At 49.7% G+C, this 142,303-nt stretch overlaps 3 protein-coding genes across 3 annotated transcripts; 2 read left to right on the top strand and 1 right to left on the bottom strand.

The window, feature by feature from the left end:
• Positions 1–22,853: 22,853 nt before the first annotated feature.
• Positions 22,854–67,992, top strand: Tspan15 (tetraspanin 15). Its single transcript, XM_057752031.1, has 8 exons — positions 22,854–23,047; positions 47,825–48,010; positions 49,156–49,230; positions 56,441–56,536; positions 59,370–59,486; positions 62,335–62,382; positions 63,783–63,899; positions 64,329–67,992. The coding sequence occupies exons 1-8, from the start codon at positions 22,952–22,954 to the stop codon at positions 64,476–64,478; spliced, it is 885 nt and encodes a 294-aa protein (XP_057608014.1). The 5' UTR covers positions 22,854–22,951; the 3' UTR covers positions 64,479–67,992.
• A 33,535-nt stretch (positions 67,993–101,527) lies between these two features.
• Positions 101,528–102,172, bottom strand: Neurog3 (neurogenin 3). Its single transcript, XM_057794281.1, has one exon. It carries the CDS (start codon positions 102,170–102,172, stop codon positions 101,528–101,530), a length of 645 nt encoding a protein of 214 aa, XP_057650264.1.
• A 22,966-nt stretch (positions 102,173–125,138) lies between these two features.
• Positions 125,139–128,130, top strand: Fam241b (family with sequence similarity 241 member B). Its single transcript, XM_057751593.1, has 3 exons — positions 125,139–125,209; positions 126,124–126,251; positions 127,234–128,130. The coding sequence occupies exons 2-3, from the start codon at positions 126,159–126,161 to the stop codon at positions 127,501–127,503; spliced, it is 363 nt and encodes a 120-aa protein (XP_057607576.1). The 5' UTR covers positions 125,139–125,209; positions 126,124–126,158; the 3' UTR covers positions 127,504–128,130.
• The last annotated feature ends 14,173 nt before the right edge of the window (positions 128,131–142,303 follow it).

Below are 142,303 nucleotides of genomic sequence, written 5' to 3'. Positions count from 1 at the left end.
CTCCCCCCTGGAGGGCAAAGTCTGTAGCAGTAAGAATGGAAGCCGTTTTCTCCTTGCTAGCCCGATCTCCTGGGCTCAGGCAGCTGCACTTGGTTGAGCTTTGGTCCACAAACCCAGCGGAGAGCTAGGATGCCTGAGAGTGTGTCACCAGCTCCAGAAGCCCGGAATAGCACATCCCCGCCCGGGCCACTCCACTGTGTATGTAATAGGGATTATACTTTGAAGCTATTAAATCTGAGTTTTTATTTCCTCCTTAAATCATAAACTCTTGCAGCTTTCCAACAATGTGCCGGAAGGCTTGTAGGCTCAGGGAAGGAGAGGTGCAAGATGGGACACAGTATGGCTGGTCAACTGTGCTATTTCAGGACAGGCACTTGGAATCCACAGGCCAGTCTTCAAGTGGGAAGAGAGGTGTTGTTGGTTGTTTTTACATTTTTTACTCTTTTGTCCGTTTTGGGCTGGCGGGGGGCGGGTGTTGAGCCACCCAGCTGCCAAATAAATCACACACAGAGTCTTATTCTTTCTTATAAATGCCCATCTAAAGCTAAAACTTGGCTTGTTTCTAGCCAGCTTTTCTTTTCTTCTTCTTTTTTTTTTTTTTTTTTGGTTTTTTGAGACAGGGTTTCTCTGTGGCTTTGCAGCCTGTCCTGGAACTAGCTCTGTAGACCAGGCTGGTCTCGAACTCACAGAGATCTGCCTGCCTCTGCCTCCCGAGTGCTGGGATTAAAGGCGTGCGCCACCATCGCCCAGCTAGCCAGCTTTTCTTTAATTATCCCATCTGTCTTTTGCCTCTGGGCTTTTATCTCTCTCTATTTCTATATTCCTTTCTTTGCTTCTTTCTCCACGGCTTGCTGTGTAGCTGGCCCCTGAGGTCCTCCTCTCCTGTTCTATTTTGCTCCTTCTTTTTCTCCCAGATTTCTCCTATTTATTCTCTCTGCCTGCCAGCCCCACCTATCCTTTCTCCTGCCCAGCTATTGGCCGTTCAGCTCTTCATTAGACCATCACGTGTTTTAGACAGGCAAAGAATCACAGCTTCACAGAGTTAAACAAATGCAACCTAAAAGAATGAAACATATCTTTTCATCATTAAACAAATGTTCCACAACATAAACAAATGTAACACATCTTCAACTAATATCCCACAAAAGAGAGGTATTTTAAAGTCCTTGATCTTGTTGGGACATCAAAATGGGAGGGTTAAGCCAGGCTTGGGGACACAAGACAGAAAGATTAGGACTTAAAGGCCATCCTTGGCTACATAGCCTGCTCGAGGCCAGTCTGGACTACATGAGGCCACGTCACAGACAAATGGTCTGGGGAGATAGCCTTAAAAGCATGAGGACCTGAGTTCCACACCCAGAACCCACATAAAATTAGATGGATGTTGTCTCAGTTAGGGTTTCTTTTGCTGTGAAGAGACACCGTGACCACAGTAACTCTTATAAAAGAAAACATTTAAGTGAGTTGGTGGCTTAGAGTTTCAGAGGTTTAGTCCATTATCATCATGGTGGGGAGCATAGAGGCATGTAGGCAGACATGGTGCTGGAGAAGGAGTTGCTACATGTTGCTATGCAGGCAACAGGAAGTAGACTGAGACACTGGGAGTAGCTTGGGTATAGGAGAACTCAAAGCCCGCCCTCACAGTGACACACTTCCTCCAACAAGGCCACACCTCGTAATAATGCCACTCCCTTTGGGGGCCATTTTCTTTCAAACCACCATATTCCACTCCCTGGGTCCCAAGGGCTCATAGCCATATCATAGCAAAAGGCATTCATTCCAACCTCAACAATCTCCATAGTGTCTAACAGTTCCAAACTTATTCAAAGTCTAAAGTTCAAAGTCTCTCCTTTGAACTTTAGATTCATGAACTTTGAGAATCATGCAACCTCTTAACTGCAATCCCCTATAAAATCAAATCAAAAAACCAGATCACATACTTCCAACATATGGCACAGGATGTACATTACCATTCCAAAATGTAGGGGAGGGAGCATAGTGAGGAAATACTGGACCAGAGCAAGACCAAAAACCAGTTGGACAAACTCTAAACTCTGCATCTCTGCATCTAATGTCAAAGTACTCTTCAGGCCAGGCAGTGGTGGCGCACACCTTTATCCCAGTGCTTGGGAGGCAGAGACAGGCGGATTTCAGTGAGTTTGAGGCCAGCCTGGTCTACCAAGTGAATTCCAGGACAGCCAAAACTGTTATACAGAGAAACTCTTCTTGGAAAAAAAATTGAAAATAGAAAAAAAAAAAAAGCATTCTTCATATCTCCTCCTCCATTCAGCTTTGTTTGTGACACACTTCTTTCTCCTGAGCTGGTTCCACTCCCTGTGATCAGCTCTCCTTTGCTGGTATCCCACAGCTCTGACATCTCCAATATCTTGGGGTCTCCAAGGCAATCCAGGCTAGCCTCAAGCTTGAGATCCTCCCACCTCTGCCTCCAGCATGCTGGATTTACAGGTGTGCTCCCGTAAAACCTAGCTCACGAGATGTCTTTAGCGTTTGGGCAACTGTGTGTTTGTTCAGTAGACTATGCTGGGTCACATCTTCAATGGGTCATCCGGTCACCACAGGGCAGTGATAAGTGATGGAGGGTCACCTAGACCAGACAAACTAGGGACAAGAAGGACAACTTGGTGAGAAGTTGAGCCTTTTTATTCAGCTCCATGAAGGCAGTAGGGTCATGTTTGTCTGCCTGCTGATGGCAGATGTGAATGTTCACAGGTACTTGGAGGTAGAGGCAGGAGGCTCAAGGTTAGCCTGGGCTACATGAGACTCTGTCTGAAAAAAAAAATACAAAGATCACTCTGAAGCTTTGGCCTTAGTGTTTGGGTGGGTGGGGGTAAAAAAAAGTCCCTTCTTTCATGAAGGTACTGACTAGGGCAGGCTGTCTTTGTTAGTTTTCTTTGCATTGATAAAGTATCATGATCAGGGCAACTTATGAAAGAGCATTCAGTTTTGGCTTATGGTTTCAGAGGGTTAGAGACCATGATGGAGGAAGGAAGGAACAGCCGATAGCTTACATCTTGATCCATAGCCATGACGTAGAGAGAACAAGCCTCGAGGATCACGAGTCTTTGAAATCTCAAAGCGCAGTGACACCCAGGGATGCAGCTCCTCCAATCTTTCCCAAGTAGTCCCACCGACTGGGAACCAAGTATTCAAGCATACGAGCCTGTGGGGGCCGTTCTCGCTCAAGACACCACATAGACATGGACCAGGCTTTGTTTCTTCTCTCAAGTTCATTGTTTGGTTGAATAAAAAGTTGGTGACTGTATGGTTTCCCCAGTTAGGTTACTTCTGGGTCTATGAGATTTCAAAGCCTTGAGCCCTAGTCCAGTCTACCGCACAGCAAAGAGCTACGTGGACCCCAGAGGGGAGGGCTATCTAGGTCCTACCCCCAATGAGCTGCCCTCTGTCCTACATGACCTCCACTGGTCTGAAGTTCAAGGTCACCCTCAGTTACATTATTAGTAAAATATTGAAGCCAACATAAGCTTTGTCTCTGTAGCAGGCTCGTGGGGTACTGGAGGAGGATGTAGAAGTTTGCAGCAGTCCTGGGCTATGGATCATAGATCACTCTCCTCTGTCTACAAATGCCAGGAGCCCAGGATGGATCCTCTGGGAGGCGAGCCGTGTGCTCCTTGGCTGGGAAGTCAGTGGCCCAGAACATTAAGCTGAGAGACAGAGCGCCCGCTTCTGCCAAGAGTGCAGGCTGCTGTTGACATCTTCTTTAAACACAAGGAGCGTGCTGGGGCAGTGCCTTGCCCTAAAAGCTTGAAGTTTATCTAGGCAGCAGAGAAAGGCCAGAGTGTTTACATCTGCCGTGCAGCTGGTATACACAGAGCTCAGAGGCTCTTAACACACACCCAGCCCTGGGCTCTCACAAAATCTGTCCATCTATGGCAGGCAGAGGAGGAAGTGGTGAAGCAGCCCGACCCCCTCCCAGAGTAGGGAGCAGGGGTTCAGCCCTGAGCCAGCCTGGGTATCTCAGACAGAGGAGACTTGGCATCTACCCAGAATGTCGGCCAATGTGATGCTGCAGCCAGGCTGAGGTGAGGAAAAGAAGTTGCCAGCGTCCGCCTGCCAAGTGACTCCAGCCCCAAGACCTGGGCAGGTGGCTAAGAGATCAGGTGCTTTGATGATCAGCTCAGAGCTGGAAGAAAGTGATCATCTATCTTCATGAGCTCCTCAGCCAGGACAGGGAGTCAAGTCCCAGCCTGGAACTCCCAGCCTGGCAGCAGGAACTCCCTGGAGCTTTCAGCTGAGTGGCTGACATGAACCTTGAGCTTCAGAGGAAGGCAGAAGAGGCCTCTAGTGGCTTCCTACAGAGGAGGGGATGTGGAATGAGTTCTGATATTGGTTGGGGGATGGAACCTAGCTGGATCTTAGGCTAATGGGAAAAGTCCAGGAAAAGCATAAACCTCAGTGCCTGGGCCCAAACAGGCTTCTGTTCTTTATTCTCTGAAAGCCAGCTTCATTCTAGCTGGGGGCTCAATCTTGTTCAGCTGACATGGGTGCCAACGTCATCAACCCCAGAGCCGCTCTCCCTAGCTCATGAAGCTGTGCACTGTGCCAAGGCTTGTCGGGAGGAGCCTGGATGGCCACTGAGACTTCTCAGCCTGTTTCTGCAGGGTTCCAGAGAATGGTGGGGATTGGGAGGCTCTTGTTTCTGCGAGGGCCTGGGGCCCAGGAATTTGGGAGTTCCTCTGGGGAATGAGAACTGAAGGGCCATCTCTCCGGAACTCCCACCTTGTGGTCATTTCCTCCAGCTTCCCTGGGCCTCACCATCATTTTTCCTCAAGGAAGCCAGCCTCTCTCCTGGGAATCTCCCAGCATCCTCCAAACCCATCATCCTTTGCTCTCTTAGCCATGGGGAGATAATCTGATTTTCTCCAGAGCTGAGAGACTTTTCATCTTCAGCGCTTCTTAGGAAATGAAAAAAATTGCAACCCTTCCAACACAGGGGAAAAGGGCAGGGAAAACAAAAGCTAAATTTCCACATTAAAGCCACTAGGAGTTGCTGGTGAAGGCCTATACTTCAGCATTTGGGAGGCAGGGGCAGAGGTTCAAGGTCAGTTCATGGAAAGTTTAGGGGAGGCTGTGAGAAGTGGTTCTCTGCCTCCAAAATAAACTAAAATAAAGCAGTCAGAATATCCACCTCTTGCCTCAGAGAGGAGGCCATCAGGGAACAATGGGAGAATTTTGGATGCTCTTTTGGGGACACTGAGTCTGAAGTCACCCTGCTGGTCCTCCAAAGACTCCCAAATGTTAGGGACTGTGGGCCACCAGACCCTGAATTTCCTGTAAGCAACTTGTTTTCCTCTTCTCTGAGCAGCCTGCAGCCGCTCTGAGCACGAGACCCTGATGGCAGGGGCGTGGGTTCTGATGAGTCTGCAGCTGAAAGATCCTGAGACCTGGGGCGTGGCCAGAGCCCCATATAAGCTGCACCTGAGCTCAATAAAGTTGGCATTCTTGTATCAAGGATGGTCTGTGTCCCTGTGTCTCTGTCTGTCTGTCTGTCTGTCTGTGCGTGTGTTTTTAAGTCTCCAGCTTAGTTCCTGGCTCACGTACTGTCTGGTAGTAGTACGGGCGCTACACCCAAAGGCCTCCTTCTCAATACTGTAGCAACTTGAACCATTTTGTCAAATAAGCCTTTTTTGTTGTTTTTGGTTTTGGTGGTGCTGGGGTGAGGCGAGACCCTCATGGGTGCTGTGTAAGCTCCCCTCTGCCCCCCCATCTGTGTTTCCAGTCCTTTATTTTGTGTTTATTTTTGTTACAGTTCTTTGTCCTCTGTTGTGGGCTGTGGGTGAGGAAGTCAAAGGTTAACTTTTGGGACTCCGTTCTTTCCTTCTGTGTAGGGGCCTGGGGATCAAGCTCAGGCCATCAGTCTTAACAACAAACACCCAGGGAGCCATCCTGCCAGCCTCCTTTGATTTTATTCTTACTTTTTTTGGGGAATGGTGGTGGTGGTGTATGTTCGTGTATGCGCGCCTGTGCGTGGAGGAGGTCAGAGGTCAATCTTGGTGACCGCAGTGCCTTTCCTCAGGAACTGCCACCGAGGTTTGAGGCAGGGTTCTCACTGGGACCTGGATCCTGTCAACTGAGCTAAGTTAGCTGGCCAGCAAGCATAGCAACCCTCTAGCCTTAGCCTTCCAACCACTGGGATGACAAACACGGGCCCCCAAGTCTAGCTTTTTACCCGAGTCCTGGGGCATGAACTCAGGTCCCTGAGCGTGCGCAGTGAACTTGGATTATTTTATTTTTATTTATTTATTTTTGGTTTTTTGAGGCAGGGCTTCTCTGTGTAGCCCTGGCTATCCTGTAACTCACTTTTGTAAACCAGGCTGGCCTTGAACTCACAGAGATCTGCCTGCCTCTGCCTCCCGAGTTAGGGTTAAAAGCCTGGAACTCGGATTCTGACTCTTGTGCAGTGAGCACTCTCCGGACTAAGCTACCTTCCCAGTTCCTCTTTAAAAACAAACAAGTTTGAGATGGGACGGGGGTCTCACTAAATTGCCCAGGCTGGTTTTGAACTTGTGATCCTCCTGCCTCAGTCCCTGGAGTAAATGTAACTACAGCTGTGCATCACTGTCTGGCTCAAATGGCTTTCTTGACCACTGATGATGACCCAAGGGTGGCCTACCCAAGGTCACTTAATCAGTGGTTCTCACTTTTGTAATGGATTAAGTAAAAATGCTGAGGCTCCCCGAGGGGCTGCGGTGACAGAAACACTGCAGGTCCCCAAGCAGTGGCAGTGGGCAGCGGGTTCTGAGAGCAGCCAGTCCCAGGCAGGGATGGCACAGTTCCCAAGTGGCTGTAGTGGGCCATGAGGGGCAGTGAGTCCCACGAGGGGAGACAGACAGATGGGTATGCCACGAGACCATGCCACAGGCCTCCAAAGGGAACCATGCAGTGGGCCAGAGACAGAGACATGGATAGGCACACCATGCAGAGTACAGTTGGATATTTATTTAGTGTGTTATGGAAGGGAAAGGGGAGGGGGATAAAGGAAGAGCAGAGAGAAACAGAGAGAGAGAGAGACAGAGATGGGGAGGGGAGAAGGGGGAGAATGGAGCTAGGCAGAAGCTGCCTCTTCGGGGGAGGAAAGATGGAAAAGAGAAAGGACTCAGGCTGGAAGCTGAAGATCAGCTTGCCTGGGTAAATGGGGAGAGGGAGTGGTCGTTGCTTGTCTCTTAAAGGGACAGAGCAGACCATTACATTCCCATCTCTTTTTTTTATAATAAAAGAGTGGGAGGTTAGGCACCACAGGTTAAAGGAATTGGGGCGGCGGATTCTCAAGGCTGTTTCCTGCCTATCCATGTCTCTGTCTCTCTCCTGCCATGTGGCTCCCTGCCCAGGACCAGCCGCCTTCAGAGACCTGTGGCATGGTCTCGTGGTGTACCCATCTGTCTGTCTCCCTTCGAGGCCCACTGCAGCCACTCGGGAACTGCGCTGTCTCTGCCTGGGACTGGCTGCTCTCAAGACCCGCTGTCCACTGCCACTGCTTGGGGACCTGTAGCGTTTCTGCTGCTGCAGCCCCTCGGGGATCTGCAGCATTTTACTTAATGCATTACAACCTTCCTAATGCTGAGACCCTTTAATACAGTTCTTCATGTTGTGGTGACCCCTCAACCATAAAATTATTTTTGCTGCTACTTCATAACTGTAATTTTGCTAGGGTTATGAATTGTAAGGTAAATATCTGTTTTCTGATGGTTTTGGGTGACCCCATGAAAAGGTCGTTTGACCTCCAAAGGGGTCATGACCCACAGGTTGAGAACTGCTGACTTAAATTTTTACTGACCTCATAGGCGGGGAGCACAGGTTGGCACTGCTATGGCTGGACTAAACCGGAAGTTATACCAGACTGGCCCTCACAATACACATTTGGGTTACTCGTGTGTACTGAAAAGACCTCATGCTGCTGGAAGATGAGCACCCCTGACACACAGGAAACAGGGAGGAAAGAGAGTAGTGTGTGTCTTCAACTCCTATCGAATCCCTTCTAATCGTATTTGTTATAAACAACGTCACACACACTTACCAGGATGTTCATTGTCAAGCACGGGTCTGCATCTTTTATTTTTGTGTGTCTTTGGGGGCTCGTGGGGTGGGGCACAGATGCATGTGCGTGCTCCTGGAAGCCAGAAGAGGACATCAGACACCCCGAAACTGTAGTTACAGACAGTTCTGTGCCACCGCGTAGATGCTGGGAATTGAACCTGGGTCCCTGAAAGAGCAGAGCCGTCTCTCCAGCCTGTCTTCCTTATTTTCTGAGGCATAGTCTCTTTCTGAGCCTGGAGCTCATCAGTTTGGCCAGGCTGGTGGGCCAATGCCAGCGAACTCCAGGAATTCCTCTGTATCTACTCTCCCCACCCCTAGTGTGGGAATTTCGGAGTTACACTGCCCGGTCTGGCTTTTATGTGGTTTCTGGGGACACTGGGGTCCTCAGCTTGCACAGACGGCTCTGCTGACTGTGCCATCTCCCCCGCCTGTGTCCAGGAAAATTAAATGAGTTGTCCGAGGTGGGATGGTCAAAGCCTCACGCACTGTTTTCTTTTTTTCCCACTGGCTTCCCATGGAAGTTCCTTCCCCAAAACAGGAAGTCTTCCCACAGATACTACGTAATCACCTGCTCTTTAACCCTTAGACACTAACAATGCTACATCCTCCAAGAAGCCTCTGAGTACTTCCTGTTGGCCACTCAGGAGCGCTTGCACATCCTTCCATAGCTGTCCCCTGTCCTTTGTGTGAGGGACGGAGATGATCAGCCTTGCACTCTCCTGTGACCACTGACAAAGCCACAAGCCACGCAGTTTCCCAGCTGGACTAGTGCAGTGCAGGCAAGGTTCTCAGTGGCAGAGCTGGGAAGGGAACTCAAGCCTCCAGGCTTCCTGTTACTGCCCAGGGCTTCTGCTCAACACAGTGTTTTGCAGAAACCCCTAATCACTGTTGCAGCAAGACGGTGGCCATTCCGGATAGTGCTGGCCTGTGCACCAGAGGAAAGCATGTCTTTCTCATCCCTGATTTTCCCTTTCCACCCTGCTCCTCCCTGTGCTCCATTATCCCCACAATGATTTGGGTGACTGTGTCCTCACGCTCTGTAATACACAGAAAAGCCACCAGGGGACAGACTTACAAACAAATCCTCTGCAGCTTGCAGTTTTTGTTGTTTTCCATAGAACTAGGATTTATAGCTCTGGCTGGCCTCAAACTCACAGAGATCCACCTTCATCTGCCTCCCAAGTGCTGGGATTAAAGGTGTGTGCCACCACGCCTGGCCCTGTGACTACAGGACTTTTAGGAGCCTCTTCAGGTGGCTCCTAAGGTGGCAAGAACAGGGGCTATGGTCAAGCCTGACGTCAGGGTGCCCTCAGCAGCTTCGTTCTCTGTCCGACTCTCCACTCTATGACTTCTGTTTGCAGCAGCTTATATATATTTTTTCGTATTATTCTTTTCTTTTTAGCTTTGTTTCTTTTTTTATATTGATTTTTATTGAGCTCTCCATTTTTCTCTGCTTTCCTCCCTGCCTCTTCCCTCCCCTTCAACCCTCCTCCAAGGTCCCCATGCTCCCAATTTACTCAGGAGATCTTGTCTTTTTCTACTTCCCATGTAGATTAGATCCATGTATGTCTCACTTAGGGTCCTCATTGTTGTCTAGGTTCTCTGGGATTATGGTTTGTAGGCTGGCTTTCTTTGCTTTATGTTTAAAAACCACTTATGAAGAAGTACATGTGATAATTGTCTTTCTGGGTCTGGGTTACCTCACTGAAAATGATGTTTTCTAGCTCCATCCATTTGCCTGCAAATTTCAAGATGCTGTTAGTTTTTTCTACAGCGGCTTATATGTTTTAGCCCACCAACCTCTCTCCGTGCCCACTCTCATGCTGCATTCTGTTTACCACGAGCCACGTGCTTTACTGCTTCATGCCCTAACGAGGCCAGGGGCTCCTGAACTCCGCAGCACATTGGGATCATACGGGGAGCTTCGAAAGCTCCAGCTGAGACCAATGGAGTCGGGATGCCTGGGGCAGGCATTTTTGAAAGAGCCCAGATGGCTGCAGTTGGAGACCGAATTTAGACACCACTCTGAGACTCTCTGCTATGTCTATACACCTGCACGCTCCGTCTGTCAGGCCCTTACTTAACATGGCTCCTTTTCCTAGAACTCAAAGAATTAACTGAAGGCTCTCCATGCCCGCACACGCACTACCCAGTATGGCTTTTCACCCCCCCAACAGACTCCCTGCTGTTTCTGCATGTGACAACTTGAACACAACAGCGTGCCAATGTGAGAGGCTATTTTTATAAACAAAGATTTACCACAGGGCAGGGTGGCAAACACGTTTAATTCCAGCACTTGGTAGGCAGAGACAAGAACTCTATGAGTTCAAGGACAGCCTGGTCTACACAGTAAGTTTCAGGACAGCCATGACTACATGGAGAGAGTCTGAGAGAATGCTTCCTGGTGGTGCATACCTTCAATGTGAGGTAGAGAGGTAGATAGATCTCTGGTAGTGCAAGGCCAGCCGAGGGTGCATAGCGAGACCCTGCTTTGTCTGTGTCTGGTTCTGTGCACACATGTGCAGGTGGCCACATAAGCCAGAGGCTTTGGGTCTTTCTGCAGCTGGAGTTACAGGTGACTATGACCCACCTACATGACATGGGTGCTGGGAGCTGAACTCAAGCACTCAGAAAGAACAGTAAGAGCCCTTATGTTGAGCTGCCTCTCAGAGGTGGGGTAATTTTTACCCTTGCCATGTTGAATTTTGCTCCAAATTCTGATTTTGGCAGTTCAACCATTTAGAGCAGCAACCTGTGGGTCGAGATCACTTTGGGAGTCAAAGACCCTTCAAAAGAGTCGCCTGAGACTATAGGAAAACACAGGCACTTACAGTAGCAACACTGCAGTTATGAAGGAGCAATGGAAATAATTTTATGGGTGGGGGGGGTCACCACAACATGAGGAACTCTATTAACGGAGTCCCAGTGTTAGGAAGGTTGAGAGTCACTTCCTTAGAGGGTTTTATGCATACCAACACAGTTTTTTTTTCTTTCTGTGTGGGTGTAACTGTCAAGAAATCTGTTGTTAGTATGCTCGAAGCCATTCTGTACTGATTTCTATTTGAAATTTCCAAACTCTGGCCCACAACAGCCCAAGACTCTCAAAACTACAGAAAATATGATTATGAATTTTGGTTGGTTTTTAGGTTTTTGAGACAGAGTCTCAACCACGTAGCCCAGGCTACCCTCACGAAGTCTTTTTTTCTGAGTCAGGGTCTCATGTAGCCTAAGCTGGCCTCAAACATACTAGGTAGCCAAGAATGACCTTGAACTCTCGATCCTCCTGCCTCAGTCTCCCTTGGGTAGGATTATAGACATGACATACCACACTTGGTCTCTGCTCTGATTTAAGTTGTGTTTTGTACAGTACCTTTCTGAAGAGTTCTTAGGTTACAGAATTCTCTCTGAGGTGTTGAGTGTCCTCAAGTGAATGAGATCTTGGTAACAAACAGACACTTAGATGCAAGCCACTTCCTCTGCATTCGCGACATTTCTCTGCCATTCACATTCAAGAGTTAAAAATGAAATACTAGGGCCAGAGAGATGATACCAGCTGCTCTCCCAGAGGTCCCGAGTTCAATTCCCAGCAACCACATGGTGGCTCATAACCATCTGTAATGAGATCTGATGCCCTCTTCTGGTCTGCAGCCAGGACACTGTATACATAGTAAACAAATACATCTTTTTAAAAAAAATATGAAATACTAATGACTGCCTGGCAGTCATTTCTCCAGGAACTTTTTTTTTTAATGCTAGATGTGAGTAGATTTAAAAGAAAAAAATATTATAGAGAACTTGGAAATTAAACACACACACACACACACACACTAAAATGAACCAGACCCCAAGTCCAAACATCTCAGTGAACTTCTAAGCAGTTTGAACAGCCATTCTGAAGCTGTGGAGCTCCAGACTAGATTTCACGCCTTCACTATCAGATATATTTTATGCACTTATCCATCACAACATAAAACAATCCATGACAGAGTCGAAACAAAAAAGCAAAAACAAGAACAGAAAACCCAGTTAGCTTTCTACCCTCTCTCCCGACTCGTGTCCTTTACCTGCACTGGGTCCTTCCTCCTCCCCCAGTGTTTTCCCTTTCTACAGGCTGAGAAGCTGAACTCTGCTCCTACAAAAGGGTTAGATGATGACTGGAGAGATGGCACAGAGGTTGAGCACTTGCTGCCCTTACAGAGAACCTGGGTTTGGGTTAACTCCAGTTCCAGCGGGTCCAACGCCCTCTTCTGGCTTTTTTGGGTATTACACACACGCGGTACTCTTCCATGCAAGCAAAAACCTCATACACATCATATAAAATTATGAGCTGGAGCAATGGCTCAGTGATTAAGAGAACTGGCTATCCACTGGCAAACCCCAGAGGACCTGGGTTTGGTTCCTGGAAGCCACATGACAGCTCAAAACCATCTGTAATTCCAGTTTCTGGGACTTTGATGCCTTCTTCTGGCCTCTGTGGGCATCAGACAATCAACTAATATACACAGGCAAAACACTCAGACACATACATCAAAACAAATAGAGGAAAAAAACAAATATTTTTAAAAGTTTTTCTTCACTTTGCACAATTTCTGTAATCACTGCTCCTCATATTAGTTAGGATCATCTTCAGGGGAGCTGGAGAGATGGCTCAATGGGTAGGACACTGACTGCTCCTGCAGAGGATCCGGGTTCAGCTCACAACTGTCTCTGACTCCAGTTCCAGGGGATCCAATGCCCTCTCCTGGCCTCCCTAGGAACTAGGCTTGCACACAAAACAACCATAAAATAAACTTTTTTTAAAAAAGAAACATTTTCAGTAATTTGAGTAAAAAAATGACTGTCGCCAACAGTTCCTGACTTTTCTTATTTAACAAGAGTCTCATAAAGAGGTATGTTCTGGCTTTGATTACCTGTTTCTTTCATAACAGCCCAGTTTGGATTGGCATCTGTTTGGTTTTCTCAAGCTCTCCTTGTAGGTACCTGATGGCTGCTGCGGTTCCAGGCGTTGTTTCTGCATAGCATTTATATTAGAAAAACAAACCAAACTCTCTCTAGAGGCTAACTTCTGGGTCTGAGGACAGCGAGGGACCGTGGTAACGAGCCTTCAGCATGGAGTCAGCGATGGGTGGTGGCCATGGGAATGGGCTAGGGCAGCTGGATGATACCATGGGCCACATTTATTCTTCTCTGCTTTGCCTCGCATCTCTGTTGTTCTATTGACCAGGCTGGCCTTGAACTCATATTCACCTGACTCTGCCTCCTGAGTGATGGGATTAAAGGTCTGTGCCACCATCACCTGGCGACATCTCTTGTTCTTCACCTCTTCGTTTGTATTGCTCTAGATTGTGAGCTTTCTCTCTCACTTTATCTTCTAGGCTACTGAGTGAATTTTTTAATAGTTACAATTTATTTATTTATTATTTATTTATTTGTGTGTGTGTGTGTTTGAGCCACCACAAGCATTCCTACCCACTGAGCAGTCTGAATTCTCAGTATTAACTGCTCCCTCTTGGACACCGGCTCACTGCCAAGAAACAGGGATCCCTTCTGCCCTGAGGATGTCAAGCCTTCCCTCCCCTCCTGGTCCTGTCCTTCCACCAGGGCTCAGGACAGCGAAGTCCCACGGGCTCTTGCCCTTGCATGGAGGTATGTGTGGTGTGAATATTCTCATGACTCAGTTGCCCCTCTGATCTAGGCCTCCTGATCCTCCTGGCAGGGGAAGAGGGATAAGGAGACACACAATCCCGGCACAATCATGGACATGGCAGGGGCCACTGGAGCCAAATTTGTAAAGGTTATGCTTTGATTCATAGATGGACATTTTCTGTGTAAGTGGATATTGCAAATCTAGGTGTGGCTTCCATGCATGACGCTGGCCTGGACTTCTCCTGAGGTTCTGTATCCTGGTAACTTTGTATCCTGGTACTCTGGAGTCAGACCTAGAAGGTTATCAAGGGCAGCCTGGGTCACATAATAAAATATAACAAGGGGGTGGGGCAGAATGTGGTCAGTCACATCTATCTTCCCAGCACCCAAGAGGCAAAGCAGCTAGCCTCAGCCACATGAACACTTTATCCAGCCATACCAAAACAAATAATAATCACACAGGGCTGCCAAGCTGGCTCACTGGGTAAGGGTGCCTGCTGCCAAGCACAGCCGCCTGGATTTGGTCCTCAGAACCTACATGGCAGAAGGAGAGAAACTATTCCTGTAAGGTGTCCCCTGACTGCCACACTTGGGCTCGAGCAGGCCTGTGCACACATACATAACAATGCATATAATACAGGCCTATGCACGCACACATAAAAAATACATGTAATCAAAAAATAGATTGCCTCTCATGGTAAGGGTGCATTTGTTTCAGGCCGCTTTTTAACCTAGTGACATTGTCACCATTTTGAAGTTTGCACAATGTCAAAAACTGCGCAGTGCAGTGGGCGGTGGGTGGCGCAGGCCTTTAACCTCAGCACTTGGGAGGCAGCAGCAGGGGGATCTCTATGAGTTCAAGGCCAGCCTGATCTACAGAGTGAGTTCCAGAGCAGTCAGGGTTACACAGAGAAACCTCGTCTGGAAAAACAAAACAAAACAAAATTGCTCAGTGTATTTCTCTGAATCCTGAGGGTTGTACAAGGGCACACTGGACTTTATACTTACCAAAGACTACCTGTCCTGTATTTAAGGCAAGCCAGTTCAGTCCTTAAGAAAATACACTGCTCTTGCTGGGCCCCTCACATCTCTAGAGGATCTACACTGCTCTCGTTTGGTCTTCATGGACACTGCACTCACGTCCACAGACCCACCCACAGACAGACACTTATACACATAATGAACATGAGCCAAATTGGTGTAACGACATGCATCTATTATCCTATCAACTCTGAAGGCTAAGGCAGGAAGATTTCAGGAGTTCAAAGCCAGTCATGTAACAAGTATCTGGATTTTTTTGTTTCTTTATTTGGTTGGTTTGGTTTGGTTTTAAGACATGGAAACTGTGATAGTAGAAGTCATTTGGGGGCAGTTGGTTTGGTTTTGTGAGAGAGTAAAATTGGAGAGAGGCTTGGCCTTTTATTAAAAATCTACAATGCTCTCCACCCTAGTTACCTGTAGTTAGCAGGTGGCCCATGGTGCTCTGAAGCATAGCAGGGAAAGTGGCCGTCCCTCCCCAGGACACTCCGAAGAGGCTGGGTTCCCTGCAATCATAGAAACAATAGGTGGGGTTATTGGTTCAGAGAGGGAGAAAGAACATTGCTTCCTGACTTCAGGGAAGGTTGGGGCAGCCACGGGGTGGTAAAGACCAACCCCAGGTTCCAGGTCCTTCAGGTTTCTAGAGGTCTGTATGATTGTACGGGGCCTGCTCTTGAGTCTGATAGACTCCTGTCTGTCTGTTTTACCCCACCAAGGTATGGTGCTATCTCATAAGGGAGAGGAAACAAAAATGACAATGTCGCCCCTCCTGTTGGTAACAGAAAATCTAATTTTGTTAAAGTCCTTCGGGCTTTCTGAGCAGGACCCAGAGGGATTGGTACAGGAGACAGGAAGTAGAAACTGGGAAGCCGGGAAGAGGAAGTTGAAATGCCCTGAGTTTAAAAATACAGGAAGTACAGAAAGGAGCCGGGGAGGCTTCAAGCACAGGGTTGACCCCTCCAGGACCCAGCAAGGTTTTCATCGAATGTCTGAGGGGTTGGATCTCTGATGGAAGCTTGGTGAAGGAGCCAGCGCTGTAGCTTGCTGAGGGTGGGGTACATTTGTGTGTGTGTGTGTGTTATGTATGTGTGTAGGCCAGGGACTTCTTTTGAAAGTCAGTTCTTTCTTCCTATCATGTGGGTTCCAGGAATGTCTCTCAGATCATCAGGCTTGGTGGCAAGTGACTTTACTCACCAAGCCATCCTGCCAACCTAAGCAGTAATTGTTTGAAGGTTTGTCCTCCAGAATTCACTTGTTAGAAACTTCATCCCCAAATTCCTATGTTAACGGTAATTGGAAGTGAGTCCTTTGGGAGGTCATCAGGAACAGGTGAGGTCACGAGCCTGAGGCTCCCATGATGGCATTAGTGTCTTGGTTTATTTGTATTGTAGGGGCAGGATCTTACTGTAGCTAACTTGGTGCTCACTGTATACCAAACGCGACCTTGCTGTTCTGATCTGCCTGCTTCCACCTCCTGAGTGCTGGAATTACAGCCTCCTGCCACCGTGTGCCAGGTGTATATAGTGCTGGGGACTGAACCCAGGCCTTGCGTGTGTGTATGACGAGCACTCTGCTAGCTGAGCCATATTAGGGGCTTTATAATGTTGGAGTGAATGTGGGGTAGGAGGAAGAAGAGTTTTGACATGAGATGCCCTACCGGGTTAAAATACAAGAATGCTCACTGAATGCCAAGCAGAGGAGGCACTGTGTTCTTGGACCTCCCACTCCTTAGAACTATGTACTAAGTAAACACCAGTACTTTATAAATTAGCTTGCCTCCATGATTCCCTTACAGCAACAGAAAACAAACAGAAAGTAGATCCTCAGAATGCCAGGGGAGCCTAACCAGACTCCCCTGAGCTACTCTTCCCAGCAACACCCAGCTTTTCCAGAAGCAGTTGCCCTTCTCACCACTGCAAGCAACAGGTGGAGCTTCTAGGACACCAGCCATTCTCTGTAGGAGCCACACAGGCCTGTCCCAACATTCTGTCAGTCAAGGCACCAAGGCTGCTTTCCCAGAATTCCAGGCGTGGCCCCAACAAAGCCAACCCTGGCTGGTGACTTGCCTCTGAAACCCTGTGCCACCAAAGCCATGGGACCAGCCTGAAGGCATTTCCTCAGTCTCTCAGCTCTAGGCACTGGCCTCTTCCCGGAAGAATCTATGACCTAACTCGAAAGTCTACAATGGATAAAACAGGACATTTGTAGAACCACAAAAGGATAATCAGCATGTTAAATATATTCAGTTTCACCAGCCATTGGGGAAATGAAAATAAAAACAGGAATATTTTCTTTAAAAAATTTTTTTTAGGGAGTTAAAGAAATAGCTCAGCTGTTAAAAAGTGCATACTGCACTTGCAGCCCCGAGTTTGGTTCCCACCATCCACGCTAGGCATCTCACAACCAACCACTTGGAGCTCCAGCTTCAGGGGACCCCACACGCCCTTCTTGACTCCATGGGCACCTGCACACGCATGTGCACGTACTCACAGATACATATATACACACAATTTATATCTTTACCCGGGCAGTGGTGGCGCACGCTTTTAATCCCAGAACTCGGGAGACAGAGGCAGGTGGATCTCTGTGAGTTTAAGGCCAGCCTGGTTTACATAGTCCCAGGACAACCAGATCTTGTCTCAAAAAAAAAAAAAAAAAAAAAAATTGACTATGAGCAAGTCTGTGGGTCTTTTTCTTAATTAACAATTGATGGGCATAACCCACAGTGGGGGCTGCTACCCTGGGCAGGTGGTCCTGAGGGGTGTAAGGAGCAAGCCAGTAAGCAGCGCTCCTCCATGGCCTCTGTTTCAGTTCCTGCCTTGGCTTCCCTCAATGATAAACTGCACTGGGGATGTGTAAACCAAATAACCCTTCTTCTCCCTCTAGTGACCCCTATAGACTTATAGAGAGTGGCACTATTAGGAGGTGTGACCTTGCTGGAGTAGGTGTGGCTTTGTTAGAGGAAGTAGGTTACTGAGGGTGGGCTTTGAGGGCTCAGAAGCTCAAGCTAGACCCAGTGGCTCCGTCACTCCCTGCTGCCTGAGGATCCAGATGTAGAACTCTGCCCACATGCCACCATGCTTCCCCCCATGATGATAATGGACTAAACCTTTGAAACTTTAATTCAGCCCCAATTAAATGCTTTCTTTTACAAGAGTTGCTGTGGTCGTGTCTCTTCACAATGATAGAAGGCTGACTAAAATGATCAGGGTTTTCACTGTGGCAATAAAAAGCAAACTAAGACATGCATGGTGTAATCCCACCACTTGGGGGGTTGAGGCAGGACATTGAGAGCTCAGGACAGTCTGAGTTACATACTTGGTGTGGGAGAATTGTCTGTGTTCTGTCGATCATGTTTTAAATAAATGCTGGCCGGGCGGTGGTGGCGCACGCCTTTAATCCCAGCACTTGGGAGGCAGAGGCAGGTGGATCTCTGTAAATTCAAGACCAGCCTGGTCTACAGGAGCTAGTTCCAGGACAGGCTCCAAAACCAGAGAAACCCTGTCTCGAAAAACCAAATAAATAAATAAATAAATAAATAAATAAATAAATAAATAAATAAATAAATGCTGATTGGCCAGGCAGGAAGTATAGGCAGGTCAACCAGACAGGAAGTAGAGGCAGGGCAATGAGAACAGGAGAATGCTGGGAAGGAGGAAGCCCATTCCTTGCAGTCCTGCCCAGATCACTGAAGAAGCAGAATGTGACTTGCCCCACTGAAAAAGGTACCAAGCCATGTGGCTAACAGAGATAAGAATAATGGGTTAATATAAGCTACAAGAGCTAATAAGAAGCCTGAGATAATGGGCCAATCAGTTTATAACCTAATATAGACCTCTCTGTGTGATATCTTTGGGGCTTACTGGCTTGGAAACTGGGCAGGACAGAAACCCCAACAAGCAAGGCCCTCGTGTTACACATACTGACAGTGCCCCCCCAAAATAAACAGCATCCAAATGCCAGGCACACCTGTAATTCCAGCCCTCAGAAGAGGTAGGAAGGAGGAACAGAAGTTCAAGGTCATTGTATTAGCTACTTTTCTGTCGCTGGAATAAAATACCCTGGGCAAAAGGAATTGGGGGAGGAAAGAGTTTTGGGGGCTCCAGTTCCAGAATGGGTAAGAGGCCATCCAGGCAGCAAGGCACAGCAGCGGCAGTGGCAGCAGGAGCAAGTAGCTATGAGACTGCATCTCCAACCACACACAGAAAGCCAAGCGGGGGGAGCTGGAGGTACAGTGAGGCTGTGAACTCTCAAAGTTCATGCAGCAAGGCTGCACCTCCATAACATCCCCAAATTAGCACATCAATTGGGGGCCAAGTGTTCAAAGGTCCAATGGAAACCCCTACCATCATGGTCAACCAGTTTGAGGCCCGCCTGAGTCACTGGAAACCCTGTCTCACCCGGGCCACTCTCTCTGAGCATCCTGAGCTAATGGGAGGATGGGAAGTCAGACAGGCTGGCTTGCCTTGGCTTTCCCAGGATTTCTTCTCGTTTATACTCACAGTCTGCATTGCGGGGTATCCCTCAGTCCTGGAAAACTCATACAGAGTGATTGTGCAATTTTAATTTAGAAATGACAATTCCTAAATCTGAGGATCTACTTTCAATTCTGGGCAAAAGAAGATGATAGCAACCTGGACAGAAGGGATATAAAAAAGGGGGTCATACGGGGGGGGGGCGTTCTGAGGAGGCAAGGAGACACCAGGCAAATCCAACCCCAGGGTGCGCTCATGAGGAAGAGTTTATCCCAGACTGCTCTGGAAGGAGCCTAGCTGGTATTTGTCTGGAGCTGAAGCTCACACTCATGGAGAGTCAGGATGGTGTGAGACCCAAACCCCACACTATCTTCAGCAGTGTGTGGTCTCAAGGCCCTGTCACTTGACTGAAAAAGACTTTCTGATGGATGACGATGGCCCAAAGATTGTGCACATGGGGTCCAGGCTGGGAAACTGAGGAAAAGGCTGGTTGTCTCATCTGGAGGAATCCCTCCTGAACTTTTCCAAACAGCTCCTCCTTCCAGAGAAGTGTGGTTCAGTGGTTTTTGTTGTTGTACAGCAAAAGCTAACTGATACATTCTGAGATTTCAAATCACCATCATCATCACCGTCACCATCATCACCATCCTCAAATGCCTGGACCTGTTCCTGCTTTTCCTCTTCGCCCTTTGTAAATGACAGGAACATCTACCTAGCTATTCAATGAAAGGAATCCAAACCAAACCTTGGGATCATCCCAAACATCTGCTTCCTCACAAGCCACCCCACCCACCAGTAAGCCCTGTCTCTTTACCAGACAAGTCCAATGTTTTGACATCACAACAGGACACTGTCATCTACAAAATTCAAGCCTGAGAACCACTGGGCAGTGAACTATGTAATCAAGTTCCAAAAACAAAACAAAACAAACAACAACAACAAAGCAAAAGTTTCTCACAATGTTCTGAGTAAGCTTATGATTCTGTATCGAAGAATTCAGTTCACAGCAACCCTGGGGTGTGCAGGGCCCTGGAGCTAGAAAACACCCCAGTCCAACCCTTTCCACTGCCCCTTCTTCTCAGCTCCTCCCCTCCCACTCAAACTTCACAGCTGTCTTCGAAACTACAGGTTAGATTCTGTGTCACTTCCCCTTATGAACCTTACTAGAGGCTTGCACTATAATGGGAAATAAACAAAGTCTCTTTGGTTTGGTGTGCCTTCAACTGCTAGGCAGAAGCTGCAGTCATTTGCCAAGAAGATACAAGAATTTCTTCCTAGGCACTGGCCCCGCCCCCTTCAGCTTCCCCAGGAAGCTTGTGGAAGGGCCCTTGCACCTGCCATTTCTCCCACTGGGAATCTCATTGTATCATTAGCATACACCCGCGTCTGAAGTTAACCTCTTCTGTGCTTTTGCACATGGTTGCACCCGTGTGTGTGTGTTCGTGTTCCTATGTTGCATGCCCCGACATTCCCCATTCCTCAGTGGAACAAACATTCTTTGTCGGCATTTTTTTTAAACATTTCCTTAGCGCCCCAGACTCGAAGCAATATACACATTTGCTGACTTACCTATTGACTAAGAAGCCGTGTTTGCTGGAGATGGATAGAAACAGTCCGGCCTCATTGTTCCATAGAAGGGGAAACCCAGGCAGAGCCATGGGTCCAGTTGCAAAGCTGCAGGTTTACCCTACGATGTCAGCCACACAGCATGCTGAGGTTCTTCTCTTTCCATCATGGCAGCCGTTACTGAGAAGGGTAGGGCCCCTCTAAACGTCCCTACCATGCTCTGAAGATTAATCTCCACACTCTGAGGCCCATACAGATATCCACAATGCAAGCCTTCAAGAGCAGGTTGTCACAAAACCGGTCCTGCGACTTCAGCAAAATACCTAAGACTCGATTGTCCATCCTTGCTGGAAGGGTCTGCTCAAGGAAAGACAGGATCCAGGTAACTGACAGCCACGTGCACACCAGAGGCTCCCTCAAGGATTTAGCCCAGTGTACTGTCTGGACAGGGCTCCTCCGTTAAGTCTTTACTCTTCGGATCAGGAAGGGTGATGTTTGAGATACTTTCCACAGTCTATGCCTAATTTGTTTACATGTTTGTATGCTTCATAGTTACATGTTTTCCAAAAACAAAACAAAACAAAAAAGAAGAGGCCTGGATAGATGGCTCAGCCCTCAAGAGGGCTTCCTGTTCTTACCGGGGATTTAAGTTTGGTTCTCAGCACCCACATCTGTTGGCTCACCACTGCCTCTAACTAGAGCTCCAAGGAAACCAACATCCTCTTCTGGGTCCAGTGGTACCCACACACTCACGGCGTTCATATAAAATAATAATAATAAATCTTTAAAGAGAGGGGGAAATATAAAGATTAGCACCTGGCCAGTCTTCCTCCGCGACATTTCCCTCCTGTTCTTCAACTCAGCCTAAAGGTGCCATTCCCAGATTCACCACCAGAGATCCCACTTCGCACCTCGAGAGCTTTGACTGGCAGCCATGCATTTAATTACTGAATGCCACAAACACAGATGGCCTGGTTCTCAGGCTCTGGGATGAGCTAGGCTAGGCCGAGGGACAGGAAAACAACAAAGTCTAGAGTACCGCTGGGGCCACTTAGTGAGGAAAATGGACTGATAGCCACGTGGGGCCTAGGCCAGGAAGGTCAGGCCGGAGGCTGGTCAGACCCCACTGGCTGTGGTGACCTGGTTGATGGACCTAGAAGAGGATTTCGTGGGAGAAGAAGCTCTAGGAGCAGGGCTGGGTGCCAAAGGGGGATTTCCACAGTCACTTGCGGGGAAAGGCTGGCGCAGATCCGTGTCTGGCAGACTGCTGCTCCTGAGTTCCACCCTGGACTGCCGACTTTCCAGGATGCAGAGCAACGTTCTTACACGGTCACTTGTATGTTTTCGTTTTGTCTTATTCAGACAGCGTCTCACATGTAGCCTTGGCTGGCCTGGAACTAACTATATAAACGAGGCAGCCTCAAACGCAAGAGATCCGCTTGTCTCTGCTTCCTGAGTGCAGGGATTAAAGGAGCGCGTTAGGTTGTTAGGTTACAATTGCAACCCTAACTCACCTGTATTTCTTTTGTTTTGTTTTGGTCTTCCAGGCAGAAACTCACAGTGTCTTTCTGGCTGTTCTGGAACTCACGATGTAGACCAGACTAGCCTCGAACTCACAAATATCCTCCTGCCTCTGCCTCCCAAGTGCTTCACTTGCACATTTAACACCGGCGCCTTTAGTTTCTACCTCTTTCTCACACTATTCATCCACAACAGTGGAGAGCACGCTTTATTGTTTTGAGGGTGCTAAGAAACTCAGGCTCTTAGGCAAGCGCCCTATCACTGAACTACTGAGCCAGCGCCTGAAAACCTGCTTTCTAATACGGTAGTGGGCACGCTCACCCTTCCTCCCGCACCTCTCCAGGCCACACGTTCCCGCGCGGGGCTCCGGAGCGCTCGCTCCTACGAGGCTCGCCCCCTCCCCTCGCGGGGTCTGGCCTCGGTCTGGCGCTGAAGACACGCCCCCGGCACGCCCCCTCGCTTCCATTGGCCGCCGGCATTGTCCGCTCCCTGGCCCGAGCGGTGATTGCGGCTCGCCTGTGTCAGTCCCCGGAGGGAGCGCGGGTGGCGGGGCAGGCCGCGGGACAGCCGCAGGTGGGGCCTGGAGCAGTGGCTGAACAGGGGCAGCCCGGCAGCCCCGCGCGGGAGCCACGATGCCCCGCGGGGACTCCGAGCAGGTGCGCTACTGCGCGCGCTTCTCCTACCTTTGGCTCAAGTTCTCGCTCATCGTCTATTCCACCGTGTTCTGGGTGAGTGATCGGGATGGAGTAGAAGGACCGGGGGTTGGTGGGGGGAGGGTATGGGATGGCCCACGCTCCTTTGAGGGTCCCCACACCCTTTAGCCCCTCCAGGGAGGTCGCCGGGAGTGCGCAACGGCTCCTCTTCCCACTTCCTTGGGAACCGGGATGTTGTGGCGGCCCCAGCTCTGCTCGGTTTCAGCCGTCCAGTCCTCAGCTTTAGAGCGGTTGCCCCAGGACGCCACTTTGTCCACCCTTGCTGCTGCTCACCTATGAGCACCTACCTGATGGGATCTGGTTGTCAGCCGTGCCCCCTGTTCATCCTTTGGCTGCTCGGTAGGCGCTGGGTACGATGTTGGCCGCGCCCACCACGCCTGCAGAATGTGACTGCCCATAAGCTTTGCAAGAGGTCAGCTTTTGTGCTTGTGGCCCTTGCTATTACTTGCCTGAGCCTTCTCTCCGGCCAACAATGGTTCCCTTGGGCGTCTTGCTTTACTTCTTGATGGGAGGAGGATGCCCTTGCCTTTTTGTTGGAGTGGGGCATTCCACCGTGTGCCTCCTAGGTCACTGTCTTTACTAGTTCTGGCATAGATCAAGATAGCAGACTTTGAAGACTGTCCGCCACTTTCTAACTGAATAATCTGGAGAAGTTCCTTCATTTCTCTGATCATATAACTTTCTCATCTGTAATTGGAGGGAGTAATAGTAAACCTTTGGATGGCTGTGGAAATAAATTGGAAGTAGTCCAAGATGAAATCATAGACAGCTCAAAAATGGGAGATAATAACATTTGTTGTTGTTATTGTTGTTGTTGATTTGAGACAGGGTCTCTCTATGTACCTATCTCTGTCACCCAAGTGCTGGGATTAAAGTCATGTGCAACCACAAGTAACCGTTATTATTGTTGTTGTCTCAATGTAGCTCAGACTGGCTGGTGGTAGCGGTGGTGGTTGTGGTGGTGGTGTATGTGCACACGCATGCGTGCGCTTTTTTTTTTTAAGACATGGTCTTATGCATTTCTGGCTGGCCTAGAACTCACTATACAGTCCAGGATAATCTTGAACTCAAAGTAATCCTCTTGCCTTAGCCTCCCACGTATTGGAATAACAATTGCAAGACACCATGTCTGGCACCATCAATATTATTATGAGCAAGGAATCTAGACACGAATGGTATAAACAACCCCATGGGATTTTCTTTTTCTTTTGGATAGGGTCTCATGTTGTCTAGACTGGTCCCAAACTCTGTGTAGCTGACAATCCCCTTGGATACCTGATCCTCCTGTTTCTACCACACTGGGTACTGGGATCACAGGTACATGCCACCACCCCTGGCTTATTTGGGCACTTTAGAATAACTGGACCTCAGTCTAGACATGAGGATATCTGTCCACAGGCTGGCCCTGCCCTCACCTTTAGAAAATAGGCCCCTCCCACCAGTGTATACTTAGATAGTCTTGTTTGGAGATCCCAGAGGGTCCCGTGAAAATAAGTTCCTCCTCCGTCTTTCTTCTCCTCCTCTTCCTCAGTTCCCATTGCATCTCTTCTGTCAGCAGGAGCTGCTGGGCCGGCCATCTAGGCTGACTTTGAATGGAACCCCTTTGTGAGGCCACCCTGCTCCAGCCAGCAGATCTCGATTCTGATCCTGCTATATCTCTGACTCACTGGCATATCATAGGCAAATGATATCTCTGTCTTGGGTCTCAGAACTGTTCATTCTAGTCTGTGGCTAGCTTCCAGCCGAATTCTCTGACTCCAGGTACCCTGAAAGAAAGATAAGCGGCATCGCTAGGGCCCAAGGGTGGAGGGTAGAGTGGAGATGGAGACATGGAATCTAAGTTGCAGGGAGGTTGAAGGTGGGGGTAGATGATTCGAATTATAATTCAGTGATTCTCACCCCAAGTTGCACGAGAATAAAGTCTGTGGTTTCCAACACTACAGATACTTGTGCCGGGGCACAAGTATTTATTACATTTGTACCTCGGCTCCTCCCACCACTCAGTGTGCAGTCAGGGCTGAAAACACCCAGCACCGGAGAACACAGTGGTCCCTCTCAGTCTTGCCTGCCTATAAATCAGATAAAAGGAAAGACTATGGTAAAGGGTGGGAAGGCAGGGGTCCCAGTCCCTCTTCCTCCTCCTCTTCAGTGTGTGAGCCCTGGCCCAGTCTCGTCATGCCTTCCTTTCTTCATTTGTAATACAGAAATGTGTTACACCTGCCTCACACCTTATACCATCCCTTTTAGGGCTAGCCATGAGGGAGTGAACGAGGAAAGGGCTATGTGAAGAGAAACTGTGGTGGACTTCACAACGCTCAGGAAGGCTTGAGGCCAGAAGATCCCAAGTTCAAAGCCCACTGAAGCTACAGAGCGAGTTTAAGGGCAGCCTGGGCAACTTAGTGAGAACGTCTGAAAATAAAACGTGAGAGAAGGACTGGGGGTGTGGCTCAGTGGTAGAGAATCTGCCTAGCATGTGGAAGGCTCTGGGTTCAATCCCCAGCACTACAGACCCCCCCCCCGAAACCTCACCAAAACCGAAGGTAGACACAGTTACATGAAAGCAAATGAACCTGCAAGGTCAGAGTCATTGCGCCTTGCAGCCCCCCGTAGACACCCGCATGGGTTCTTGCTTTGCTTTTCTTGAGGCTGAACAGGACCCAGAACTTGGAACTTTTCCTCCTTAGCCAACTGAGCTTGCTGTACTCCCATCCCTGGCAATATTTCTACTTAAAAATATCTCCCTACCCAGGCCAAGAGCTCAGCTGTGGGTCAAGGCTGCTGGCTGGGGTGGCTCCAGGTGCCAGAATGTGACTGCAGGGTGGTGGCAACTGCAGGTTAAGTAATTTGTCTGGATTGAGTTTACTGCTAATTGGAAAGCATTTATGGAAAAACCCATTATCTCGATGATGCCATCTCCTGCCTCACCCCTGGCAAGAGGATGAGTAGGGGCAAGGGTTACTCACTTTATAAACCAGAAGTGTAAGTGCTCGCATCTCTGTCTATAAAGAGGGAGGCAGTGGTGATGCACGGCTTTAGTCCCAGGACTCAGGAGGCAGAAGCTGATGGATCTCTGTGATTGTGAGGCCAGCCTTCTCTACAGGGCAACTTCCAAGACAGCCAAAGCTGTTACACAGAGAAACCCAGTCTCAAAACAAACTAACAAAAAAACTTCAACAAACAAACAAACAAACAAACAAAAAACCAAACAAAAACAAGGTGCCTGACCCCTAAGTCCTTTTCAAAATAGGACTTATTTATTTTTATTTTGTGAATAATTGTCTTATCTACATGGAGGTTTGTGCGCTATATGTGTGCCTGGGGCCCACAGAGGCCAGAAGAGCATGTCAGATGCCCATAATTAGAGATACAGATGGTTATAAGCTGCCAGGTGGACTCTGGGAATCAAACCCAGGTCCTCTGGAAGAGCAGTCAGTGCTCTTATGAATCCTTAATCTTCCTGTGTTTACCTTGAAAATCCTGGGATTGCAGGCATGAATCACCATGCCCAGCTTGTAAATGCTTGTCTATAAAAAATGATCATTGACAGAAAATGCATGCAACCAAGCACTGATTAAAAGTAAAAAGGGAGGGTGTCTTAGGGTTCTCATTGCTGTGGCGGGGGACACTGTGGCCACAGCAACTTTTACAAAGAAAACATTTAATTGGGGTGACTCACTTACAGTTTTAGGGTTCAGTCCATTATCATCATGAAAGGGAGCATGGTGGTGTGCCAGCAGATATGGTGCTGGAGCCGAGAGTCCTACATCTTGCCGGCAACAGGAAACGGACTGAGACACTGGGCAGTACCCTGAGCATAGGAAACCTCAAATCCTGCCCCCACAGTGACACACATCCTCCAACAAGGCAGTACCCACTTCAACAAAGCCACACCTCCTAATAGTGCCACTCCCTATGAGATTATGAGGGCCAGCTCCATTCAAACTACCACAGAGGGTCAGGGAGATGGCTCAGCCTGATGTCCTGCGTTTGGTCTCTGGAGCTCACTTAAAGGTAGAAGGAGAAAACCATGTCCACAGAGTTGTTCCCTAGCCTCACATATGCCCCATGACCCATGTACCCACACAAATAGAAGAGGAGTGGGGTTTTTGTCTCAAAAATAAAAAAATGGAGCAGATGGCCAGTGGCATTCAGCTGTCCCCCTCCTGGTTTGTCTTAAACAGGGGAGACCTCTGCTACAAGTTTATTGTAAATTTTTTTCTGAGGTATCCCAAGCAAAGGGTGGCCTAGGCACAAATATGCATATGCAGAGTATAATATTTATTTATATATGCATACACACATTATCTATGTATACATCTCACACTGCATAGAGAACTGGGGGGGTATCTCCTCACCTTTTCATTTAATGCTTTAATGCTTTTGTTTTTTTCCGGGGGGGGGGGAAGATCTCAGCTATCCCAGATTGGCATGGGATTTACAAAGTACCAGAGGATGACTTTGAACCTCTTCCTGATCCTCCTGGACGCTAGAATTACAGGTGTGCACCACCACACCCAGCTTATATGATGCTAACAATTGAACCCAGGGCTTTGCGCACGCTAGACAAACACTACCGACCAAACCAAATCACCAGGACTTTGCTCAAAGTAAGATCTTTGTAAATTTCAGTTAACTGCCACGGTCTGCCTCTGTCTTATTTTTTATTATGTGTGTTGTGGTATGTGTGGTTATGCGTTGTAGGCAACACATCTTGCATTTTGGAGGTCAGAGGGCAACTTTATGGAGTTGGTTCTTTCTTTCTACCTTTTCTGGGGCTCCAACTCAGGTTGTTGAAGTTGCAAGGCAAGAGATTTTACCCACTGAAACCATCTCATGAGACTGAAGGGGATGCCTCTTTCTATTTGATGGTCTTAGAGGCTTCACTCTAGACTGTGCCAAAGTTTATTTAATCTGGCCAAAGCTGGGGAATTCTGTGGTTGTTTCCAGTCTGTTGTTGCTGTGGGTAATACGGGGGTAACTGTATTTAAGTTTGCATATGTGTGTGTATGGTAATTTTCGACTGTGTATTTAAGTTTGAATATGCTTGTATATGGGGTAATTTTCAGGAGAATTGCTGGGGTGAAGGGCATGTGGATGCGTGTCTCGGTACGGAAATATATACACATGTGTGCTTCTATTCTTTTATAAAAGCTAGCTGTGTGCCTGTAATCAATGCTTAACCAGTAAGAAAGGACAGCCAAAGCCAGGAGTCCCCTCCTGCCCTCTTCAGTCACCGCAACCTTATACTGCCACAGCCATTTCTAGAACTTAGCGCCTTGGAGAGCAGCAATGCTGATCTGGCTTGGGCATTGGCAGATTTCCCCCCTCTCTTCGCCCTTCCCTCTTGCACTCTGCCATTGAACTAGACCTGCAGCCCTTCAATTCTGATGCTATTAAATTTCCCTGTGTAGAAACAATGTTAATTATAATGTTATTTACTTATATTTTTTCACTCTTTTTATTTTCTTGAGACAGGTCTATATTCTGTAGCCCAGACTACACTTGAACTCATGACAGTCTTTGGGCCTCTCATCCTCCTGAGTGCTAGTATTATAGACATGTATCACCATGCCTAGCTTAAACTGGCTTACTAACTAACTAATTAATTTAGAGACAGGGTCTCACTATGTAGTCCTTGATGGCCTGGCTGAAGACTAGACTGGCCTTGAACTCACAGATCCTCCTACCTCCCACTCCTCCCAAGTGCCAGGATTAAAGACCTGTGTCACAGCACTCAGCCCAACTTTATTTATGTCTTGAGATAGGATCCTATGTAGTTGTCCAGACTGGTCTTGCTGTAGTCCCAGCTGACCCTGAAGTTGCTCTGAATCTTAAACTCTGGATCCTCCTGCCTCCACCACCAGAGTGCTGGTGTCACAGGCACGCACCACCTCACCAGCCTTCGATTTATTTTAAAAGAAGATGTTTCTATGGCTATTACCTGTGGGAAACCAGTACCCCATCACAAAAGCAGACAACAATAAAGGCACATAGGTTCAGGGAAACGGGGGACAAGGTTACAGCATCCTGGCTTGATGTGGTGGCTGTTGAGGGTCAGGACCTCCATGCTCCCTCTGTGATCAAAGGCAGGTTCAAAAGTGCCCGTGGTCTGAGGGCACATGCGCTAAACATAAGATCCTAAGCCACCTATCCTGGTGCCCCTGGCTCACAATGAGGGTGCTTCTTGAACGGATGTGTTCAGGATCACCCCTGCGGAGCTGGCCTGAGCTCCCAGGTTTCTCCTCGCCATCTCCCCAAGCTGTCACCATGAATCTCATCCAGAGGCACCCAGAGCTCCTCTTCCGTATGAAGGGTGAATTATTGTAACACGTGTCCCCTGAGACTACAGGGGCCACACCTCTAATTTTAGCTGTGCCCATAATGTCCTGAATATCCTTTTACACACTGCCTTTTCTTCCTGGGCTTTGGGCTCTGGGAGGTTACAGGTGTGGCTCTGCAGACCAGGTTAGAGCTGAGTGTGCAGGAGGAGGAGAGCCTAGAGCGAGAGAGTGAGGGAGTTTCACCTGTGCCCCCAAGGCCAGGATTCGGACCTGACTGAGGCTAGAGCTGAGCCTGGCAGCTGTGCGTGAAACCCTGCTGTTGGTCAGCTTTCGAGGCTTTGAACTTGAAGCAGGCTAAGTCGCTGGCTGTCTAGAAAGCCAAGCCTGTTGGGTTTCCACTGGGGTCAGGGAGTGTGTGTGGTGTCACTGAGGAATCAGGAAGAGAAGAACGCACTGTGGTGGTGGCGAATGGAGATGATAGGTGGCAAGCATCATGAGTGCTGGAGAAAATAGGAACAAATTGCCTTCTTTAAGGATGGACCAGTCTGCTAAGGCATGCCTCTGATTATTTTTTGGTTTTAAAAGTTTATGTATTTGTTTATGGTGTGTGTGTGTGTGTGTGTACCTGTGTGAGTTATGCACATGGCCCCGGAGAGGGTGTTAGAGTCGTTGAAATTAGAATTCCAGGTAGTTGTGAATTGTCCAGTATGGGTGCTGGGAACAACAAATACTCTTAACCACTGAGCCATCTTTCCAGCCCCCTTCCTTCCCCCCCCCTTTTTTTTTATTGAACCATTTTTTTTTTCTTGACAAGGTCTCATATAGTTCAGGTTTCAAAGTCCTAATGTAGCTGAGGGTGGCCTTGAACTTCTGATCCTCCTGCCTCCACTTCATAAGTAGTCACATTACAAGCATGCACCCCCATGCCCAGTTTTCTATGTGGTGCTTGGGATTGAGTCCAGGGAGGGCCTTGTGCACACCCAGTAAAAGTTTCATCACTTGAACTGGATCCCCACTCTACAGCATTTGGATTCTTTTGCTTTGCCGTCATTGAGTGTGAACTCTGCACCCGGCTACACCTCTGCAGACTTCCCTGGGCTCCTGTTGCTTTATCTGCAAAGTGGATATTAGAACAGAGCACGCCCAGAGCGGCCGAGAGTAAGTGGACTGATATGTAAACGAGCAGGGAGCCGGGCCTGGCACTGTAAACACTCCACTCCTTACACACACAGGGCACTGCCTCACACACTCCTGCCCAGCATGCTCTCCTTCCTCTCCCTGCCAGGTGCTTGACAGCCACCCTGGGAGAATAAGAAGGATCCAGAAGAAATCAGAGCCTGGAGTGAAGGTGGGGTGGGAGCTGCCAGACCAAGGAATAGGTGCCCGCCCACCACCTTCATGCCCTCCCCGCCCTCCCCGTTCCTGTAGCTCATGTCTCCAGGGTAAGAGTGGAAGGTGGCCTCTCGGGAAGGAGTCACCCTCCTCCCACTGTGATGTCGGTGAAGTCAGACTGAAAGCAAAGTGGCTTCTGACAGGTTTTCATTGCTATTTGAGACAGTATATCTAGCCCAGGCTGGTCTGGGAGTCTCTATGTAGCCCAGGCTGGTCTGAAGCTCCTGGGGATATCCTTGCCTTAGCCTGCAGAGTGCTTCCAGTGTGCACTTCCAGTCTCTTGCAGGTTTTTATTTTGAAAAGAGCTCTGTTTTTGAGAAAATCATACCTGATTTTTTTTAAAAAAAAAAAAATCAAGCAATTTAGAAACACATGATGAAGACAACAGTTTACCTTTGACCTCTGGCACATTATCAATTAGTATCTGTCTAGACATCTTGTACATAGGTAGATATTTTACTTAATTTTTTTTCTCCGTGGTTCTTTGGGCAGGGCCAGTTTCATGGTCCAGGAAGGTGCTTAGTGAACATAGTGAAATCCCAGCAGGAAGCCAGTGGCTTTCACCTTGGAGAAGCGTGCTATGCTTAGTGGGTAGTGGGGGGATGGCCCACAGCCTGGGGGCCTGGGTCTCCCTCGGCAGGAGTCAGGGTGAGGCAGGATTTTTCGCCCTCCAGCCCCCCCTCCCCCCGTTGCACAAAAGAGCAGCAAAGGCTCGGGATTTTACACAAGACCCCTCTCCCTCCTGCAGAGGAGTGGCTACCTCAACCTGTAGGACCCTACCTGGCACCTGTGGCTTTTGGTTCTGAAGAAACAGGCAGAACCAGCCACTGGTTCCCTGTCTTCTCTGTAGGTGACTCACAGGGACACCCAGGGGTGGAGCTCAGAGGAAACCAGATAAGGGACTGGTCTTGACATTCCTGTGCCAGCTTGCTCCACCTGAGGCAGAGCTATCTTCCTGGTGAGCTAGGTCACAGGGCATCGGGAAGAGGTTTTCCCAGAGGGGACTTTGGTCTCCTGCTGGTTTGGGATGACACCTTGGTTGGGGGAAGGAGACTCTAGGCTAGACCAGCTGTTCCTTCTAGGGGTAGGTCAGGGTGGTACAGCAATTCATTCTGTCAACAACTAATTGTATGCCAGGCACTGATAGTACAAGAAACAACTGACCAAGAAAGACTTTTGGACAGACCCTAAGTGGATATACTTACTGGGCGGGGGGGGGGGGGGGGGAATCAGGGAGTCAGTGAGAAGGGCTAGCAGTCCTCTTTCTTTTAGATGCTGTGATCAAGGAAGGTCTTAGCTAGGATCTGTCATTTCAGACAAGACTGCAAGTGACTAGGGACAGCCAGTGGATGGCATCCCAGGCAGACAGGATGACAGTGCAAAGGTCCCCCAAGGCAGGCAAGCCAAGGCCACCGCTGGCGCAGAAGGAGCCTAGAAGAAGCCAGATGTGGGTCAAGAGGGCGACAGGGACTTGACTGTATATGGAGTTTAGGGTCAGAGTCACTGAGAGGAGAGGATTCTTTGTCAGGATGGGTGGCAGGGGCATCCAGGGAGGTTTAAGTCAAGATCAGCTTTTCTGTGTGACCTGGGAAAAGAACCACCCACTGTGGCCCCTCATCCATGGACAGGCCTCAGGGCTTTGAGATTTGAGAGGCGCCTGTAAAATGAAGGCTTCAAGAGCACCAGGAATGCTCATGCCCTTTGTCTAGCTCAGAGAGAGCTGGGGGAGGATCCGTGGAGTTGGAAGTGTTGGAGGAGATGGTTTTCTGTTTTCTAGAACAGGTGGTGTGGGTGTGGCCTCTAGCTGAGAGGTCCAGCCTGACAGGGGTTACAGGCTATAGGAGACTGGCCCGTCCTGCGTGTATTACTTACCTTCTTGCTGTGTCAAACCATCCAACAAAAGTAATTTTTATAGAATCAAAGGAGTTCGAGGCTGTAGCCCATCTTGGCAGGCACTGAAGGCAGTGGGTCACATTACAGCCGCAGCCAGGAGGGAGGAGAGCAATGGATGCTGATGCTCTCTCCATTTCACTCGGCCTTGGGCACAGCGAACGGGATGCTGTTGCCCACATTAGGCAGACGGGTCCCACCTCAGTTAATTCAGTCTAGAAACTTCCTCACAGACACGACTGGAGGTCTGTCTTCTAGGTAATTCTAGACCCTGTCAAGTTGAGAGTCAATGTTAGCTATCTCACTGCCCCTTAGTCCCTGGGCCTTGCAGTGTGCCAGCAGGGGCAGCGGGTCACACAAGGGGCATGTGAGTCAGGCTGTGTGAAGAATACTCCGCCAGGCTCTGATAGCTGGTCCTGGAACCTAGAGAAATGGACGTGGTGTTTCTGGGGGTCCAGGACAGGGTCAGCACGGACCTGGAGTGTCAGACAGGTAGCTGTCAACATGGTACACTGTTGTGGGGTATTCGTACACTGTGTGAAGGTGTATTGCTGTGATTGGTGTAATAAAAAGCTGAACGGCCAATAGCTAGGCAGGAGGTACAGGTGGGATTTCCAGGGAGAGAAAGGAAGAGGAGAAGGAAGCTAGGCACACAAGAGACACTGAGAGGATACAAGAGATGCAAGATGGAAGAAAGGTAGCACCACACAATAGAACGTAAATTAATATAAATGGGTTAATTAAGTTATAAGAGCTAGTTAGGAACAAGCCTAAGCTATAGGCTGAGCTTTCATAATTAGTAAGGAGTCTCTGTGTCATTATTTGGGAGCTGGCTGGAGGGACAGAAAAAGAGTCGATACGGTACCCATTCTATGCTAGTGCTGTAGGCTGAGGCAGGCCCGACAGAGAAGGCCGACTCAGCAGAGAAGGCAGGCTTGGGTTCCTGGGGTTCATCTGCAGAGAAGATAGGATTTGTAGCCAGTATGAGCTGGACCCCTTGAGCAGAGCTACAGGAGTCCTCAGGGATGAATGACTTGTAGGGCTAGGAAGCCAGGAGAAAGGGTCCGGGTGTGAGCCTGGGAGGGATAGTGTGTGAGAAGGCATTGCCCACCCGTGCTTCACCACTGGGAAAGGCAATAGATCCCCCTTTCAACAGACAAGGTGCCCTGCAGCACGGCTAGGATGCGTAGGGAGGAAGAAGGGCTCATTCAGTTCTGCTAGGGGCTAGGTTAGAATGAGGAAGAGAGTCTATTTAGCTGTATGACCAGAGACAAGTCTCTGTCTCGATGTTTGTTTTTCCTTTCCTTCCTTCCTATCTATCTATCTATCTATCTATCTATCTATCTATCTATCTATCTATCTATCTATCTATCGAGATATGATCTCTTTATGTAGGCACGACTGTCCTGGAACTCACTCTGTAGACCAGGCTGGCCTCAAACTCACAGAGATCAACTTGCCTCTGCCTCTCGAGGGCTGGGATTAAAGGAATACGTCACTATGTTTGGCTCCTTTCCGTCTTTAACATTTTTTTAAAACGTCGTTATTGTATGTGTACCACCATGCCCTTGTGGAGGTCAGAGGACAGCCTTGCAGATCCAGTTCTTGTCTTCCTCCTTCATGTGGGTTCTGAGGATCAAACCCAGGCCAGACTGGCCTGGCAAGTACCTTTAGCTGCTGAGCCACCTTGCTAGCCAATGAACTTAGATTTTCTTTTCCATTGAAAGGAGGTAATTATTGCCTCGGGGTGGTGGTGGTGGTGGCATGGATAGGGTGACCCCCCCCACAGGATGTATGGCCAATGACCATGACTCTCACTAGATACCATGACTGCAGCCCACTAAACTTTTCTTCACTTCTCTGGGTTCTTGGACCAACCATGTAAGCTAGGTAGGAACAGGAAGGTTTTACACGCAGAAAGACTGTGGCCTGAGAGGAGGAAGTAAGTGACTTGTTTGTGGCTATCTTTTATATCTGTCTCTGAGACGAGAGCTTTTTCATCGAGAAAACAATGCCCACTGTGTGTTTCCTTTTTCCCCCGGAAGGGACTTTCTCACCAAGAGACATACGTGTGTCTTGACTGGCAAGAGAAATCACTATGGGCTCTGGGAGTAGAAGGAAAACAGCCTTGGCAGAGGGAGTCTGTTTTTCCCTGCAGGAGCTGTTCCACTTCCTGCCCAGGCAGCTGCGTGTGCGCTCCGGAATGGGTGCTCCGTGTGTCTTCCAGGATGGTCACATGGCCCATCTTTGCTGCTTCCCGGCCTTCGCCGAGGGTCAGTGCTTCAGACTCTCCAGCTATGCCAGGTGCAGCAGGAAGCCCTCACCCATGGCTGGTCAGAGTCACATCTGACTCACCTGCCGTGTGCCCTGGTGCTGTGCCAGGACCTCTGCGAGCCTGAGAACAGTGTGGCAGTGGGTATCCAGGCAGTCTGCTGGGCGCAATGGAGTGGGCTGCTGGCTTCTCAGACCAGGTCACTTACCAAGGTCGGAAGTCGGGACCTTTTCCTGGCCAAAGGCCTCCTGCCTTTAGAGCTTTCACAGACCCACACAGCCACACCCATCGTCAGAGTTGCTGACTCAGTGGATCTGGGGTGCCAACAGGTTGGGTCCTGTCACTTCCAGTTAAGGCCACATTCATATTCACAGGTTCCAGGTCATGAGGTCAACTTCTCTAGGTGAGTTTTTTTTTCCTTTTTGGTATTTTTGCAACCACATCGTCTCTGTAGCCCAGGCTAGCCTTAACATTATGGGACTCCACCTCCCTTGTATTGGGATTATAGGTGTGCACCGTCTTTGCTTCCAGGTGATTCTGATACCTGCCTACCTCACATCTCTAGCTCACTTCTCTGCTTGGTTCTGACTCGGCCTTTGGCCTGGGGCCACTGCTCTTGGCTCAGCCTTGTGATGAGCCGCTGCGAGGCGGGTGAACTTGGCAACACACTGAGACAGCAGTGGACTTGGGTGACTTAGGTGGGGCCAGTGGAGGTCAGGAGCCCTGATGTCTGGAGGGACATTTGTCAGAATTGGGCTTGGGGACCCAAAGGAGTAGCCACAGTTACGGTCACTCAACTTTTAACACTCCCTGGGCGATGTATGCGTAAATTTTTGTTTGGACCAGACCAGCCTAGGGCCTGTTTCTGTTTCTGGTTTTCTGACTGGTTCTTTCTTCCTTTTTTAAAAAACAGGGTCTCATGTAGCCCAGGCTATCCTGAAATCTGTTTTGTGACTGAGGATGACCTTGAACTCTTGACCCTCTTGCTTGCGCCTCCTGAGTATTGGGATCTAAGTGTGCATCACTATGCCTATTTGTTGGGTGCTAGGGTTTGAACCCAGGGCATCTGCATCTTACACGCTAGACAAGTGCTCTCCCAACGCAGCTCTGTCCTCAGCTCCTAAGTTTGACTGTTTGCAGCCAGGAAATCCCCATGCTGCTTCTGCTCAGGTCCTATCCTCCTCCATTGTCTCTGTGTGGCTAACAATGAGGAGCTCTTCCGCCCGCTGCTCCCAACTCAGCCGCTTTGTAGAAGGGCTTGCATGTGCAGCCCTCTGGGAGCAGATGTTTGTCCCTGCCCTGTTCCTGTGGAGTCCGGGAGGCCAGTTGGCTGGCGGAGTACTGACTGCTGCAGGTGGAAGCTTTTGTTCTTCAGGGGACACTTCTTTCTGTGAGGTGGCCCTGGCGGGTGGCCACTCCTTCAGCTTGGTTGCTCAGTCACTCATCAGACTTTTTTTTTTTTTTTTTTTGACATTTGGGAGTTTTGGAGTCCTCTGGAAGCTCGGCTGGAAGAAGCTGGGTGCTGGAATAGGAGTGGCAGCCCCCTGGGAGCAGGGGTTGCAGCCCCACCAGGGAGGCACACTGACCCCAGTCCTATGTGGGAGAGGAAGGAGCCGGCAGAGCCCAACTGACAGAGTACCCTAGCTGAGTCCCGGCAGGCTCTCCAGAGTTGCTGAGTTGCAGGAAGCAGATGCGGAGCCAGTTTTACTGGCTTTTACAGAAAATGGTTTTCTCGTTTTACTTTTTTTTTTTTTAGAGGCTATGCCAGGGCGTGAGAACTCATGTTCCTGGGGAGGAAGGATAGCCTTCAGTGGAGACAGTTGGGCCTGGGAGCAGGGAGAGCTGGTCACAGCTGCTGACCAGTGGTTAATCCACTGTATGACCTTGTGGGAGTGGTCACCGTGCCTCTCTCACCCTCTGCAAATGAGGGGGTTGGGCCAGATAGGTCTGTCTGCTTACCGCTAGTGGCTGCACCGTGGTGTTCAGTGAGGTGGTCCATGTGTATGAAGTGTGGTGTGCAGTAAAGAAGATAATCAAAGCTGAGAGGTAATTAAAGCTGAGAGGTAGTAGTGTGTACCTTTTACCCCAGCACTCGGGAGGCAGAAGCAGGCGGATCTCTATGAGTTCGAGGCCAGCCTGGTCTACAGAGTGAGTTCCAGGACAGCCAGGTCTACACAGAGAAACTCTGCTTTGAAAAACCAAAGTGAACAATAAAAATGAAATTAATAAGGGGCTGGAGAGATGGCTCAGTGGGTAAGGGCACTTGCTGCTCTTCTAGAGGACCCAGGTTTGGTTCCCAGCATCTACACTGGGTGGCTCCCCACGGCCTGTAACAGCAGCTCCAGGAGTTCTGTTCTCTTCTGGATACATCATTGCGGGACGCACACACATACATTCAGGCACATACACATCAAACAAATCTCTCTCTCTCTTTCTCTTTAAAGAGAAAAATTAAGTACTTTGAGTCTTTGGTTTCATAGGTGTCGGTTGAGCTAGGGAAGGACCGTTCAGAAGAAAAGTCTCAGCCAGCAAGGTGGGTTACACCCGTGATCCTAATGCTCTGGAAGCTGAGGAGGCAGGATTACCAATTCAGCCTGCTTCTGAGAGAAAGGTCCTGTCTCAGAACAAATATAAAACAAAGCAATAATAGCAACAAGTGCGTGCGCGCACACACACACACACACAAATATAGCCAATCGATAAGTACAAGCAGCTGGTCCATGTGGACGCGATAGGAGACCGGCTGGACTTGGGATACATGGTAGTGACTGCTTCTGGCTCTTCTCTGGGGACTGTGCCACCTTTGCTCAGAGTCCCACCTTGTGTTTGATCTTCAGCTCGCTCTAATTTCCTCAAAGCTCAGAGCGGAAGAGGAAGGATTTAAGGTACCAGGGCATCCCCTCACAATTCCCATCCCCCAACCCTTTGCCTTCCTGCAAATCTCCTTCCCTCGCTTCCCTAAAGCCTTAATGTCTTGTTTTTCAGCCGGGTGTGTAATAGGGAGGTTCCCGTGATAGCCTGTACTCAGCTCCAATTGGTGAAGTCTTCAGTTTGGCCATTAATTCAGACCAGAAGAGGCCACCCACCTCCGGTTCCTGGCTGATATTGCTGACACTTCCCTGCTAGTGCTAGTATGTTCTGGGGCATGAGAGACTTCCTGGAGAGCACGGGGCAAGGGCCTTGCTTTCCTTCTTAATGTTTTATTGTAAAATAATCAAACTTATGCGTAAGGTGGCAGAATGCTGTATTATATAGCTTGAACCACCACCCAGAGGCAGGAATTTTGACATTTGACCATTACAGAAAAAGTTGTACATACCACGACAAATCATTCCAAGTATACCAGGGTGTATTGGTGTTGTCGTTAATTTTTTTGAGACAAGGCCTCTCTATGTAGTCCCGACTGTCCTGGAAATTGCTATGTAGACCAGGCTAGCTTCAGACTCACAGAGATCCTCCTGCCTCTGCTTCCCGAGTGCTTGGAGTAAAGGCGTGCGCCTCTACACCTGACCGCAAGGATGTATTTTAACCTGTTCTTGGGTCTAAGCACACCATTTCAGCTTCATATTAAAAAGTGCTCCCATTGTGTCTAAAATGTTTCTAAGACATTAAAAAAAGAAAAAACTCAGAAGCCAGCATCACAGTCCTGAGCTGCTACTGGTGTCCCTTTGACCGAAGGGTCACAGAGCACCTGGAAACAGCCCTTCAGATCATCTCTGTGCACATTCAGAGCCTCTGACCTCTGCTCCGAGCAACAGACACTCTTTGCCATGGCTCTGAGTCACCATTCTTGATGAGCTATAAATTGTACGGCCTGGGTACCTGCTTGGATGCTCATCCAGGGTAGCGTGGGCCCTCTCTTCACCCAAATGCCCCCTTCCCTGGCTATAATAGCTAATTGGCTCTTCCCACTGTGACTTTTAAGTGAGCTCCTTAGCTTGTCACATTGAGAATAGAGTGGGGTGCAGAGTGGGGTCTCTCAGGAGCACATTGAGTCACCCAGTGATGTCCCCCTGTTCACTCCCAGCGCCAGGCACACGGTGGTGGTTGATGGCTGTGGAATAAGATTTGTCTTTGTTACTTTTTGTCTTAGGGTTTATTATTGCTGTGAAGAGACACCGTGACCACAACAACTCTTATAAAGAAAATATTTAATTGAGGGTGGCTTGCTTACAGTTTCAGAGGCTCAGTCCATTGTCAACATGAAGGGGAGCATGGCGGCATGCAGATAGACATGGTGCTGGAGAAATAGCCCAGTGTCCTACATCTTGCAGGCAACAGGAAGTCGACTGACTCACTGGGTGGTATTCTGAGTGCATGAAACCACAAAGCCCACCCCCACAATGACATACTTCCTTTAATAAGGCCACACCCATTCCAAAAAGCCACACCTCCTAATAGTGTCACTCCCTGTGAGATTATGGGAACCAAATTGCATTCAGACTTTTTCTGCATTCCATGTTTTCTGCTGTTGTGATGAAACACGGTGACCAAAGCAGCTCCTAGTAGGAAGAACTTATGTTGGGTTTATGGCTCCAGAGGGTTAGAGTTCATGATGGCCGAGTGGAGACTGACTGCAGGCAGGAGCGGCTGCCGGGAGCTCACATCTCAAACCACAAAGTCTCCCGAAACCCCAAACCTTGCCTCCTCCAGTGATATCCTACCTCCAGCAAGGCCATGTCCCCTAACCCTCCTCAGATAGCCACCAAGTAGGGGGATCAAGTATTCAGATGCCTGAGACTTACTGGGACATCTTATTCAAACCCACAGGGTTCTTCCCTCTTCCTGGTCCTACTTAGAAAGGTTACAAAGTGGCTATAAATGGAAACGTATTTTGTTTTGTTTTTCTGACGTTTGACTTAGCTTCTGAGATGTGTGCATGGCAGTGGTGCTGGGTGATTCCAGGAGAGAAGTAACATTTATTGAGTACCTGCTGGATGCCCAGAACTTTGGAGTGGCAATTGCTTCTGGGGCATTGTGGTGACTTGGGCATTGTGAGCTGACACGGCTGACCACCTTCATGTATCTTTTGTGGGAAGAGCATAGTGTGGGGAGAAGTGACCCAACTTCCTGTACACAGACTTTTGGGACATGCAAGTACATTTATGATGTGTGTGTGGGCTGTGTCGAGGTCACAGTGGTGGGTATTGCTGGCTCCTGCCACCACGCTATGCACATATCTGTGGGCAGAGAGGGCAGAGTGAGTACAGTTCATATTGTCACCAGTGAGGGCTTCCCGTTGTTGCTACCATAGACTTTGAGAAGAGCAGAGAGATCCCTTTTACCCAGTGAGCTAAGAAGCGTTCCCAGGGGAGGAGCGCTCAGAGCTAAGCAAAAAAAAGTATGTTTTTTTGTTTTGTTTTTTTTTTTAAATCTTTTTGTTTGCTTGCTTTTTCAGAAAAGGCCAGGGTAACCTTGAACTTCTGATCGAACCCAGGGCTTCATGCATGCTAGGCAAGCACTCTGCCAACTGAGTTACGTCTCTAGCTCATGGTGACTATTTCTGTCTCTGACTGCCTGGGTGCCCTGGGCTGCATGGGACGGGTCATGGGTTGGATGAGAAGGAAGAGGGTTGAGCAGCAGTGGTTTGGCCCAGGGGTGTGTCTGTGACCAGGTCCCGTCACCCTATAAGGCTCTCATCCCTAGAGTCCCCAAACTCCTATCCCAAAAGTCGCCATTCCTCATCCTACATCAGTACAACTCATGCTCCCACAGTGGCCTGGGTGGGGACTTTCAGTCCCCAGGGCCTGATGTCCAGGGTACACCCCAGGGAACATGACCTTCTGCTCTGTGGCCTCTTGACAATAAGCTACCGAGACTGAGAGGAGATAAGTTCTTGGCAGCCACTATTATCCAAGGACCATGGGGACCCTTCCAGGGAGGCAGGCAGAGGGCTGGAGAGGGTAGAAAAAGGAATGGGGAGGGAGCCATAGGGGAAGGTGATTTACTCTTGCCCCTCCTCCTCCTTCCCGCAACCATTTCTGTGGCTGAGTCACCCTCATCCAAAAGCCTCCAGGGCTACAGTCCAGCCTGGGGACTTCAGGGCAAGGAACATCTCCTGCTTTGCCATCTCTCATGCTCATCCCTCCCAGGTGCTTGTTGTCAAATTCAGGGCCTCCTTCCAGGCTTACTCCCGTGGACCCTCCCTGGACTCAGTATCCTGAGTCTTGTCTTGGTATCCTGGTGGGTCTTATGACTCCCACCTGCCTGTCTTGGCTGCACTTAGCTGTCTGTCGATGGCTGTTTGTGATTAGAAATTCCACTCTGCCCTGGCTGGACTGAAAAACTGGTTTCACAAACCTCTGAGCAGAGCTCCCTCACTGCCTGGAATGCCCCCTGTGCGCGGGAGTCTTCGAAGTCAGCTTCCTGCCAACAGGAAGGTAGAGAATGATGTGCATGCCTCGTCCCAGATATGCGCTTTGCTTGTTTCACAAACACGTTGGCCCACCCATGGGCCAACTCAGGAAGGGTACAAAATGTTCCCTGAAGTCTTTCTCCAGAGTTGGAAAAAGCCTGAGGGAAGAAAAGAACCCTGCTCTTAAGTAAGGTGTCTGTGAAGAGAGCGCACAAGCCCAGCAGTTGTAAATACCTGTGATTCCAGCAGTTGCAAGGTAGGGGCAGAGTGATCAAAAGTGAGGCAGGCTAGCATAGGGACCAGGCGGGCTAGCATAGGGACCAGTTTAGCTCCCAGGACCCCCGCTTGCATGGAACTGCACACACAGGGAAGTAAGTTTCTCCATCCCTAACAGCCATCAGTAACTGATGACTTTTGAGAAGTAGTAACATTTCCTTGTTACTTTGCAGTCTGTTTTCATTTCAATTATTAGATAATGGTGCTAAGAACCCATTAGCCACTGGTAACAAAAGTTCAAGGTTATCCTCAGCTATGTTGTTAGCACTAGGTCAACCTAGGCCACCTGAGCTCCTTCCTCAAAATCAAATAAGAGGCTGGAGAGATGGCTCCTCTTCTAGAGGACCCAGGTTTGATTGCCTATACCCACACAGCAGCTCACAGCTACCTATAACTTCATTGCCAGGGAATCTGACTCTCTCTTCTGGGATGCTCCGGAATCGGGCACATAAGTGGCACACAGACACACATGTGGACAAAATACACGTATGCATAAAAAGAAACAATTACTGTTTATAGCAGCAGGTTTTTTTCTATTTGGCAAGGTTCAAAGTGAGGCTATGCCATGGCCAAGGCAGACCCAGAATGCCAGCTCCTGCCTCCTGTCTCTAACGGCTCCTTCCCGCTCTCTGTGGAAGAGAGCCTGGTTTAGAAGCCTGGGGAGACACGCTGTATCCATTAGTCACCTCCGTTTGTAAGGCTGGAGAGAACACTCCAGTGAGAGGCAGTATTAGTCCGTGCTACTTTAACCAGTTACCTGGGCAAATCAACTTGTAAAGAGGAAAGATCTATTTGGGCTTGCTATTTTGGGAGTTCTAGAACATGATCTATTGGCTCAGTTGCTTTGGGGCCTATGAAAAGTCAGTCCCGCATGGAGCGTGCACATGGTGGAGTAAAACCACACACCTTGTGGCCAGGGAAGTGGTGAAGAGGAAGAGGAAGGGGCTATGGGATCAAGAGAAGAGGAAGGGGCTGGGGGTCAATTGTTCCCTTCAAGGGCATGCCCCCAGCGAGCTGAACGAGGACTTCTGACTCTGTCTACCCCCTTCAGGCTCCATTAGCTCCTAGCAGCCCCACCCTGGAGAGTAAACTTGGGCCTCTAAGAGATACTTGATTGGAAAAAAGGAAGATGTGACTTTTCCCTGCATCCCGAGTTCAAAGACTCCCTGAATCCACAGGGCAGATGTTTTTCTCACCTTCTCCTCCCCAAGTCTTGCTTCCTATCTGATTTTGATTCCTTGTGCTCTCTTGGAGCCTAAGGAAGCGCCTGGAACACAGCAGGAGCCTGTTATGTGCCTGAGGGTTGGAAATGAACCTCTCTAAGTAGAAAGCTGTTCTAGCTCAGGGTGAACCAGTCAGGCACCAGCCAGCCGCATGCTGAGGATGCACAGGTGCTAGGGCGCCACCCAGGATGGCTTGTTTCCCGGCAGCTTCACGCAGCTGGGCCTTTCTCTGCCCACAAGAAAGCTGAGCTCCAGGCGGATTCTCAAAGGACCGAGTTGACGCTGGACAACAGAGCTCCCCCACAGAAGGACAAAGAGGCAGCCTGGTCCCACAGTGTGAGGCCTGGCCCACAGACTGCCTGCAATATATTCTTTTCCCACCGTGTCCCCAAATGGGCATGGCCTGTGCCCCTACCCTTATGCCTGTTGAGCTGAAGCTGTCTCGTTTGATAAATGGGCCGTTTGCTTCCTGTGCTGGGGCCGGGATGGCTGGCTGCCTGGGGCAAGGCTATAATTAGAGAAGGAGCAGACTGGATTGCATGCTGGCATTGGCCGATAACTTTGTACCCAGATGGATAAACTGATGTCATCAGAGATGTAGATATCACTTGGAAATTTTTAAGTTCCTGGGAAGACTCATGCCCGCTTCTAGCCATGAACAGCACTGCTCTGAACACCTGCTGGAGGGGCCTGGGTCAGCGTGGGGACAGTGTGAACAGTGGTGCCATCTTTGACTGACCAGCAGGGATGGGCCTATGATGGCTTGGTGTGAGATGGTGAGGGAATCCCGAGGCCTGGGCCTTGGCATTCAGTGTGGGAGCTTTGTCCAGGCTTTGGTGGGCTAGAGTTGTTGCCATCAGCTAACCTAGGAAGGAACCGGTAGTGGCATCTGATGGGTGACTGCAATCAGACCAAGGGAAGTTTGGTTCACCGCCAGCAAGACTGTCCTGGAGTGGTCCCAGGGCTCCAGAGAGCTTATAAAAATAAAAGAATCCACCCATTGTCCTTCTGCAGAGGGCTGAGGTTGGCTGTGTCTGAAATTGTCCCACAGCTCTGGGATTTAAGGGATGGATTCAAAGGCTGAGCAGGGGCTCAGGCTGGAAGGAGGGGTGGGGGCTGGGACAGGCTCGGGGCTGTGAGCAGAGGGAGATAGCAGGGCTCAGGGCCCATCCTGTTAGAAAGATGAACTTTTAACGACAGGATGCTTCCAACTTTCAAGAACATATGGAATCAATTCTGAAAACATTAGTGCGATGAGCTGTATGGTTCAGGGGCAGGGTGAGAATTAAACTTTTCACCAGGGGACGCGATAAAGCCCCACCCCTGCTGCCCTCAGAACGCTGGGTCCCTGCGTATTTGATTCCTTCCACGTGTGGCTTCTGACAGCCCCTTTGCTCTGAGGGATGTCGTCATCCGTGGTGGGTTGAATGTTTGGTCCCCAGTCTGTGGACTGTCTAGGAAGGATTAGGAGGTGTGGCCTTGCTGGAGAAGGTGTGTCACTGGGGGATGGGTCAGAAGCCTGTGCCAGGCCTAGTCTCACTCTCTTTCTGTCGAGTGCTTGTGGATAAGATGTAAGCTCTCAGCTACTGCCCTAGCACCATGCCTGCCCGGCTGTAGCCACGTTCCCTGTCATGATGGTCACAGGCTCATCGTCTGAAACCGTAAGCAAGTCCCCAGTTGTATGTTCTCTTATGGTTGCTGTGTCTTCTCACAGCAACAGAGCTGTGACTAAGAAAGCATCCAAAGCCCCAAGGTACAGGTTTCTCAGGGCTGACCCGTCCCAGGCTAGGATTCAGTGAGCAGCCCTAGGGCGTGGAGTCAGAAGGGAGTCTGGCTTTTTAGGCAGGTACTCCACCAGTGAGTTACATCACCAACCACTTCAGACTCCTCCTTTTTGTTTGTTTGTTTTTTGAGACAGGGTTTTCCTGTGCGGCCTTGGCTGTGCTAAAACTTGCTCTGTAGATCAGGCTGGCCTTGAACTCACAGAGATCCAAGAGCCTATGCCTCCCAAGTGCTATGATTAAGGGTATGCGACTGTGCCCAGCATAAGTACTGACTTTTTAATGTTCTCCCACTATATGTCTCAGAGAACCCTGGGAGCTGAGGCCAGTCTTGCTTAGACCTTGCTCTGGCTTTTAGAATGCCTCTCACCAGACAGCCTACAGTTGCTCTTTCTCTCTCAAGAGTATAGTTTATTCCTGTGGATGCCATTTTCTTGTAGGGAGGTAGTGTGTGTTTGTGTGTGTTGGGGGGGGGGTCTGTCTGTCTGTCTATGTTATGTCTGTTGCCCTGTTCATTTAAAAAATTTACCCAAATGGATCATTTCGATCCCTTTACCCACAGTTTCCCTGCTTTGGCTAACTTGTTCATACGGAGCTGCTGACTGATTCTGTCCATGCTGTTAGCCTCCTGGCCATGCGTACTAGAGAGACCTTTTTAGACCAGGAGGTGGGTTTCAGCCATCTTTGCAAAGCAGGAAGACTCAGCTTAAAGTCTTAAGAGGACACTGTGTCCGAGAGGCCTGGTTTCCTGGTCATCCTGTCAGCTGTTTCTGTGTCATCGTCGGTGTGACTCCTGAGATCTCTGTCACTTCTCAGCATAGCTCGCTAACAGTTAGTAACGTCCCTCATGGTCTTACTTTGGACGTGGCGTCTGTTACTAGTCCATGCTGCTTTCTGTGGACTGGAGAAGTCTATAGAAGTCCTTGCTTAGACACTCTTGGGGCAAGTGATGTCTAACTCAAACCTTGAGGTCTGTGGGAAAGCGCAGCCCGGTTTCCTTCAGCAGACACAGGCTGTAAACGCTGGCCAGACTTCCTCATGTTGGAATTTCCAGGGTAATGGGGTGCCCTGAACTGCCAAAAGCCTACCTGTCCTGGAGTTATGTCCTGTCTAGCGGGGCATGGGAATAAACAATTAGAAAAGAAAAAATAAAGGCCGATGAGATAACTCATGGGCAAGGGTGCTTGCCGCCAAACCCGATGACCCGAGTTCAGTCTTCAGTTTCACATGCTAGGAGGAGAGAACAAATCCCCAAAAGTTGTCTTCTGACCTCCACATGTTTCCCACCCCCAATAAAAAAATAAATGTAAAACCATTTTTAAAAATAATGAATGCATCTTTAATACTAGTCACTACAAATCCAAGAGCAGTGACTCACATTGTAATCCTGTACTTGGGAGGCAGAGGCAGGAGGATCAGCAGTTTAAGGTCACTCTGGCTACACAGCAAGTTCAAGACCAGCCTGGGCTATGTGAGACTCTATATCAACAAAACAAACAAGTTAAACACCCCCTTTCAACATACTAATAAGCACAAACGGGAAGAAATAAATCAGGAAAAAAGATGTAAGGACTTTCATGGGGAGGGATCCCCACTCCATTAAAAATGGTTTTTACTCTGTGTGTGTGTGTGTGTAAGAGAGGCGGGGAGAGGAAGGGAGGGATGAGAGTCTCTAATGTAGCCCAAGTAGACCTGGAATTCTCAGTCCCTCCCACTTTAGATCCCTGAGAGGTGAAATTGCAAGCATGCAGACCACAGCAATCGGGGATTTCCAGTTTTTAGTAATGTGGCCCCAAAGGCTTCATGGAGCAGGTGACAACTGGACACCCCGGAGGATTTGGGGGAGTGTACCATAGGATGTCTAGCATAGGGGAAGCATGTTCTGCCAAAGGGGAGCTGAAGGCCATGGGGTAAGCCCGCGTGTGAATGGCAGCCTGGTTTTCCTGGTAGGAAGTTACGCTATGTGGCTCACGTATGTACCGTGTCTCCGTGTTAAAATGTCAATAAGCAGAGATTTCTCTTAAATGCCCTAGAAATCTCTGCTGTTCTGACATTCGGCCTTCTCGATGGTCCTTTTTTAAGGAAATTCCTTGTTTATGAGACCGAGTGAAGCGTTTGCCCCTTGAGCAGCTGGGAAGTGTCCCCAGAGTAGCCCGCTTATTGAGTGTGCATGACAGTGACCCCGTGCCCTGTTTTTAGAATGCTCATCTTCACTATCTCACTAAAACCTTTTGAAAAGCTGTTGGGTGAGCAGTGTGTTCATACCCATTATTCAGATGAGAATGTAGACTCCTGGCCAGTGCCTGTCCCAGACCTGAGACAAATCCGCATTCTCTGACGCACGCTGCAGGAGGTGGCATTTCCCCGTTCCGCCAGCACTGTCCGCTGCAGTTGATGTCTGTCTTCAGGGCTGTTAGAACATACATTACCATGGAGTTTTCTTTCCTCATAGTTTGGTGGGTCGAAGCCTAAGAAGATCAAGTTGTAGACAGAGTTCTTTTCTTCCAAGCCCTCTTCTTGGCTTGCAGATGGCTGTCTTTCTTACGCATCTTCGTGTGGTCCTTCTGTGCGTTTTTGTGTTGTTACCTCTGTCTTCTTCACCTTCCTCTTCAGACAAGGTCTTATGTATCCCAGGCTGGCCTCAAGCTTGCATGTAGCCAGAGATGTCCTTAAACCCCAATTCTCCTGCTTCCACCCTTCAAGTGCTAAACCATCACCCGGTTTATGTGGTGCTGGGACTTGAACCCAGGGCATCTGTGTTCTAGGCAAGCACTCTACCAACTGAGCTACCTCCCAGCCTGTAACCAACTTAGCACTCATATTGGACTAGAGCCACCTTAATGATCTCATTTTAACTTAATTACTGCTTCCACGGTCCCAAGTCCAAATATAGTCACATTCCTAGGCACTGGTTTGTGAGGACACATAGTTGAGCCCACAGCATCAGCCCTCGTGTGCAGTTCCCTGGGGAGCCCATGTCTTGGGGCTGGGATCACAGTTTCAGAGAGACCCTTTGAGTAAAGTCAAGTAGCTGCCTGACATCTTCCTCCTCCCTGCCCCACCTACCTTTGGAGGCGGGATCTCATGTAGCCAAGCTGTCCCCAAACTTCCTGTGTGAATGACTTGAAACTTCTGAACTTCCTGACCCCACTTTCTAAATGCTGGGATTATAGGTGTGCACCTCTGTCCCTGGTTTATGCTCTGTAGTCAGTCAAACCTAGGGAGGGCCTCCTTCCTGCTAGGCAAGGATGCTCCGACTGAATTATCACCCTTCCAGACCCTTCCACAGCCCCTCACCTTCCGCTTTTTTTTTTTTTTGCAGTTGATTGGGGGCCTGGTCCTGTCAGTGGGGATCTATGCAGAGGTCGAGCGGCAGAAATACAAAACCCTGGAGAGCGCCTTCCTGGCCCCGGCCATCATCCTCATCCTCCTGGGGGTAGTCATGTTCATTGTCTCCTTCATCGGGGTGCTGGCTTCCCTCCGGGACAACCTGTGCCTTCTCCAGTCGGTAAGTGGCTCCTCTCAGCCCCAAGATGGAGGGAGTGGTTCTTGGTGTCTCCAAGAAAGCTGAAGAGCCTGTCCCTCTGCTTGGCCAGTTGGGTTCCTTCTGTCTCTCACACCATCCTGCTGCCCCAGAACATTTCCTGAATCGGCCACCGTAGCACAGTGGTCCATGTCTGCCCCAGCAACCTCATATCAGCCTGTGTGTACATCTGACTTGGATACTGCTGTGGTCTCTGGATTCCCAGTTGTCATAGGAGAGATGGCAGTAACTGAGATCAAGCAAAGCTGGGGGATGGGAGGATGAATCATTGGCTCATGCAGCCAGCAAACCTATGGAGGCCAAGGGGGCACCTCCAGCAGGACTGCCCCTGCCTACCGTCTTCAGGCACAGAATCTTGATTGCTTCTGAGTCCAGGGTGTCTTTCTTGGCCACTCTGGCCATAGTCCCAGTACTCTGGCTCAGATCACATGCCCATCAGGTAGAGAGTTGTAGTCCACACAATCCCTGTCGATAGCTGAGGGCTGACACCCAATCCTGGGAACACTGGGTGTGCAGGCCCTTGTCCTCTGATGTGTGTGTGTCTTTCCCTCTTTGCCCCCATCATCCCTCTGATGGGTGGCTTTGTAGTCACACACAAGCAGGGTCTTGGTACTGCCCAAGGCTGGAACTTGCTAGAATCAATCTGGTCAATATCTTTTCTCAAATAAGAGGTGGAGTGTGTGTCCTTCAAACTTCAAGTGCCTCTTCTATACTTGGCTGACTAGGAAGCCACTTCTGAGCTATTTAGGGGGGCAGCGGAGTACCAGGGACAGGAAGTGCTGTCCAGACTGCTCCCTCTGGCTGTGTTAGAGGAAGGACACAAGTCTAATTGGGGGGGAGGAGCCTACTGGGGGAGGAGCCTACTGTTAGTCTACCCCGCCCCCCACACACTAGGATTCCTGGGACAAACATGAGGAGTATCTGCCTGGGGCATGTCAGTCACTCTCTAGAGTCAAGCCTTTCTGAGCAGCGCCCTATGTTCTCTAGGAGGACAGCAGGGCCCCGTCAGGGAGGACTCCCACCTTATTTTGCTTGATCTTAGCGCAGGTGTGGAGTTCTCTGAGCCTTCCCTTGACTCCCCGGATGAATCTCTGAATCTTGTCTTCCAGTTTATGTACATCTTGGGGATCTGCCTCATAATGGAGCTTATCGGCGGCATAGTGGCTTTGATCTTCCGGAACCAGGTAGGCCTGTGGGTTCACCATCAGCTATGTGTGTATTGAACACCCACTGTGTGTGTCCTGGGCTTTACCCAGGGTGCTACCGTGGACAGAAAGGCAGCGAGCCGTTAGAGAGCTGTGTGCAGGGGAGGACATACCCTGACTCCCATCTCGCTTGAGCTGCCAAGTGGAGAGCAGGTAGTTGGGAAGTAAGGGTGACATAGGAGTCTAGCCCAGAGACTGTGACAGTCATCCAGAGGCAAAGAGACAGTGGCTCAGATGGAAGTGGAGGCAAATGTGCCCAGGTCTGACACAGTGGGATTTGATGTTTTCGTGTATTGGGCCATTGTACTGCATATAGGACTGAGGGAAGGGACAGGTTGAGTGAGCAATGCTTGACACCCAAGCCCAGCAGTGTCCACCAGTGCATGAGTTTCACAGTTCCGGGTCCCAGGTGCCTTCACAGTCTACACTCAGGTGCCTCATACTAGCTGGGGACCTTGGTCAGGTCATGTGACTTCGTTGACCCTGAGTACTCCCTCCCAGAGTTTGGGGTGAAGATGGGTGAAGGGGTGAATGTGATGAGCAGGGCATGGTTCAGGCCTGTTCTGGACCCTCCTTAGCATCTCTTGTCCGAGATCCCATTAGTGATGGTGTAGAGCATCTTCTGACTCAGGGTGTTATCTTTTTCCTTGGGATGCCGCACAAGCTGGGCAAGCGGTCTACCACTGAGCTGCACACTGAGCTCTGGCTTGTCTCCTGTTTGCTTCCTCCCCTGCCTTCCTCTTCATTGGGTGTTATAGGTAGGGCTTGGTCCCTGGCCTTCCAGGTACTGTTAAGACTATGTCTCATCAGGAGGCAGAGGTGGGCAGATCTCTGTGAGTTCAAGGCTAGCCTGGTCTATACGGTCTAGCCAGTTCCAGGACAGGCAGGGCTATGTGGAAAGACCCTGTCTCAAAACAATAAGACTGTGCCTCAAGGGCTGTTGCTGAATCATGTAACTTGTCAGAAGTTGATTCTAAGTCACCAGTCCCTGTCCCAAACCCTCAAAGAGCGACGTGTCTGATCCGTACTCCATCCTGCATTGGCATGGTGGTGTTCTGACCCAGAAGGGGACATGAACAGTGGGGCCTGACCCTACGCAAATGTAGGACCTCATGTTCTGCTTCCTAATGAGTGAGAGAGGTCCAAGGGTCTGGGGAGGGGACCAGTTCCCATTGTGTTGATGGAGAGTCATCAATGCCCAGAGAGGTTAAGAAGCCCTTCCAAGAACAGAAAGGTATGTGTGTATATTTGTGTGTGTGTGTGTGTGTTTTGTTTTCTGAGACAGGGTCTCCATAGTCTGCTGGCCTCAAACTAGCTGTGTAGGAAGGATGACCTTGAGCCTACTGCCTGCATCTCCCCAGAGCTGGGGTCACAGACGTGTGCCACCACACCCCAGGCCCCTTGAGTTGTTTCTTCTCTCTGCTTTTCAGAGCATGTCTTCTAAGCTGGTACTGGTTCATCCCCCAGCAGTCTTGAGTAGAGAGAGGTGTTTATTCCAGTTGTTTATAGTTGTCTATGTTTTCCTGTGTGGTCAGCAGGTCTCTCAGTTGGCCAGTGGTCTTACAGGGGTCTAGGTTAGCACTTTCCTGGCTGAGCCCCAGGGACAGCTCATGGTCAGGGCCGTTCATGGCTTTAATAAACCTGTCCTTTCCAAGAGAGCTAGTCCTGGTTCCAGCATGCCTCTCCAAGGCTGTCAGGTTTGTCATTTCCCAGTGCTTTAAAGGTCAGTCATGGCCATGACATCACTTCCTTCTTTTAAATGAGGGAACTGAGCTGAGTGAAGGCCACTGCCTTGGGAGCCTCTTGGGACCTTCAGTCCTCACAGCTTAGGAAGCCAAGGCCTGGGTCAGGAATGATTTTCTAGTTATCCCCACACCCTATGGGCTCCATGGCCATGAAATGTGTGCTTCATAGTTTGTGAGGGAATTCAGGGCTGTCCCACAACGACTTGGTAAATTTGAGGCTAACCTCAGCTACTTGAAATCCCGTCTCAAAACTAAACAAAACATGCCAAAGGCACATACCTTTAATCCCAGCACCCAGGACCCAGGACAAATAGCAGGTTGATCTCTGTGAGTTCAAGGCCAACCTGGTTTACATAATAAGTTCCAGAACAGCCAGGGCTACAAAGCTAGAGAGACTCTATCTCAAAAAGCAAAACAAAACAAAGAAACAACACAACAACAACAAATCATGTCAAAGCCATTCTAAAGGACGAGAAGAGATGTTCTCTTGGTCAGCACCTTTCCCAACGCTCTACCCTGTAGGACCACCCCATGTTGAGTTCCCCCCACTGTCCCTTTGGGTCGTTATGAAGACCATTGTGTAGGTAGGACTGTCAGAGCAGGCGGGGAAGCCTGTTTGAAGATTCTTCATCATTTTCTTGTGGGTTTGCCATGGACCTCTCTGGAATGACCTTACCAGATGAGAATGGCTCAGAGCTGGTCTCTGTGGCCCTGAAAGTGGGGCAGGTGACCACTTCTGTGACCCTCCTTGGGGAACAGAGCTTCTAGGTTTGTTTCTGTTTGGTTTTTTTTTTTTTGGTTTTTCGAGACAGGGTTTCTCTGTGGTTTTGGAGCCTGTCCTGGAAACTAGCTCTTGTAGACCAGGCTGGTCTCGAACTCACAGAGATCCGCCTGCCTCTGCCTCCCGAGTGCTGGGATTAAAGGCGTGCGCCACCACCGCCCGGCTTGTTTCTGTTTGTTTTGCCTGCCTTGATGAACGGGGTCACGAGCAAGGAACCAGGAACAAAAGAAAGTAAACATATAAAACAGTGACACATGCCTATGTCTGTGGGACCATTTCCGGTCCCGTGACCGGGGAGACTGAAACAGGAGGAGGATGGCTGAGGCTTTGGGACCAACCTGATCTGCATAGTGAGTTCCAGACTAGCCAGGGGAATATAGCAAGACCCTGTCTCAAAATTAAAAAAAAAAAATCACGATATATAATATTTAATGTTGTTTGAACACAGCAGACATGGCGGCTCACACCAGTAATCCCTGAACTTCTGGAGGCTGAAGCTGGAGAATTGCAACTTTGAGGCATATGTAGGTTACATAGTAATTCCTTATTTCAAAAATTAGAAAAAAAAAATCGGGAGAAACTGCTGGAACCAGAGGGGTGGGGTGGGTTGATTTTTCTCTATTACTTTTTTCTAGCTTCTAAAGTTTTCTTTCTCGTTTTTTGTGGTGCTGGTGGGGAATGCTACGTCAAGCAACACAAACAGCAGCAACAACAAAAACAACCACTGAGCCCCTTCTGGCTCTCTGCAAGTGATTTGTCAGAGAGGAGCCAGGCCAGTGCTGAGCCTGGAGGAAGAAGATGCTGCTGGGTGGGGGAGGGGCCGGTGGTGAGGAGGGGATGGAGAAGAGGAGGAGGGGGTGCCCAAGTCACCCAAGTCCTGCTTCCTCAGGAGAAGGCAGATTTCTTTAGCCATTGTAGAAGAAGTTCAGTGTTGGATGCTTAGATATGAGAAGAAACTGCCCCTGTGCTAGGTGAGGTATCTGCACACAGGGGGACCCAGCAAGCAGAGTGCAGGGTCTCCCCATCTGTGCATGTGTGTGGTGTGTGCTGGGGAGTCAAGTAGGGGCCAGCAGAAAAATGTCCGGTGCTTTGACCCTGAGCATAGTAAGGGGACTTGGTGACCCCACAACCTGAGCTATAGTCTCCATTCTTAACTGTTGGCCTAGCTTGCTCTGGGTTTCATCAAGAGGGCATCGGGGTGTCAGAGATGGCAAAACGGAGCATAAACACTGGAGGGTCTTGTGCTATCTGGTAGGTCTGTACTCATCCCCCAGGCCCCCTGCCACCTCTCCCAGCAGAACAAGATGACTTCAGATGGCTTTCTGTCTTGATCAGAGTATGCCTTGGTCATTCCTGATGCCAGGTCAGAGATTGGCAGGCAGCATCCCCTTGGTTATCTTATCCTGGCATAGCATACTAGCTGGCACTTAGAATATCTTGAAGTCAGGGGCAGGAGAAAGCTGGTGGCTCTATGGTCCCCTTGGCTAAGCACCTGGACATATATACAACTGCCTGAGGTCTGAAGCGCTGTCCAGAAAGTGACAGGAGCTTTGGACAGCCTGCAGAGAGGCCCAGAACATTTCTTTTATCCACATTGGGGCTGTATCCTGGAGCAGCCAGCCTGTGGGATGCTCTTGAACTCCTTCACACTTGGCTCCTGCACAGGAAGCTGTACCACACACACCTCCATCCGTTTAAAATAGTCTAAGACTTCCTTGGGGGGTGTGGCGGGGGCATCCAAGGCTAGAAATCCAGATTTAAAGGAGAATTCTGGAAAGGATAGGTCTGCATGGCTTCCTCTGATGCCATAACACACTTTGAGAAGTCACGTGGCCTTTGATGTTTGCCTGCTCCAGGTCATGTGCCCGTTGTGGTATGTGCCTGCCCTGGTGAAAGGCAGCTTGCGGGCTGAAGTAGCTGCTGTTGGGGTGACCTGGTTGAGAGTTGGGTGTGGTGTGGCTGGCCGCCGGCAGCAGCTGCAGAAGTTAGAGTTTCCTCTTCTGTTCCTGTCCCTCTTTTGATTGACCCCAGCTCCCTTGAATCGTGCATCATAGGTGCTGTGAACAGTAGCAAACACTTTATGATTTGGAAACTGCACAACCCAAGTGCATCATGGGAATTTGTTACATCTTTTCAATGGCCACAGCCAAGGGACCACCTTGATGTCTTGTTCATGTTTCTAGGAAACACACCACATGCACAATTCCAGGAGTAGTGCAGGTTTGCAGCAGCCAAAAACAACGCCAAGAACCATCTCATTGAGCTGGCCGGGCCAGGACTATCTGTTCCCCCGTGTCTGGTCAGGAAGGTTTCCTGCAGGGCCTTCCCCCATAACAGGAGCAGTACAGCTTCCTGGATGGGAAGATGGTCCTCATATGGGTATATGGGGTTTCCTGATGTGTTGGTCTGTCTTGGTGGGACCAGCACATACCTCGGATCCTAGCAAGACTTAGCAGAGGAGGGAGAATGCAAGAGAGAGAGAGAATGGGTGGATGGATGGATGGACGGACGGACGGACGGACGGACGGACAGACAGACAGATGACAGACCGACTGACCCCACAGGCTACCAGTCTACCCTGGCCACTGTGCCCCCTGCCCTCATCTACGCCATGGCCTGCCCTGAGCGAAGGGCCTCCATGGAGATCTAGAATGGCTGAGGTAGAAAGGGAGGACCATGGTGAGTGAGCTCTGTGTCCCCAGTGTGCCCAAAGAGTGGAAAGAGGCTGTCACATCACATTTCCTCCCTCGTGGCTGAGGCAAGTCCCTGGTGTCACCCACATGCCCTAGCTCAACCCATGAAGCCCTGCAGTGCATGGGTAGGGCTGTGAGCTCATTCCCTCACCCCCTCGGGTGGCAGACAGACCTCACCCTCATGTCCTGTTTCTTATTCATTCCCACCCCACCCCGGCCAGCTGGCCTGTCACCACATCCCCCAGAAGACCAGGCAGGCAAGGTTAGATGGGAGGTCAGGCTAAGATTTGGTTGGTCCTAGTTCTGCCTATGCAGTGTGGCTGACAGGCAGGTGGGCCACTCAACCCCTACCCTGGGGTCCGGTGCCAGACCCACAAAGGGCTGTGTGCTGGTGACCTCAGAAACTCTTGTAGAAGCCTGTGGCTTCTCTTTCCTGTTCGGGTCTATGCTGCCGCTGGTCACCAGCAGAGGTGTGGGGGAGGGGAGGGCCTCCAGACCTCCAAGTCAGGCCCTGCCCTCACTTAGCCGCACCTGAACCCCGGGCTTCTTAGCCTGTAACCTGGAGTGTGGTGGGCTGGTGGGCTGGCATCTTGGTCATTTGGGGGGACCTTGGATGAAGCATACTGATCTCAGAGCTGCAAGTGTCTCATATAGGCTCCAGGATGCTCATACTAGGGGCTACCGCTCTGGCAGGAGGTTCTTTGGGCAAGGGGTAGGCCTTAGCTCCCCTGGGGACTGAGCTTCCTCTGTGGCCATATGAGGTCCCCCCTCCCCCAGGACCTGTTTCCCACATGCAGAGATGTCTGTGTTATCGGGACCGACCATGTACCCAGCATCCATGAATGAGCACTTTCAGGGGTTCAAACTCCTATCACCCCCAGAAGGCTGACTGTCTTTGTCTCCCTATTTTGTGGATGAGAGAAGGAGGCTTGGAGATTAAAAGAAGTACCTGGGGCCTGGTGGCAGCAGGGTCTATGGCCTTAACCATGAGACTTGATGGCCCTTTTAGCTTTATCGCTAATGCTTAGGTCTGGAAGGTCCCCAGGGTTGGTTCACAAATGGGAAACTCAGCCCTAACAGGGCCTAGAAGCTGGCCCCTGCCATCCCGGCGTACCTCATGGTGCCTCCCCCAGGAATTGTCTGGCTCCTCTGTCCTGTACCAGAGCCAAGAATGCCTTTTGTCCCCAGTCTCTGCTGGTACTCTGCCTCTGCTCTGAAAGCTCCGATTGTCACAACAAGCCTGTGACTGAGCTGCCTACTCTCCCACCCCAGCCCTGCCTGCTGTGGAGCCTTTGTATTCTGGAGACCTCAGCACAACAACCGGCTGTTGATCCTGAGAGCCCAGCGTGACTGGGAGAGGGTGGCGTTCCAGTGCCCTTCCGGGTGGAGATTGACTGTGCCCAAACTGGGAGGAGACTGTGTGGCCTGAGGGTCAGAGCACAGAGTGATGAAGAGAGAGGCCCACGATGGGGGTCAGGGGACCTGGATTCCAGTCCTGACCAGCCCGCTCTGTGACCCAGGGCAGTCTGTTCTCTATCTCCCTTTTCTCCCAGCTCCATAGTACTCTTCCCCTGGGACCTCAGTTTCCTTCTTCATAAAGCAAGAGGTTGGATGATGAGAGTGTGGCTGAGGGGCTGGAGCATCAAAGGAAGATTCCAGCTCAGGCCTGTTGTTGGGCAGAGGAGAGAATACCTGCCAGAAATCAGGAGAGTCGAGGCCCAGCTCTAGCACACTGCTCTTCAGAGTTGGAGCCTGGCAGGCCAGGCTCTCAGGACCTGGGCTTTCGAAACCTGGGGAATATCTGTGAGCTGGGTAGTCTCGGGTGTTCAGGGTGGGGCGTGGGGGAGACCTGTTCAGGTAGGTGGGAACCGTTGGCTACCTGCTGTGCTATCCTGGACTTCTAGAATAACCTGGGCCTAACCCCTGATGTATGCTCCTTCTCCTTGGCGGTATTGTTTCCTTCCATATAGACCATTGACTTCCTGAACGACAACATTCGGAGAGGAATTGAGAACTATTATGACGACCTGGACTTCAAGAACATCATGGACTTTGTTCAGAAGAAGGTGACACGGGGAGCATGGGGTCTGAGGGGCACCTCCAGGACCCTTGTCCCTGTCCTGAGTCTCTGTTCCAGAGAGTGGGGTGAAGGGCCAGCTGACCTATACAGTTCCAATGCAGGTGGCTGGCCTGTGGGTGGCCCTTCAAACACGGGGGAACAACTCACAAGGCCAGATGTCACTCTGGCTACTTTGTAGGGCCCAGCCCCTAGAAGACAGGGATCTCCTTCTCTCGGGACTAGCTGACCTTCCCTCAGGGTCCAGCCTACTGGACCCAGTCCCTCTGGTGTGGAGAGTTTACTTCAGCAAAGGTGGGGAGAAAACTCTCTCCTAATCCCAGCTCTCCCGGTTGGACATGGGACAAGACCCCTCCCATCCCTCTCACACACTTTTGAATGTGATGACGATGGTGTGTCCTCTTGGGACACTGTCCCTCTCCCCGAGGCCCAGCCCAGTTTGTGGGTGGAAGTGGGGTCACCCTTCCCTGGGGCTGGCCTGCCTTTTGTTTGTCCTGAGGTGTAGGTTTCTCGTCCGCGCCATGGGGCCAGTTCTGGTCTCTCGCTTCACAGTGGCCGTGACTTGCTCAGCTTCTTTCTGAAATGCTCAGAGCAGAGCCAGTGCAGTGGGGGTCACCCTCACTCACTGGGTGGGGACAGTGATGTTGGAGGGTCACAGGCCCTTCCCGAGCCTGGCAGTGGGTGTTCCTGGTCCCCTGAGCCTTCAGTGGAGGCTAACTTCACCACACCCTGGGGCCTGTGGCTCTGTGTCTCTCTGTAGGAGAAACAGGTGCAGCTTCTGGGAGATTGCTTCCTGCCGTCCGTGTGCCTGGCAGCCCAGGCTGGGAGGACCTAGTCATTCTCCTGGTAGATGCTTTTGTTGGAACCAGCCCTTAGCTGGCCCAGAGATGTCATTTCTCCGGGGGTGGGGGCAGGAGGTGACTAATGCTCACTGGGCCTGTGCAGAAGGCTTCCCTCACTGCCTCTCCTACAGTCCAGCTCGGCCCCACAGAGCCAGCATTGCTCTTCCTAGCAGACAAGCAGCCGAATGCTACCCTCAGGGCCTTTCTTACAGTCCAGCTGGGCCCCACAGAGCCAGCATTGCTCTTCCTAGCAGACAAGCGTCCGAGGCCCAGAGAGGCTGATCCCCTTGCCCTTGGTCACACACCCGGGGTGTCGATGGGGGGATTTGAATGTATCTTGTCCAGCAACAGAACACATGGCCCTTGTACAACACTGCAGATAGGCACTTGTGGATCCCAAGGAAGGCCTGGTGGCCAACAGGGCACCGTGGAGACGGCTGAAGGGTGTCCAGATGCTGTCTACCTGGACTCCCACCACACGCTCCTTCAGCTTCCCGCTCCTGGAACAGTCCCAGACCTCTGTTTACTCTGGATGATGGATCTTTCCACATTGTTCTCTGAACCTTATCCCCTCCACTGACGGATTTTTCCACTCACTGCTGAAGTACAGGGCCTTTGCACATACGTGTTGACTGTCTCTTCCTTGTTCGTGTTTCAGATGACATGTCCTCTCCTTTGAGCAGTCTTTCCTGTCCTCCCAACATAAAGTCACCTCCCCCTCCCCTGCCTTCCCTGTGCCCAGGTATACAGCACCCCTTCCTGGTCACACCCTCCCCCAGGTAGTTTTGGGATAGTTTGTTTGTTTTTTGTTTTTGCTTTTGAGAGAGTCTTATCCTGTATCCTAGGCTGTCCTAGAATTCACTATGTAGCCCAGGTTGGCTCCACACTGTACTATTCCTCCTGCTGGGAATCCAGGCATGCCTGCATGCTTGACCGTGGCTCTCATCACTGAGCCAGTAGGGTCTATCTCCCAGGGTGATTTTACCTTGTCTGTACAGTGTCCAGGAGGAAGTCATCCAGCTGGTCCTTCTGTAGAACTGCTCTCTGCTGCACTCCACCCCCCACCCCAAGCTGGCCCTGGTACAGAAAGGAAAGGTGGGAGGGGGAGACTATGGCAGTTTATTTTGATCTCCAAGGTCAGGATAGAGCAGGGCTTCCATAGGACCTGGCCTCTGAGGCTGTCTTCTCCGGCCAGACCCCTACCCCAGGGGCTTGAAGATGGAGAAGGATGCAGATCGGTTGCCAGGGAGACTCCCTTTCCAGTGTCTAGTCAGCACCTGGTGTCCAATTGAAGTAGTCCTGCCTTACCGTGCATGGCTTTCCAGGGTAGAGAGTTCACCCCTTTTTGTATGGCCATGCCACTTTTGATTCCTCTGGCCTAACAGAAGATGGCTTCATGAGGCCCTGGCACTCCCACCCTGGCACTCCCACCCCCACCCTGGCACTTGGACCTCCACCCTGGCCCTCCTGCCCCCAACCCTGGCCCTCCCGCCCCCTCCCTGGCCCTCCCGCCCTCACCCTGACCCTCCCACCCTCACCCTGACCCTCCCGCCCTCACCCTGGCCCTCCCGCCCCCTCCCTGGCCCTCCCGCCCCCACCCTGGCCCTCCCGCCCCCACCCTGGCCCTCCCGCCCCCTCCCTGGCCCTCCCGCCCCCTCCCTGGCCCTCCCGCCCCCACCCTGGCCCTCCCGCCCCCACCCTGGCCCTCCCGCCCCCTCCCTGGCCCTCCCGCCCCCTCCCTGGCCCTCCCGCCCCCTCCCTGGCCCTCCCGCCCCCTCCCTGGCCCTCCCGCCCCCTCCCTGGCCCTCCCACCCCCACCCTGGCCCTCCCACTCCCACTCTAGCACTCCGACCTTCACCCTGACACTCCCACCCTCAGCCTGGCACTCTGAACCCCTCCTGGTACTCCCCCCTCCCCACCCCCGACACACACTGACCCTGGCTTTGCCAATGACTCAAATCAGTGTGTTTTCCTCCTCAGTTCAAGTGCTGCGGCGGGGAGGACTACAGAGACTGGAGCAAAAACCAGTACCATGACTGCAGCGCCCCCGGGCCCCTGGCCTGCGGGGTGCCCTACACCTGCTGCATCAGGAACACGGTAACCGCAGGGGTGCTGGGTGCAGGATCCCCCAGCTGGTCGGGCTCTGGCAGAGGGGAGCTGGATGGGCAGCTTCCTCTGGGAGTGTGTCAGTGAGCATCACTGGAGCATGTGCATGGCCTGGCCCAGGCTCTTTGTGTCCACAGCAGGGGTGCAAAGGGAGACCTGGGGAGACCAGAGGCAATGTTACAAACCCTCTCTAGAAGACTTGCCCAAGGTTGGCCGGGCTGGCATGGAATGCAGCTGTGTCAGGCCAGGCGCCCAGCAGGGCAGCTAGCTCCACCCCGTACAGTGCAGGCATGGTGAGCAGAGCTGTGGCCAGCAGGGACATGGTGATGTAAACGCCAGCCTCCACCTTTCCCTGGCAGGAGCCTCTCAGCTGTTTCCCCAGCCATCTGGGATGCTGAGCTGTGCCGTCACCACGCCGTCAGTCCTGATGTATGACAAGTCTATCAGGCACTGCCCCGTTTCTGGACCAGAGCCGGAAACAAAAGCCTCACAATTACTCCCCCAACCCCCATGCACACACCCTCGCACAAAGTCTCTTGTTGATGGTTCCAACAGCTGTGCTTACCACCCCAGCCAGTCACCAGGGGAACAGAGTGGCTGTGGGCGGGGCTTCTGCCCAAAGTCTGGACCAGTGCCAAATGAACTTGCCCTGTGAAAGGCGGGGTGGAGGGACTTTGGAAACCCTAGGCCTCTGAGGCCGATGAGTGCTGTGGAAGGTTCCCTGGGTTTGCAGAGAACTGCGGAAGGTGACCTTGAACTACTTCACCTGTGGATGCACTTTGGGTGTCCAAGATGAATTGTGGAAGCCCAGTGTGTCTTCCTTCATTTACTCATTCATTCAGCAACCATTGACTGAAGACTTACTGTGTGCCAGACATATGGCTAGGCTCTGGAGGGACTGCAGGCACACGTAGAAGTCTCTGCCCAAATGGTGACGATTTAGTGAGAGAAACTGACAATGTAAGTGACAGAGGTTTGAAGGAGACACTAAGGAACATTCAGGGAGGCTGCAGTTTTAGATACAGAGGTGGATTGTGAGGAAAACCCCGAAGGAGTGGGGGAGTAAGTTGCACAAGTGTTTTCGGTGAGGGGGATCCCCAGCAGAGAGAGTGTCAGGTGTAAAGGTCCTAGGGTAGGAATTGCCCTGGTGTGTTTGAGAAAGAGCAGGAAGGCATGTGTGACCAGATATCAGACTGAGGTAGGGGAGATTCAAGGCGGTACCCTGAAGACCACAGGCTGGTGTCCTCATGAATGACACAGGTCAGCGCTGAGGTGCTGGCAGCAAGCAAGAGTGGAGCAGGAAGTTCCAAGGGAGCAGCCACAGCAGCAGGGCAGACGGCAGGGGAGAGGGTGGGGGTGTGAGCAGTGGCGGAGGTTCGCTGCCATTTGGGTGCGAGTCTCCGCTAAATCCATACATATGATCCCTCCAAGTTGACTCGCGCCGAGGCAAGGGAGCCAGGCTCTCACACTACCATACCCTGGCGTCATGCAATCCCACCTCCAGCTGCCCAGAGAGGTCTCTATTGCTGCCTCTTTCTCAGCTATGTCATTCCCTAGTCGCGTCTATCGCCTTCTCTCTAGGCTACCAGTGTTGAGGCGGGGGGCTTCGTTTTGTCCACTGTGCACCAAGCCCCTAAAATGGAGACTGATATCAACAAATGCCTGCTAACCTTTGTTCATTGAGTGAATGGCTGGCCCTTCCCTCGGGGGTCAGTGCCATGTGAGCTCTGGGCACTGCTGGGTCTGAGAGCACCCGGGGGAGTGTCATAACTGAGAAAGGTTGTTCTGTGCCCACACCAAGTCCTGCCGCTTTGAATGATCTGATGACATCTGGGACTGGGGTCGTAAGCAGTGTCACCCTGGCCAGAGCCCTTTCGTGCACTTGTCCCTGTGACAGCAGGTTCCCAGGTCACGGTCCCTGACTTTCCAGAATTGCCCGGGGTGGGGGGGGACCATTTCATCCACTTCCCCACCCCACCCCTGTCTCTATCAAGTGCCACCTCCTCTCTATCCTCTTGGGGTTGGATCCCGGAAGCGATGCCCGAGGGCATGCTGGCCACTCTATTTCTCGCCTCCCTGTCACTGGCACCACAGGCTCTCTGGCCAAACAGAGGCCTCACTTACATATGCAGGGACCCAAACTGGATCCAGGCTGGACCTGGGACTCCACCTCTCCCCTAATGACTGAAGATGTGACCAAACAGGGCACAGGCAATGATGGGAAGTGTCATGGGGCCTACTTGGAAAGGAATTTGATTTCTGGTTTACACAAGGCAACCCTAGAGCCCAGCCATAGGGTTGCCTTGTGTAAATCAGTCAGCAAGGAGCCCTGGAGTGTGAGCCTTTTTTCAGAGAGGAACTGCTATGACCCTGGTGGTGAACGCAGTGTTGATAGGGCAGGGAAGCGTGGCCAGTGGCCCAGCCTTGCCCTCAGGTAAACCACAGCTGGCAGGGGGCCCTGTTGTGGTTTGAGTAGTTCCTTCCTTTCTAAGAGCCATGAAGTGGAAACAGCCTGGCCGGACTGGGAAATACAGATGGGTCAGCAGAGGGGCGGAGGTGCCTCAGGAGTGCTTCTAGCTAAGAGCTGGATTGCAATTGAAGAGGGGTTATCTCCCACAGGGACCCCCAGGGAGGGCGGCGGGTCTGCCCTTGGCTCTCCACTGGGCATTTCTTGAGAATGTAACTAAGAAACAGGCTGGAACCTGCTGATGGAGGTGGAAAATCTCAGCTCCCTCCACACCAGACTGTACACCCACCCCTCGGCTCTTTCACCTGTAAAAGGCGTGTCCCTTGGATTACAGCCCGTAGAGTCATGGCTTGTGATATGTTTCTGTTCCAGACAGATGTCGTCAACACCATGTGCGGCTACAAAACAATCGACAAGGAGGTAAGGGCTTAAAAACCTTCCGTACCAGAAATGGCGTTCCTCTTGTCCTACCCCCCAGCTGATGGAGGGTCTCTTGTCCCACCCCCCAGCTGATGGAGGGTCTCTTGTCCCACCCCCAGCTGATGGAGGGTCTCTTGTCCCACCCCCAGCTGATGGAGGGTCTCTTGTCCCACCCCCAGCTGATGGAGGGTCTCTTGTCCCACCCCCAGCTGATGGAGGGTCTCTTGTGTCCCCCCCAGGCTGATGGAGGGTCTCTTGTGTCCCCCCCCAGGCTGATGGAGGGTCTCTTGTGTCCCCCCCAGGCTGATGGAGGGTCTCTTGCCCCCCCCAGCTGATGGAGGGTCTCTTGTCCCACCCCCTAGCTGATGGAGGGTCTCTTGTCCCACCCCCCAGGCTGATGGAGGGTCTCTTGTGTCCCCCCCAGGCTGATGGAGGGTCTCTTGCCCCCCCCCAGCTGATGGAGGGTCTCTTGTCCCACCCCCCAGCTGATGGAGGGTCTCTAGCACAGGGCTCCTGGCTGCTCAGCTTTCCCAGCTCTCCCTGACTTTCAGTCACATGAGGGCCCAGGGAGCCGGGTGTGGGGGACAGGGGAGGCACCTGCCCAGGTTGCTGGGTCCATAGCCCAGGCAGGCTTATCTGTGTGAGACATCCATTCCCTTACAGGCCCCCTCCCAGGCTGCCTGCCCAGTCCTGTAGTTTGTTGACAGGTCACACTGGCACTGCCTGCCTGGGATCCCAAAGGCCCTGGGGTAGAGCAAGTCCTTCCCTGATATCCCCCTGCATCAGCTTTCTGGGCAACTCCTCAGGAAGCTAAGGTGATGGGTCTTTCTATGTAGCCCTAGCTGATGTGGAACTTCATATATGTAGACTAGGTCAGCCTTAAGTTCCCCGGGATTCTCCCACCTCTGCCTCCTGGGTGCTAGGATTAAAGGTGTACACTACTGTGCCCAGTCTTTTTCTTTTTTAAATAACCCACTGGGTCCAATTAGTGTTGCCCATATATGCGTGAGGTGGGTCCATCCACTGGAAGAGGGGCAGCCTGCCAGCAGCCACACCCCCAAATGATGTTGTTTAATAATTATGGGATGAAGCAAAGTTTCATGGTGAGGAATGTTCCACTTGTGGAAAAATCTAACAGTAATTCTAGAAGCTTCCCTGTACATTAAAACCATGTAGTTGTGGGGTTTTGTTGTTTTTCCACATATATCTGGAATTGGCTTTTGGCTGTGGTGATAGTGTACAGTGCTGGGAGGCATCTGAGAAGCATGTGGGTATACTCTGTCATCCTTCAGTTCCCAGCAGTACTGACCTCCAAAGTACTGCCTCAGTGTCCTCAGTGCTGTCTCAGGAGCAGTACTAGAAAACCCAGGGTCCTGTGCTGACACCCTTTTCCTGCACAGCGCCTGAGTGCCCAGAACGTCATTCACGTGCGGGGCTGCACCAACGCCGTGTTGATATGGTTCATGGACAACTACACTATCATGGCAGGTCTCTTACTGGGCATCCTGCTTCCTCAGGTGGGTAGTCTGTGGGGACAGGTGAAGCCAGCTGGGTGATGAAGGTGGAAGTCTAGAGCCCCTGAGAGAGGGCTAGGGTCTGCAAGGAGAGACAAATGGAATAGCCTCAACTGCTCACTTAGTATTGACTCTGGCTTCAGCCCACCAGTGAGGTTATATGGTTACCACAGCCACTTAACAGAGGTGGTAGGACTTTCCAAGGTCCTGAATAAAGTGACAGAGCTGGGCTGGAGGCAGAAGGCCCAGATAGTGAGGTACAGGGAAGTCTCCATGTTCCTGGGAGGGACAGAAGAGGTCTAGCCTGGAGCTGCCTGGGCAGTGGGTGGGAGGATGCCTCAATTTCTCTGGCCACCCTGTGTCATGGGGGAACTATTTGGAAGGGATGCCCATGTGTCAGCAGGCTCTCACCCGCCCCCTCTCCATCCTCAGTTCTTTGGTGTGTTGCTGACATTGCTGTACATCACCCGAGTGGAGGACATTATCTTGGAGCACTCGGTCACCGACGGATTGCTGGGACCTGGTGCCAAGTCCAGCGTGGACACAGCAGGCACTGGGTGCTGTCTGTGCTATCCCAGTTAGGACTTGGTCGGGCACAGCAGCCTCAGCAGGACTGTACTGCACGGCACACTCCTGTCTACACAAGCCAGACAGAGGAGCTCCAGGTCCCCTGCCCACTTGAGGCGCCGACCAAAGCCCAGGGTGTACGTGCCCGTGTACAGTGTCCGATGGCCACTCCTCCCAGGGGATGGCTGAGCCTGCGGAACCCCAGGGGATAGGGATAACCCAGCTCCAGTTCTGGGCCCCAAAGAAGGAAGTTCAGGGCACAGGATGGGCTCAGTTTATTTTTCACAGTGCCTTGGCCAGTGGTCATTACGCCCCGCCCCTTCAGGAGCAGTTCTGCGGTGGTTTTCAGGAGAGAGGAGAAAGTGCTGGGTTCAGTCCCAGTCCCACTGAGCCAGATGTGCGGTTGGACCATGTCTCAAATTTCCAGGTGCCTTGAGCCCTCTGTAAGGCTCCTGCATTGCCCACCTATTTTCTACGTGGTTTTTTAAAAAATAACATTCATGTTTTGTACACAATTAACAAGAGTTTCTGGCTACTCAAAACTGGCCACTCCCACTCCCCCTCCCCAGTTCACTCTTCCCTCTGAGTCAGCTCATTAATCAAACAATAAAGATGTGATTTTGGGGGGGATGGTGGTCTTTCATTTCTATTATTTGAAAGTCTCTCGTTGGTGCAGGGGTTGAAGGAGAAGCTGCTCTGGAGTGAAGATTGGTATAACTGAGGCCAGGGGGGCAGCATGGACAGCGCTAGTATTTCACACACTAGGGGAAACTGAGGCTGAATGGTAAGGCATAAAACGCCATAGGTGGAGAAATGGTCACACGGAGAAGTAGCTGAGCCCAGGACTCGGGAAGGAGATCTGCGACGGCAAATCTACCCGTGTTATATAGAAAATCCTTGGTAGGAATCCGCAGGTTGTATCCAGGGACTCACGCCAAGCAAAGCTTGGTGCTGGTCGCCCCCTGCTGGAAATGGCAGGTCTTGCAGGAAGCGTCAACACAAGCATGTGTCACTCCCAACCCCGCCTGGGTTCTAGGTTTTCGGGGACGTTCTTAGTAGATGGGTCAGTAGAAATAAAATGAGAATCTCAGTGGTATGGGGAAGGGCAGGGGCGGGGCTTTAAAAAGAGCACTACGGCAATGAGGACATCAAAGGCCACATGAGGCCAGGCCTAAACATCTAGCATAAATGGTAAGGCATCTAATGCTCGTAGCTGTTTGTAGCCCTTCCTGTTATCTCAGTTTTGATGATAGGAAACAGGCAGAGTGGTTAAGTAACTTGCGGATGCACGGGACTGCTTATATAGCATCTCTGCTTGAATTGTGTCTGTCCATAGACTCTCCTCGGTGTGCGAAACCAGGCTTGACGAGGCTGTGGCTCCCATGCTATGGATGCTTCTGCCCATCCCCCTTTGGTTGTTGAGATAGTTGCATGTAGTCCAAGCTGTGTAGCCAAGGATGGCCTTAAACTTCAGACTCTCCTGCTTCATCCTCATGAATGCTGGGATCACAGGCTGGCACCCCCACACCCTGGTTATGGAATGCTGGGGCTGGAGGCTCTTTATATCCTGGGCCCCACTGAGCCCCTTTGCCTTGGGCATAGGGCCGACTGTTGAGCCTTCTAGCTCTGGTTGCTCTCAGAATTCTTCTGTGCCCAGAGGAGAGGGCAGACACCTGTGAGGCACGACTAATTAAAAACTTAGGGAGAGAAACTAAGGTTCAACCTGAAGATCCGAAAAGCAAAGCAGCCAGCTACTGGCTCTTCCCTTGACCTCAGTCCGAAATGGCGATCCTGCCTCCAGGAATCTGAGAGTGAGACTGAGTGTTAAGAGATGTTTCCTGCTGATTTATAATCCTCTCTAGGTCTGGGATTAAAGGCATGTACCACCTGGTTTCTGTGGCTACTAGTGTGTCTACTGGGATTAAAGGTGTGAGTTACCACTACCTGGTCTGTAAGGCTGACCAGTGGGGCTGTTTTACTCTCTGATCTTCAGGCAGGCTTTATTTATTAAAATACAATTGAAATGCCATTATACACTCGTGGCACAGTAACATGGCCAGGACACGCAGAGGGGGTATGGGACTACTCTGGAGTCTGCTTATAAAAGCCTGCTACTCCACAGTGCCAGAGCCTGGTGACTCTTAACAACCACCAGGGCTGGAGGTTGTTGCCCTTCCAAGCCTGAGTTCCCCATGTGCACTCAGACCTCCAAACCTGTCTTGTCCCTCTCAAAAGCGCACAGAGAGAGCTTTGCCAGCCAGTTTCAGAGGTCTTCTCTGCCACGGCCCCTTTCTGTGACTCTATGTCAAAGATCCCAGTGTCACCTTGTCTCCCAAGACTAGACCCTAACCCACCCACGCGGGCTTCAGTTTTGAAGATTTTGGTTTTGTTTTGGAGACACGATTTCTCTGTGTAGCTCTGGTCATCCTGGAACTCACTCTGTAGACTAGGTTAGCTTCGAACTCAGAGATTCACCCGCCTCTGCATCCTGAGTGCTGGGAGGCACCACCACTGTCTGACAGTTTTAAAGATTTCCGTTACAAGGAAAATGCATTTGGGAATGCTGACAATTGCATTTCAAACCTGGGACAATGGCTGAGGTGCCTACTTGACCTATCAAAGCGGCTGCTGGCTGCCAGTTTCTCCCAGTATTCCTCAGCCCCTACCTGTGACAGGGTCCTCCTGACTTGCAAACTCAGCCTCCTACTCTAAATTTCTCCAGCCCAGGGCACTGATTTCATGTGAAAATTCCAAAAACTGTCTGGAAACTTCCTTTTAAGGTTTATGCAAGTGGGTACAAATTTGCCAAGCATGGGGGATGCATGCCTGAAATCCAGCACTCAGAAGATTGAGGCAGGAGGACTGTATTCAAAATAAAACACCTCTGTAGTTTTGTCCTGTATCCCTGCCACCTTTTGCCTTTCCTTCTGTGGGTCAAAATAAACCTTTTCTTAAATTTCTTCTCTCAGATATGCTGTCATAGCAATGAGAAAAGTAACTGAGACGGGACTCCAGTGTTTAAAGAGACAGACAGAAGCAATGAAAGCATCAGTGCAATTTAAGATAATAAACACATTCATTGCTCTAAAGAACGTTCTGTTACAGGAATTCTGTCACTGGTCCGCTAACCAATTGTAGGGAGCATTTTGGTCTAAGAGGCGGGGTTAGCATTGGGAATGGACAGGCAGAGCTGAGGGATGCATGGGCCCTATGTGCCCTTTGGAACAGGGAACAGCAGCAGTGGAGCGGCTGGTGACTCAGCTCATTCTCCATTCTGTCTTGTGATAATTGTATTCGGATTTTGCTGATAATAAATGGTAATCATTTGACTTCATTGATCATCAGTGCCCACCGTGGGTCTCTGCTTACAATTTTCTCCTAATCCCTTCTTCCTAGCCCTCCCCTGCTCTAGGAAATTCTTCAGCCAGTAGATACTAGCCCACTTGGGCATGGCCTCTTATACTATAAGTGCTGATATAAAGTGTGTGTGTGCTAGCTCTCTCTTCCAGATGCTGGATTAGGTTGCTGTTCCCTGTTTGAGCAGAAGATTGTGATCTGTGTGTCTAGTCCTAAATAAATAACCCTTTATTACACTCAATTGTGAGCTAGTGTGGAAATTCTTTTCAAGATTGGTCTTCATCTGGCGCCCCACCTGGATCCCAACTCCACACCTACCAGGTGGACGGACCAGTCTGAAGGCCCACAAACAGTCCATGGCCCAGGAGGTCTCCACTCCTGCCCGCCTGGCTTGCTTTCATCTACTAAGCGGTTTTGTAAAACCCTGCCACAGCAGAGCTAAGTGTGAGGTGACTTGGAAATTCCCCAAACTTGTGCGCATTTCCTCCCACCACTGCCTTGTGCCCTGCCACGTGGTGACTTGCACAGCTTCTGGTTTGTGCCCCCTGCTCCTCCTGAATTCTGGGATCCTTGCTCCATGTACAGAATTGATTTAATTGCTTTTAACTTGTCAAGAAAAGTATATTTGTCAGTATTTAACCGGCACCAAGGTGGAAAACCAAAGTGGTGCAGGACTATTCGTGCCACCATGGGTTGAGCCACCATGGGTTGCCTGCTGCACAATAAAGATTATTACACTAAAACAATTTACCAGATCTCATAACACAGGTAACTCTTTGATTAATTAATAAATCAATAAACTTGAAAGTTATATAATGACAGACAATATTACCATAGAAAATTTTAGTAACCTTTTTGCTGATACTATGGATTGTATTCTGCAAGCCTTATGTGGTTATTGTGATACATCCATTTATTGGATATTGGAACTCAGTTCTTTTTTCTTCATATTATATCCTTAAGAAATGGTTTGATAACAGAGTCAAGAGTGAGACACTTTTAGAAATAATACAGTCTTTACAGATTAATAATGAACAGCTAGCTAACAGGATTAATACCATCGAAAATCAAGTTACCTGAAAAAATTAATACTCTTGAAAAGGATAACATTAATTTGATCCAATAAATGCAGATCAACAAAAGACAGACAAGGCAACCCGATAACATCAGGAAACTCCTTGGGGGGACTCTCTCAGGTCCCCAAGCCAAAAGTGGTTCAGTAATTTCCAATCATTGTGGAAGATACGTCTCACCAGGAAAATTAAAAATTCCAGAGCCTTAATGACTTTCAAAGATTGTTAGGAGACATTTCCAGTCTATGATCGGCTGTTGGGATAACACCTGATCTAATAGTTCATTTAAACAAAACTTTAGATAGTGACAAAGACTTAAATAGTCCCAGAGAATTAACAGATGAAACAGAAAAGAAATTGATTGTCATTGAAGAAAAATTACAGGAAAAACATGTGGATAGGGTAAATCTAAATCTTAATTACATTTTAGTTATTGCCTTCCAGAATTTCCCCTACAGGAATTTTAATGCAAAGGGAAGATATTATCTTAGAATGGAACTTTTTACCACATAAAACAAGTTAAAAAATTAAAAACTTATGTGGAAAAAGTCTCTGAATTCATTATAAAAAACTGAGATTTCGTCAACTAGCAGGTATAGACCCAGCAGAGATTGTAGTGCCTTTTACTACTGATGAAATTTTTAAAAATATGGGAAGACAATGAACCTTGGCAAAAGAGTTTGTGCTAATTTTTTAGGAGAGATTAATAGCAATTATCCCAAAAGTGATAGGATTAACCTTACAAAGAGAACTACTTGGATCCTTCCTGCATTGTAAAGGACACACCAATAACTGGAGCCCATACATTCTATACTGATGCAAATAAATCAGGAAAAGCAGGTTACAAATCAGAATATTTGAGTAAGGTGGAACAAAGCCCTTATAATTCTGTTCAAAAGGCAGAATTATATGCTATTCTCATGGTACTAAGGGATATTAAAGAACCTCTCAATATAGTTACTGATTCACAATATGCAGAAAGAGTTGTCTTGCATAACAACTTGCTACTCACACAAATAATAATGGTGAGTAATAGAGTGAATACTTGTGAGCTATTATTTTTAGGCAATTTACATTGACATAGATTTTTGAATATTGATACAAACTTAAATTATATTGAATATGTTCCTATTTTTGTCTACAATATGTGAATACCTAGGCAAAGTTATTTTGTCATATTAGATGCATGCATGTTTCTACCTCTGCTTAAGACATTTTGTATATTGATACAATTTTAGGATATATTTATCATATTGCAATATATCTTTATACCTCTGATCAAGATACTTATACACTGTTTACATTTTGAGGTTACTGTTCTCACTTGTTGCACAGTTGTTTAAAGATTTTTTTAATATTCTAATATGAAGTCTTAGTCTTTAAGTTATATAGGTATTAAGAATTATAGGTCATCCATGTTTGTCATACTTATAGTTAGACTAATCAGATTCTTTAAATACACAGAGATTGTATTCTGTATAGATAGTTAATCTTCAACCACTTCAAAGAGCTGTAGAATATGGCATTTAAATAATTTAGAGTTCTGTTGACATGAGACACAATTACTCTTGGCAGCACCAATCTATTCACAAGAGAATGTTGAGCACCAAAGACACTCCTCTTGGAACTTGTTTTCTTTTCAGCAAAATTGGGCTTTGGGCAAGGAACTGCCCATGCATCGACCACTGACAAAATGTGTGATGTCTAGATAGGACATGCAGGATACAAGAAAAAAGACTGTCAAATCCTGCCAAGACAGGGTAAGACAGTTTTGAAAATTTTCCTGCCTCTGAAAATGGTTTGTCAGTTACTCTAGACCTTAGCCAAAATTGGTTGCTCCAACATTGCAAATGAGACTTTGGGTGATTCCCCAGGTAGCCAGTTGTCTCTGTCATATGTTGCACATTTTGGAAGTTGCTTGACTGCACTTCCTGCTTACTCAAGTAATATTTCCATTCTCAGATCTTCGATGGGGTTGAAGACTAGATAGTCATAGTTACTTTCCGCTCATGACTTGGCCAAGTTATTTATAATACAAGACTTAGACTCCTTAGGCTAGGACAATTATTGAAACATTTATCACATGTTTCTTGCTTGATATTGTTTATGCTGGTTGTAATTCTAATTTTTATACTTGATATTTTTCTTTTTGTATATAATTTTGTATTAGGCTTAGAACTCTCTTATTTAAACAAAAGGGGGAGGTGCTATAGGAAATCCTTCAGCCTTTAAGATACCAGCCCACTTAGGTATGGCATTACAAAATGCCAATGTAATGGCATGGATTCACTCTCTCTTCCAGCTGCTAGATTAGGTTGCTGTTCCCTGTTTGAGGAGAGGACTGTGATCTGTGAGTCTACCCCTAAATAAATAACCCTTTATTACACACAATTCTGAGCTAGGGTGGGATTTCTTTTTAGCATCTGTCTTCACTCCTTGGCACTGCCTGCTCCCCACTTAGGCAACCCCTATCTGCTTTCTGTTTCTGTGTATCAGTCTGTCTTTTCTAAAGTTTTTACAAGACTAGGCTCACATGCACTCTTTTTGGGATCTGGCTACTTTCATATAACATTATTTTGAAAGTCATTCATTTCTGTGACCGAGTTGTACTTCATTGTACCGACATACCATACTTAATTTATGCATTTACCAATCAATGGACTTTGTTATTTGTTTGTTTGTTTTGAGGCAGTCTTATGAAGCCCCAGCTGGTTTGGAACTCACTGTGGAGATTAGGTTGGCCTCAAATTCACAGAGATGCTCCTGAGATTAAAGGTGTGTGCTGCTATGTTCAGCAACAACTTTATTTTGTTATTGCAAAGCTGTGAAAATTTGCACATCTTTGCAAAAACATGGAAGTGGCTAGGCAAGAATGCTCTGTAGTTAAGGGCACTTGATTTCAAGCTTGATGTCCTGAATCCAGTCAATGGAATACACATAGCAGGAGAGAGCCAGTTCCTTCAAGTTGTCCTCAAACCTCTATACTTGTTTCATGGCACAAATGTCCATACATATACATCATGCGCACATGTGCGCATACACACAATAATAATAATTAAACTGGACCTTTTGTTTTCATATTACTAAATTTGGAGAACTCTATAGTCTATGTAAGCCTTTTATTGCATATGTATAATATGCAAATGTTCTTATCCCCAATCTTAATATTTAGGAGCACTGGCTGTTCTTGAAGAAGAATCAACTTCAATCCCTGTACCCACGTACTGGCTTATAGCTAGCTGTCTGTAACTCCGGTTTCAGGGATCTAACATTCTTCTGTCTCCACAGGCACCTGCACATATGTGGCGCACATACCAGTTAGCAGGCACATACACATAAATAAAAATAACGAGTCTCCCACGTGGCACATGCCTGCTTTCCTGGCTATGTGGAAGCCTGAGGCGGGAGGAGTGCAGAAGCCTAGAACTTTAGGACCAGCCTGGATAATATTGAGGCCCTGCCTATTCAGAAAAAGAAGAGTACCCTTGTGAGTGACTGTTCAGCCAATCAACCGTGGTCTGGGGAATTTCTGCTGTGCCTCCGTGCAGAACAATTATCCGAGTTGGGTTTGTTGACTGCTTATGTCCCCAATGGAGGGGCAGGGGAGGGTCAGGAGAATCTCTCCTGAGAATCCAGCCACTCCCTACCACCTGCTATACACAGCACTGCCTTAATTGCAAATGCCTCAAGAAGTGGCTAGGGTATACAGACTGGGGACTGGCGCTCCATTTATGCAGCTATGGGTGCGTCATCATTCCTGCAGGGTGAAGGCTTTCCAGGTGCAGCCCTTAGTGGGGGGAGCACCCACACTCCTGTAAGGAACCCCTCGCCTATCCTTTGTAAGAACGCCCGATAAATTCGCTGGTTTCCTGGTTTCCCGGTAGAATTGAGCCTTGGTTTGTTCTTACCATCTTAGGAGAAGGGTTAGATGTTATTTATGTCACTCTCTGGGGAGGAATTTTAGAGAGAGCCTTCATGCTGTCAGAAGGTGAATTCTTCTGTACCTAACAGTATCCTACAATCATGCTTGGAAGCCCCTAGGGGGAGCCAGAGTTGTAGTCTTGAGAGCCCAGGGAAGGCATACGCTCAATGGACGCATATAGCCATTCGGTGGCGCTGTCCCCGCACGCCTCAAAGCCCAACGCTCGGCAACTCAGCTTCCCCAGAAGCTAAGCCTCACCTGGGAATCAGGTGGGGCGAGCCCTGGGCTCCACCTCCTCACGCAGAAGGGCAGCCACAGGTGAGGTAGGCTAAAATCACCACAGTCACTGGCGTGTAAGGGCTTCTCCCAATAAATAACTGTTCAAACCCGGTGTGTTGGCACGGGCCTGTAATCCCAGCACTGGGAAATAAATGGAGGCGGAATTCAAAGCCTGCTTCAGCTGCACATTGAGTCTGAAGCAAGCCTTGGCTAGATGAGAGCCTGTTTCAAACAAATCGTTGAGTAAACGGATGGCAGACGAGGGGAGGGAGGCAGTAGAAACCAAGGTTACTGTGGTTGGTTGCTGTTACGGGACAGTGTGTCAGCCAGGACACTGGGGGCTTAGGGAGACCCGGTGACTCACCAAAATCACAGTTGGGAGAATAAGCAGAAGGACGAGGACTTGAAGGCCTCTGCCTGTGTCTCACTGACACAGAAGGACTAAGGCCACCTATTTATCTCTCGTGCTCTCGTGAGTGAAATTCCTCTCCCCGGCACAGCCCTTCCCCCATCATTATGTAGCCACCAGAGGGAAGTCTGGGCCTTGGGCATCCATGAAGGCCGGAAGAAACTGAGGAGAGGGACAGGACGCCTATGCCAGAATGAGCCTGTGGGACCACTTGTTCACCTACTGACAGGGGGGTAGCCACCCTTACCTTGCCAGGATGACAGGAGACTAGCCGTGGAAGGGCTCTTGAGAGGGCGCTCAGTACCTACTCTCTCCACACTGCTGCCTATGGCAGGGTGCAACACACACACACACACACACACCATAACACACTGGCTGCTGCACTAACATTGTTACTGCATTGCTTGCCAGGCTCCATATCCCCCACCTACAGTAGGATTTTTATCTGCTGTGGTGTGTGTGTGTGTGTGTGAGTGTTTGCGTGCACGTGCTCTCTTGTCTCCACAGAGCTTAGATTGTTCCAGGAGCACAGTGGTCACTGACTAAATGGCCTCTGACTGGAGGATGATGGGCAATGGTTGGACCACAGGGGGATGGCCTGGGACATGGTGGGCTTGCTGTGTGCCTCCACTGATCCACAGAGGACCAGGCGAGATGCACCCTGCACAGTTGCCAGCCTTGTAAAACCTTTGTCTCCCTCTGAACCTCTCTCCTCTCCCCAGGAAGCATCTGAGGTCTCTGGGTGGGATGGGTCAAGGGGGGACTGTGCCACATGTAAGGATGCCTGTGTGCTGCCTGCCACCCCGCTGGTAGAAGTACCCCCTTTCTTCTCGCTGCCCCAGTGTCCTCCTCTCCTTTGGCCAAAATGACATTCTTAGCCCCTACCTCTAGAGGGAACCAGAGACTTCGTATGACTAGAAAGAGCCTGGTTGGCATCCACTAAGGCTGCGCTGGAGGCAGAGCTGGGAAAGTAGAGACTGAAGCATCTTTAGCCAGGGCTGGAGCTTTGCTCTTTGGTTTCAGATGCCCTCTGGGGCTGATTTGGCCTGGGCTATGGATGCTCCTGAGACATCAGAGCCTTTCAGAGTCACGTGGACTCTGCTGGCAGTCAAAGGGGATCTTAGAAACCAATTCTGACTGAAAGAGAAGGGGGGTGGGGAGGAGAAGGAGAGCGCTCCAGGGGCAGAAGGCAGATCAGAGCTACCTGTTTCCTGGAGAATTCAATGGGACTCCCATGCTGAAGCAGCAGCAGCAGGAGGAGACTATCTGCTATGACTGAGGATCAGGGACCCCAGAACCCCACTTCAGATGGCATCTTGTCATCAGTGCAGCTCTGGTGTGTCACAAGAGACTCAGTAAATACTTGAAAGACGAATCTATGACATCCTCAGCAGCAAGTTTCACCGGCCAGCTTAGAGTATTCTGTACTTCAGACTCTGTCGTGATTTGATAGGAGCTGTCCCCCCAAAGGCTCATGTGTTATAGCTTCGGTTCCTAGCTAGTGGTGCTCTTTTGGACTGTGTTGGAAACGTTAAGAGATGAGGCCTAACTGGAGAAATGTCCTTGAAGGCTGTCCTATATCCTGGCTTGGCGCTCTCCCCATGCCATCTACTCCCCAGTTGCTGTGAAATAAGAGCCCTCCTTGTGGCATAATCCTGCCAGTATGTTCTGTCCAAGTGCATAGGGCCAAGCAATGGTGGCGGGAGGTCGCTGTGGAATATTAGTTTAAGATGTGTTACACTGGTTTATGCTGGGCTGCATTCTTTTAAGTTGCATTTGTTTAACTCTGTAAACCTGTGTTGCTTTGCCTGTCTAAAACACCTGGTTATCTAATAAAGAGCTGAACGACCCATAGCTAGGAAGGAGAGAGAAGTAGGTGGAGCTGGAGGCCAGAAATGCAATCTAGGCTAGAAAAAAGAGAAGAGGGAGGAGCGAGAAAAGGAGGAGAGGAGGATGCCAGGGGTCAGTCGCCCGGCCACATAGCCAGTCACAGAGTAAGGAAAGAAAGATATATAGAATAAAGAAAGGTAAAAAGCCCAGAGGTAGATTGTAGTTAAAGAGAAAAGGGATAATTTAAGTTAGAAAAGCTCGCTAGGAACAAGCCAAGCTAAGGCCAGGCATTCATAAGTAAGAATAAGTCTCTGTGTTTATTTGGGAGTGGAGTGGGGGAGGGGCCAGAAGAAAGAGAGAGAGAGAGAGAAACAACTGCATGAGTCCCCTGAAACTGTGAGCCAAGATGAGTCTTCCCTAGATTAAGCTTTCTCTAGTGTATTTGTTACAGTGGCAAAAACCTCACCCGAAGCAGAATCCTGCTAAGGAGCAAGAGAACACGGCTCCTATTAACTGAGGGCAGAGTGTGAGCCAGGGAGGTTGCTCCACGGACAAAGCACTTGCCATGTAGGTGTGGGAACTGGGTCCTCCAAACCCACTCAAGAGCTGGGTGGATGTGGCAGCCAGCCTCCAAGCCCAGACTTTGTTTCTGAGAATTGTTACCATCTTTATAAAATAGGTTTGTGATTCCTTTAAGATTCCTTATAAGAGCCGGGTGGTGGCGGCGCACGCCTTTAATCCCAGCACTCGGGAGGCAGAGGCAGGAGGATCTCTGTGAGTTCGAGACCAGCCTGGTCTACAAGAGCTAGTTCCAGGACAGGCTCCAAAGCCACAGAGAAACCCTGTCTCGAAAAACCAAAAAAAAAAAAAAAAAAAAAAAAATTCCTTATAAGATTACCTTTCAAGATAAACAATAAAGTGATTGGTCCTTTCTTTGTAACAGCCAAAATACAGCCTGCCAATAAAAGACCTGACTGAGAAGAACACCTTGCTTGCCTACACCATTAATCTATAACAAGTTGCTTGGGTATGAATGTATGTGGGTCCTTGGGATAATTTGTTTTACACCTATAATACGTTAAATGTTTAATCATGTAAAGGATATGGAAAACATGCTGTTTCTTGGCTGTATTCTTTATAATCATTCGCTTGAAATATAAAATGCAACCATACTGTAATTTTTATATTGCTTGAAAGATTTTGCCGGGGTCTATAAGTTGTAAGGGAAAACAGAGAGAGGAGAAGGAAAACATCAAGAACGAGAGGAGGAAATCACCAGGAAAATAAAGATTAGAGAACACAGAAAAAGCAGGTCCAATGGGAGCATCTGGAAGTGGAATTCTCTCGGGGAATAGGAGTGGGCAAATCAGTCTTTACCGTGTCTCACCACACTAGAGTCATCTGAGAAGAGGGAACCCCAACTGAGAAAATGTCCCCAACCAGATGGTCTGCGGGCAAGCCAGTGGGGCATTTTCTTGATTGATGATTGATGTAGGAAGGCTCAGCTCACTGTGGGCAGTGACATCTCTAGGCAGGTGATCCTGGGCTCTTTAAGAAGGCAGACTGAGCATGTCATGAAGAGCAAGCCAGTAAGAAGTCTTCCTCTATGGCTTCTGCTTCAGTTCCTGCCTCTAGGTTCCCTCCTTGAGTTTCTGTCCTGATTCACCTGGACTCTAAATTATAAGTTGAAACAAGTAATTTCCTCTCCAAGTTGCTTTTGGTCATGGTGTTTAATTCCAGTAATAGAAAGCTAAGACTAGGAACCAACAAGGTGGCCCAGTAGGTAAAAGGGCCTGCCATCGTGTTCAATCCCAGGACCCACAGGATGGGAGGGAAGAGCTGATTTCACACAAGCTGTTCTCTGACCTCCACAAGTGCTCTCATGTGTATTCTCTCTCTCTCTCTCTCTCTCTCTCTCTCTCTCTCTCTCTCACACACACACACACACACACAAATAGATGTTTAAAAAGATTAAGGAACAGAAAGAAAAATATTGCAACAGACAATAAAACTGCCAGAAAGATATACCTAAGAAAAGACAATAAACTTAAAATTAAAAAAACAAAACATATTAAGAAACAAAACGGCTCTGGAAGCCAGGGGGCAAACCTGTCCTGTGTGCTGGACCAAGCCCAGTGGAAGGTCCAAGATGGTCAGCTCAGAACCTGGGCACACTTGGTAGGAGGGAAGGCCAGAGACTGAGTCCATTCCTACCCCATCGCCACCAGAAAAGGAAAACGCCTGACACGGTGTCACCAGGTGCTGACTAAGCCAAGGAGACCCAGCAAACAGGGTCTGCCTGCTGCTTGACCGCAGTCTTCCCCCACCCCCTGACCTGAGCCCCAGCTGCAAAGTCTGCTAGAAATATCCTTGCCCTCCTGACAGGTAGAAGGCTCAGCTCCACCAGGAGACCGTCTTAGCTGCTCTCCCTGTTGCTTTGATAAAATACCCCGACAAAGGCAGTTTAAAGGAGAAAGGGTTAGTTCTGGCTCAGAGTTCTAAGTTACAGTGCATCCTGGCTGGGAAGTCAAGCTGGCAGGAGGGCACAGCACTTGGTCACAGCACACCCACAGTCAGGAAGCAGAGAGTGATCTGGGTCGTGCCCAGGTCAGCTCTGCATTCACAGCAAGCTCTTTGCAGACTGAGTCATCAACCAAAGCCCACCTTCCTTTTTATTCAGTGTGGGATCCCCTGTTCACTGGATGGTACTACCTAATCCACTGTAGGGATGGTGCCACCTCCATCCACTGTAGGGATAGTGCCACCTACAATCACTGTAGGGATGGTGCCAGCTACACACACTGTAGGGATGGTGCCACCTACATCCACTGTAGGGACGGTGCCACCTCTGTCCACTGTAGGGACAGTTCCACCTCCATCCACTGTAGCTCTTCCCTTCTCAGTTAAACCTCTGGAAAGCTCACAATCACTCGGACATGCATCTCCATGGTGATTCAAAATCCAGTCAAGTTGACAATGACTGACTATTCCGAATCCCCGTCTTCCTCAAACAGCATCTGTCCTTTTCAGTCCCTCAGCTTTTCAAGCGCACCCAGTGTCACTGAGTTATCATTCCCCTCCTGCTCCGTCCCTTGTGCCCTAAGTTGGTGGTGGTATTGGGCTGTGCTTAAAATCAAATTCCTTTCCTGACCAAAGTGAGCCCCAGAAGTCCCAGAATCCAGGCACCCAGGTCCAGCCCTGCCAGGGCTCCTCTCAGGCTGGTACGCTGGTAGGCCAGAGAGGAAGAGGGGCATTGTCAGGAAAGACAGCCTGCAGCTGCCCCACTGGAAGGCTGGGAGGCCTGAATAGCTTCACAGCTCTGGGCTTGGTTGTTGAATGGGGGCTTGGCCCCTCCCTGGCGGTGGCCTGGAATAGATGACATTTTCATTGCAAGCTAACAAGGGGAGAAATCCAATTACCTCACAAAGGGGCTCCTGAGGAGCCTGCAGAAAGAGGGAGGGGAAGGGAAGAGGGAGAAGGAGAAAGGAACCTAGTGTGTGTGTGTGTGAGAGAGAGAGACAGAGAGAGAGAGAGAGAGAGACAGAGAGAACAAACCTGTGTGCGTGAGTGTGTGTGTGAATGATGTGTGTGTGAGAGAGTGGGTGTGTAAAAGTGTGTATGAGCTTGTGTACAAGTGTGTAAAAATGTATGTACATGAATGAATGTGTGTGAGAGCGTGTATGACTGTATATGTGAATGAATTGTGTGTGAGTGCATGTGTGAGTGTGTGTAAGAGAGTGTGAGCTTGTGTTGAAAGTATATGAGCCTGTGTTTGAGTGTGTGTGTGTGTGTGAACTGAAAAGGAACAAAGCCCCTATGGGGACTTGGGGACCTGTATGTGGGCAGGGGGGTGAAGTTTGTGCCATTGGCCAAAGCTGCAGGTCCCAAGAGCCCCTCCCTCCAGAGTCATCTAAGCAGAGCAGACTCCTCGTCATCACTTTCTGTCACCACCTCTGTCACCAAGTGCCAGCCCACAGCTCCTCACATCTGGCCTTTGCCCTTTCTTTGCCTTTATTGAAAGTCTACTATTTGAACTTGGCATGCAAAATAAAAATAAAAAGGCCAGGTAGAGGGCTCAGTGGGTAAAGGCACATTCTCCTGAGTCTAGCTGTCTGAGTTCCATCCTGGGATAAAGACCCACATAGTAAGCCGGGCAGTGGTGGCGCATGCCTTTAATCCCAGCACTTGGGAGGCAGAGGCAGGCGGATCTCTGTGAGTTCGAGACCAGCCTGGTCTACAAGAGCTAGTTCCAGGACAGGCTCCAAAACCACAGAGAAACCCTGACTCGAAAAACCAAAAAAAAAAAAAAAAAAAAAAAGACCCACATAGTAGAAGGAATGAACAGGTTGTCCTCTGACCTCTATATATGTGAACAAGCACACACACACTAAATTAATTGATTAAATGTAATAAAGATTTTTTTTAAGTTTACATCCTAGCTGCAGTAAGAAAAAAGTAGAAACTAAATCTAAAAAGAGATAACTTGAATTGCCCAACACTTGGAAGCTTCAGCAGGTATTGGGGTGGTCAAGAACCTGAGTGGAATCTGGGACTCTCTGGAGTGGTTAGCAGACCCGGGCATCTCCTGAACCTCATTCCTTGAATGAAGAGCATCTCTCCAGAGGTCCAAACAGCTGCACCAAGCAAGCCTGTGCCGAGGCTTCAGTCCTCCTCCCCAGGACCGCGGGTGTCTCCACCTCGAGGTTGCTCTTAGCTTTGCTTATCTGCAGCTAAGTGCATTTTTTCCTCTCCAGAAAACAGGGACAAACTGGGGTTCACTGTGTTATTCGGTGGATCTACTTTGTGCTCCGTGGAGGAGCCACGGGGCTCCTAGGAGGAGTCAAGAGCTTGAGGAGACAGAGGACTGACAGTTGCAGGGCACTGGACTTGCTAGCCCAGCGCCCCCCCTCCCCACGCTTTCCTTCCCCTCCTAGGAAGGAAGGGCTACAGACCCCCTCAGGAGGAAATTAGCTCTGGCTTCCTCTGGCCCAGCCAGAGCAAATCGGCCTTCAAAAGCTCTGAGCCTCCAGGCCACACAGCGAGCTCCTTTGTGGCCTGCTAGCACCTCCCTCTCCCCTGCCTGAACTCTCCTGTCCAGAGAAGACTAAATGGGACTCTTACAAGGCACAGGAACTGAGAGACCAAGTGCTGAGTGCTTGGTCGGGGGTAACGGGGTGTGTGTGTGTGTGTGTGTGACTCTGCCCCACCAACTGGTCCATTCAGGCAATGTAAAGAAGGGGTGGGGTTTGTTGGGGGCGAAGCTCAGATCAAGCCATACCCACCAAAACACAGACACTTAGGGACCTCTCTGGGTTTGGGTACACACACACACACACACACACACACACGCACAATGTAATAAAATATTTTAAATTATCATTTATGAAGATGATGGTGTTGATTAGTGAGCTCTCGCCTGACATGCATGGGGCTTGGGATTTAATTTTCATCATGGCAAAAAGGAAAGAATAAAATGGGAATCAGTGTTTGCCAGCACATTTGCCCACCCCGTGCCTGTGCGCCCACCGCCACGTTGGCAGCCGTACACAGTGATGGGTGGTGACTCCTCTGTTGAGTTTTTGGTGGAAGCGGGATACCAGAGTCCTGCCCCCTCTGTCTTGTGTGGTTGACTAAAGAAGCCTGATCATGGGATCCTGGAAGAGGGGGCATTGGTGGTACAAGTGAACGATTTGAGGGTGTTCTCTGAACGAAGGCATGAGCGCCTCTGTGTGCGAAGAGGACTCCAGGTGTCTCAAGGGAGCCCGGTGTCAGGGTCCCTCCTCAGGATGGTCAAGGTCTGCCCACTGAGCCCCTTGGCCTGGAAAGCTGGGTAAAGGCACAGGCTAGTGCAGGAGGGGTGGGTTCTGGGCCTAGGCAGGCCACTAACCAGAGTGTGCCTTTCCTTACCTGCTTTCCAGACTCAATTTCCACAACCAAGCCAAAGGGATTCTGCTGAGTAAAACCTCACACTTGTCCCTTGTAGCCATAGTGGCTTCTGGTTCTAGACTGCAGCCCAAAGGGTTCTCTGCTTTGATCAGGCTGCCAGCCAATGAGCCTTAGGGAATCTGTCGCTGCAGCCCCCAGTGCTGGGGCTACAGGCATATGCTGCTGTCCCTGGGTTTTTAATTTGTGGAATGGGCGCTAAGAATCCAAACCCAGGTCCTCACACCTGCATGTGCTTGACCTTACTAACCGAGTCATCTCCCCAGCTACCCAGCCCCCTTTTAGACAAAGTCTCTGCATGGGCTGGCTTCAAACATCCTGTGTAACCAGAGTTGAGTTTGAACTGCTGACCCTCCTGCCTCGCCTCCTCAGGTGGTGGAACTGCGGGCTCAGGCTACTCTGCCTAGTTTGCTGTTGCTCCAATTAGTTGCTAACACTGGGAAGATCTCACCTACAAATCCGAGCCTCCAGCTTCCCTTGGAAGATTCTGTCTTGCCCAGCATGGTGAGGTACACTTGCCATTCCGGCATGGGAGGTAGAAGCAGGTCATCGATGGCTATGTAGTGTGTCTAGGCTACGTAAGACTCTGTCTCATCAAACCAAAATTAAACCAAGCAACAGAGAGAGAGAGAGAGAGACAGAGACAGAGACAGAGACAGAGAGACAGAGAGAGACAGAGAGAGGTTTTATCTTCATTCTTGCATAGAAATAGTAAGTGTGACTTAGCAGTACATGATCTTCAGGTGGCCACTGTCCCAACATGGCTGCTTTCTTCAAGCGTGTTTGCTCTCCCATCGTCCTTGCTCTGGCACAGACACAGGGCAGTCTCAGTATGAACCAAGGTTCCTGGACTTCCAGGAAGCGCTATTTCCCCTATAGGCTGTGACCAGTGCCCCTCATCACAGGGCAAGAGAAGGATGACGATATTTCAGCTGCCTGAGTTTGCACCAAGGGAAGCTGACGCAGAGGGAAGGGGAATGGATGTAGGATATGGTAGGTTTAGTGCGTTCCTAGGATGTTGCTGGGGAATGGCAGGGAGGGAGAGCCAGAAGACTCTCTCAGAGGGCCCTCTGGCCTCTTCCTGGGTCCTAATTCACCTGTGCCTCACTAGGGACCCAAGCAGAGGAGCCAGGCTGAGTCCCCTCCACTACTGATAGCCCCACAGATCCCTCCCCACCCCCACCTTGTAGTTAAATCATTGTCAGAGGCACAAGGTCAGGGACCAGCTGGCTGCCCCATGCAGAGGAGGCCAGGGGAAGGGCAGAGGCAGGGGACCTTGGGAGTCCTTGCCTTCTATCTCCACAGTCTCAGATCTGTCTCTCCCAAGCTGGCAGGACCCTGAGTTGTGCCTCCATGGGCTCCCTGTCTCGATGCTGCAGAGTAACGGCAGAAAATAGTTTGTAACGAGAACATGGAGATATGACATGCTTCAGCATTGGACAGCAGTTAGAAAGACGCTTTTGTTTTCTGAGGGCTCATCCCTCGGATTGATCACCGTTTCCCAAGGCTTGTCCCCTGTGCTACCACTTCCATCCCCATAGTCACAAGGGAGTGTACAGACTGGAAAGCCACGGGAAAGCCAAGGAGCAGAATGGGACAGTCAGTCACTCGAGGTCACAAAGCTAATGATAGTTGTTCTCAGTTCAGGTCTGGCCTTGGGGCGAGGCTTTACCTGTTGAGAACTTCATGAGTAGGGAAGGAGCCCATGGTCAAGGGCAGACTGTGTCTGCCTCCATTTTCCTCTTCCCCCACCTGGAATGCTCCTGCAGAGACAGTCACTTCCTTCTCTGCTGACAAGGCACTAGAAGCGCTGTTCTCTCTGAGACACCTTCTAGGACTTCCTCTCCCCTGAGGAATTTCCTCCCCTGAACTATGATTTAGACTGTTGTACAGCCCAGGAGGCTCACTTCTCAATTTCTCCCCTACTCATCATCTCTGGGTGGGAAGCTGGGTGACTCGTGTCCAGAGGCTGGGGTTTATTTTCTATTGACTTGTACTACAATCTCTGGGCATGAATGCACAGACCTATTCCAACAGACCCTGGTCTCTAGTATAGAGAGGACAGCTGACTTACAGGCCCCAAGAAGCACGGATTTAGCCTGTTACAAGCCATTCAGAATATAATTTGACCCAGAAGTTCCACAATGAGGCATTTCTTTTTTTAAAAAATTGTTTTTATTGAGCTATATATTTTTCTCTGCTCCCCTCCCTCCTCCCCTTCTATTCTCTCCCATGATCCCCACGCTCCCAATTTACTCAGGAGATCTTGTCTTTTTCTACTTTTTCTACATACATGGAGTAGATCCATGTATGTATCTCTTAGGGTCCTCTTTGTTGTCTGGGTTCTCTGTAGACTGATTTTATTTTCTTTATGTCTAAAAATCACTTATGAATGAGTGTATATTATATTTGTCTTTCTGGGTCTGGGTTATCTCACTCAATATCATATTTTCTAGATCCATGCATTTGCCTGCAAATTTCAAGATGTCACTATTTTTTTCTGCTGTGTAGTACTCCATTGTGTAAATGAACCACATCTTCTTTATCCATTCTTTGGTTGAGGGGCATTTAGGTTGTTTCCAGGTTCTGGTTATGACAAATAATGCTGCTATGAACATAGTTGAGCACATGTCCTTGTGGTATGATTGAGCATTTTTTGTGTATATACCCAAAAGTTGTATTGCTGGGTCTGAGGTAGGTTGCTTCCTAAATTTCTGAGAAATCGTCCTACTGATTTCCAAAGTGACTGTACAAGCTTTCATTCCCACCAGCAATGCAGGAGTGTTCCCTTTTCCCCACAACCTCTCCAGCATAAATTGTCATTAGAGGTTTTGATCTTGACCATTCTTACAGGTGTAAGATGGAATCTCAGAGTTGTTTAGATTTGCATTTCTCTAATGGCTAAGGATGTTGAACATTTTCTTAAGTGTCTTTCAGCCATTTTAGATTCATCTATTGAGAATTCTCTGTTTAGGCCTGTACTCAATTTTTTTTACTGAATTATTTGTTCTTTTGATGACCAATTTCTTGAGTTCTTTGTATATTTTGGAGATCAGACCTCTGTCTGATGTGGGGTTGGTGAAGATCTTTTCCCATTATGTAGGCTGCCATTTTGTCTTGTTGACCATGTCCTTTGCTTTACAGAAGCTTTTCAGTTTCAGGAGGTCCCATTTATTAATTGCTTCTCTCAGTGCCTGTGCTACTGGGGTTATATTTAGGAAGTGGTCTCCTGTGCCAATGCATTCAAGTGTACTTCCCACTTTCTCTTGTAGTTGGTTTTATGTTGATGTCTCTGATCTATCTGGACTTGAGTTTTGTGCATGACAATAGATATGGATCTATTTTCATTCTTCTATATGTTGATATCCAGTTATGCCTGCACTACTGGTTGAATATGCTTTATTTTATCCATTTTATATTTTTTTATTCTTTGTCAAAAATCAGGAGGTTGTACTATATGGATTGATATCTGGATCTTCTATTTAGTTCCATTGGTTCTCCTGTCTGTTTTTATGCCAGTACCAGGCTGTTTTCAGTACTGTAGCTCTGTAGTAGAGTTTGAAGTCAGGGATTGTGATGCCTCCAGAAGTCCCTTTATTGTACAGGACTGTTTTGGCTGTCCTGGGTTTTTTGTTTGTTTGTTTGTTTGTTTTTTGCTTTTCCATACAAAGTTGAGTACCATTCTTTCGAGGTCTGTGGGGAATTGTGCTGGGATTTTGATGGGCATTGCGTTGAATCTCTAGATTGCTTTGGGTAAGATTGACTGAGGCATTTATTAAAGAATAATAAAATGCTTCATGGTCACCTCTCTATATCCTGGAGTTCCTCACTTGAGGATTCAGCCATCCTTGGACTGAAGATATTTGGAAATGATATTGCAAGCTGGAAGTATTGGTGCACACCTTTAATCGCAGCACTTGGAAGGCAGAGACAGGAGGATCTCTGTGAGTTTGAGGTCAGCCTGGTCTACACAGTGAGATCCAGTATAGCCAAGACTATGTAGAGAGTACTTTGTCTCAAATTTAAAAAACAAAACAAGCAAACAAACAAAAAGGGAAAACAACATTGTATCTGTGTAGATCGGGGACATGCTTTTTCCTTGTGATTACTTTTGAACCATATATTGCATTAGCAACTGTTTACCTGGTTCTCATGCTCATATGCAATCTAAAGACATTTTACAACGTGTTGGAGGATGTGCACCAGCTCTATGCATTTTACCCAAGGGACTTGAGCCCCCATGAATTTTAGTATTCTTTGGGGGTCCCGGAATCAACCTCTCCCAGCGTAGATTCTGAGGGATGCTTATGCGTGTGAAAATGGTCATCTGGAGCAGCATGTGACAGACTGTAGTCCCTCCACTAGGGAGGTAGAGGAAGGAGGATGAGATATTCAAGATCATCTTTGGCTACGTAGAGTTCGAGGCCAACCTGTGCTGCCTGAGACCCTGTCTCAAAACCAAAACCTGAACCAAAACCAAAAGCTCATCTTTGTGTATACAGTATTTATGGGGTTGACTCTGTGGTTAAGAGCACTGGCTATTCCTGCAGAGGACGTGGGTTTGAGTTCCAGCATTCACACGGGTAATGTACCACCATCTGTAACTCCAGTTCCCAGGGAGCCAATTCTCTTCCGGTCTCCTTACGATAATTCTATTTTTGTTTTTAGACTTGGTTTCTCTGTGTAACAGCCTTAGCAATTCTGGAACTATTTTTGTAGACCAGGCTGGCTTTGAACTCACAGAGATTCGCCTGCCTCTGCCTCCTAAGTGCTGGGATTAAAGCTACTGCCTGGCTCCTGGCTCCTCAGACACTGTACATCTTGTAGTAAATACACAGCTATGTTTGGCCAAACAGTGTTAATGAATACAATTTCTGTGTAAGTATTTCGGGGCTAAGCTAGCCGGGCAACTGGGATGAACAAGCAGCTCCTCTCCCTGCAACACACATGCACACGCGTGCACACACATAGCTGTTGTAAAGAACAACGGAGCCTGCTCTAAGAAGGCCACACCCACACTCTCAGACGTGTCTTATTCTTTCCTTGAGCACCTATTGTTCTATTAACCTCTGTATACAAATCTACATCTTTTTAAAAATGTCATTTTAGGGGCTGGATAGATTTCTCAGGGGTTAGAGCATTGTCTACACTTCCAGAAGATCTCAGTTCAAACCCAGCACCCACATGGCAGCTTACAACCAACTATAACTCTAGTTCCAGAGGATCTGATGCACTCTTTTGGCCACTGAAGGCATGCACACACACACAGAGACAGGGTGAGCAGACACCTGAGAAGGCCAGAGGTAGGGTTCCACCTGGAGGTGGAGTTAGAGGTGGCCATGAGCCACTTGACATGGGTGCTGGGAACAGAACATGGATCCTATACAAGAACGGCATGAGAGCTTAACCACTGAGCCATCTCTTCAACCCCACGAAACTTTTTCCACAGAAAAGTCAAGGGTCTAGGGCTGGAGAGATGGCTCAGCGGTTAAGAGCATTGCCTGCCCTTCTAAAGGTCCTGAGTTCAATTCCCAGCATCCACGTGGTGGCTCACAACCATCTGTAATGGGGTCTGGTGCCCTCTTCTGGCCTGCAGGCATACACACAGACAGAATATTGCATACATAATAAATAAATAAATATTTTTTTTAAAAAAAGTCAAGGGTCTAGCTTTTCTTGAGAGAAGATCCTAAAGAAGAAGATTCCACAGGTTGGTGACAGTGCTGATCGGTATCTCTCGCTGTACTGCTGCTCACAGTTAAAATCCACCAAAGAGGAATGGTGGCTTCACTTGGTGACTGACTGTATTTTTGCCAAACTGATTATCCCACCTCAGAAGGCTGAGACAGGAGGTTGGTAACTTTCAGGTCAGGATGAGCTACATAGACCCTGTCTCAAAAAAAAAAAAAAAAAAAAAAAAAACTCACTTTTCAATAGTGAGTTACTTGGGACCTTGGTAAAACAAGAAAGATATTTATTTCAAAGCTGAGTGTTACAGGGACTTCTCTGAGGCCTCCTATGGGAGGGCAGGTGCAGCCAGATGTGACCAGGTGTGGCCAGGTGAGGACAGGAAACAGTGGACAGTGGAGGCCATCTCTGCCAAGACCAAGACCAGCTGGATGATACCTGGCCGGGTTCTTGGCCTGGGTCAGGCTCTCAATCTCTACGAGGGACTTTGTCAGGCCAGGTGGTTGTCCTACCGCAACCTGCACCTGCTCCATTAATCTTTCCTGTCCTAACCTGGCTGACAGAGCCCCTTCTGTCTGTTGACCTAGGAGGGGAGCATGAGGGTGGAGGCCCAGGGATCAGCTCCTGTTTAGTGCCTGCTGTTGCCCAGCAGCTGGGGCTGGAGCCCTCGTGGGGGGCCTCGATTGTCAGCCGCTGATGGATTAGGAGCTACAGGCAGGCGGCTCTCTCCTGCCCCCAGCTCCCTACTTCCCTGGTCCAGCATCAGTCCCTAGAAAGGATAGTTGACCAAAGGAGTCACATCCTTCTTTTCTTAATTGGAGACAGAATATCAGCATGTAGCCCTTGCTGGCTTGAACTCGCTCTGTAGACCAGGCTAGCTTCGAACCCACAGAGACATGCCTGCCTCTGCCTCCCCGGTTTGGAGATAACAGGCATGCACCACCATGGCCAGCAAGCCACATTTGCACAATGACCTGGTACCTAACATACATCTGCAGTAAGCACTACAGCCTCCTTCTCTTTAACCTCGCCCCAACCCAGGGGACCAGATAGAGCCATCTCTCAGTATCTATCCATCAGGGACTGGCGCTATGGCTTCCCTGAGGCACCAATCTGAGTCCCTGACCTAAGGTGGAGTAATGTTTGCATGTCATGTCCATGCATCCTCCCACGCAGTCATAACGGTCTCTAGATGACATGGTCTGCCACACCATGTAGACACTATGCACATAGCCTTAGTGCAGGATGGAAATAGGTGCGTTAAGGAAAAGAGAAAAGGCTCCTAAAGGTGGAAGGGAATACTCACTGCTACCTATGTATTAATAGCTCTTCTATTGTATCATTTAGGGAGCAATGCCCCCCCAAAAGTCCCTACAGGATCTGCAAAGAGGCGGTTTACTGTTGTGAATATTTTTAGTCGGTAGTTGATGGAATTTGCACATGGAACCGGGGGACATGGAGAACCCATTGTACTTTTTTATTAGTGGGAAAGTAAAAGTCTAGCAATTAAAATGCCACATTAAAGGCTGGAGAGGCGGCTCAGTGGTTAGGAGCACTGACTGCTCTCACAGAAGACCCGGGCTTAGTTCCCAGCACCCTCATGGCAGCTCACAACAGTCTGTAAGTCCAGTTCCAGAGGATTTGACACTCTCTTCTGCATTTGGTACACAGATGTACACTCTGGCAAGACACCCATACACATAACTATACATTCCATATTCAGCCTTCATTTTATGAGCGAAGTACTAATGGCTTATAATAGCAGTATGCTAAAAGGTGTTATCTGAGACCACCAAGTGGATAGAGGGCAGGTCTGTCTCCTCACTCCAAATCCCCTGTCCTTGGCCATTACAGTCTATTAAAAACAAAAGTAAATTGCTTTGGAACCATCTGTACAGAGGGAAGACATGAGCTTACAGGTTGGGCTCTACTGTGCATGCTATACAGGAAGAAGAGGCAGCAGGGGGTTCCATGCAGGGCTTTCTCTGGTGAGGAAAGAGTCAATGGAGCAGACTGTGCGGGAGAGGAAGACTGTGCAACCTCCACAGGAACTTCAAGGCAGAGCCCACTAGGTCTAGTGAAGATAAGACCCTTCTAGTTTAGGATGGTTACTAACTCGGTGCTACTACCACACCAGTCACAGAGGACAACTAAGGAATTCTCTGCAGTGGGACCGAGGAGTGGCCATTAACTCTCAATGGCAGAGTCTAGGCTGAGAGATTGCATACTTAGCGTTGGATCCTGCTACGTCACTAATTCCATTGTCACCTTAGACCAGTCCCTTCCCCTTCCTGGCCTTCACTTTGCACAGCCCTGAAGTCAACATCGGGGACTCTAAGACCCCCAAGGCCATTTCCAGCCAGGCCACAAGGCTGTTTTGTCCCTTTTAGCCACTGCTGACTTTTAGCTACCAATGTTCCAAAAAGCAAGGAGTGAGAAGAGGTGGGGGCGGGAACACTAGGTCTGTAAAAAAAGAAAAAATTCCCAGACTGGCCTTATTGCTTTGTGTGTGCAGAGAGGGACTGGGGAAGTCCTGGGCGGTGGCGGGGTGGGGGGACGGACGGACAGGGATGGAGTGAGGAGGGAGGGGAGAAGAGGGTGTGCTGAGGAGACAGAAGAATGAAATAAAGGCAAATCCAACAAAAGCAAGTAAAAAGTTGAGTGACAAGCTTGGAGCTGCAGGCCCTGGGTCGGCTAGGCCTTTAGCAATGAAGAATGGACACAAATGAGCTGGATTTTCATGCTTGGTGGACGGTGAATGCAGGAGCATCTTTTAAAACCCTATCAGGAACTCTTTGGATTGTCATTAGATCTGGAGACGGCCAAAGCCAGAGGGAGGAGTCCGCTGAATCTGGCCTTCTGGGTGTGAAAAGACCCTGCTATACCACTGGTGTTGGCGGCTGGCGGTGGTGTGGGAGGGGGTGGGGGGATGCTCAGGGCTCTCTTTGCTGAGCTGGGCACACCAGGGCCCCTCAAAGGTTTCGGTAAATTATTTGGCATTTCAAGGGTCCTTGAATTTCAATGGTAGGCTCCATCTTCTCTCACTGGACCCCACACTGGAGCTAGGAGGGGCAGGGAAGGCTGGGGTGGACTCCGGGTTTCCGGCTCCTTGTGGGGTGACCAACCATCCATGTTTGCCTGGCACAGGGGACTTATAGTGCCAATGTCAGAAGTCCCAGAAAAATCAGGATGGTTAGTCAACCTCAGGTGGGATATAGTAGGGATAAGAAGGGATTTATTGCCAAGTCATTAGGTGTGAAAATGGCTTGGTGTTTATGGGCCTAGAAATTGTAGCTCGGGTAATAGGATTACCCACCACGTATGAAGCCTTAGGTTCTATCCCTAGGTGTGGTAGTATGCTCCTGTAATCCCAGCATCAGGAGGTAGGGGTGGGAGAATCAGAAGTTCAAGTTCATCCTCAGCTACGGAATGAGTTGTGAGACTACAATGAGCTACATGAGACAGTGTCTCCGAAAACAGTTTTTATTTGAAAATAGACACTAATGTTGCATCTGCGGGGCGACAGATGCCTGGGCTGTCTCTGCAGGTTGAGGGGAGGCTGCAAATAGAGGAGCCAAGGTTGGCTTCGAATCAGTGACCACAGGGGAGGCTTCTTTACACTCCCGTGCCCTCTAGCTCCTCCCGGCCTCTCCTCACTCACTTTTTTTAGCAAGCAGAGGCTTAGTAGTCACACATGAAGTCACAGTAGTCTATCTCTGTGCATTGTGTCCACTTGAAAGTGTCCAAAGTCAAAACTCTAAAAACGAGAGAGAAATGGGTTACTATGGAGAGGGAAGTGGCTCTGGGTCCAGAAGGCCTGGGGACAAGTCCCATGCCATCTCTCACTGGAAAGCCAGTAACATGCTGCTTAATGGTTCCTGTCTTCATTTCATTTGCAGAATAGAAAAGGTAATTCTCACTCGTAGACTAATAAGCAGAACGCACAAGGACTGCCTCAAAATTATACCCCAGTAACAGTGAGTCACATATAGTGTACCCCAGTAAGAGTGAGTCACATACAGTGTACCCCAGTAACAGTGAGTCACATACAGTGTACCCCAGTAACAGTGAGTCTCATACAGTGTACCCCAGTAACAGTGAGTCACATACAGTGTGCCCCAGTAACAGTGAGTCACATACAGCCTACCCCAGTAACAATGAGTCACATACAGTATACCCCAGTAACAATGAGTCACATACAGTGTACCCCAGTAACAGTGAATCACATATAGTGTACCCCAGTAACAGTGAGTCACATACAGTGTACCTCAGTAACAGTGAATCACATATAGTGTACCCCAGTAACAATGAGTCACATACAGTATACCCCAGTAACAATGAGTCACATACAGTATACCCCAGTAACAATGAGTCACATACAGTGTACCCCAGTAACAGTGAATCACATATAGTGTACCCCAGTAACAGTGAGTCACATACAGTGTACCTCAGTAACAGTGAATCACATATAGTGTACCCCAGTAACAATGAGTCACATACAGCCTACCCCAGTAACAATGAGTTGCCTTTAAATTTTTTTAATGTGACCATTTGGAGGGAGATCATGCCCTTCAAGTCAGAGCCCTTCTGAACTCTGCTTCCAGATTCTTGGAATAAACAAAAACCTGTAGAACAGGCCAGCTAAGATCAGGCCTCATCTACACAACAAACCCAGGTGGGCTACTTGCCTTCCCTGAGCTGCTGCACAGCGCCCCTGCCAGCATGTCTTCATGTTGGAGAGTGCTTGTCCTCCAGGAAAACTCAGCACCTCAATATTCTACTCAGGGACCAGTTTCCTTCCTGTTTCTGTCAATCAATCAAGATGCACAGGAGGACAGGTCACAGTGTCCTGGCATCCCTCTGATGCTGAGCAGCCTCAGAGAAGCAAGTGCACACACGTAAAAGGTGCTCACATGGGATCAAGTGTAGAGGCTGAAAAACCTGAGATGCAAAAAGAGGAGACGGGGACCTGATTAGCTGACTGGGGGATTCATGAAGCACAGCTAAGCATGGCTGTGAGAACTGAGGCAGGGGGATGTCAGCACTTGGAACCACGCTCACTGCTGAGAACCTAGTGCCAGATGAAGCAGCAAGAGGACACTTGCTGCCATTCTAGAGACCTGCACCAAATCACCAGGACACAAAGCCAAGAGCTGACCCTTTGGGGCTGGAGAAAGACCTCTGCTGCTAGAAACTCTTCCACTAAAACCTCACTGAAAAGATGCGAGTGTGGATGCCAGCATCCACAATGGACAGCTCGCAACTGTCTGCAACTCCAGTTCTAGAGGATCGAAGACCTTATTCTAGTCTCTGTCTTGCACTGACCCAGCACACACTTGCATGCACACACACATATGCATGCAGGCATGCGCGCGTATCCACACACGCACAAACACACGCACACACGCACATACACACACACACACACAATCTTTCTTAAAATAGAGGAATCGCAATAAAACTGACCTCTTGCCAGGACAACAGCAGCTGGCGGGGGTGGGGGTGCAGTGGTCGTCAGAATGGAAATCATGGAAGCCTTGTGTTTCTGCAAAGGTGCGGATGCACTCTGGATACTTTCCCTGAGTCCTTTAATTCTGACAGTTATGCTGCAGGAGGCCAACACTGTTTCCTTTCACCAGTGATTGACCTGGTCAGACCCTTGGGTCCAATGCCACACTCGGGGGAGGAGGAGCTTGAATTAGAACCCCAGGCCTTTGTCTTCACAGACTATCAGCTACTATACGGTCACATTCAGTTCACACTGAGCCAAAGTAGGACAGCGAAGGCTACACCACTGGGAGCGCGTGGTTCCTGGGTTGCTTCGGTGTAACCCACAGAAGATTGCTGAGCAGAGTGGCAGGCATGTGTTCCAATTGTGATTGACTCTTAGGTGATAATTCCTAAATCTGGGCAGCGAGTGTGAGAGAATCATAACGCTCTTCTAGACGTCTAGGATAAAGCTAATGGGCTCCGGCTCTTATAGTTGCCCATCACTGGGTGATTGTGAATGTGGTACTGAACCTCCCCGAGTCTTCACATCTGTACTGGTCCATGTCCCATCTGCCCTGACTCTTGTGGGACTGCAGTACTGCCCAGGCCATTCTCGAGGAACGCAGAGAGTAGAACAACATCCGGATCTGCCGGGACACAGGGCCCCATCTTTCTAAGAGAGGTTACAAACTCCTTGTACCTGGAGAGCACACTTTCACCTCTTCGTCCCTAGAAAGAAGAAGTCTGGCAGAGTTGGCTGCGTGTTCTGTCTGTGTTCAGACTCCTACAGTATATGTGCACGCATGTGTGTGTGTGCGCGTGCGCGTGTGTGGTGTAGACATGGATATGTGTGTAACTTCACCGTGTATTTCTCATTCCACCTGTGTGGGTCTCCTCTCTTCTTCCAAGTCGCCACCTGTTCATTCCTCATTCAAAAGGGGCCCAGGAGTGGGGGGAGCAGGGAAGAGTAGTGTCCAGACCCCAGGGCAGGCAAATGAGGCTCTGGGCCTCCCAAACACTGAGGATGATAAATGGGGTCCAAGTCTTTCAGGCTTCATTATAGAGTCGCCATGGGTTTGCCCAAACCATGGCAACCGATTCAGGCAATGACTAACCTAATAAAGCAAAGGCAAAGGGGGAAAAGATGCATTCAAGACCCCAAGTCAGGCCCTGGTTCTCCAGAGGCAGTAAATTTTCTTCAGTGGGTGTTGTGTCCAGGCCCCAGACATCCTAAATCTCTGCCTCAGGAGTGGGGGCGGGGAGGCCTGTGAAAGGAGTGAGTGGACAGGGGCGTGGGGTGGGGTGGGGTCGGGGGATTCAAATGAACAGTCAGTGTGGCGGGCCAGTGTGCATTCAGTGTGGCACGCTGGGTGTTCTGGGCCTTCTGCAGAAGTCAACCTAAACCCCAGGGATAAGGAGGCACCTGCTTCAGGCTCACAGTTAAAGAAAGTACCTGGAATTTCTTCATGTAAGCTCTAGTACGCTTGTCTCAGAGAGTTCGAGTGTGTCACATGTGTGTGTGTGTGTGTGTACAGGCATATGTGTGCAATGGCACGCACATGAGAGTTAGAGGCTGACTTAGGGAAGCCAGTTCTCCCCTCCCATCTCTACCTGATGAGCTGACTTAGGGAAGCCAGTTCTCCCCTTCCATCTCTACCTGATGAGCTGACTTAGGGAAGCCAGTTCTCCCCTTCCATCTCTACCTGATGAGCTGACTTAGGGTAGCCAGTTCTCCCCTCCCATCTCTACCTGATGAGCTGACTTAGGGAAGCCAGTTCTCCCCTCCCATCTCTACCTGATGAGCTGGTTGGTTTTTGTTAACTTGACACAAACCTAGACACATCTGGGAAGAAGGGATCTTAACTGAGAAATTCCTCCTCCACAAGATTGCCCCATAGTCAAGTCTGTGGGGGCATTGCGGGTGGTGCCATTCCTGAGCAGGTGGTCCTGGGCTGTAAGAGAAAGCAGGCCAAGCTAGCAATGGAGAGAAAGCCAGTAAGCATTGTTCTTCCACGGAGCCTGAAGTTCCTGCCTCTGAGTTCCTGGCCTGGCTCCCTTCCATGATAGACTGTGATGGGAAGAGTAAGCCAGATACTCTGTTTCTTCCGGTCATAGTTTTTAATACAGCAACAGAAAAGTAAGTCATAAACAAGGCTATCAGGGAACTCAGGTTGTGAGGCTTCAGTGCAAATGCTCTTACCTGCTCAGTATTCTCGCGGGGTGGGGGTGGGGGCATGTGGCCAGGATTTCTGTTACCATAAATGGGACAGACACCTATATGGTTGCCCCAGGGACCTCTGCCTCCAAATCCATATTCATTTGCATAACCCCACCCCTGGGCAGTGGGCAGGACTTCCTGATTTTTTTCCTTGTGAGCTGAATGTTGCAAAGTTGATGGATTGTCATGTGCAGACTTTCGTGTGTGGACGGTCACATGTGGATTGTTACTTCTCTATGTGTGATAAGGTTTTGATATGCCCCTCAGCTGGCCTGGAACTCTTGCCAATCCTGTTTCAACCTCCTGAGAATTGGGTTACCTGAGCTGGGTTAAGCCTCCTTTAAAATTTAGTTACAAAAAGTCTATAACCTCTGCCTTGGGTGTTTCATACCTTGTATGCTTTCACTAAGTAAACGCAAAGAACGCCTTTAATCCCAGCACTAGAGAGGCAGAGGCAGAGGCAGGTGGATCTCTGTGAGTCTGAGGTCAGTCTGGTCTGCAGAGTGAGTTTCAGGACAGTGAGGGTTACTAGTGAGACTCCATAGCTCAAAAACGCATACATACTTTCAAACATACAAGGAAGTCATGGGCCATATTTTGAGCTGTCCTATGTTACCAAAACCATGTGAGAAGGACCAGAGGGAGCCCTCTATCCCTCCATCAGTGAAGATCTAAAGCATTCTTCCCAACAGCCTCAGATGAACTAAATGTTGGCCACAGCCACACAGACACATGGAGATGTGTCCTCCAGTCAGATTATCCGGTGAGAGAGCATGCCAGCCTGATGACCCTAACTACAGCCTCGTGAGATGCCTTGAGCCAGAGGAACCCAGCGAAGCCCCGCAGAGTTTCCTGACCCTCAGAAGAGGCGTGTGTGCACTGTGGCTGACCTTCATAAGTCAAGTGTTGTGTAATCTGTTACACAGTAATAGACACCTAGTCGAACAGAGGTGGTTTAGCATCTGAGTGCTCGGTGAACCACATCACCTCTCTGGTTAAGGTGGGAAAGTCATTCCTGGGCCTTGCTTTCTCTGCTAGCCATCTATAGGAATGAGATGAGATGAAGGAGGTCCCCTGGTGGAGACTCATTGAGTCGCTGGCATCACAGGAAGTGTGCGAGCACATCTGCTATCTTAGTAGTGTCCTCCATGTTTATAGCTGGAGAAACCGAGGCTTGGAGCAGCTAAGTAACTTGCCAGAGTTGATAGGTTTATGAAGTGTCAAAGATGAGATAGCTGTCATGCCCTGTCTCTTTTCATTGGCTCATTGAAATGATCTCAGGAGGAATCAGCTACACGATGGCATTGCTACTCTTGAGCTCAGAAACACCATAGCCACCACGAGAACCCAGGTTTATGACGGTAGATGAGGCATAGGTCCATGGACAGTCAATATTGGTTATTTTGGTATAGAAGAAAATATGTGTCAACCTTGAGTCTACGAATGAATCATCCTCTCACTCAAAGATATTCACCTGTGTGTAGGTGCTAGCCAGTGGGTGGAGGGCTAGAAATTACTAAACAAACAGGTCTACCCAATCATTTCTGGAATTAGAATCAGTATATAGAGGATAACATGCCTGCCACCCACTGTCTACAGTCTCTGAGATCTGAAAACAAGCGCCCACCAACTGATAGATGAATAAAGAAAACGTGACATATATCCACAGTGGAGTAACACAGCAGCACAGATGGCACCGGAGAACGTGACACCGAGGAACATAGGTCAGGCACAGAAAAAACGTGTGAACTGAGGAACATAGGCCAGGCACAGAAAAATATGTGTGAACTGAGGAACATAGGCCAGGCACAGAAAAAACATGTGTGAACTGAGGAACATAGGCCAGGCACAGAAAAACCATGTGTGATCTCACTCATCTGGGGAACTAAAAAAAAAAAAAAAACAAAATGACATCTCAAAGAAACAAAGACTAGAGAAGTGGGGACCAGAGAGTGAGGAGGGAGGAGGGGCATGGGAAGATGCTCATTAAAGGGTGCAAAGCTTCAGTTGGACTTGAAATTAGCTTCAGTGAGATGGCATGCCTGTCGGGTGAACCCAGTTGTGTGCGATGACACATTATATATTCCAAAACAGACTTCTCATATTCTCAGTACATATACACACATGCATACACAAGTGCGTGCATGGCCACACACACACACACACACACACACACGCTAGGGCCAGGGAGATGGCTCAGCAGGTAAAGGTGCTTGCCACCAAGCTTGAGAACCTGAGTAGGATTGCCAAAACTCACATGGTGGAAGAAGAGAACTGGCTGGCGCCAAGTTGTCCTCTGACATCTACAGGTGCTGTGGCATGTGTGCACTTACCCACCTATCCAAAAAAATAATGTAATTTAAGAATAACTAATGGATGAAGTGATGAGTATGTTAATTTACTTTATTGACTTTACAGTGTGCAGATAGATCACAGTGTCCCATATATGTACATATTGATGAATATTCACACTCACGGGATCTTCTAGAAGTAGGAGGGAGAAAGTTTCCTCTCTGAAGGCTTGGGGAATAGGAAAAAGAGACAGGTTTTTGACAGACAGAAAACACTAGGGGAAAGCACAGAATGAGTGTTTATGTGTCAAAGGGAACCTCTGATGGGTCAGTATTTCTGAAAGTGAAGGCAAGGTATTGTGAAAAGAGAAAGAGGGAAGGCGGTTTTCTGGGCTGAGAAGAGACCATGCCCAGGAGCATATTTTGTGCTAGGTCAACCTGTTTCAGCACCATGGCCAGGGGCGTGCCTAAGGCTTGAGGATCTTAGCAGTCGCTACTGAAAGTTAGCCGATCAGTGACATTTCTTTAGTCCGTCTTGGACCAATAGGTCTTGGAAGCAGAGGTAATGGCATCTGGCCAGGAGACCTAGAAACTGAATTGAGCAACGCACAAGGGAGTTTCTGGACCTTACTGGAACCCCAGGGAACTGGCTGAACTCCAGAGGCTTGTCCTCTCTAGCTCCTTCTCGTCTTTTATCTAAAGGCACAGAGTGAAAAACACCAAACTACTAAATTAGAGTCAGTGTCTCAGGTGTGTTTTCTCCCATAGTCACCAAATGACCATGGGCCTTACGGAAGTCATTTCTGGGCTCAATGCTCGCATGACTGATTCATCTTGCCCTGCGCTCTGGCATTAAGAGGGTACCTGAGATAGGTGCCTAGTCTCAAATCCCCTACAATCCATCCCTACATCTGGCTCTTGGAAGGTCAGACAGGCAGGTCAGCAAGCGCCAGGTCCTGCTTTTTTCTTGAGCAGTGGGCTACCAGAAATTTGAAAGTTCATGTATACTGGGGAGCAAGGACTCAAAAGACAAAAGTTGCATAAATGTAATTAGATTTGCTTGGTGTTTAGCCTGTAAACTACCCCACCCTGAACCTTTCCACGCTGACCTTGGTGCTAGGGACTTAGGGGTGTTTTACACCATTCCTAGTGGAAGTGTGGGTGGAGTGGGATGCTGTAATTTCATTCTTTGTAAGCAAAGCCGGCTCTTGGTCTCCCAGAATCGAGTGGATGGGTTTTTAGAAACTGTCTCCAACTTCTGTTTTGATTTAGCTTGGAGGACTTGTCCAAGGTCATACAGCCCGGTAGCCCAAGGGGAAGGGTGCTCCCAGCCTTGCCTGCTTTTATGCCAGCCCAGTGGATGGGCTCCCAGACATTAGCATTCCAACAGCTCTGGGTTGCTTTGTCCTCTAACCAAGGCCGGCTGGAGGTTGTGGGGGAAGGGTGGGATGGGGGCAGGGCACCATAAATCTACCTGCTTGTGTGTGTGCTGAAGGGCTTGGGAGGGGTGGGGTTGAGTCCAAGATTCATGTGCTGTTCTGGAAGCTAGACTTGGACTCAGACAAAAGCACGAGAGGACGGAGATTCACTCTACCCAATGGGCTTTTCCTGACAGGATTTGGAATCTTGTCAGGGTTTCTGGGAGCTGGGCACCCCAGGCCACAAGACCAACCAAGGAAAGCTGGCCAGAAGGAGTTTCCAGCAGGTATACTGAGCTTTAAAAGCTACAAAACATCCAATGTCCAGAGAGGTGAGAGGCAAGGCTGTTTTGAGTTGGATTCACACCTCCCACACTTCCAAGAAAAGGGCTCTCCAGGAAGAAACACACACTGGTGCTGCTGTTTAAGCCACAGAACCCTAAATTTTGCAGGAATTCAAATCAAACCCTAAGACTTCATCCACCCATGCCCCCCCCTCCCAACCTGCAGAATAGGCGACATAGCTCTGGAAACAAATCCACACTTAACTCTGGGTAGCAACTGAGCCAGGGTACTTAGATTGTACCTGTGTACATTCAGAGGGGCAGAGGATGAGGCTGTGTGTGTTCACCTATTCCCCTTTAGAGAGTGCTTGGGGAAATGGACAGTGGGTGTACCCCAGCCTCTTCCATTGTCCAGACACTAGCTCACTTCAGACAGTCACTTGTACCAAAGGAGCTCCCGCCCACCCTAGAGAAACACTACTTCCCACAGCCTAAAACAGGAAAAGGTATCTTTCCACTTCAGTAATTCTCCATACTTTTAACTCCACCCTCCCAGGACTTCTTCGGGCAAACCTTTTGCCATCTGAGCCCAGGTACTAGTCCCAGCTCATATCTCATGTAACGACGTTTGACGTTTCTTAGGTCTTGAATGACTTTGTCTATATCCATGCGACTGTCCCCAGGAGGCAGGGGAACCGTCCTGCTTTTCAGATCTGCCTATACCCCTCCCCCCACCCGGTACCAACACACAGCAGGCTTGGTCTGTGCAGCACGGAGCTGTTGACACCCTGGGCAGTGCCCCAGGTGAAAAGTTGGCTGTTGTTGAGGTTTCCAATAACCCATTAATCTCCTCTTCCCAGATTAAAGCCACCAACTGAAACAACGCGCTGTTCATTCGCTTGTTTGCAGTGCCCACCCCCACCCCCATCCCCCCTGCAATCCCTGTCCTTGATAAGGAAGACAATTCTTCTGAGCTTCCTTTAGGGACTTGGAAATAGAGAGAACGTTCAGATCGAGAGGGGGCGGGCACCAGAGAGAAAGACGACACAAGAGGCATTAGCGTCAGAGCCTGAGAAACTGCCACCTGTAGGCTCTAGGACAGAAGTAACCTACACAGATCACAGATCACAGTCACTGGCAGCATCCCACCTAGTGGGTGCCACTTCTTTATCTTCCCCCTCTGGGTGGCTTCCTGGATATCTGACCTCCGTTTTCTTTGTCCCAAGGGGCAAGCTATGCAGTTTTCTTGTAACTCGGCAGAGCTTCTCTGAGGCAACGCCTCCCTTCTCTGCTAACACCTTCAGGCCAGCTTTTGGTGCTACAGTGAACCAGTCTCTGTCAGTGAACTGCCTATAGAGAGCTAGCTCAGTGGGGTGAAAAGCCAGGCCACTTTATGAGTGGCATGTTTCTAGAGGAGCAGAGATCCCAGCTAGACCCTCTACCTTCGCTGCTAAACTGCTTGAAAATGTGGTTTTCTGGAGACTGGTCGGTAAGATGTACCTTAGGAGTGGAGTTATTCTGGGTGTCTAAATAACTGGGGAAGGGGGAATTCCTGGGGTGGTGTTCTAGGGATGCCTGTTAATATTCCAAGTTATCATTCTCTCCCTTCCCAGAGGGCAATGTAGTTCTAAATCCAGGCAGATAAATGTGCAGGGGAGGGGGCTGGGGGGGGACTATAAAAGCCCCAGTTAGAGATTTGCCTTTCTTCTGAACCTGCTGTTGGAAATAGGCAAGTCTCAGAGAAAACCGGAGCTTCAAGCTAATGATTTCTTAAGAGGCTTTCTATCCTCTGAAAACGGCCTGCCCTACCTCCAGCCCAGCACTCAAGGTAGAGGCCCCAGACCCTAGAAGAGTCCTCATCTCACTCCAGGGAGTAGAATTGCCCAGCAGTGGCTGCCACCCTCCTCTCCTCTCACACATGGAGCTATCTTGCTGAAGAGTCTTGAGGGTCCATCTTTTATTAGTTAGCCCAAAATCTCTATTCACCAGTCCCTGATACTCTTATGTACAAAATATAAACTTTCCTACCGCGAAATAGCATCAATAAATACAAATGTGTAAAACGGGAGAGGAGGCATATAATTTACCATAACAAAACTCATTTCAAATGGCTTTATACCATTTACACGCTGATTTTTCTTTTTTCCTTTTTTTTTTTTTTTTTCCTTTTTAGGGAGATAGCAGTGCTCCAGGAACCTGTCCCTGGAGTTCATGGTTTCAGATGCAGGCGCGAAGCCCGGGAGATGCTCCCAGCCATAGCAGGGCTTTCCCCATTCACAACCGAGTTCCCCTTCTGGGGAGGGTGATAACTTGGAAAGTGCAGAAGGAGAAAGCAGAGGATCGCCTTTGTGAATTAAGGCAGAATGGTGCAACCCGGAAAGCCTGCCCGGATCTGATGGGCAGCAGAGAGGATGAGCATTGTCTGTGGAGCGAGGTGAGTGAGCAGGAGCTGGATGAGAGAGAGCCAGTGCAGTGAGACCCAACACTGGATTCGGCCACCCTGCAGAAAGCGAGGCTGACAGATGTTAATGAGGGCAAGGTCACCAGGAAGTTTGAGAGTCTCCCCTTGTGGAGAGCTACCATTCTTATCCGCTTTGAAAGAGAGTTTGAAGATGCTGCACAGAGGAGATTTAAGAAGACAGCAGCCTGCAATGCCTGCTTTCGCCTGCTTTGCATGGGCAGCAGCCAGGGTGCTGTAAGCTGTAAGGAGAGCCTGGTTGAACCAGCAAGGGGGCCAGGGACCCGGCTACTGAGAGCCAGAAGGAGCAAGGATGCTTGAGAGCCTCCACTACCTCCCACCTCGGCGGCTCTAGCTCCCTCCCTTTCTGCCAGCACCCACCACCCAGAGCCAGACAGGTCTCTTCACAAGAAGTCTGAGAACACTGGGGTGCCCGGAAGCAGACAGGAGGGGGAGCTGGGCACCTGCAGGCCAGGGAACTCTTCCAGCGAGGCAGGAGGGCTCAGGCTGCCAGCTTGAGAAACTGGGGAGTAGAGGGAGCCCCAGTCCCCATTGGAGCCACCTCCCGGGCTGCCCAGCTCCCCACAGGGAACAGTGGTCTCCGGCCCGTAGAAGCTGTGGTCCGCTATACGCAGCGTCTGAGTCAGTGCCCAGATGTAGTTGTGGGCGAAGCGCAGCGTCTCGATCTTTGTAAGTTTGGCGTCATCTGGGAAAGTGGGTAGCACACCGCGCAGCGCATCCAGCGCGGAGTTGAGGTTGTGCATACGATTGCGCTCCCGGTCATTGGCCTTCTTGCGCCGGCTTCGTCGTTGCTTGCTCAGTGCCAACTCACTCTTGGGCCGGTTCCGCCCTCCGCGCCGTGCGCGGAGCTTCCTCGAGGTCCCTCGGCAGTCACCCGCTTCTGCCTCTGAGCAGTCCCTCAGCATGAGAGTGGGGCTTGGTGGGGTGAATTTGGAGCTGAGGACTTCATTGTCTGAAGCTCCGGAGAAAGGTTGCTGGGTATCTTGGGGCACTTGGACGGTGGGCGCACCCAAGGGATGAGGCGCCATCCTGTGGTTGGGAAAAAATGGAAGGGTCAGAGTGAGACAGTCTCTGCTTTAGAGGCCAAGCCACGCGGGACTGGGATACCGCCTGCCCCTTATCTACCCTTTGGTGGTTTCTAATTGTTACCTAGTCCTCCCGGAGCAAAAGAATAGAGAGCGGCGGGTCGGTCAGTGTCAAGCAGCAGTGGACAACTGAGTGCTTCTGTTCGCTCTGAAGTTCTGCTGAGCTGCAGGCGCCCTCGCCTGGAGTTAATTGCGTCTGGAAGCAGAAGAGAAGCTCCTAGGGGGTCCCCTCCTGAGCCCCAGGGGAATTTCCTGAGCTACAAGTCGTGTGCCCCTTGGCACGCTTTATCTGCTCGGCCCGGGCCAGGAGCGTGCCTGCCCGGCTGCTGCCTGCACCACTGGCCAATCAGCAGCAGGGGCCCAGGGGCCAGGCCACGCGAGCCGCTCCCCCCTAAACCCCCACCCACGGAGCACAGCTGGATTCCGGACAAAGGGCAGAGATGGGGGGGAGCAGTGCTCTGTTTGCTCCCCCACCCCACCCCATCGCGGGCTCGGTCCCAGCAACTCTCAGTTCCTCAAAGAGCCTCGCCCAGCCAGAAGAGCCCCGTCTGGCTCAGGTCTGGCCGCTGCGGACAGCCTTGCTTTTTCCTCTTTCCCCCTGGCATCTGTTCAGACGCTTTCTTGGTAGCATGAAGGAGGTTTGGGGGTGCCTGTAGGGAAAGCCTCTTCTTTGAGTATTACACATGCGAGTTTTTGGCTCAGAGAGGGAAGCGGCTTGCCTGAATCAACCAGCAATCAAAGTAGGAGTCAAGTGTCTTGACCGACAGCTTGGAGGAGCGCCCATCAGTTCTAAGTGCTACCCAGCTCGCTGCCACTGTGTGTGTGTGGGGGGAGGGGATGTGTGTGAGTAGAGTTTTACAGATCCTCTCTATTCTGGGAGGGAGGACAGAGTGACTTAGAAAAGGCTCTGCGCAAGTCTTTTTTTACGCAGAGATCATCGTTTGGCGGTGTCCAGGTCCAAAGAAGCCAAGATGCTCTCCCCCAACTCCCAGATCAGCCGTGGAGAACCCCCACCATCCTCCTCATCAGAGAGTGGATTCCATTCCAGAGGCGAGGGTGGTTGTGGAGGGAGTGCAGAGGGAGACCCCACTACTTCCCCCTCAGGGACAGACGGTATCCTGGGGTTGAGGAAGTCCTGACCCCGAGGAGGCAGGTGGTGTGAAGAGGTCAGGGGGCTTCTTCTTGGTTAGCCTTTTTGTCTCTTCAGTGCCATGATGTGCAGGCACTGGGAGAAAAACGGATCTACTCTCCGTCCCCTTTAGTCCTCCTGCCCAATCACAGACCAGAGAGGGCCGCCAGTTTCACCTAGTCTAGCCCCCCTCCTGCCCCGCCCCCCATCACTTTTGAACTGTGGGTGAACATAGGGCAGGGCAGGGATTCTCCAAGCCTTCTGATTTGTCCCTCCTAAGGCTGCCTGGAAATCTTTCCTGCGACCCTTGAAAATATTGCCTGTCCTTTCTTCCCTGCAGACCCGCCCCTCTTGTCTCCGCCTTGGACACCCCGTGGTCTTCTGTTTCCGGTCACTCAGGGTGAGGGGTTGTGGCTTCCGCTGCTCTCCGCTCTCTCTTCCAGTGTGCGGCTGCGAGGAAACCGGGGCTGGGAGTTAAGACTCTAGGCAGTAGCTCTATTCTTTCTAAAATGTCCTCTTACTCCGAGACTCCCGGAAATTGCAGAAGGGGCTATGCCCTGGTTGGGAGAACAAGGGGATGGGGTCAGGGTCGAGAGGTAGGTCCGTGACCGGGCTCTAGTGTCGGCCTCTGACTGCCTGGGATGCAGAGGAGGGGAGGGAGCAGCACAGAATCTTCTAGGCAGAGGATGATTTACTTGGGGTTCAGCAGGAGGGGGTTGTAGGACTGGGTGAGGACAATGGCTCTATCCCCATGGACTCTAAATGATCCTGAGTGAGGAGGGGGGTTTCCTTCTCCACTGTTGAGAAACTGAATCTGAGGACAAGGCCAGACTCTGCTGAGCGCGGGGTTCTTAGGCTCTGTCTTCTGCTGCTGGTCTTCCTTTAGGTTGTGCCTTGCTTCAAGCTTGTCTTCTGGTCTCAGAATGGGGACTTGAAACCCTTTTCTACAGATGAAAAAGCCAAGTCCCCGGGAAGAAAGTGACTTGTCCAAGGTCACACAGCAAATCTTCTAAGAACTATGAAGAATTCAGAAGCTGAGCTTCTTAATCCTAGACACTGCCCCCCCCCCCACACCCGTTCTGGTTGCCATGATTTGGGAAGAACGAGAGACCCCAAAATGCAGAGAACAGGATGTCTGAGTCTTTGAAGACAGGCAGAGTAGATTAGTGCAGAAGTCATGGCCCACCCTCCTAGACAAAGGAAATAGCACCAAGCATGGTCGAACTTTCTGTTTTTCTGTCCCCGAGCACAGCTTTGCTTGAATTATCTCTCCCCTCCAACCCCAGAAAATCAGAAACTGGGAAAATGACTTAAAAGGCATCCTTAGGGCCCTGAGACCCAATCAGGCTCCACGGAGGGAACCCAGGTTGCTAGGGGGACCCAAGCGATCATGGGTTCCCCTGGGTTCCTGAAAAGCAGCCTACATCTGTAGCTGTCATCTATCCTGTGACTGTACATGGGACAGGACTTGACCTGGCTGGGTCCTGCCCTGTGAGTCTAAAGGACTTTGGCTAGAGCGCAGAGCTTCCCCAGCTAGGGCGAATCCTGGGGGTTCTTGGTAAAATTTCTTGATAGGTAGAGGCCCTTTTGGAATTCTTGTGCAGTTTCCTCACTGTCTCTCTGGTTCAGGGCTCTTCTGGGCTTGTCGGCAGCCAGCAGCCTTTTTGCGCAAAAAGCAGGGTAAGGAACGCGCCGCGAAGGGGCAGTGCGCATGGGTAATGCCCAAACTCCTTGCCAGTCTTCATTTAGTCAGGAGGCCGAGCTGAATGTCTATGAGTCCTAGAAGTTTAGAAATTCAGGATCCATACTCTCTCTCTCTCAGCTGCCAGGAACCCACAGACCCCTCTCCAAAGTTAATCCCTGGATTTTTGGAGGTGGAGGTGGAGGCGCAGTTGACTGCGCAGTGCGCGCCAATTGTACTTGTAAAATTGCTCTCTGCGTCCCCGAGCAAAACCTGTTCTTACAGTGATGGGGTCATCCATCCACCGCCCCGAGGCCTCCAGAACCCCTGTGTTCCTCCACCTTGTAAGACCTAGAGTTGCTTGGGGACCTGAGGGGTTCTGAGAGAGAGGCGACAGTTAGACGCCTGGAGGCGGCAGGCAGATTGGAATTGAGGGTTAGGCAGCTACTGGCCCTAGCGTCTTGCGGTCGGGCGAGGGTAATGCTAGCCTTGCCTGGGGGCTCTTTGAGGATCGAGCGAGGAGGGGGGCCTCCATGGGAAGTTGAATAGCTAATGGCTTGTCAGAGGAGGGGGCTTCTTTCTCTCGCCTTCGCTTTGGCCCTGAAAGAGAGGAAGACAAAAATCTGGCGAGCGAGGCTGCCGGGACCGAGACTGGCCACTTCAAACAGCCCTTCAAACAAAAGGAGACGACGAAAAGAAAGCCCCACCTGTCTCCAGTGTTTGCTAAAATAATAATAAATAGATTTCGTTTAATAAATAATTACAAGAGATTGTAAAGCGGGGTGCTTTGGAAAACATCTCCGGCGGGAGTCAGCGCAACCAGCCATCACCTGCTCCTAAGGCGAGCAACTTTATTGTTAAGCCACCCCCTAACTAGTTCGCCTCTGATAAACTCTCCTTGGTCTTCACAATGACTGTTTACTCATAGTTAGCACAATATTACCTTTGCCGTGATAAACCCGAAGGGGGGGAGATCTGGCCCCTGGCCCCTGGGCACACCTGTCCTAGAAGCTGACACATGGATTTGGCACTGAGCAGGCCTCCCCCCCGGGGGCCCTGCCCCCGTGTACATTGGCCCAATTGCCACTCATTTATAACAGGTTGGCTGCAAGGCCTATCTCGGTCCTATTTGTCTTCTTTTATTGAAAGCATATGGTCTCCAGGGGCTCACCAACCCCATATTTCATCTGCCAAGAGCTGGGGCGCTTCCGCGGGCTGGTGCTGCCCAGCGCATTGCTCCCCACCCAACGGCTGCTGCGCCAGCTGAGAGCATGGTGGAGGTTGGGTGGGGACAGATAAGGCGAGCTGCTCACTGGCTTTAGGAGAGGGGCCATTCCCTTAGTGACTCCCCCCTCCGGGGGCCCTGGGAGCTCGTGCGCTCTTGAATGGGTGGCTGGTTCCTTTTCTTGGGTAGGTGAGAGGGCGCCATATGCTACCCCACAGAGCGCACGAGGGAGCTTCGGCCCAGGGAGTCCTCCAACAAAGGGAGGAGAGGGGCTGGGACACTCTGGAGCACCCGAGGTCTTTATTTCCAGATCCCCCGCTTTGCCTGGAGCCGCCTCCCCCCGGGCGCCCGCAGCTCGCGCGCAGAGCCAGGAAACAAAGTGTCCATATTATTGCTGCCGCCAGCCGCGCCTGTCAATGCTTGAAAAGGTGCATTGCGCACCCAGACACCTGTTGAAATAGCGCCTCTTCTCAGCGCTTTCTCCAGCTCTGCGCTGGGTCAGGAACTGCGCGGGGAGTGGGAGGTGGGAGGAGGGACAGTTACTGTGATTTGTGGCGACATATGTCGGGCAGCTCGTGTGTACTCCTCTCAGGCGCACATGCACTCTCGCTCCCATACACACCCCGCGAGAAGGAGCAGCTGCTCGCCTCACCTTCTCCCGACATAATACCTGGGCCGGGTGCTTTGGCCTCGCCTTTGAGATTCCAACTCTCCTCCACCTTCTGTCTTCCGCCCCCCAATGCCCCAATCTTGGCAGCTTTACTCTAGGACTTTATTGTCAGCTTTAACAGATGCACGTTTGTTCCCAGCGCCTGGCCCCAAACACACACACACACACACACACACACACACACACACGTGCAAGCATCCACAGAAACCCCTGACTGAGGACACAGATGCGGAGCGCAAAATGCCCATATGTCCCGTTTCCCGCCTGCCCGGCTTGGGGAAATAAACAGACTGTGTGATTCTCTCTACTCAGAAAAAAATAAACAAGGGAAGCTAGAGAAGGAAGAGAGGCCACCTCCAAGTTTCGCCAGGTTGGTGCTTGCCCTTTTGTGCCTCCCTCAAGTTCAGGTGAGCTCTGGGAAGACGAATCAGGATGCCCACCTTAAGACAGCCTGGATAGGGACCCTTTGGGTTGAGTGGAATTGAGCCACAGGGTCTGAACTCTGGCTACCTCCTGACTCTGGGTTCTGGTGATCACCTGGGGCCACATAACCCTGAGGAATTGTTTGCCGCTCTTCTGTGTGCAGTTCTCCATTCATGACTGGTTGGTGCAAGTTTTCAGACCTGGACTAGGTGACAAAATATAGTGAAAATATAGTGAGAAGCACACTGTGTGTGTGTGTGTGTTTGTGTGTGCAGGGCTGCACAGGGAGCTTGGTTCTGCCTCTGTCTCCAGTCACTAGGGCACAGGGCCTCTACAGGTTTCTTACTTACTGAGGGAAGAAGCGGTAGGGGAAATACTTTGACATTTCCCTTTCGAATATACCAAGTTTGGAAGTCTTGGATATCAACAGCTCCCAACCCCCAACACAGCATCCAGTCTCCCTTTGTCTTTCCTTCTGGGTAATGGCTTCTTTTATACCGCAGAAGTGGCAGCAGGCACGAGCTTGGCACTGGTGTTTAGGAAGCCTCCTCAGATCCCAACTTCCAGCCCTTGGCGCAGATGCAACACCTGGAAGTATCTACCCATGCCTGACTTTCAGACCTCCATTTCATGCAGCTGGGGGGTTGGTGAGTGTGACCCCTTTCCCAACCTGTTTCTGGCTTCCTTTGGGTGTAAGTGTGGATTGCGCGTCTTGCTAGTTAAATCTAGTACTTAACATATGCTAGTGAGGAACTGGTTGAGCTCTATAGATGGCTCAGCAGTTAGAGCACTGGCTGCTCCTGCAGACATCTTGGGGTCTGTTCCCAGCACCCAGCCTCACAACTGTTTGTAACTCTAATTTCACAGGGGTGGGGGTGACGCCCTTTTCTTGGTCTCAATGGGTACTGCATGCATGTAGTGAGCAGACATGCATTCTGGGTGGCAAAACACTCATACATGTAAAATAATAAAATAAAATAAGGTTAATCCTAGGTTAACCTAGAACGGAAGCAGCAGGCTGAGCTGCATCACAGCTTCCTCCTCAGTACTTAGCAACAGTACTGTTCATTCCACTCAGTGCTCAGTGGGAGTACTATTTATACGGAAGCGGAACAGCTCCTTAGATGTTCACACAATCTGTAGGGGAGACAGAAAGGAATTTTTTTAAATTCCTACTTTACATTTTTGCAGGTAAGGCTATAGTACCCCAGACTGAAAGGCAGCTCCCTTTGTATCTATTCCAGTTTCCCAGAGGGGGATTTTCACTGTGTTACTCTCCTGGCCCCAACCCACTGTCTGCACCCAGGATCTCCATCCCTCCACCCTTTGGGAGGGACCCTTTATGGGGCTTTATGGGCACCAGGAATGGAAGCAGCTCTGAACCATAAATGACAAAACTTCCTTCCTCTTCCTAGGTGTTCTAGAGCTTCTTGCTCCCCCCCCCCCGCAACACCCCCTCCTCAATCCTCTGGAGAAGTGGTTCTCAACCTATGGGTTGTGATCCCTTTGAGGTCTAATGACCCTTCACAGGGGTCACCAAAGACCATTAGAAAACACAGCTATTTGCATTATGATTCATAAGAGCAGCAAAATTACAGTCAGGAAGTAGTTATGAAGTAGCAATGAAAATAATTTTATGGTTGGGGTGGGATCACCGCAACGTGAGGGACTGTATTAATGGGTCGCAGCACTAGGGAGGGTGAGAACTACTGCTCTGGAGTCTAGAGAAGGGAAAAGACTTGTGCAACTCCAAGACGGAATGCTTCCTTGACTCTTCCATCCTGGGCCCAGCCTCCCCTTCACCTAGCCCTAGTTCTGCCATACCCTTACTAGGCAAGGGCTCTACTGCTGGCTCTAGTCCTGGTCCTCTTTCTTTTCCTTTGAGACAAGAGCTCACTAATCTATCCAGGTTGGCTTTGAACTTGTGATCTTTCTGGCTCAGCCACCCAAGTTGCTGGAATTTACCGTCTATTATCTCTGGGCCTGATCCTAAATTGCCCCATCCACCTTTGAGGCATTACACACTAAGTTCCACTTCTGAGCTTATGATAAAACAACCCTTCTTAGACTCGTGCTGGACAATATCAAAGAAGAGGGTGAAGGCTAAGAGACAAGGCCCCCTGATGGTGTGTGCAGATGGCTCATCCATTCTTTTCCACTGGAAACTGTCCTTGGATAGGAGATGCCCTGCATATGACTTTATTGGATGGGAGGACTGCCTTTTGCAGACATGTGTATAGAAAAAAAAAACGTAAGATTTTGCAGAGGTTCTGGTCTGCACAGAAAGCTAGAAATCAAGTCTTGTCAATGCCTAGACATCAAGCTGCCTTCGGTCAGTTGGTTACATGTTCCCTTTGTCCGGTAAGTGTTTATGAAGGGTTATGAGAAGATGGTGGCCAGCTGTTCCCAAGGTTCTAAGGAAAATGACTTAGAAAAAGCAAAAATCGAGGCTCTTGGCAGCCTTTCTATCTCTGCAGACAAAGATGGCGGGGGTCCTCCAAACAAGGGGTAGAAGCTTGTCTGTAAAGATAAATTTTCTGGCTTGAAATGACTGTGTGGTCTCCTTAGAGAAGGGGACTAGATTGGACGACCATTAGGGACCCTATCTTCTTCCAAGACTCCATAGAGTCGGTATAACTATTCAGTGTTGTAGACTACACATTGGGAAGTCATCTTCTAAAGAAGATGGACACAGCCAAGGGACACTTACTTGCCTGCTATAATAACCCTTTGAGGTCTGGGAAAATTCCAAGGTGGCTAAGCCATCTACCACACAAGCAGTAAGCATGAAGACCTCTTACTGGGCCACCAGGACATAATTTTGGCAAGTATGTTGGCTGGCTTATTATTCCAGTCCTTTGATGGCAGAGACAAGGGATCCCTAGAGCAAGCTGACTAGCCAGCAGCTATATTGAGAGCTCTGGGTTCAGCTGGGAGACCCTGTCTCAATATATAAAATGAAGGACAGTTGGAGAAGACTCCTGACAAAGACTCTGGGTCTATGTGTGCACTCACACACATACTCACGAGTGTGTGATAACACACACATCTATCTATATCTATATATAACGCATTTCAGGTTATAGGTGGCGTTCATTACTGCAGTCCTCAATCTGAGAAAATTATACCAGCCTTTTCCTGGAAGTTTTCAGCCTATGGGCACATGTCTATGATATACCAAGTGTCATGAGACACGTCAAGAACCCAGCGTTTATGCTTATGTTTCCATTTCCTCTCTAACATGGCACTTCCCACAGGGCATCGTGAGTTAGGTATTTTCACATCTCTTGTGTGGCTTTCATTTCTCCACAGAGCATGGATGGTATCAACTGTGGTTTTCATAGAAGGACTTCATCCTTGGAGAAAGTTCTTTCAATTTCTAAGTCACTTAGATGATTTTATTTGTGTGTGTGTGTGCATCTATGTGTATTTGTGTGTCCGTCCACATGTGTGTGCAGGTAACTACAGAGACAAGAAGGGGGTGCTGGATCCCTTGGAGCTGGAGTCACAGGCATTTGTGAGATGCCTGCTATAAGTTCTGAGATCTGAGTTGGGTCTTCTGACAGGAGGGCAGTAGGCACTCTTGAATGCTGAGCCATCTCCAACCCCACATAGAGTTTGAACCACAAGTAATTTATACACCTGAGATGTATCCTTTCCTCTTTGGTTCCTTCCTATCTTTGCTACATTGTAATACTATAGCTCTGACTGACTAGTTACTGATATACTTCTTCCTCTGTCTCATAGATGTTCTCTCTCTCTCTCTCTCTCTCTCTCTCTCTCTCTCTCTCTCTCTCTCTCTCTCTCCAGAGTTTCTCTGTGTAGCAGTACTAGCTGTCCTGGAACTCGCTCTATAGACTCCCTCATAGGTTCTCAACTGTAGAATGCCTGTCCGTTCTTTTCCCTTCCATATCATCTTTAGAAAAATGTCACCGGGAGCTAAGAGTGTGGCTCAGTTGCTAGAGTACCTGATTAGCATGCCTGAAACCCTGAGTTCATTTCCCACGTAAAACCAAGGATGGTGGTTCATGATTGCATGCCAGCACTCTGGACATGGAGGTAAGACAACCAGGAGTTCACATTCAAGGTTGTCTCTGCTACATAGTGAGTTAGAGACCAACCTGGGCTAGTGAACTCCTAGCCAGAAAACTTTTTTTTTTTTGATAGATATGATGGCATATGCCTTTGGGAGGCAGAGATAGGAAGGTCTCTGTGAGTTCAGTGCCAGCCTGGTCTACATATGGAGTTCCAGTATAGTCAAGAATATACAGAGAGACCCTGTCTCAAAAAACCGTATGTGTGTGTTTATACAATACATGCATATATATTAATGTCACTAAGTGCAACCACACTTAAAGAGCAGAGAATTAAGTCCCACCTCCTGAAAGAACAAATGTCTATGTAATTACTTGGAATTCTTCAATATAGGAAAATGTCCATCTTCCTATTTGCTTATGGACTTAGTCTTTAATTTAGGTTAGTTGGACTTACAGATATTCACTTTACATTTTGAGTTGTGTCTGAATATTGTCCCCCAGTTTTTTCACTGCCATGACAGATATCTAAGAGAACAATTTATTTTTTGAGGCACCGTGTCTCTTGTTTATACAACCTGCAAACTCCTGGTAGTTGGCCCCCAGGTTCCAGGCAACGGTCCTGCTGCTGCCTCCCTTCTTGCCACAGGAGCCTGCATCTGGGATTACCACCGCATCTGACTTTTTAAAATGTGGGTTCCAGGGACTGAACTCAGGTTGCCAGGTTTGCGTGACAAGTGCTTTTACTCACTGAGCTATCTGGCCAGCTCTAGAATATTCTTGATTTTGTTTTGTTTTGTTTTGTTTTTGTTTTTCAAGATGGGAGTTTCTCTGTTGCTTTGAAACCTGTCCTGGAACTCACTCTTTAGACCAGACAGACTGGCCCTGAACTAGCAGAGATCCACCTGCCTCTGCCTCCTGAGTGCTAGGATTAAAGGTGTGCACCACCACTGCCCGGCTGCAATATTCTTGAACTGACAAAACTACAGAAATACAAAATAGGTTAGTGGTTGATGAGAATCAAGCTAAGGCTACAGAAAAGCAGTGTGAACAGTTCTTGTGGGGTCCGAAATATTCTGAATCTTGACTGTGCCTAAATCAGTTACCTCTGCTGGAAGCAACTGGGGAAAGGCTCCATGGGACTTCCTCATCCTGGTCCTTAAAACACCATATGAACCCACGACTGCCCTGAAATACAGAGCAGAATGTGAACCACAGCACATCTGCTCGTGTGTTGGGGTAGGGAGGGTGTGCCTTCTGCTCCTTTTCTTTCCCTGCAAAAATAATGTTTAAAGGCATTTCTTCAGACTTGATTTTTCCTCAGCACATAGAACTCCAAGACCAGGACTAAGCTGGTGAGGACTAAGCTAGCCCACTGGAGAATTCACGTGCAAGATGACAAAAACAAAACAAAATAAAACAAACAAAAACCCATGACCTGGGGCTGGAGAGATGGCTCAGAGGTTAAGAGCACTGCTTGCTCTTCCAAAGGTCCTGAGTTCAATTCCCAGCAACCACATGGTGGCTCACAACCATCTGTAATGAGGTCTGGTGCCCTCTCCTGACCTGCAGGCGTACACACAGACAGAATATTGTATACATAATAAATAATAATAATAAAAAAACCCATGGCCTGTTGCAATGGATGTGGGAGAACAGTGGGTTCTTTAACTCAAACACATATAGGGCAGAAGGGTGAAGGGCTCAGTTCATCTCTTCACTCAGAATCCCTGATGGTCCTGGCCCAGTGTGATTAGTCTTGGGTTAAGGTAAAGTGGTCTGCTTTCTGGAATGTCTTCCTGCCTCAGTTTCTTTTCTGGTCAGAGTATTTTTTTTCTACAACAAATAGAAAATAAAGGCTTCCTCCTCCTGCATGACAGAAGACTCCAGTCTACCAGATGTCTTAGCTATGCTTCCTGATGATGAGCGAGAAAAAAAAAAAAAACACCCAGAGAAAAGCAATTGAGAGGAGAAAGGATTTCTTCTCCGTCAGGGTTGGTGCAGGCCTTCATGGTGAGGCTGTCAAGGCAGCAGGAGCTTGAGGCAGCCGTCACATCACATCCACAAGCCGGAAGCTGAGAGGCAGAAAGTAGTAACTCACAGCATTAGAAAGAGAGAGGAGGAGGGACTAACAGTTTATCTGACAGCAATACGTAGCAAAAGGTGGCCAACTGTAGGCCTGGTGTGGTGACACACGCCTCTAATCTCAGCACTCAGGAGGCAGAGGCAGGTGGATCTCTGTGAGGTCAAGGCCAGCCTGGTCTACAAGTTGAATTCTAGGTCAGCCAGGGTTGCAAGGTGAGACCCTGTCTAAAAAAAAAAATGCTCAAAGAGAAGGGGGTTCTGGAATGGAGTGTATTTACCTTTACCTTTTAAATAACCTCCTCCATCAATCATGTGGGTACCCAGAAGTAAGGCCAATACTTAACTTAGTATTTGGGGTTAGTTTTTTAGATTTTTAAACAATTTAAAATTTATTTAAATTCCTAAAATATTTATTATTTATTTATGGTGTGTGTGCATGTGTGTGCACATACATTATGCCATAGGGCATGTGTGGAGGTGAGAGAACAGTGTTTGCAGGTGGTTCTCTCCTTCCACCACGTGGTACCTGGGTGGAACTTGGGTTATCAGGCTTGGCAGCAAGCCCCTTGGCCCACAGCAACATCTTACCAGCCTGATTTAGAGCTTGGTGAAGTGATGCACACCTTTAATCCCAGCACTTGGGAGGCAGAAGCAGGAGGAGCTCTGTGAGTTCAAGGCCAGCCTTTACTACAGGGTGAGTTTCAGAATAGCCAGGATTACCTAGCGAAACCCTGTCTCAAAAATAACAAAAAAAATTTCACATGTAATATAACATGTTGATGCACAGTTTTGGGTGGGAATAGTACCGTGACCATTTCCTCCTCCTCTGACAATTTCATAGAGGCATAGAATGTAATGTGGTCATATTCACTTCCCACTCCTCCTCCTCCTCCTGTACCATGTCTTCACGTGTGTGTGCGTGTGTGCGTGCACATCTTGTGCAGTAGCCATATCTGCTGTGGTTCACATCTGTGATGGCCATGCCCAGAGGACAGCATTTGTTAGCATGCCAAGTCTCCAGCCCCCGTGGTACTTTTAACCTGCTCTTCCATGATGTTCTGCAGGGCACAGAGGTAGCGGTATTTGTGTCCTGTGTGGCTACTGTGAGAGACAGACTTCCTAAGAAAGTGAGAGTAGTTTGTGCTCTTCTCTGTGCACCAGACCTTACTGTCATTCATTTGGGAGATGCAAACGGTATAGCTAAAGACCAGTGCGGCAGGGACCAAGTGGCAGCGCTCAGTTGTTCAGTGGAGCCGAGGGCAAAGCAATGATCGGAGACAGCCTGACTCATTTGACTCTGGCTAATTCATCACGGTGTCCCGAGAAGGAAGTAGGAAGTCTGTCACATTTTCATCCCATCTGTATGGGCAGAAACATCCCAGTGCTCACGAATGGAGGCTACCTTGACTCATAGCAAAAGAGAGCCATGGCCCCTCAGCAATCCCAGGTTGAGATTGATTCCCAGACCCAGAGCTTCTTGAATGAAGGGAAGGCCAGGCACTGCTGAGGAAGGACCAAGTTGCTACATTACCAACAGGTTTTACTGTTAATCTTTCTCCCATCCTTCCCCTAGGGGACCTCAGCCTTGTACATTGGGGAGGGCATTGGATTCCGGCACAATAATCAAACCTTTGGGGCCTCGTTGGATATTAGCTACTTTGCACTGATGTTGATTCTGCAAGATCCCAAACAGCATTGTGGTCCTTCAATTAAAGTAGACTTATGGAGGCCAGATGAGGAATAGTGTGTTAACCAAGGGCTGACTCTGTTGGGACCCCAGATTCCTCCTCTGGTTCTTGTGGTAGTTTGAATGTAATTGGCCCCCATAATCTCATAGGGAGTGGCACTATTAGGAGGTGTGGCTTTGTTGGAGTATACAGGGCCTTCTTGGAGGAAGTATGTCACTGTGGGGGAGGGCTTTGAGGTTTCCTATGCTCAGGATGCTACCCAGGGAGTCAGCTGACTTCCTGTTGCCTGCAGGATGTAGGACTCTCAGCTCTAGCACATTGGCTGGCGCACGGCCATGCTCTCCATCCTGATGATGATGGATGGAAACTCTGAAACTGTAAGTGAGCCACCCTCAATGGAATGTTCTCTTTAAAAGAGTTGCTGTGGTTATGATGTCTATTTACAGCAACAGAAACCCTAACAAAGACAGTTATTTTCCCAGTTCCAAATGTGTAACTGGAATAGATGTATGTGAGAGTTAGCAACATTCCCACACTGGTTCCATGACCTGTGCAGTAAAAAGCTCTTGCAGGGAGTTGGAGGTAGTGTAGGATAACTAAACCATTTCAGCTACCTCTACCTGGGGACTAGTGAACCGAGAACAATAGTTTGTTCCTTGGAGAGAGCAGAGATTAGGTACCATCAAGAACTTGAAAGATGCATCACATCTCCCTTAACTCCTGCATTTTACCTGTGTAGAAGGCTGAGAGTTTGTTATTGCAAACACAACCACACAATAACTCTGGTTGCCTCTGTTGTCCCTGCTGAGGGTTCTCTGCTAGAGAAGGTTAATCCACTCTTGATGTGCAGCTGTTCATCTGGTCAATGGCTTTTCCCGCGAGTGTGTTCCAAAGGACCGTTAGAGGCAACTTGCTTTCATCCGCCCAGTCCAGTAATACACCTTTACAATTCCATCTCTGGGCTGTATTAACTCTCCAGCCCTGAACCATAATTTAGCTCATAGGAATCTTTTTTTTTTTTTTTTTTGGTTTTTCGAGACAGGGTTTCTCTGTAGCTTTGGTGCCTGTCCTGGAACTAGCTCTTGTAGACCAGGCTGGCCTCGAACTCACAGAGATCTGCCTGCCTCTGCCTCCCGAGTGCTGGGATTAAAGGCGTGCGCCACCACCGCCCGGCAGCTCATAGGAATCTTGATCACCTGTCTCTTCCACAAGGTATCACACTGGTCCATTCCGTCGATGGCGTTATGCTAACTGGACCATAAGCAGGCGGTATCAGCCACTTTGAACTTGGTAAAGCATTTGCATGTCAGAGCATGGGGAATAAAATCTAAGAGTTCCTATTAGACATTCTAAGAGGCCAAAGGTATAGGACATGCAGAGATAGCCCTTCTATGGTTGCACTGTCCCCTTCCACTACCAAGAAAGACATGCTTCGTTGACCTGTGTGGACTATGGAGGCTGTGTTAATCCAGACCATATTCCCTAAAGCACAATTAATAAGAATTCAGAGAAATTGGGGTTCAACCTGAAGACCCAAAAAGCAAAGCAGCCAGCCACTGGCTCTTACCTCAACCTCAGTACAAAAATGGCAATCTTGCCTTTAGGAGTCTCAGAGTGAGACTGTGTCTGAGAGCTGTTTCCTCCTGTTTTGTAAACCTCTCCAGGGCTGGGATTAAAGGTATGTACCACCTGGTTTCTATGGCAAACCAGTGTGTCTACTGGGATTAAAGGTGTGTGTTACCACTACCTGGACTGTAAGGCTGACCAGTGGGACTGTTTTACTCTCTGATCTTCAGGCAAGCTTTATTCATTAAATTACAAATGAAATGCCACTACAATTCCCAACGACTTGGCAAGCTTCTGGTTTTAAGTGGGGCCTAGACCAGGTCCAGGATGCTATGCACACTGGGCTGCTTCTTGGGTTATATGATCTAGCAAACCCGGAAGTACTCAAGTTCTCAGAGGTAGATAAAGATGTTGTTTGGGGCCTTTGGCAGGCACCTATAGGTGAATCACAACAGAGACCCATGGATTTGAGTATCTGCATGATAATTCTCCTTTTGGGAGAGAGTTCTTGGTCCTTAATGGAAACTCAATACTTGCCCATTAGCCACCAACTTACCAGTTATTCTGTTTTTTTTTTTTGCCAACTTGACACACAGTAGGAAGAGGAAATCTTCATTAAGGAAATGTTTCCATCAGACTGACTAGCAGGCAAGTCTGTGGACTATTTTATTGATTAATGATTGATGTGAAGGATCCATCATCTTTGGGTGGTACCATATCTGGGTAGGTGGTTCAGGGTTGGGTAATACAGGATCAGTAAGCCATAGGGGAATAAACCACTAGGCAGCATTCCTTCATGACTTCTGCATCAGTTCCTGCCTCTAGGTTCCTGCCTTGAGTTCCTATCTTGACTTTTCTCAAGGATGGACCGTGGCATGGAAGTATAAGCCAACTGAATCCATCCACACCCGAGTTACTTTTGGCCAGAATGTTTTATCACAGAAATAGAACACAAACTAGAACATCATGTGACCCGAATGGTCCACCATGGGATAGGTATGATCTGACCTGTCAAGCCAGTTAGTGGGGTATACACATCAGCAACCATGAGGATGCAAGTGGTACAAACCTAACTGGGCCTGAACAGATCCTGAAGGCAAGAGAAAGTTCCATGAAGAAGTGGCCCAAATGCCCATTAGTGACCCTGCTACAAAGTCTTCCCTCCAGCAGCACACACCTATGGCGTCATGGTGTCAGGTGACAGAAAGAGAAGACTATGTCTTACAGATAGTTCCGTATGTTTGCAAACACTGTCAGGAGAGCGGACACTTGTGGCACAATAGCCCTCTTTGGGGTCATATCGAAGGGTCCTGGTGAAGGTAACTATTCACAGAACTTGAGGCAGCTCACATTGTGTTTGGAAAGAAAAAACCCGCCCAGGTGGGTGACCACACACCGACTCACAGACTGTAGCTAGTGGTTTTTCTCAATGGTCAGGGGCTTAGAAGGAGCGTGATTGGAAAACTGATGGCAAAGAATGTGGCTAGAATTCTTCCAGGGGGCAAGGGACAAGGATGTTTGTGTCTCGTGTACAGGCAGAGGTGACCTCAGAACGGCTTGCTCCATCTCAGGTCTGCCAGGACATGGAGGCATGGATCAGTTTCTCTCGCTTGGGATTGGTTTGTATTGCAGATGATCACAGAGGAACTTCAACATGAAAATCGATTCCTTGCCAAATGTATACAAGAAAACTCTCAAAAAACGGCAACAGTAACAGTCTGTTTTTTGTGGGGGAGGGGAAGAGATGACATCAGCAGAGAGAAACCTTTGTAACTGCCTTTAATCCCAGCACTTGGGAGGCAGAGGCAGGCGGATCTCTGTGAGTTCGAGACCAGCCTGGTCTACAAGAGCTAGTTTCAGGACAGGCTCCAAAACCACAGAGAAACCCTGTCTCGAAAAACCAAAAAAAAAAAAAAAAAAAAAAAAAAAAAAAGAAAAGAAAAGAAAGAAAAGAAACCTTTGTAACTGGTAACTGAGTGGGAGGGATGGCCTACCATGCTGATGGTCTTCTCACCTCCTCACTGACGGCTCAGTGCCCCTGTGAACAACGTATCTGTGGTGAAGGGATGAAGGGTGCCCACTCAGCAACCTGGCTTCCACTCACCAAAGCTGACCAGGTGACAGCTCCTCAGCAGAGGGCCACACTGGTTGCACCATTCTCTGGGTTAGCTGATCAGTGACCAGGTAGCAGGATGACTGTGTTGGACCATTTCTTCACAGATAGAGCAACACGTTGACCTTACTGGAGTTGATACTTCCTCTGACTACGAATTTGCCTTTTGTGCGTGCAATGCTTCTACCCACAGTACCATTCGTGGACTTACAGAACGCCTTACCCACAGTCGTCGTCCACAGAGCGTTGCTTCCGACCAGGGAGCTCACTTCACAAACAGAAGCGAGTGACAGTGGGCACACTCACAGTTCACTCACCTCAGCATGTCCCCCACTATACCGAAGCATCTAGCTCGATAGAACAGTGGGATGGACTTTAAAACTCATAGGCACAGCACCAATCAGGCGACAAGCGCCTGGAAGGCTGAGGCGGAATCCCCCAGGAGGCAAAGTATACTGTTCATCAGGGTCTGGTATGTGGGCCTGCTTCTCCCACGGCCAGGAGTCCAGAAGTAAAAACTGGCAGACTCGTTCCTGACGACCCAGTAGCTAAGTTTTCACTTCCCGTTTCAGCAATTTTATGCTTTGTTGGCTCAGATTCTTCTTTCCCAAGTGGAGGGAGTGGTTCTGCCAGGAGATGCCACACCAGCGTTCTCCACACTTCTAGGGTCATGTGCCCAACTCCCTACGGGGTTTCTCCAAATCCCTTCAAATGGTCATCTAGCCATTCAGACAGCTTCTACTCAGAGGGAGGCTATCCTGTTATTTTCTCAGCTTCATCTGAATGGGGCACAGTTGGGAACTGAGGCCCACGGAAGCTCACACTACATGCGTTCACGCTGAGCTGTTTCTTACCGGCTCCAGGAGAAGGTGAGACACGGGACTGGGGATGTTGCTGACCCTCCTATAGCTAGGGACAGTGCATCCCTTCTCACTCCTCCCTCCCCTGATAGGCCATAGGGCCAAGCACCATTGAAATTCCAGTCCCAAATCTCAGCCAGGCCCTGAACATATGTTTCATCCTGAAAGGAAACAATGGGGCCTCTGAGCTTAATTAAGACCCCACAAAAAGCCCTTGGCTGGGCAAGCCTCATTCTCTGCATCAGTTGCTTTCTCGCTCACCCCACCCCCACCCTTCTGTTTCTGCCTCTTCCTCCCAGAGAGGGCAGATGAAAAGCTGGCTTTGCCACCTCCTGGCCTTTCTGTCCTCCCAGCGTGATCTCTGTGGATGTGACATACAGCTCTCACTCTAAGGAACTAAGAGACTTCATCCTTGAGTCACTCTGAGCGACCGCAGCTTGGGGACGTGGATTCAGGTTGTCCCAACGAACATGTTGTAAACTTTTACAGTTGTAGGACAACAGCAACAACGAAGTCATAAATCAAGAAATTTCCCAAATACGTTAGCATCGGGGGTTACTGTAAAGCAAGGCAATCTCTGTTCTAGGTTTCAAAGCGACCTATGGCATTCTTAGCTTTAGGGTGGGTAGGAGCAAGTGGCCTTGATAAATATTCCTAAAGGTTTTACCTGATACACACAAGGATGTTAGGGCAGACATAGAGATGGGCAATGAGTACCTATTAAGGGGGACTAAAGATTGCCCAAGATAATTTGGCTCTGGCTCTGTAACATTCTAACTCCTCACAATCCCAAAGTTCTCACGACTCAGTCAAGCTGGTAGAGTCTTTAACATAGACATAACTTTTTTTTTTTTCTTGGAACTTGAGTTCACATCTCTGTCCATTCTTTTGAGTCCTGGAGTAGCAAAGGGGCTCATCCTAGTTCCCGGGGAGCCGGTCAGGCCTCTCTACAGAAGCAAACAGCCAATGAGGGCCTGTTGAGTTTCCTGCCCCTCAGTCACAACGGGCTCTGGAACTCTGGTGAGGATGGAAGGTGAGGGTTAGTCAAAGCCCCAGTCTAACCTGAACTGCGGCGGTAAAGTGTGCCATAAAGGGCTGCACTGAGTGTAGCCTCAGTTCTGGGAGTTGCACCCTAGGGTCAAGTATACTGCCCGTGAAGGCTCCGGGAGGACTGGCACAGCACGCACAGTGCTTAAGAGACTTTTATGTGGAATAAATTCACAAATTTGAAGTTATTTAACAAAGCTCCTGCCCTGCTTATAGCATACTGGGAGTTACTAGTCTTCACATGAGGTCTCATTATCCCTGCTTTATAGAAGGGCAAACAAGACAGACAGAGTAAGGACCACACAAGGTCAAACAGCAAATAGGCGAAGAAGCTGGAAAATGCAAATCTAAGTTCCCTGGCCCCAGAGGTTGTCCAGCCTGCCCAAGCTGCTACTGAGAGAGGACAGAGACATCTGAGCACTTCATGCTAAGCTGACTCCTTCCAGGGTCCTGGTTTTCCTCTTTTCCATGCGGGGCCAGCAGGTTACTACAAAGGGAATGTCCGTGGACCACCAAGCACCAAGACATTGAACCCTGCCTGTACTATATAAGAACCGTGTGGCCCTGTCTACCAGTTATACATAGATTTCTTGCCAGTGCCATCCCACCTTCTTGCCTAGAGTTCACCCCTACAATTTTTATAATAATTTATTTGGTTTAAAAAACAAAACCAAACCAAACCACAAAAGCTTTGATTGGAGTTGGAAAGCTGGCTCAGTGGTTAAGATCAGAGTTCAGTTGCCAGCACCCTCCTCCTGCAATTCACAATGTCTGTAACTCCAGCATTGCGGAATCTGATGCCCTCTTCTGGCCAATGTGGGCAACTGCACACACATACATACACACACACACACACACACACCTATGCATAAGTAACATAAATGTTTCGAAAGTTGTTTTAAATATCTGTTACATCTTGAATATAACATGTCCCGCAGGCTCAGGTTGTGAATGCCTGGTCTCAGTTGGAGCTACCTTGGGAAGTGAGAGCCATTTGGAGAAAGCTGGTACCTGCATGCATTCCTTTGGTGGTTATACTGGTTCCTCAGTTACCCTCCTGCAACCTGTCTGCTTATGAGGTCAACAGCTCCTCTCTCCTACACACTTTGGTCACCATGATGTTCTTGCCAATTGCACGTTTTTAACGACAGCCCCATCTCCCCAGCCGTAGTCTTTATTACTGCACAGTCTTCCATCCCATTACTCCACTACAATTTCTCTACCTATTTTGCTTTGATGGACATTCAAATTGCTTTCCAATATCTATTACCAAAAATGTACCAAAAATGCACAACCTGGTACACGTGAGCATTTACTCCTGCATCCTGTGTCATAAGAAACGGAGATGTTCAGGGAGGTGGTGGCAGGGTGGTGCATGCCTTTAATCCTAGCACTCAGGAGGTAAAGGCAGGCAAATCTCTCTAAGTTAGAGGCCAGCCTGGTCTACAGAGCTCCAGGACAGCCAGGACTACACAGAGAAACTCTGTCTCAAAAAACAAAAGCCACTGAAATTCATTGTCCCCAACAGGCTCATGTTTGAATACTTGGTCCCCAGGTGGCGCTGTTTTGAGAAGTTGTGGATCCTTTAAAAGATGGGGTCTAGTTGCAGGAAGTGGGTATCTTGGGGGTGGGACTTGAAGGTTTTATCCCAGCCCCACTTCCTGTCTCTATCTCTTTGTTTCCTGACTGGAATCATATAAAAAGCTGCAGCTCCATGCTCTCATCATGGAGTCCCAACCACCATGCCATCCCCACCACGAGCCAAAATAAATCCTTGCTCTCTGAAGCTACCTCCTTCAGTTATGTTATCACAGGGATGCGAAAAGGAGCGGATCTACTCGCACTTCCTATGGTTCTTCCAGAGTGGTGTGCATTTACTCACGCACCGCCAGCAGCCTACGCGCACTCAGTCCTTGCTGCCCAGCGTCACCAGGATGTGGTGTCGCCACTCTTTCTACCCCCAGCTCATCCAATGGCTCATCATGTTCCAACTCGTAATGCTAAGCACAGTTTTAAAATTTACTGGTCATTTAGATTTCTTTTGTAACATGCCTGATTACATCTTTTGCCTATGTTTTAACTTGGTTGCTATTATTCATTTGCAGATACTTGTATACTCTTTCAACCTTCTAGACATCTGACTTGCTGTTAGTTATCTGTTCTAGTTTCATTTCGTGATAAGATACTCTGACTAAAAAAAAAATTAACAGAATTGTAGGAAAGGTTTTATTTGGTTTGTGGTTCCAGACTATAGTCTAGGATAACTCAAGAGCAGAGAGAAACCAATGCATCCAGGCTGGCTATCTTTACTCTTACACAGCTCAGGGTCTCACCTAGGGAATGGTGCCGCCCACAGTGGGCTTGGTCAATCGACAGGGCCATCCTCCATAGACAAGCATCACGCCAGTCAGATCTCAATAATTCCTTAGTGAGACTCTTTTCCTGGGAGAATCTAGGAAGTGGTAAGGTGACAGTTAAGACTAACTGTCACATATCTATATTGCAAGAACTTCTCTTTTAATGATGTTCACCTTTTTCACTCGTTAAAAAGTAGGTTCTTAAGCTAGGGGTGGTAAAGAATAAAAATGTAACCCTAGTACTCCAAAGACTGTCAGGAGGATCTTGAATTCAAGGCCAGGGTATCTTTAGTTAAAAACAAGTGTCTTGATTAGTAGGTCAAAAGGAATTCCTGATTTTACTATGGCCTCTACCCACTCAGTGCTGTATAGACAAATTCTGTACCACTGAACTATATCAGTATTACCGATATCGATATCAATGTATCAATGTTCCAATATTAGTGTAGTTCAATGTAATAAAAGTGTACCAATCATATTCTCTATTTTTGCTTGTTTGTTTTTTGAGACCAGGTTTCTCTGTGTAACTTTGGAGCCTGTTCTAGAACTCACTCTGTAGACCTGGCTGTCCTCGAACTCACAGAGATCTACCTGCCTCTGCTTCCCGAGTGCTGAGATTAACGGCGTGCGCCACCACCGCCCGGCTGTCAGTCATTTCCTTTACAGTTGACACTAATAATGTGTTAAAAACCTCTGAAGTCACACAAATTACAGATATGCCTTTGTTTTGTCTTACATAATTAGTTCTATGACACAAAATGATTCTAGCGGGGCAGAGTAGCGCAAATGGTAGAACACATTCAGGGAGGCAGAAACAGGCAGATCTCTGAGTTCCAAGCCAGTGTGGTCTACACAGCAAGTTCCAGGTCAAACAGTGCTACCTTGTCTAAAAGAAGAAAGGTGGGGGGAAAGGAGGTGCTCTTACTTTTCTATACTTCCACTTATCATAAATCCCAATTTTTAGATTTGTTCCAACGCTGTTTACCCATTGCCATCTTGTGAGTTGGGAGCCTCAACCACAATGTCTTAGTTACTGTAACTCCTAAGATCTGCGTCCAGCAAGATGGGGTAATGCGCTTTCCCCAGTTCTATTAAATACAACAAACAGCTGAACATCAAGTATAAAACAAAACAAGACCTGGACCCCTGTGACCCAGGGAATGGCAACCCTTATCAGAGGGTCCCTCTGCAGTCTCGGGTAAAAGCCATCAGGAAGTCTGCTCCTCCCAGCCAGAAGGCTAGGAAAGGATACTTAGCAGGGCAGAACTCTTGGATGGTAGCCGCTCTCAAGCCAAACAACATGGGAAAAGCCGAGGTCTGTGATGAGGTGCTCTCTCGGCTTAGATTTCCACCCTGGGAGGCTGCAATACTCTCAGCATTTCTACCAGAATAGTGTCAAAGGGACGCCAGGGAGTGGGTTCCAGGGACCCAACTCAGGTCATCAGGCTAGGAAGCAAGTGACTACTGGCTTCTCCATCCCCCTGTCCTGTCTGTCTGTCTCCTTTCTTTCCCCCTCTCATTCTTCCCTTTCCCCCCAGATTGTCAAGTCTTCCTTTCTCTTTCTCCCTCCATCCAGACTCACTGTGAGGCCAACAATAAATCTGATTATCCCGCCTCAAACACCCCTGAGGGAAGTTTGTTGCAAATCGGTACAGCCTGCCCTGTGACCCGTGCCTCTTTGTCCCCGAGGGGCTTGGAGCTCTTGAAGGGCGGGGCTGGGTCCTCCTCAAGGGGTACTGCAGATCACCTGGACATATTTGAGACCTGTGGGCTCAGCTTGTGCCTATGTCTCTTCTCCATTCGGGGTCCTGGGCTTCTTTTCCCTTTTCTCCACATGTATTCCTCCACACTCCCTGACTACTCCCCATCCCAATCCCTTCTCAGCCCCCTCATCTCTCCGCTAGAGTCCTCCATCCCTTATCAAATTGCTCCTTCTCCTTTCCTCCTCCTCCCACCTCCCGGTTCCGCAGCTGCAGTCTCTCCGGCAGCCGGCAGAGGGGGCGCTGTGCGGGACCTCGCCCCTGCGGCGCGCGCTTCCTGTGAGGTCAGGTGGGAGGAAGCGGCCGCCCGTGGACGCCGAGGCCCGCGAACCGTGCGCGCAGGTGGGTGTTCGCGCCAGGTCCGGGTCTGGATCCCTCCCCACCGCTACGGGGACAGGACCCACGCCTGGCCGAGATACTGAGGCGGCGCGGGTGGTCCAGCCTGCGGGATGACAAAGCACGGGACACCGCGCACGGGACCGCGATGCTGCGGGTCCACGCCGCACCCCTCCCCGGGCCCAGCCTGCTTCAGTGTTCCTGCTCGTGGAGAGTCCAGATGAGCACCGGGGCGCTCCTCGGTTGACAGTGCCCTGCCCACTGTCACCCTTGGGGGCTGCAGAGCTGGGCTTCCCCAGAGCCGCAGCTGCAGATCGTACCCCGTGGGGGTGGGAGCATTGGGCCTTGTCCTTTAGCAGAGGGGCACTGGTGCTCCCTGGAGGCGAGGGGCAGTGGGGTCCGTGCCCTCGCAGCGGAAGCCCACCCTTCCCCGTCTTCTGCCAACTGGGAGGAGACCTAAGGGTAGATCCTTAGCGCTTACTCTTTTGGCGGTCTCTGGGAACTGCACCCTAACCCCCTCAATTTATTTTTCTTTTTAGCATTCGAAGTACTTCCCTTCCGCCCTGTTTCTTTGGTTGAGGCAGGGTTTCACATAGCCGAAGCTAGCCCCAAACGTCAGTCTGCCCTTTAACCTCTGATCATTCCGCCTCCACCTCCTGTATTTCTGGCGGTGAATGGATTACAGGTGCTCGCCGCGCCCGCAGGCCCCTGGGAAACTCCTTCCCTCTCTTCCCTCCCTTCCTGCCTCCACCCCCTCCCCACCACCGTATGACCATCTCTGAAAAACATTCCTTCTCAGCTATTCTGCCACAGGTCCTTTGAGGTCAGGGGAAAGGGTTCCCTAGACAGAGCTCAGTCAGGGCAACTGCTGAGGGCACCTCTGAGGTAACACCCGCTGGCTGGCTATGCCTTCATTGCAGGTCCAGCCCCGCAGGAAGTCCCAGCTCCCAAGAGGATGGTGAGGATCTTGGCCAATGGGGAGATTGTCCAAGATGACGACCCCCGAGTGAGGACCACCACCCAACAGAGGAGTAGCAGTCCTCGGCAGGTAGGCATCCATTCAGAGGGGAAGGGTAGCTGCAGGCCCCAACTCCCACAAGTTTCTCAAGCTGGCTTCTCACCTACAGCAGTGATTCTCCACTTTCCCCGACGCTGCGACCCTCATGTTCTGGTGACCCCCAACCATAAAATTATTTTCGTTGCTACTTCATAACTGTCATTTTGCTACTGTTACGAATTATAATGTAATTATCTGTGGGTTTTGATGGGCTTAGGTGACCCCTGAGAAAGGGCCTTTGACTCTCAAAGTGGGTCATGACCCACAACCTAGCAGGTTAAGAACCGACTTATGTCTGGCTCCTGCCTCCTGGGGAGGCAGCCTTCTCCAGGCCTCAAGCCTACAAGCTCACTTTCTTTGGGGTGGGATTTGCAAACAAACCCCACTGGAGCCAGCCTCTCTCAAGAAGTTTGGATGGAGAAAAGCTGGATAATAGTGATGAATGGCTGGCTTCAGAATATTTTATGGAAAGGATGTCGGCCTAAAAGGTGTCCGCTGGGCACACATCATTCCTCTTCTCTTGGTCCTGGCCTCCTTGTCCTGGGCCAGATGACAGGAAGGTGATGGGAACACAGGCTGTAATTCATATATATATATATATATATATATATATATATATATATATATAATTATGTATACAGTATTCTGTCTGCATGTATGCCTGAAGGCCAGAAGAGGGCACCAGACCTCATTACAGATGGTTGTGAGCCACCATGTGGTTGCTGGGAATTGAACTCAGGACCTTTGGAAGAGCCAGGCAATGCTCTTAACCACTGAGCCATCTCACCAGCCCCAGGCTGCAATTCTTTATGCTCTGAGATCCTGTGACTTGGTTGTTCCTAGGAAGAAAGCACTGTTGTAGAATGGCCACGGGGGGGGGGGGGGGGCTATCCCCCAAGTCTCCTGGCTGGAGCTTCAGCTTTAGGTCCAAGAGAGCTTCCTCTGGATTCATTTGTCTGTCTTCATCTTCCAGGGCTTTCTCAACAGAGGTCATGGTGGACCTCCAGGAGGCCCTGGACCCCGCCAGCAGCAGGCAGGTGCCAGGCTGGGTGCCACCCAGTCTCCCTTCAATGACCTGAACCGGCAGCTGGTGAACATGGGCTTCCCCCAGTGGCATCTCGGGAACCACGTGGTGGAGCCTGTGACCTCCATTCTCTTGCTTTTCCTGCTCATGATGCTTGGGGTTCGTGGCCTCCTGCTGGTGGGCCTGGTCTACCTGGTGTCCCACCTGAGCCAGCGGTGACCTCTGAGGGTCTCAGGAGGGCGGGAGTGCTCATTAGGAGAGGCTGGGCTTTGGTGTGAGACGGGGGACAGGAGGAGGGAGCGTGGGAGTGCTCGGAAGGTGTGATCAGAGATAGGAACACGGGTGTGGATTTCCCCATTGTGTGAAATAGGAGACAGAGGGACTCCGGACCAGCATCGCCAAAAATACAGAGTCCTCTGGTTTTCCTGGAAGGCTTTTACGGGCATAGGGCCTCCACTAAGAAGCACAAGCCCAGGGTAAGACAGGCTTAGTATGTTGTAGTCTCCCCCCACCAGGAGCAGAACTGGAGCTCAGAGCAGCTAGGAATTGTCCAGATTTTTATAGCATTCCTTTGTTCTAATGGTGTCTTTATTAGCAACTCTTATTTATGAGGAAGAGTATTGGCGTTCTGTTCATTGTGGCATTTTTCTTCCTTTTGGGGGGTGGTGGTTTTGAGACAAGGTCTTAACTATGTAGCCCTTGCTGGCCTGGAATCCTCTGTAGACCAGGCTGGCCTTGAACTCAAAGAGCTCCTCTTGAGCGTCTGTCTTCCAAGTTCTGGGACGAAAGGCATGCGATACCCTGCCCAGTTATTGTGATATTTTCAATAAACAAGTTTGAGTCTATTTTAAGAAGCTGCTGAGTGACTCAGAGCTGCGTGGTCTGGAAGACTGAAGGGGTGGTGGGGACGCATGGTTTGGGGAGGAGGTGGCAGGGGCCTCTAACCTTGGTGATTGCCAGGGTTTTCTCAGCAGGATGGGGAACTGTGAAATGAGGCACAGGCCTGGACCCCTTGTCTAGTGCTGGGGGAAGCTCAAGGTACCCCCTATACACTGAACTCCAAGGTCAGTTTTTGGGGAGCTATCCTTTGACCATAATGACTGGGAAGACATTAGGAGTCAAAGAATGGGGTGCACTGTATGTCTGGGGTCTCCTGCTCAAGGGTTCTCCCCAGGGGCTGCTTAGTTTTCTCCAGCTCCCGGAGGCTCTCAGAAACACATAGGGAACTATCCTTAGTGGATGTTGGGTTGAGGTAGACCTCTTTTCTTGAGAGAAGAGGCCTTGGGTTTGGCTCTTGAACTCTTTTTGGGGGGCAGGGGGTTGAGACGGTTTCTCTGTGTAACGCTAGCTGTTCCTGGCACTTGCTCTATAGACCAGGCTGATCTTGAGCTCAGAGATCCACTGGCCTCTGCCTCCCAAGTGAAGTCTGAAGACCTTTGGAAACCTCACCCTCTCAGGTCCCTGGGGGTGGCTGTATGTGGCCAGGTATCATGGAGAACAGGGCAGAGATGGCTCCATTCTCTTCTCTTGGGCCCGCTCTCCTGCTCGGAACAGCCTCCCTTGGTCCCTGTGTCCGCTGCTCCTCTGGGACTGGAAGCCTTGTGTCAGAGCGGAGTTCCTTCACCAAAGATTTTCTGAGTCATGGGCATGAGGGGAGGGGACTTAGGGGCATTCTTGGTGGAGGAGGGTGCAGCTGCTGGCTGCTTGGGGTCTTCACAGTGCTGTCTCCTGTCCTGGCAGATGTCTGGCTCAACTCCTCAGCCACTGCAGCCTCCCTGTCCCGCATCCCAGTCGGTCTCCTGAGCCACCTTGTCTCTCTGGGGCTTTGGGTCCACTTCCAGATCTGTGGTGGAACTTGACCCATACAGGAAATGCCTTTCGGGATATGAATTAGAGTCCTTGTGTAACATGGTGGAGCTTTACGGTTGGAAAAGGCCTTTGTGGGAATGTAGCCTCCCTTTCTAGAATTCAGTTCTCTTTCCCAGAGTGCACAGCCGGACACCCGGGCAGGAGAATTCAATGCCTTATTGGAGACAAGTGAGCAGACTTTGAGGTCCAGACAAGGGCCCCAGAGGCAACAGGCGACCCTCACATCCAGGTGGGATGCGGGGGAGAGGGGGTGAGAGGAACTGGCAACAGCCACAGACCGACTACAGGGAGGTCGCAGGGCAGAGGGTATTCGGGGCTGGAGGTGCCCTGGCTGTGTCCTTGCGCTCTGGGCTTGTTGACTCTGTTCTGCTTTGATTCTCCAGCCATGCATATGAAGTGCTAAGACGACCCAACTCTGACCCAGGCACAGGGCCCCTGCCCCTTGAAGGGTGGGTTGTATGGTCCAGGCCTACATAGAGCCCAGGTTGGTTTTGAGCGTGCGGTGTAGCAGGGATTATAGGCATGGGATGACATACAAGGCTCATTGATTGATGAGTGATTGATTGATTGTTGGTTTTGGTGGTTCTGGTGATTAGGTCTAGGGCCTTGCACATGCTAGGCACAGACTCTGATGCTGAGCGACACCCACTGTCCTCTTCATTGACTTTTCATAAGTTGCCCACGGTAGCTTTGAACTCACTCTGTAGCCCAGGCAGGCCTTGAACTTGTGAGCCACCTACCTCAGCCTCTCAAGGACCTAGAATTACAATCATCCACCAGCAGGCCCAGTTTCTTAGAATTTAAGCCAATATAAACAAGCACAACTATTTGATTTTTTTTTCCATAGCAAGTTAAACACATTTCCCGTCTGTAGTTCTTTTCTTGAACATCTGTCCCAGGCACATTTTATAGTAAAGAACTTAATTCCATACGATTTTGGCCTGGGGTGAATTGTCACCCTCTTTTGGCCTCCACAGTATTTGTTCCTGGGAGAATTATCCCCCATAGACTCCAAAAGGAGCCCTAACCTTGAGCTGGGTATAGGTCACAGCAGAAACGCCTTTGAGGCTTGTAGATCAGTGAAGGATTTTAACTTAGTCCTGTCCTCTAATCTTCACAAACTTTCTGGAAACATCTTCCATGTCCTAGCAAAAGCTGAGGGAAACAGCCTGCAAAAACCATCCTTAGGGCTGTTTGTCCCCTAAGAAGCTAAGAGGCTGCAATCTCACCTTCACCGGTAGGGGGCCTCACCTGAGGGCTTGTTGCTCCCCGAGGACCTCCCTCCACCACTGACCAATGCAAAGGGGAGGGCTCGGCCAGATTGTCTCAAAGGCCCTTTCAGCTGAGGTCTGAATGTGTTGGCCCGGCCTGTTCTTGCCCATGGTAGAGCTTAGTAGGTGGTTGTTTCCGGTTTGGGACAGTCAGTGTTTGTGCCCGCTTCCTCTGCCACCTTGTTCTGATGCGCATTTAGGTTAAGGTGAAGGTAAGTCATGAAACGTTATCCAGTCTTGAGTTCTGAGATCGCCTCTGTACCACCTGGGAGAGAGCGCAAGCCCTGCTCATAGACCATGTTTTGAAAATTGTCTCATAGCGCCACCTTGTGGGAAGTCTGGCAGGAGCGTTGGTCTCTTCGGGGAAATTCCTGGTGGCAAGCGCCCCTATTTTTTCTAACCCTCATTTACTGTGGCTTCACCCTGATCTGAGCCTCGTGTCATGAAGAGGCATAAGCCTGCTATTTCATCGAATAAAGGGGACCTTTCCCTTTACACAGGTGGAACATAGGCTTCGGAGAGGAAATCCAGATGAATACCAACAGGATACCCACCAGCTGCCCTCAGTACACTGAATCAGGGAGCCTGAGGCTGGGGTGCTTTGGGGACCCCCGGAGGAGAATGAGTCATGGTCTCTTTCTGTGGGATTTCACAACCTTGGTTATTTCTAGCCCACAGTTCTGCTGTCACATGAGGTGACAGGGGAGGGTGGGGTAGACTTGGTGGTTTTCTGGGGCTGTGTTCTCTGTAAGTGGGGATGGCCAAATCTATCCCAGACCACCCAGAAATTGACCACCAGCCCCTCTTGCACCCTCCTAGCCTTGCTCTAAGGCCCGGTGCCCAGTGGTTTCTTTTAATGAATGTGATGTGTGGGGCGTAGCTATCCTTTCTCACGTGGGGCCAGTGACTTGGTGCTTGTCTTTTTCACAAGGCGAGTCAGGCAGACCTCCCGCTTGCTAGTCGTGCATCTTTGGGCAGCTGTGTCCCAGTTGCCCTGTATAAGCAGAGGAGAATGGATCTCCCAGAGCAGGTGCTGGGCCCAGTGAGGAGTGTGTAAGGAAGCTGGGGTGTGGCATGGTGGCACTGTGGTTTGAATCAGTCCACTGCCTAAGTGCACTCCAGTGAAAGCTGCCGACTGTCAGGAATATTTAGGATGCAAGTTGCTTTTGAAATTTGCCTGGGGTGGAGACATGTCCCAGGCAGGCAGGCAGGCAGGCAGGCAGGCAGGCAGGCAGGCAGGCAGGCAGGCAGGCAATTGCTTTACAATCTGGGTTTGATCCCTAGACCCCTCCCTCTCCAGCATACACACAAAGCCAGACATGGTGTACATGCTTGTAAACCCGTGCTAGGAGGCAGAGACAGACATCCCTGGGGCTCACTGGGCAGCCAGTCACATTCTAGACCAGTGAGAGACACTCTCTCAAAACACAAATGTGGATGGCACGTGAGAAAGGGTGAGGTTGTCCTCTGCCCCACTACCACCCTGCTCTGCCCGTGTGCGCGTGCACACACACACACACACACCTAGCTGCATACTCACATACCCAAAGACGTTTGCCTGGGTAAAAGCCTCCTTCGGTCTGGGACTGGTGTTTTTCTTGCACTTTGGAGCTCAGCTGGTTCTGGGGAACCACCTTGTTCCGAGAAAGTGGCTAAAATCTGGAAATTGTCATAAAGGGACCAGATAACACCTGGGTACCAGGAGGAGTATTGTCTTCACATTGTTTCATGCATTGCCATTGTTCCTTTAGTAAACTAAGACCCAAAGGTGCCAGGGAGCTCGCCTGAGCCACCTTAGCTAGTCAGAGGTAGATTTCAAGTCAGATCCCTTGGTCGCCAACTCTGAGGTCTTCTTGTGACATCATGGCCAGGGTCAGCTGAGGGCTGAACTTTAGGAGCCCCTGCTGGGGAGGCTCACCCCGGCTTTGAGCCCCTTCTCTCAGGCCCGTGCTTCGCTGATGAGTTGACCGGTTGTGTCTGCTGTAGCTGTGTCTACAAACAGCCTCCAAGATCGTTCCCAGCTCAGCGCTCCAGATCCATCTCTAGCTTGGTTTTGTCAACCATTCCTCTGACGTCTGCTAATTCCTTCAAGTTAATTCAACCCAATCCAGGTGAGACTCCTCCCACCCACCCCACCCACTCAAAAAGATCCACCTGCCTTTGCCTCCCAAGTGCTGGGATTAAAAGCATGTGCCACCATTGTCCGACCAAAACCAAAGTTCTTAAGATAGGGTAAGTGCCCCCTCTGTCATCATAAAGGCCAAGAGTGAACAACGCAGTCACCAGGGGTGAAGGCCCTTCTCACCCATCAGTTTTGCCTCATAGCCCAGAATAGCTGCAAAACACCAGCCATTGTGCCCTTGGTACCAGCAGGAAGGAAGGCAGGCAAAGATTATCCTCTAACCGCTCAGGTCCACTCCTTTCTGGTCACATGGTCCTTTGGCAGCTTGAATCTATCAGTTTGATGTCTGTCCATCTCCAAAGTCCCTCTTAGACTAGACGCCCCATGGGGTATAGCATCTATCCTGCCTTCTCCATCATTCCGGTCCTGCTGTATATACATTGTATACAGTAAGTACTCAATAGAATCACAGGGAACACCCAGGGTTGTACTGTATACATGCCCTTGATAGGGCCAGAGGGCAGAGTGTCTTCTAGATCGAGTCGGTGATGATGAATACTTCATCCTGAAAAGATGGAGGGTGTGACCCTGACCCCGTTTAATTCCCAGCAGACCCTGGACAGTGGACCTGGCTGTGCTCTTCACTTAGCAGCTGGGAGGGTGAAGCAATGAGGTGGTCATGCCAAATGGGAAAGCCGGGCTGTGAAGTTGGCTACCCAGACTCAGGTCTGCCACCCTGCCCCCAGCCCTCTTGTGTCTAGCACTGGCTCCCTCCCTACATTGTCAGCCTCAGAAAGGGCAGACACCCCTGCATTCTGAGTGGCTGTTCACTGTGGAGACCTCCCTATGATGAGGCCAGTGCCCACGGGGCAAGCTTTGGTTCCCACCTATCCTCCTCCGACATATGGCTAGGAGCCTTGAGGAGTGCAGGCTGGCCGCAGTGGACTGTGGCCAGGGCTCGTTTGCAGAGTGGTGTGTGGTGGGCCTGGCTCTTGCTGCTTGGTTAGTGGAAGGTGGTGGGATCCTTCTGTACCAGGTTGCCTTAAATCACACGGATGCTGAAAGTCATAGATGCTGTGTTTCTGGGCTGTTATCTCTCCTCAGATTTAATAGAATGCTCCAGGACAGGGCTAATGCTTGATGTGCAAGCGGTCAAGAACCTCAATAGGAAATTTCACCCAAATCTATGTTGTGGACATGCGTTGTAGCCCATTGGATGGTTGAGGTCACATGGCTGATTGATGATGTGAACAGGCTGTGTTCTGTGACTCGTTCTATGGTAGAACTCATTTGGTCCCCAGGACATCAAGAGAGTGATTGGAGATGGGTTCTAGTCTCAACACCTGCTTGAAGAGGTAGATTTTTGTCTGAAACATGGCTGGGATTGACTAATTCTGGTCGCTGCTGCCTTGCTTTCAGGGACCACGAGGTGGCGCTAAGTACACAGTTGCTACTTAGCATCTAGGAAAAAGGACTAGCGTCTTGGAGTAATTAGGGCCAGAGACAGGCTTTGGGGATGAGCTTGTACCTTTGTGCTTGAGCACCCAGGATCATAGGAGGACCTGGAATTCCCAAATAGGCTTGCTATGATTCCAAACCCTTCCGAAGTTTGTCGTCAGTGGAGCGACAAGGGAGTATTACTTGTATTGAGTGAGTTGCCGAGAGAGGTGGAATATAGCAATAAGGACAGTATGGTGGCACCTAGCTACAACTGCTAATCCTTTTTCTGGGCTCCAGGCAAGCCTCTTCCTCTCTCTCATCCCAGCTCCTGGTACATTCCCTGACTCCTCACACAGCTTCAGAGAGACTGTCCTTGGACCTTTCTCTCCTCCCCATCCTTTCTCCCATCTCTCTCTTCCCCACCCTCCCCCCACCTCTTCTTCCCTCTTCTTCCACACCTTTCTTTACGCTAGTCCCTCCCCCCAAACCCCCAGGGATCCTGCAGGTCTATCTCCATCCCCAGTGCCTCATCCACAGTGTAGCAAACCAATACCAGTGGGTTTCTAGGATGTGGTTTCCATGGTGACCATGCATCTCCTGCCTCCTTGTGTTCAGCCCCGGGCAGGTTGCCGTGGAGACTCACCTCATTGAGGAGTGATTTGTGGCACTGGTTTTGTGTTTTTTTTTTTTGTTTTTGTTTTTGTTTTTTTGTTATTTTTCTATATTTTAACACCTTCTTTTTAGGGACTCTGGAGCCCAAATGGTTCTTTCTCAATCACAATAAACCTGGACACCTCTCCCAAAGGAATTCCCCAGCCATAATGTCCCTAATGTGTTTTGTTAGCACAAGGTTTCCCTGGTAATGTCTCCCCTTCTACAGTGCTACTGTAGTTTAGGGCCAGAGCCTGCACACTGGCAGCCCTAAAAAGCTAGGCCTGGCCACCCATCCTCCAGAGGCTGGTCTGGAGACAAGCACTAACGAAAGCAGAGAAAGGAGATGTGTGCAACATGGCCACACCGAAGGAAACAGATGAAGAGGTCCCCCGACCGCCCCCCTCCTCCGAGTCCACACGTGGAGTAATAGCACGGTGTTTCAGATTAAATAGAGCAGTAGAGTCTTGCATAGCTGAGCAGTCCTGACCAGGGTGTGCGGTCCTGCCCATCGCTGGCCTATCCTTGTTTCTGCTCCAGTCCCTCCTGCAGGGTGGGCTGCCAAGTTCTCAGAACTGTGTGTGATTGTTCCTGAGGGCAGGGTTCCTCTTCTGGCTACACCACGCTTCAGCCTGTTCTTCTCCAGCATGAAGCTCCCGGGGAAGTTGTTTCTCTCCGCCCGTGGTCTGAGTAGTCTGCTAGCCAAGGGGGGGACACGGAATTCCTTACTGTGTTTTCATCCTGCACTGTGCATGCCCCTTCAAAGGCTAGCTGGGCAGGTGACCTCAGAGCGACGAGTCAGACTGGACCCACTTTCCCTCCTCTCTACCCAGAATGCCCCTCGAGGTCTTCGACTCGGTGCACGAATCCTTCATCTACAACCCCAAAAGTGTCCACCAGCAGCCATTTTCTTGGGGGGCTCTGATGACTTCAGAGAGAAGGTAGGTATGGGGGAAAGAGGGAAGTAAGCGCAGCCCAAAGAGAGGGGCTAGGAAAGGGGAACAAGTGAGGCAGAGGGACTGGGGGAGCCCAGAGGGAGAGGTAGGAGTGCAAGAAGGGCTACGTCTTGGCGGGAGAGTCCCCTAGTGCTAGCGTCTTTATAAACCACCCCACAATGCAAACCTAAACCAGACCTCCTCTTTCCCTGCCAAGCAGGGAATGTGTTTGTGGACATGAAAACATATTAAGCCCATGGCAGCCCTCTGTCCCCCAAGCTGAAGCCATTACAGTAATGAATGAAGGCAGAAGAGTCATTAAGGATTCCTTTCGCCCTCCCCTGCCAGCTAGATCAGTCAAGGCGCGAGGGAACACGCATCACTGCAGACAGAGGCAGGCAGGGAGGGCCAGGAGAGCTTGCTGGGCTCCCAGGGACTTGTGGTCCATTTCCCTTCTTGCATTACACAGCATGAGAGTCTCTGTCGCCATGGAAACCGGCCTGCAGGCCAGGAAGGGATGTTAGTGCAGGCTCTTGAGTTCCTTGTGAACACATGACAGACTAGACTCCCTGGGGGTCCAGTCCCCCCACTCCCCTCAGATTTCCAGGTAAGCCAGGTCACTCTAGACCCCCTAGTCCATGGTGGATGTGGGGTGAGCACTGGTGGCTGTCTACTCCAGGATTCCAGCCTAAAACTGGGATACACAGAGCATCTCTATCCCGAAGACCAGCCAGAAAGGCTGCTCCTCAGCTGAGCTACACGGAGAGGGGGCTTAGTGAAGGCAGAGAAGAGTTCTAGCCTTGAGGCAACTTTTGTCTTCCCAGGCTTTGATACATTGGCAATTCCTCCTTCCCTCCCCTCCCTCTCTTCTTCCCTCCCTTTCTTTCTCCTTCCTCCTTCCTCCTCTTTCTTATTCTTTTGGCCAATCTGTTTTCCAACTTCATTTTATATTTGTAAGAATCATTTATATACTATGCCATGTTTCCTGAGTGACATATCCCAGGCCCCTCTCTCTCCCCCACCCTCCAGGCACTGGTGCCCCTTAAGGGCTTCAGGAATGCAGGCTTCCCTACTGCCTTGCTGGGTGTGTCCCTCAGCTCTCCCTGTTTGAGGAGGAAGAGTTAGCCATGGCTCATGGTTTCACCAATAGCTGCTTGACTTGTTGATTTGGCCTGTGGAAAAAAACATGGTGGGATCAGGAGGCCAGGTCCCAGGAGCTGCCCACTGCACGATGGCTGGTGAGTGGGACGAGAGATAGGGAGGGGGTCCCGATACCTCCTCTAAGGGTGTGTCACCACTGACCTACCTTCTTTCCAGTAGGTCCCAACTCCTGAAGGTTTCGTAGAGTAGGGACCAAACCTTTAGCTCCTGCGTTCTTGGGGGACACTCCAGACCCCAAACTTGGCTGACATGTGAAATACCCATTTTTTTCCTTCCATTTTCTCCTGCCCATAGAAAAGGTTAGAAGCAGCCCCACCTCTAGGCCTGAAGCTGTTCTCAAACTCTTAGAGCCCAGTTCTTACTGAGCCTCCCTGACGGCCTGTACCGTCTCTGCCCAGTACCTCACATTTTTTTGTGCTCTGACCCAGTTTTCACCAGCCACTCCAGTCGGGGAGGGTTTACACAGATGATCTATGAGGAGGTGGTCTGGGAAGTGGCCCCCTTACAGGTCCCCTGCACACGTGACTAAGCATTCCCTCGTGGGTATTTTTAGGTCCTGCTCAATGGGTGGGTGGACACTCGGAAGCTTTGTATACTCAGGAGCCCTGGGGCAGGCGTGGTGAGGTGGTCCAGCTGGGGGAAGGAGCTGTAGAGCTCCTCGGAACTCCAGAGATTAAACAAAGATGGTAACGGACAAGCTGATGAGGTTTGGCCAAACAGCTGCCTCTGGGGTCCAAAGACCCCAAGGCCTCCTGGAATAGAGTGTGATGGGTTCCTGCTTCCCTGGGGCTCCTCCAGCAGGAAGAGCCTTTCATACACACACACACACACACACACACTCATGCACGCACACACATGCACGTGCATGCACACATACACACACTCATGTACCCATACATGCACGCACACATATACAGACATGTGCACACGTGTGCATGCACGTGTGCGCGTGCGCACACACACACACAATGCCCAAGGCCACTTTTAGCCCTAGAGTTGAAGCTGTGGCATGAAGGTACACTCTATGAGGTGCTAGGTTTCCTGTGACTGCTCTATATCCTGGGGCGTGGATACAGTGGCTGAACTAAGAGCGATGCCATTTATGTCTCCCTGGTTGGAGGGGAGTGGGGCATCTGGAGGATGTTGTCCACCTCTGTTCTCCTTGTCTCATGCAGGAAGCGAAACAAAAGGCGCCTAGAACCCATTTCCCGGAATCCGGTCTCTTGCTCCCAGCCTGTGGGGAGTTAATGTGCCAAGCCTCTCAAATTAGAAACCATGGGAGGAAAAGAAAACATACATATTCCAGAACTAGCCGGAAGTTGTTAAGGCCTCTTTGGACAGAAGGACATCCGTTTTATGTTCTCTGTCCAGGTTCTCTTGCCCAGTGGATACTGACTAAAGGCCTGTTACGATCTAGTCCTTAGGAAAGCCCCAAGACTCCGAGAACCCAGGGGACCTAAGGCATGATCCTTGCTTCCATTACCCTATAGTTGACAGACAAACATGCCAACACCCATATCACAATCTAGGGACCATAGCTCTCACGGTACAAGGGACGGGGCTTTTGGGAACTGCAGCCCAGCTTGGGATGGAGAGTCAGGGACCACAAGGCATGTTTCTTAACAGAATCCCATTTTCTACTATCCAACTTTCCCCCTAGTGATACAGTGACCTTGGCCCCAGCTTCAGGTAGGCATGGACCCTGTTCCACTTAAACACCAGCACAACCCATCCCTTGCCCACATTGAATGGACATGCTGTCCAGGCGCAGTGAATTGAGACTCCTGCTTTGACTGCGAGATTCTTCTCCCCTTTCTTCCCCTCCCCTCCCTTCTTCCTTCTCCCCTCCCTTCTTCCTTCTCCCCTCTTTTTCTTCTCTCTCTCTTTTTTCCTCTCTCTCATTCTGAGAAATATATAGTCAAGAGAGATTCTAGAAGCCACCTTGACCAGGTCGACCAATCTTGAAATCCATTGTCCCTCCGAACTTCCAACGCTGATGTGAACTGTATATTCCTTTTGCTCATCCGTTGTGTTTCTTTTGTCTTTAATGCTCTGCTTGTTTTATGGTTGCTGTTTCTAACACTCAGCCCTAACCCAAGTTCACAAGTCTACACTTGGCATAGATCTAGAAGAATTTCGGTGGAGGGGTGGGGTAGGGTGGAGTGGGGGAGCAGGGTCTCGTATAGCCCAGGCTGGCCTTGAATGTCACTGGGAATATCCTGTGGTCCACCTCAGGACTGGATTGCACCATGCCCAGCTCATGCAGGGCTGGAGATCCAAGCCAGGACATCTGGCATGGTAGGCAAGGGCTCTACTGCGTCCTCACGGGGGCTTGGTGTCTCTCATGATGACATTGCCCTGAGAAAGACACAAACTGAGGAGCTGGCTCTGTAGTGAGAGTGCTTGCCACACAAGTGTGAGGACCTGCATGGGAATCCCCAGGGCCCACCCAAAAGCTAGGTTTGTAACACATGTGTCTGTAATGCCGGCATTCCTCCTGGGAGTTGAGAGGCAGAGGAGGCTAAAAGCCAATAGAGACCCTGTTACACAGCTTGGAGGGTGAGCACCAGCAAGTAGTGTTCCCATACATGAACATACATGCGCATGCACTCAGAGCTCACATGCACTGACATGCAACATTCCCATACATGAACACACACACACACTCAGAGCTCATATGCACTGACATATTACATTCCCATACACGAACACACACACACACTCACACACAAACTCAGAGCTCAGATGCACCAACATGCAACATGCCCCGCATGAACACACAGACACTCACACACAAACTCAGAGCTCAGGTGGTCCAGTGGACACCCAGATAGAGGACTTCAAAACCCAGTGAACAAGAAATGGCAGGAGGCAGAGAGAAGCCCAGCTGCAGGCCCAGAAGGACATAGCAGTCACATGGGCATGGCTCCCGATGGATGATGAGATTGACAGGTCCCAGCACCAATCCAAAAGGCTCCTGGTTATTCAAAACTGCCAGATGGTGACTGCGGGCACACCTATGAAGCTAACCATGCTGGCTCCACGGCACAAGTTTAAAAGTACAGCCGGAGAACAGCTTGTCTTAGTTCTGAGATCCTGGGCTCCTTGTAAGACAGGGTTATGTCTTAATTACTATCTTGTGACTGACAAAATACCTGCCGAAAGCAACTTGCGGGAGCAAAAGGTTGTTCTGAGCACAGTGGGATGCCGCCATTCCATCATGGTGTCAAGAGGGCATGGCTGTGGCAGAAAGAGTGACAGATACTGGACTGGTCATACTGTATCTGGGCAGAGAGATCATACTATCTCAGCTCACTTTCTTCTTCCTTCTCCCCTCCCTCCCTCCCTCCCTCCCTCCCTCCCTCCCTCCCTCCCTCCCTCCCTCCTTCCTTCCTTCCCTCCCTCCCTCCCTCTCTTCTTTGTTTTGTTTTGTATTGTTTTTTGACACAGGATTTCTCTGTGTAGAAGCACTGACTATCCTGGAACTCACTCTGTAGACCAGGCTGGCCTCAATTTCTGTTTCTGGTTTTTCGAGACAGGGTTTCCCAGCCCTGGCTGTCTTGGGACTCTGGAGACCAGGCTGGTCCTGAACTCACAGAGATCCACCCGCCTCTGCCTCCCGAGTGCTAGGATTAAAGGCATACACCACCACCACCTGGCTCTCCTAATTTCTTCTGGCTGAGTCTGGGACCTCAACTCATGAGGTGGCTCCACCCATGTACGGGGAAGTCTTCCCACCTCAGATGAGTCTTTCTGGAAAAGTCTTCATAGACAGCCCCAGAGGTGTGTTCCATGAAATCTGACCATCTTAATGTAATTGACTTAGTACAGTGCTGCCCTTGCTGGGGGAGCCTGGCATCTCTCCATGCTGGCCCTCCAAGGCCCGGCTGCCCAAGTGCCACCCAGAGGAGAGCTGTTGGGAAGGTCGGCTGGCTCCTGGCACCCTCCCACACCCAGCGTCTGCGCCCTACCCTTTTGTCAAGAGCAGATCCTGGAGATACACAGCTGCAGCCATCAAATTGACAACAGACTCAGAGAGCACACGACTTTGGTGGCCAGAAGGCTCAGCCTTGTCAACACGATGGCCTGACCATGAGGCCATACTCCCTGGAGAGTGGTGAGAGGAACCGGGGATGCACATGCAAGAATGAGACTAGGGGGTGGGAAAGAGCCATTGCTCTCCAATATCCCCCCTCCCCCCGCAGAGCCAGGAAGGACTAGGGAAAGGAGGAAGGGGAAGGGGAGGACCCAGTGTGTGGTCCCTCAGCTTCTTCAGGCCTCTCTTCGCATGGGGGTGATGGAACTTTCAACTCACTGGAGAGATCCAGGCCCTGGATTCCTGGCCTGATTTTGTCCACTGACTCTAAGTATGTGTCCTCGTCGTCACTCTGGGCAAAGATGCCATTTTAATGATGTGGGGGCAAAGAGGGGAGAAGACATTAAAGAGGAAGGAAGGTGGAGGAGGAGAAGATGAGCAGGAGCGTTGGCAGCCGGTGCACAGATGTGTGCATATCGGCAATTGTTTTGTGTACACGTCTGCATGTGTGTGTGTGTATCTGTGTCTATGGGTGTGTGAGGTGTGTGTGTGTGTGTGTGCAATGTCTGTGTCCTCATGTCCTCATGCTTACAAGTCCTCTTACCTACTGACCCATGTGTCTCTCTGTATGCTGTTTCAGTGCTGGTCACATCCATACATTAGCTTATGAGTCTCCCATGGTAAATATGAGCTATCCAAAGCAGGGGTGGCTGACTGTCCTCCTGGACCTGTGTCTCAGTCGGCCTCATGGGGGCTTCCTGGTGACTGTCTCTAGCTAATCTTTAGCCCTCAATACTCAGTCACATTGAAGAAGAACAAACAGGCCTGGTTCCAGGAGGCTCCTGGCCAAAGTATGACCTTGGAGTACTTGCTTTTTTTAAATGTAAAAATATACAATTTGAATTTTCATCATGGAAACAATTGTGTTGCTAGGACTTCCAGGAGGGCCCTGTCTTGGCTAGTTCCTAGTTTCAGCTGCCTCTCAAGAGGCAGAACACAATTACTCCAGGAAACGATGGCCTCGCGTTATATTTAAGACCCACACATGCCCCTTCCCCTGCTGTCTGAGCCCACACCTTCCTGTCTTGGGGTCATCAGCTGCCAGGCCCTTACCAGGACCTGACTGTTTCCAGTTGCTGGCAGCATCATGAGCCCCAGGAAGCCAGACAAACCCCCTACGCCCTCCCGGGGTCTGCTGAGCATCTGTAGGCCCCTGTGAGTTGAGGATTTTGAATGAGAGGTGGAAAGTCAGGGTCACTTAGTGGGGCCAGAGTCTCTGGAGTGGAGGTGCCCACCAGGGCCCTGTTGTCCTGCAATATCAAATATTTAGCCAGAACTTAATTTTTCATGTGAAAACAAACAAGCACACCTATTTAATATGCAAATTAATTGGCATGCAAATTTCATTTTTATCTTTAATAAATATTAAAATTATATGTGCATCGAATAATTGTTTTAAATTAATTTTTGATAATTTATTATCAGCAGATGTTTGAATGATTTGTATTATAGACTATATACCTATATGTTTTGT

This window comes from Chionomys nivalis, chromosome 19 (genome assembly GCF_950005125.1).
Source record: "Chionomys nivalis chromosome 19, mChiNiv1.1, whole genome shotgun sequence".
NCBI classification, from domain to species: Eukaryota; Metazoa; Chordata; class Mammalia; order Rodentia; family Cricetidae; genus Chionomys; species Chionomys nivalis.
Note: the sequence above shows the minus strand (reverse complement) of the source record. Positions and strands in the feature narration are given on the sequence as shown.

Excerpts from the sequence above, each read along its gene's own strand:
- Neurog3 (XM_057794281.1), bottom strand. The coding sequence starts at position 102,172 with ATGGCGCCTCATCCCTTGGGTGCGCCCACCGTCCAAGTGCCCCAAGAT.
- Fam241b (XM_057751593.1), top strand. The coding sequence starts at position 126,159 with ATGGTGAGGATCTTGGCCAATGGGGAGATTGTCCAAGATGACGACCCC. Across the intron at positions 126,252-127,233 it reads GGAGTAGCAGTCCTCGGCAG|GGCTTTCTCAACAGAGGTCA; the intron begins GTAGGCATCCAT and ends TTCATCTTCCAG.
- Tspan15 (XM_057752031.1), top strand. The coding sequence starts at position 22,952 with ATGCCCCGCGGGGACTCCGAGCAGGTGCGCTACTGCGCGCGCTTCTCC. Across the intron at positions 23,048-47,824 it reads TCTATTCCACCGTGTTCTGG|TTGATTGGGGGCCTGGTCCT; the intron begins GTGAGTGATCGG and ends TTTTTTTTGCAG. Across the intron at positions 63,900-64,328 it reads TGGGCATCCTGCTTCCTCAG|TTCTTTGGTGTGTTGCTGAC; the intron begins GTGGGTAGTCTG and ends CTCCATCCTCAG.